Here is a 121,896-nt window from a genome sequence, read left to right as displayed (position 1 = left end):
CATATTTATTTCTGTTTTTAGAGTAGGTTTGTGCTGAAGAGGGGTAGGATTTCTTTTGTTTTCCACTTTAAATTTTTTTTTGAATGAGATTCACTATCGCAGCTGAAAGTATGGAAAGGATTTGGCCCTACACAGCGGATTTCTACAACACTTAAATTTCATTACTACTTCATAGTATTATTATGTCGCCATTTAGGTCAAAAGTATTAAAATACACTGTGTGATGTAAGGTCTGTGAAATAAAAGTATAACCATATATAAAATACACAGGAGTATGCAATTATTACTTACTAATCTATACATTTCTTAATGATATTACTGTCAATGGATTCTAATAGAGGCATTCTTCTTGATATGGCAACAGATGTCCTATGGGCAACAAGTGACCACTGTTACTGAAGTCTAAAATTACAACAGCAAGAATGACCATTCTATTCCACAGATTGCATCTCACCCTGTCATAGGTGCCTCAACGCTGGGGATTCAATACGAAAACCTGTGATGTATGAAGGACGGCAACAAAATTTCCAGAGTCTGATAAACCTTACAACATAAAATAATTTGATAATATCTGCCTACTCTTCATTAATCAAACACTACAGAAGTCACATGTTCATTAACCAAGCCGTGCCACAAAGATCAGTAATCCCAATGTTTGCTTGTCTCACAATGGAAATATCTGTGGGTATTTTTGTGCAGCGAGCTTTTCATTATTTCAAATGTGCATTAAAGCAGCAGTTCTTCCAAACATTGCAGGTGGCTTTTAAGAAAACTTGTAGTATGTGTGCTATGCATAATTTCATGGGAACAGGACAGCAGTGAAACAAAAATATCAGAAAGGCAATTACAGTTACAGAAAACAGTGAGAAGATACAAGTAAATAACTTGCAGAAAGTAGAAACAGTTTCATTGTTCACTTAGAGTAGGAAATTAAAACAAAAATCCTGCATTAACACCTTCATGCAAAGACAATCTGTTCTCCATTTGTTGGTGCTGCCTCCTCAACTGAAGCACAGGAGCTGACAACGATTAATGGGCGTTGAGAAGTGTAACATAATTCTGATTATTGTACCTTATGTTACATGCAAGACTTCATCACTGTTAACAAGAGTTGTATATCACTATGATCATTCTCTGGGTGACATGCCCTCAAGAAAATAAATGTGAATTGTGCTGAAAGCTTAAAATACTGAAAGAATGTGAAAAAATTAGTAGTTTACCCTCATAAGTGAACTATATAACAATAGTTTGTGAAATAACTTTTATATCTGTAACACTCATGTATTCCTAGACATATATTATACATCCCTCTCATGGCTTCCACAGGTCATAATCTCAGATTGGATGTCAGTGGCCACTGCTGTTAATCATGGGTGTTGACAGTGAAGGAGCTATCTACTGCTTTGAATGGTAATGGTGCTTCATTCTAATGAGAACAGTGGCTGGATCTGACTATGCTAGTGACTTCATTTTCCACACTGACTGACTGTGGAAGGCTTAGATTAAAGAAGTAATAGACTGACAGTTGCATTGATAGTTAATTGTGTATTTTTCTTGGTAATGCAATTTTCCCTCATGCTGCTCTTTGTTACAAAAAGTTATATAATTTCATGAACAATTTCTATTTATTGTACTTATCTTTTTAGATGAATGTTGTAGGCAAGGGTATCATCTGAAACAATAGTGGTTGCTGCTGTTGTGCATACCATTTGTTAATTTCAATTTAACTGATTGACCAACAGTCCTGGCACACACGTGAAGTATTTAGGAAAGCAAGAAAGTCTGTGAGATAATGACTTGGCTGTAAAAATTACTGTGTGCGTATGTCCATTTGATCACCCCCCCCCCCCACACACACACACATAAACACCAGCAAGAATCAAACTGAATTGTTTGCTTGTAACACCATAAATGAGATTACTAGCTTAACTTTTGGTTGATGCTAATATTATCTTTGACCAGGATTGTTGATTGGGAACAACGGAAAATGGTAAATAAAATATCTAACACAAAATATTACTGATATGTCTTAAAAAATTACAATTTTATTTTGTTGATTAAGTACATACCAGTTATTATTGTGACAATATATTTTCATCTTTTTATTTTTTGTAAAAAAAAAGACTATAATCAAATGTCACTGAACCTGCAGTTGCATAAAAACAGAAATAACATGTTTTTCAGAAATGAAAACACAGAAATTCCATGAACATAAAGTCTGTACTGTAAAATTTAAATTTTACACAGTCATAAATGTAAAAACTGCAAATTTCTTGCTGTACAAACTATCACAGCTAATAAAACAAAAATGGTAACACTGGTGGTATGAAACTATGCTGGTGTGCCAACTTTTAAAATGAATGTAGACACATTGCAAAAGTATATAAATAAGAATTATTTTTACAAAGTAAGTAGAATTGTAACTGAAAGATAGAGTTCTGTACATCAGTCAATATTCTTGAATTTCTTAGTGTTCAAACTGCTACTGATTTGAAAGACTAAACATTCAATACACTGAGTTTTTACAACTACTGTAACTGTAATCTCGGTGTTTCTAGGAATTCTTTCCATACATCCAGTTCAATTCTGTTCACCTTGCACTCGAGTCTGCAGAATCTACAGTCTTTTATTACTATATGTATACTATGTACAATACAAACTCCTGCACTGTCTTACTCGTAACCTTTTTACATTTGTCATGTCCTCTAATATACAGTTTAAGTACACAATATGTGAGTTTTCACCCTGGTTTTAATAGGAATCTGAGGGATAAAAACTCATTCAAACCTAGTTGTTAATCATCTGTATGTGCCTTTTTCAGAATGAGAGGATTCACATCCTTCAACAGTTGACCGACGCTTCTTCACTGTCACTTCTGGAAACAAAGGAACAAACTGTAAAGAAGCATATCCAAATGCAAAATATATACTCAGGTACAGTGGAACAAATATTTTCACAAAATATGATTAAAGTTACAAATGAAAAGTAAAATATATAAATAATATTTTTGGTAGATAAAATATACTTACTTAAACCTCGCCATTACTAGAACAGCTGGCATGAAATTTACAGAAAAAAGTAATTAAAGAATATTAATCTTGAGCTCTCCCAACTAGGAATTCCTCCACAAGGCAAAGAAATAGGGCGTTGGGGCACACATATGAAAACGAAAAAGTTGTGTACATCTGTGGAGAAACACTCAAAGTATCAGGGGGAAAAAATCACTGCTAAATCTCTAAATATTTTTCTTGAGCTTTTCACACAGGAATTTCTAGTTGTGAAAGCTGAAGATTCATTTCTGTTGATCCCTTACTTGCTCATAAAGTTTCCTAAGTGGTAAGTAGGTGCTTTTCATATTTTCTGTATGCATTCTGCAAGTTTTCTTCTCAAATTACTCAATATAGATGCAATTTACTACGTAGCACAGACAGATGGAGGAATTCAAGAACAAGGTGTATTGTATGTATTAACCTCTGTACAGTAGTATATGTTACTTAAAATTTGACAGCATTTCCGTCAATCCAGGCCAAACAGTCAATTAGCTCACTAAATATACAAAATGACCTTATTTTGCAATGAACTTTCATTGGTATATTTTTCAACAGAAAAAATGGAGCAACTCAATAGATTTGTCCAGTTATTCAGTTTTGGAAAATCAAAAATACATAGAAATGGCATACAGGGTAATGAGAATGTTACCATTGTTATCTCACCTTCAGGTAGTGGTGGGGACTGTTGTTTTGATTTGGCACGCCTTGAAGTTACATTGAAAAGTGGCCTTGGTTTATACAACTCATCACTGCTGTACCGTTGGCCACGATAAGCTGTTGTGGCACTCCTAAATAGAAAGCAAGAATGAAAGCTTATAGAAAATTGTATACATGGTCTCCCTGTACATTTCACAGATATGTAAAGCTTAATGCTGCTAGTCAAACTGAAATCTACCTCAGTGTTCTTTTGCTTTCAGACTCCTCTTGGTTCAAATTCACAGTATCCACATCACCATCTCCTATGTTTCCTGCTTCTGTAATGTCAAAAAACAAACTTTTGTAAAAGAGCAATTATTACAAATGTTTGAAAAATATCAGCTACAGATATGTGAAAGGATACTGAAACTAACCTCTGTTGTCCACTATTTTTTTGTTCTGTTCTCCAGATGATGCTGATACATCACTCTCAGGACTCAGTGGCATGACAAAATCAGGTGTAGATGTCCGACTGTTACTGTTGTCCACTACTACACCTTTTCCAGGAGCAGGTCTGCCAAGTCCAGGTCGTCTACTGCGACCTAATAAGTTGCGTCTTGGTTCTGACGCAGGTTTAGGCAGGTTTTCTGTTATGCCAATAACTTTTTCTGGTGAAATCTGTTTCTGCATACCACTCTCTAGCATCAAGTCTCTCAGAGAATGGAAAATTAAATCAGCAGATAGTGGTACTTTCTCATCATCTGAACTGCTTTTGTCAATGTTGTTGTCTACATTAGACTTTTCATCTCCAACATATTCATCCTCATCAGAGTCTGCAATTACATAACGATTATCTGGACCGTTGCTGGGAGTGCAGTTCACAGCATGTGAGTTATCAGGCTCAGAATTGAGATGTGGAGTCTCACGTACTTCAGGTGCTGAAACTCGTTCGAGAGCACTTTCTGATGGTGCAGATGGCATTTTATCAACACATGCTTCTGCCTTTTGTTCCATATTTATTTGCTTGTATATGTTCCCAGTGGATTTTGTTTTACCACTACCACCACCATTTCTTTTAAAATGCCTTTTGTGAGAATCTACTGCATTATTGTCACTACTGTCTATATCTGTGGTAACCATAGGAACCCACTCCAGAACATAGCCTTTGGGTAGTTTCTTGCTTGTTGCACTAGCATCAAACTTGGCATGATTAAGTTCAGAGGAACTCTGGCTGTTATCTACAATGTTCTTGTTTGTTTCATAATGTGCTGTGTCTGAACTGTCAATTGCTGTCCTTGATTTTTTAGGAATTCCACCTGGTACATCCTTTCCAGTATTTGTTTTAGATTTAGACGATGTAGGAATGTCATTTGTTTCACCAGTGATGTCTTCAGATCTCAATGTTTTAGCAGCACTATTTGCTTCTTTTACAGAAACAGTAAGGTCACTATCAAACCCAAAATGCTGACGCACATATCTGTCAACTATTTCCTTAACAACTTTACACTTCAAATGTGAAAGTGAGTGAGAGGTTGATGTTTCTTCATTATCACTGTCACTACAATCTGTGAAACAAATAGGATTTGAATAAAGATTTTCTTCATAAGTTCTTATATAAGCTGCAAGATTTTCTGTCTGTTGTCCTGACGCTTGTTCAAAATGTGTGAGATCACCATCTACATCACTGTTATCATGGTCATCACTGTCTTCATTAGGAGAATCTTCTTTTTCAGGCTTGAAAACACTACTTGGAACTGTCTCATTGTCTGTATGCATATGAGTAGTTTGCTTCACATTCTGCAGTACGGTTTCTTTTGCTGGCAGTGGTATACCTTCCTGAGACACCAATTTATCTTCATCATTTGTCAATGCATCTTCACACTCTGAAACCTGGAAACCTACTGGATCAGAGGACTGCAATTCTCCTTCTTTAACACCAGCTGTGCCTAAGATTTCAGTATCATTCTGCTGTTTCCCCCTCCGATCCTTTATTTCACTGTGCTTACCATTATGATATCTGTTTCGATTTTCTATCTTGGCCATTGATTTTCGTAGCTGCATTATTTTCTTGATCTCAAAAATGTTTGCAGCAATTTTTGGTTTTTTTAACTTCAGTACCAATTTTCCAGAGTCATTGCTGCATGAATACTCATCTAACTCCTCTTCACTCTCAGAATGCTGATGGAGAGGTCGTTTTTTTAATGGAAGTAAGGAAGATGGAGATGACTCTGGTGATTTTGAAGGGGAGTCATCTTCATTGCACTCTTCAGATTTTGCATTTGTATCTTGTGATTCAGTGACACCACCTTCTGTTTTTCCAGTGCCACTATGCCTACTGCTTTTCTTCTCTTGTTTTTGTGAAGACTGAGATTCTGTACTCTTTCCCCGGGACTTATCACATGAAGTACCATTGCTGTCTCTATCAGTCGACCTACGGTCTTCTGAATTTTTGTCTCTGTGAACAAAATGATCATCCGGTGCACTTTTACTCTTGTTTTCCTTCTTTTTCTCTTTATCTTTATTTTCATTTTTTTGTGATTTGTTTTCGCCTTTCTTATCAGATTTTCTGCTGCTACTGCTACTACTGCTTTCCCTGCTCTTATCATGACCTTTCCTATCTTTTTCATTCTTTTCATGAATTCTTTGTTTGTCTTTATGTGATTTTTCTGCACTTTCGCCAGACTCAGTTTTAGATTGATCTCTCATCTTTTCTTTTTGGTCTTCTTTGTTAGTTATTTCTTTTTCTGGTTTGTCATCATTAGACTTTCTAGGCTTCCCATCAGAGACATGCTTATTTTTATCACTTTTATATTTATCTTTACTTCGTTTGCTATCTGATTTATGTTTTTCTTTCTGTTCTGCGTCCTGATGAGTCAGTTTTGAGGATGAGTTTTCATTTCTTGCCTTCTCCTTTTCACTCTTGGATTTTTCATCTATTTTAGTTTTGTATTTGTCGCTTTTTTCTTCCTGCTTTCCTTTATCTTTCTCTGATGTTTTGCTAGACTTATCCTCTCTAGACTTGTCTCTCCTTGAGCTATCTTTACCTGCTTCCTTTCGATCTTTATACGTGTTTCTGTCATTTTTCTCATCATGGCGAGAGTGATCCCTTATCTTTTCTTTCTCTGATTTAGAGTCATGCCTTGAACGTTCTCTGTCACTTCTTTCCTCATGTTTGTGTTTATCTTTACTTATTTCTTTGTCATCTCTTTTACTCCGTTCTTTTCTCTCATTTTGCTTGTTTCTTTCTCTGCTGTCATCACGCTTGGAGTGATCCTTAGTTCCTTCTTTTGACTTTCTGTCATCATGTTTCATATGTTCCTTGCTACTATCTTTTGGAAGTTTGTCATGTCGGCTTCGATCTTTGGTAATTTCCTTTTCAGATCTTGAACGTTCTTTGGTCCCATCCTTTGTGTGTCTGTCACTCTGAGAATTATCTTTGCAGTGTTCTTTCTTTCCCTGTTCTCTATGTGGTTCTTTAATATTTTCTTTCCTTGAAGAAACTTCTTCAAGACTGCTACCTCTATCGTGTGACATATCTGTTTCACTTTTAATCTCAGTTTCACATTTAAGTTGTTTTGTATTGTGTCCTTCTTTAATAAACTGTTTATTATCTTTTGTTTTATCCCCGCGTGGGATACCCATGGAGGTAATACTTTTACCTTCCCCTTCATGTTCTTTGAATTTTCCGATTAGTAGCTGAGAGTCATTTGTGTTAAATGATTCTTGGATACTATCATAATGATGGATACCTTGAAGGGACTGGCTGTCTTTTGTGTCAGTGTCTGTCTCAAATTGTGTGTCACTTTTGATGTCAATGTGGTCCATTTTACTGTACCCATCAAGAGAATTATCTTTTAGCAAAAATGTTTCCGCATCTTCATTCTTAAAGTTAACACTTGTACTGTTTGCAGGAACTATGTTTTTTTGTTTGATATCAGATAGTGTTGGAGTGATAGTATTTCCTTCACTACAATATATTTCATTATCTTCACCAAAATTATCAGTATGTTTTTCCACCATATTGCTCTGTTCAGAAACCTCAAGAGACTCATAATTACTATTCAGATTATCATCCCAACTATAATCATTTCCAGATTTATTTGTAAGATTATCCTGATTTTCAATTTTATTGTCTTTAAAAATAGAAGAAAAAATTGTCATTTTAGATTTAGGTTTTGCAGCTGAGACCTCTGCTTCACTTACATTGCATGATTCCATTCCTGTATAAAGCTGTGATTGCGAGTCATTTTCATCAATACTGTTTTTTGCTGTCTCTTCTGTATGAATGCTAGCTGAATCAGCAAAATCAAATTCACACTTTTGTAATTTATTAACAATGCTTTCTGTGTTGCTTTGTGAGTGTTTGTTCCTGAGCACTTCTTCATTTATCTGCACATCTTTACTTTTATCCTGATGTTCTTCTGTCACATGAGGTGAATGGCTAAAAACATGTTGTTGTGAAAATGAAGCAATTCCTTCAAATTTTTGTTTCAAAGAATCTTCTGAAATTTGGGAAAAAGCCCCCTCTTTGTTGTCATTAGCAAATATTTTCGAAGACTCCTTCTGCTCATCTGAAAACTCCATAGATAATCTGCTGTTAGATGATACTTTGGACAGTTGGCTATCCTGGCTTACTACATCTGACACTGGACATTTTGGAACAGACATGTCTTTTTTACTGTCAGAAAATGAAATGTCGGAAATCTGACTGTCTTCGCTACTGAGACCTGATATATCAGACAAATTGCTGTCATTTGAATCATGGTTTGAATGTATTCTTTCTATTGGTTCAAATGGTGGAGATGATTCTTCTTCTTCAGTAACTTTACTCTTATCTAGTCCATCATCATTATTATCCAATTCTTCATCATCATCTTCTTCTTCTTCATCATCATTATCATTATCTTCATTATCAACATCATCGTCATCATCTTTGAAGGTATCACTTTCTGGAGAAATGGGATCCAGATCTTTTGGAAGCATCTCACTAAGAACCTGAAGGGGCTCCGGTTTCCTTTCAGGAGGCTGCTGTATTGGTGGAGGGCACATGGTAACTGCAACAAGAATTTTTAGTAATAAATATCAAGAGCAAAACCGTATTGCATCAATTACAAAATAATATTGTGTGCATTAGTCATTGCGAGAAAATGTTACAAACAGCAGAAAAAAATTTTCTAAAATTACTTTCATGGAACGAATGTTACCTCATATCTACAAGTTGTATTAACATACGCTCATAGAACATAGGAAGAAAGCAACATTAGATACCGTTTATTAAACTTTTCCTATTTTTTATTTTCCCCTGCTATTGACTATTTGGTCAAAATTACACTTTCAGGGAAACAATGCTGTTTATGCAATTTGCAGCTTCCAAAAATTTAACTCTATATGAAATAAAATAATTAATCTTGGGTATACAAATACTAACATGTGCAAAAAGAGCTAAGTAAATAGCTGATTTTATCTAGAAAAATCACAAATAAACACTGGCAATGATAGACATGACACATGTAATGGATTTTCTGAACTTACACCTGCAGCAGAAATCTTAAGACCTTTCTTTTTTAGCTGATATATCTGAATAAACTTCAGACTTATTTTCTCTTAAGCACTGTGCGACTGTGTTTCATTCTGACACACTTCCTATTCTATACAAAGCCTCACTACCTATCTTAAAATTTCTTTCTAAACTACTTAATATATTAGATTCAATAATTCGTGTAGTACTCATGTTTTGACAGCTGCATTCACCATCATTGTAACTGCTGATGAAAAAGAAGCACTAAACGCTATTTCATTTACTCTACATCTACCTCCTCTCCCTCACTCTCTCCGCTCCTTAAATGTTTGTTCACCCGAAACATCTATATTTAAGTCTGTCAGTTCATCATGAGACTTGTTAGAGCAGATGTGCTTGACACTGTACTCAGTAAAAGCTTCTTTCTGTGTGTGTGTGTGTGTGTGTTTTGTTTAGCATATCAGTTAGTAAATGAAATTGCAACCATGTACTTTATACCACCAATTGTTAAATTCAGTTGTTTTAGTAGCAATATTGAGTTGAGAGGAATTTAGCAGCCAGTAAAGGCAACGGGTGATTTTTGCCTTATTGTATTATTTTATATTTCAAAACTGTACCCAACAAAGCAACTACTGCAGTAACCAGTCTTGGTACAGAACCAGGATCCCCATCATATGAAAGATACACTTCGCTGTATCCATGTAGGAGATTTGCTAGTTCCATTCACTGATTCCACTGTTTGTCATGTCTTTCGAAATGTGCTTCTCTTTGTTTCCTTTTTCTTAAATGGACAATGAAGAAATGTAATGAGGTTATATAAACTGAAGGGTCTCTGTGTCACAGTATTTCCATTATTACACAACCTCTGTCCAGAAAGTTTGGTGAATGGTGTCATACAGCTCACAGCTGCAAGTGTGTGCCACTGCCAAACCCTGGACTGGACAGGTTAAGACATTTCTGAAAATGTTCCTGAGCAGTGGCACCGTGCATGTGCTTTTGTGTAAGCAGCACAATGTACAGTGAAGGTGAAGTGCAAGCGGTTGAAATGGAAAGTGGATTAGCGAACAAATATGCTGTACTGTCTAAAACTTGGAAAATTTGCAAACAAGGAAAATTAGACAACAGTTTACAAAGGACATGCTATCACCTTCAAGTGTGTTTATGAGTAGTTTAAATGTTTCCAAGAAGAGTGAGACACCCTGGAAGGCGCCCCCTGAACTGGCTGGCCTGCAACTTCTCACACACACTGAAAAACGTACAGAAAGCGAAAGAACTTTTGTTCCAGGATAGTCATGTGACAGTATGAATGATAGTATGGGAAGTGGGAATCAGTCATGAGACAGCCCACTTCATAGCCACCAGGATTTGGTTAAATGCAAGCTTTCTGTTACCTCATTCCCCACTTTGACACAGGAACAAACACCACTTTGACTTAATGCCTCTGGAGACCTCATCAGCCTGGCAGATTGAGACCCAAACCACCGTCACAAGCAACACCTTGAAGGCAAGTGTCATAGTAAGTACTGGCAGGGTCCTGGGTCACCAAAAAACAAGAAGGAGCAGAGTCATTGAAAAACCAGAAGGTGCATAGTGAGAGGTTCTGCTCAAGGTGTTCTTCGAGTCTGAGGGTCTCACCCATAAAGAATTCCTTTCTGAGGGCACCATGATAAATACCATTTCCTATTTGGAAATACTGAACTGTCTGCTGTAACAGATGAAGTGGGTACACCCCTGTATGCCAAAAAAGGCAACTGGATGGACATTGCCCACGGAATTGTCTGGCCACACACTGCCTTTCCAGAACAGCAGTTCCTGGGGGAGTTGTGTCACTTAATCAGCCACCCTACTCCACAGACTTGTCTCCCTTGGACTTTTTCTTTTTCCCAAATTGAAATCAGCCCTGAACAGCCAGAAGATTTTGGAGATCTGATGTAATGTTACAACTCAAGTACAACATAATGTTACAACCCAACTGAATGCTATTCCTAAAGATGACTGTGTCAGGAGTTTCCACTATGTGTACAGCTGCTCCCAGAAATCCATTACCATCAACGTGAACTTTGAAGGACCAACTGCTGTTTCAGGTAAGCCAAAAATCTATTTGCAATTGAAACACATTCATCAAACTATCCTGGAAAGATGTTGAATTTTGCTTTCCTTTACTTGGAGGCTAATATTTACAAAATTCTCGATAATGGACCACAGCATTATACAGTGATGTGTAGTGTAAAAGCCTCACAGCACGATGTTAACCAAGAAGTGGAATAGTACATGACAGTACACTACATAGGAGCTCTACAGATCCAACTATGATTACATTTTCAGAACTAGCCCATAAAATGGTAACATTCGTACCTATATAAAACAGTAATTCTACAAAGAACAACTAGTTACTTACCTGGAAAACCATTAAGAATATTTACCAGCCTCTTACTAAGACTGGCAGGTTCATATCTACTACACATCTTTTTGAACACACATCACTTAGCAAGTGAGGAAAATGTACTATGCTGGAAGGAATGTTTAAGTGAAGTCTACATTCAGATGTAGAAGAAACTTTCTTTGTGAAAGAGCTTTAAGATGAGTTATTCATGCGATGTTGACAAATTTAAGGACAAAATTATGCCAGAAATTATTTAACATTAACTTCGGAAGGTAACCTAATAAGTTTTTTTTCTGGAAATATGTATAGGTGTCCACATTTATTTATCTATTAACTGTGGGATATGACACAAGAATGAGAGATAATATTTAAAGAGTTAAGGATACCAGATACAGAAAATGACAAACAAACCTTTATTATGAGAAAAACAGAACTATGATTGTTAAATATAGGCAGCAAATGGCAACTTCATGACTTCAACTTTTAGAAATGTTTACTTATACAAAAATATTGTTCCTTCATGAGTATAAGACAAAGAACTATCTGATTACTTACATTTTTGATTAAGCAATGGAAAAGTCTACAGAATCATCACGTCATGTGTTCACTTACAAATGGGTGCACACATTTAACAGAACAAACAGCTATTCTGCAGTGTTTCATGTGTAGCAAAACATTCATTAATTGTCATATTTAATGGACTTATTAATTTATATTAAAACTATTTATGTAAAGAATTGATACAACTAGAAAGATGTGGATAGTAGTTCTAATTTTCTGGTAAGATGTGAATGAATGTAATTTCATACTGCTTAAAATAAGAAATGAAAAGAAGAGATTTAGATACAGAAGATATAAATAGTATTCATTATTCAGAGTTTCTCACCTTGAACCTAAAAATGATCTGATACTGAAGCTAAACAATATTCTCCTGATGTTAAAAATTCCAGGTACTCTTGCATTTATAGAGCGCATAGAGGGCACCACCATCCATCATGTGATGTAGATGGTATGCCTATCTTTGGAAGGCGTCATCATTCTCGATTAAGAGTAATCGATTGTCATTCTGTTGACGGAACGTCGACATCCATATTTTGTCCAACTTTAAAACTTCCTCTTTTCTATTAAAATTATGGTGTTTGTGAATCTCTATTGCTTCTCTATACGTGCGCACATGATAATGGGATGTTTGCACTAAAACACTTGTTTCATTAAATTTAATTTCATGGTTCCCATCTCGAAAAACACGCTCAGCTACAGCCGATTTTTCGATGTGTCCTAAGCGACAGTTTCTTTTATGTTCGGCTAAGCGAGTGTTTACACTTCTTTTCGCTGTTCCGATATATACTTATCCACAACTGCAAAGAATTTTGTGCACCCCAGGTGTTGCTAGGGGGTGTCGAGCATCTTTTGCATTTCTTAAATATTCCTTAATCTTCTTGGTGGGTCTGAAGATGGTTTCAATCCCATACTTGGCCAGAACTTTCCCAATACGGTCTGTGACTTTATTAATGAATGGTAGGAAAACTTTTCCAGTAGGTGACCGTTATTGCTCTGGACTTCTGCATTCTTTTCTTCTTTGATGGAGGGCTCGATCAATTTCCTTGCTGGTATATACGTTTTTCATTAAGGCTGACCATAAGTGATTAAGTTCATCTTGCAAGTAAGCTAATTTTGTTGGCTCTGTCCACCAAGGTTTTCATGACACCTCTTCTTTGCGTAGGATGATGGTTTGATTCCTTGTTGAGGTATCGATCCGTGTGAGTGTTCTTTCTATATACGTTGTGGCCCAGCGTATATAGAAACCATCTTCAGACCCACCAAGAAGATTAAGGAATATTTAAGAACTGCAAAAGATGCCTGACACGCCCTAGCAACACCTGGGGTATATGAAATTCCATGCAGTTGTGGACAAGTATATTTTGGAACAACGAAAAGAAGTGTAAACACCCGCTTAGCCGAACATAAAAGAAACTGTCGCTTAGGACACATCGAAAAATCGGCCATAGCTGAGCATGTTTTTCAAGATGGGAACCACGAAATTAAATTTAATGAGACAAGCGTTTTAGAGCGAACATCCCATTATCATGCATGCATGTATAGAGAAGCAATAGAGATTCACAAACACCATAATAATTTTAATATAAAAGAGGAAGTTTTAAAGTTGGACAAAATATGGATGTCGACGTTGCGCCAGCAGAATGACAATCAATTACTGAACGATGACGCCTTCCAAAGATAGACTTACCGTCGACATCACGTGATGGATGGTGGTGCCCTCGATAAATGCGAGAGTACCTGGAGCCTCAGTGGCAGCAGCCGGACGACCTGAGAAGATGTCTCCCGCAGATGGAGACAAAATGTTAGGTGGAAATTTTATACATCGACCATGCCTCTCCGCCCGGAATTTTTAACTGAAGACAACAACGGCTGTGAAAGCCTACACTGTATGATTAATTTTCTCCTGTATACATGTGGACTCCAAATTAACACAAAGTGCTGAAGTTTCATTTTAAAGCATCTCAACTGATTGAAGGTCTATTTGTTGAGAAAGCTGTTGTGTGTGTGTGTGTGTGTGTGTGTGTGTGTGTGTGTGTGTGTGTGTGTGAGACACTCTAACTCTCAAGACAGATTCACCCAAAAGCTAGCAATATTCTCAGCCTTAATACACTCTTTGTGGGACTTCCACAACTGTTGTTAAAATTTTTCATAATAAATAAATCTGCTCCAGTTGTACTTGGCTAATACTTTATTTGGATAAAATCGTACACACGATCTGGGTTTCAGTATGTAAATCTCATCTTAAGACACTTGATAGCGCACGAGAAAGTTGCACCAGTCATGTAAAAAAAAATCCAGCAAATTTTGTCAAGTAGCATGTGAGATCCCGCATGAGTGACGCATGAAAAGTTTCTCTGAGTCAACCAATACTGCACAGATTACATGGGGCCATGTAGGTGCCCAGCCTGCCACATATCGTGGGAGCCCAGCAAGATCAGTAAAAAGACTGCTGCATGAATCGAAATGAGACTCTTGTGCACACATATACGCCAGTTTGGTGGTGACCACTCTCTGGCAAATATGTGTACACAGGAATCTCATTTCGATTTGCACAACAGTCTGTTTACCGGTCTTGTTGGGCTTCCACAATATGTGGTGGGCTGGGTACTTATGTGGTCTCCTTCACCCGGTGTGGTACTGGTTGACTCAGAGAACCTTTTCATGCATCACTTGAAAGCTACTTGATAAATTTGCTGGACTTTTTACATGATTGGTACGACTTTCTTGTAAGCAATCAAGTGCCTGAAGATTAGATCATATTGAAACCTGGCTCGTATGTACGATTTTATCCAAATAAAGGATTGGTCAAGAAGAACTGGAGTGGATTTATTCATCATGAAAAATTCTCAGTCATATTTATGTGCCTATTGATGATTCAATGCCTCAATTATTCTGCTTATTTTAACCACTACTCCTTTCATTATTTATATTCTATATTATTGTATTGGTAATTATTTTTCTTTTTGTTGCAAAAAAATGGTATCTGATATAAGTATTTCAGTATTGGGAATGAGTATGTAAGAAAGTATTTGCGTTCAGATTAACTAATGTTTTAGGAAAAGCAGAATATGGCCCAATTACTTTTGTCACAAATTATGCAACATGCACCACATTTTCTTTCATATGAAAGAATTCCAAGTATCTTCTCAACACAGTAATTTACTTGGTAACAACAGAAGACTCAAAGGGCTGCAGTCAAGTATTGTAACAGTGGACAGGCAGACCACAGTGCAGAGAATTACTCACACATTCAATGCAGGATGACAACAGGTGAGCGGTCCTTGCTATGGGATACAAAGCTCCCACACCACGAGTCTACATCTGATCACTGCTTGTCAAAGGAGACATACATTATTGTGATCATATTGCTACACTGCTTTGGATGCTTGAAGCACTGGAAGATTTCAGTTGCTCTGTGATATGAGACGAGCATACGTCAAAAAAACACACAAAGCAATACATTCTGCTATCAAAAGAGCACCATTCAGGCAGATGGTAGAGGTATTCAAACTGGGGAAATGTTTACACAGGAGGAAACAGGTTATCTGACTTGTATGACATCATCATTCACTGATGAGTGACACAGGAGCCTACTATGTGATTATGTTCATCCGTTTGTTCACTTTTAGCACACTGCAGGCAACCTGTACATTATCAAGGCAACACTCCAAAATGGTTTAAGGAATGCTCCAAAAACACTAAGAGTGCTTGATGGGGCACTAGATCACATGATCTCAATTTTACTGAGCATACCTTGAATACCATTGAGTGAGATGTGTGAATTTTGGACCCCACTTGAACCCTCCCCTGTTGAGTTGCCAGCAGCAATTGAGTGGTCATGAATTGGGATGGCTCCCCAATACCATGGCACATAAGTGTCTTATTCAGCTGCTCATGAATGTACAATAAATACAGAAAAAATAGCTACTTGATTAGCAAATGAAGATAATGTGCCTGTTGAGTTGTCTCATTTGAGCTCTGCTACACCAACAGAGAACTCTTTTACAACTATACTTTCAAAAAAAGGAGGTCCATTAGAAATGCAATTACATTAAATGAATGTCGTAATTACTTTCACAGTCATCTACAACCAACCTAATGTTTGTACACATGTAGCAAATGGCAAGGTAGAATTGTTAATCAGTACGACTTGTGAGTGTGCTGCTATAAACATTACTGTTCACTTTTCCAGTCAATGTTATGAACAGTGAATGCATTTTATGATGCCTCATTTGTTATCTATCAATGCCTGATATAAAATAATTGTACACTGTAGTTTATTTTTAAGTGACTTGGTAGATTCTCATTCTCATTGAAATACTTTCGCCTTTCCAATTCTCCTAGTTGAGTATTATTATTTGCCCTTCTCTTATTTTTTCTTTCTTGCACCCTCCCCTTTAAAAAAATCCTCACACACTATAAATAAATAAAAACAACAAAAAGAGTGTCAAACTTTAATTACTCAATTATCAATTATGACACATTGCACAGCCTTTATTCTGATGCATTTCAGAGTCGTCGTTTGAATATCAGGTCACAGATTTCACTTTTAGCTCAGCAAAATCCCAGAAAATCAACTGTGTAAATATTCCTGTAGTAATTTGGATCTGTGTTTGCATTCCTTGAGAGCTCTGCATTTGAGATTTGTACACTCACACTGTTTACAAACAGTAACAAAGGAATTACACTTTGGGAAAAAGCATCTCTGGTGAACTATCATTACAATGTAACAATAAAAATAATCAATTTTTGACAATATAATGCAACTGGATAGATAAAAAAATCTACACGCCAAGGGGTGGCGGCAGAACATACACATAAAAGAAGGCTATACTTATGCAAGCTTTTGGAGTCACTCTCTCTTTTTTCTGGCAGAAGGGTTGAGAAGGGAAGAAGAGAAGTGAAGGAAAAGAACTGGAGAGGTTTAAGAAATGGGGTAGATTTCAGAAAAGCCACCCAGAACCACAGGTCAGGGGTGACTTACCAGATGGAATGAGAAGGAAAGACTGATTGTTGGGAACTGCACGGTGCAAAACTTGAAAACCAGAGAATGTATTGTATGTAATAGAGGTGGGAGAGGGATGGCAAAAATTAGGTCAGAAAATGTAAGATGTAGGAAACTAAAACGGAATGGAAAGGAGTAGTTACTGTGAAGAAATGCTGAGATGGAAGAAATTAACATAAATTAAGGCCAGGTGGCTGGTGAGAATCAAGGACATGTTGTACCCCAACCCCCGTTCCTACTTGTAAAGTTCTGATAAACTGGTATTTGAGGGAAGAATCCAGATGGTGTGTGTGGTGAAATGGGCACCAAGGTCATGACTGTCATGTTGTAGAGCACACTCTGCAACAGGATTTTGTGTGTTGCCTATGCCCATTCATCCTAACTGATAACTTGATGGTAGTCATGCCAATGTAAAAGGTCGAACAGTGTTTACATAACTAACAGCTGGTATATGACGTGCTGGTATAGGTGGTGGTAGGAGGGTGCGTACGGCAAGTCTTGCACAGTCGGGACAGTCACAGGGGTAGGAACAACAAGGTAGGGAGATGCGTGCAGAAGGAGCATAGGGTCTGACAAGGATATTGTGGAGATTGGGAAGGTGACAGGAAGTGCTTGTAGGTGTGGTGGGCAAAATCTCAGACATGATTTTAGGAGGTCACGGAATTGTCAGAGTAGCTGATTAATTACATTCATACTGAGTGACATTGGTGTGTTCCGAAGTTGTTTTCCAGCAGGATCAGCAGTACCAGGACTGGATGTGATGGCCCGGGATCCATAAACCTTCAGCCCCTGCTTTGGTTTAGATACATTGATGACATCTTTGCCATTTGGACTCATGGAGAGACTGACCTGTTAAAATTCCTGGAATCTTTAAATACCGTCTCCCAATTAAATTTTACATGGTCCTATTCCGAACACCATGCCACTTTCCTTCATGTTCATCTTGTCCTCACGGAAGGCCAGCTACACACTTTTGTCCATATGAAACCCACTAACAAACAACAGTACTTACACTCTGATGGTTTCCATTCTTTCCATGCCAAACGTTCCCTCCCATACGGCATTGGCATTCAAGGCAACCATATTTATTCAGATGCAGACACTTTACAGTGATACACCACCATCCTTTGCTGGATGTAATCATCCCACCAGCCTAGTTCAGAGGCAGATTTGCCAGGCCATCACATCCAATCCTGCTACTGCTGAGCCCTATGAAAAACAATTTTGGAGCAGACCACTTTCCACTCAGTATAACCCTAGTCTTGAATGTATTAATCAGCTACTTTGACACAACCATGTCCTCTTAAAATCATGCCCTGAAATGAGATTCATTCTGTCTAAGATTTTGCCGCCACACCTAGAATAAACACTTATGATGTTTCTGAGCAACAATCATACATTATTTTTTAAAGGAACACACTGTCACTTGATTGTTTTATTGTTTAAGTACAACCTAGGCTTTGGCCTTTTATGCCATTTTCAAGTATTTGATTTTATGTCTTTAACGTATGTTGCAGGACACGTAACATGTCGTCAGGCTCAAAGTTGGCCATGAATGAAGAAAAATATTGGCTCCCCATGAAATGCTAGATGTATACCTCCATCTTGTAACAGATGAGTAAATACTCATGGAAGCACGTAACATTTAGTAAAAACAGGCTTATGTCGGTAAATAAAAGATGAGCATGTATCCTTAAAACATAATAATGGTGAAATCAAAGCGTATGATTAATAGAACAATTAATTATTCGACTGTTCTACTACTCATACTCTTTTAATTTACTAAATATGATATGCTCCCACAGTTATTTGCTGATCTGTTGCATCTGGCATTTTGTGGGGAGCCAATATTTTCCTTAATTTATGGCCAACTTTGAACTTGACAACTTGTTTTGTGTCCTGCAACATATGTTAAAGACATAATACTACCAAAGGGAGAGCCGCCTGTGAAACGACACATCATATACATTCTGTTATGTAAACACTGTTTGGCCTTTTACATTGGCATGACTTCCACCAAGTTATCAATTAGGATGAATGGGCATAGGCAATAGGTGTACATTGGCAACACACAATATCCTGTTGCAGAGCATGCTTTACAACATGCCTGTTTCACCACATGCACCATCTGGGTTCTTCCCAAATATCAGTTTCTCTAGTGCTGCAACATATCCTTGGTTCTTGCCACCCACCTGGCCTTAATTTACGTTAATTCCTCCAACTCAGCATTTCTCCTTAGTAACTATTCCCTTTTTCACTCTGTTTAAGTTTTCTACATCTTTCACTTTCGGATCTGTCTATGTTTCACCATTCCCCTTCCACCTCTGTTACATACAATGCACTCAGCTTTTCCCTTTAATTAACTCATGCATGATGTTTTTGCAGAATCTCTATGTTGTATACTACCCTGTCTTCCACCTTTAGGCTCTCAGTTTTCAAATCTCATCCAGTGCAGTTTCCAACAATCCATCTTTCCTTCTCATCCTATCTGGTAAGTCTCCCCTGATCTGAAGTTCTGGGTGACTTTTCCAAAATTTACACCTTTTCATACACATCTTCCATCCTTTTTCTTCACCCCTCTTCCTTCCCCTTCGAACCCTCTGCTGGGAGGAGGAGCCACTGGCTTCAAAAGCTAGCTTAAGTATAACCTTCTTTTATGTGTGTGTTCTCTTGCCTCCAGTTGGTGAGTAGATTTTTTTATCCATCAAATTACACTATATCATTACAATGGGTTTCATACAATTTGTAACTGTAGAACTGCATACACAAGAAATATTTAAAAAAGTTCCACTTTGTGATTTAGTTCCAGGACTTTTTTCACACATGTATAAGACTCATGTGTACCAGAAGCTCCAAACATATGCACTAGAAATTTCCTGAATCTCACAAAAACATGTAAGTTATATGACATTCAAAGCAGGATATGGCATTTAAATCATTAGAATTACTGAACAAAGAAAAATGCACTGAGAAGACAGATAATTATTGGTCAAAATTCCTTATAATTGCTTGCCAATGATACACATTGCATGCGAGATCACTATGCTTCACTTACACCACGGGTGTTGCATAACCAAGTTGTGAATATGGCTTCCATGATTGTTGTTTGCCTTATTGTGAAACTGAAGTTCATAGGTGTCAACACTGTACACCAATGATATGTGCCTAACAGACGAAGGCCAAAGAGAATTGGATGAGCTGCACACCCAACAGTGGACCACAAGATGTGATATTTGACAGAATGGCACCTCATTTGTGTACACAGCAATGAAAGACAAAAATTTTCTGGCGCAGTAGTGGAACACTGTTCATGTGTGTTGCTGTCTTCTGCTACAGTTTTCTAGTCCTTTTTATACGAGTTTCACATCAGCTTTGACTGCAATGATGACAAAATATATGTGGAATACTATCAACTCTTTGACCGCATCACTCAGCACCATGAAGGCTAAACGTGTGATATTGCAGGATATCATGCACAATACTACCTGAAAAAAAATTGTACATAAACAATAGTACTCACAAGGGGACCTTACAGAATAATTCTCTTTTGATTTTCCTTGAATGTCAGTACCCAGACATCTACGGCAGATGGCTCAATTCTCAAACAAACTTGAAAAAAAAAATCACATCTGAAGATTTTGGAGCACTGTTAAGTGCGAAACATTTTGACGAATTTAACAGAGCTGAATGGAAAGCATAGAAGCCTTATAATCATGAGTTGTTGATTTAACTATCAGTAGCAGTAATTTTTTTCTTTACTTTTATTTGAATTTTATTTTTATATTCACATGGAAATGTTAATTAATAAATAAATAATTAATTATAATTATTTAATATAAGTAACATCTTTTTAGTTTTAGTTCCTAGCTGCATAAAAAGACAAGTATTCACAATAAATTAAAATTTGATAAAAGATGGAAAAAAAACATGACAGTACTCTTGGTATACACAGTTTTTCTGTTTGACAATAAGGCATTTCATATTTCTATATCAAATGTTAATTTATTTTCATGCAATGACAAATTGTACAAAATTACTTTTATTAAAAATTATGTATCAGTTTTAATTAACATTTCCTCTTTGAAAATAAAAAAAAATGAACAATAAACTTCAAAATTATTACTCTGCTATGCTACCGACTGGGCTAATGATGGCTCTTATAAATGCTCAAAATGTTTTGTACGTAACAGTGTTAATTCTTCAAATCTACATTGGTGATTTTTTCAAGTTAGTTTGTGAACAGCATCATACTGCTTTAGAAAATTTGTTTCAGTGCACTGATCTTCAGCTCATGTAAGAATGAACAAAATCAAAGAGGTCTTGTTGTCCATATATTAACACAGTTCTACAGTTGTATTTCAGTACAAGATGCAAAGAATGTTTACGATTTATAACTACACAGAAAATAGTCTGGTCTGCCCATTTATGAAACACTGCTCCTACTGGACATGCCCAATTATCATAAGTTATCAACTCTTTTTTTGTGCAGTTTCTTACTACAGTGTGTTGTGGTGGAGACACTGAATGTATATTGACTGCACTCAAAAGACATTTAAACCTTGGACATTTGCTTATTACTTGTATCACTACCACTGAAATATTCACTAACACTAGAGTGCAACATTAACCGAATTCACTGGCCAGCAGTTAAGTAACTTTAGTTTACGTGCAATGTACTTGATTTTCTTTCCCTGTTGGTGTTATTTTAGGTAAATGAGACAGGTAGTCATGTACTCTGATACCTATGTCTCTGAGAAAGGTCCAGACAACTTATTTTGTTTACTAGATCACTGGAAAGTTTGTTTCTATTGACAGGTTCAATATTATGTAGCTTTGTTTTTTTGGTATTACTTTCTGAGAACTAAATGGCAAAAACTGACTGGATTGTGTGGCTTGTTTATTTTTCCTAATGTTTCCTTCAACTTCTACTGCCTAGAGGAATGAATGCTGCTAAATCTGGAAGCAATCTATTTAATATCTAACTACATTACCGATTATCTTGTCATGCAAATACCCGCAGTTCTTGAAGGATTTTTTACTATATGTAAGGAATGTATTTTCTCTGTCCCAATAGCAAAGATGTGGGGTGTGTAAGATGGAAGCTCTGGTAGGGCTGTAGCAATGAGGAGTAATGCACAGAGAGTAAGCTCCACCACTCCTGCGCATAGTATCCACAAGATAAATTGGACTTGTGCCTTGTGTTTCATACTGAGCACTGATGACGGCATTAGTTATTCTGAAGGCATGTTCCTGGCCTTAATGAGAATGATAAAAGGAAAATGCAGAAATCCTTAATTATATTGGCTGAGTGAGGATTTAATTTCACTCCTCCAACACAAGTCCAGTGTCTTAACCACTGAATGAGCATACAAGGTGCATGTTTTGAGAGAATCCATAGCATGAAATAACGATAAATATAGAGAGGTAAAGCAATTACTTTAAAGAGACTGTTTACTACACTCAATAACAGGATTTTTGTCCCTCAGGTGTACCTGCCACAGAGTAATCCTTGCACCTAGTTGTTGCAACACCGACATACTTAAAATGAGCTAACTTGCCATTCATTAGAATACAATGTTAGCAGAATGTATGTGTCATTGCAGAAGACAATCACATAATGTGTTTTAAACTACTTAGGTAAAAATCTGTGCTAGTACCTTATTGTGTCTATTTAATGACACAGTATAGGAATAAGTCTAATAGTGAATATGGTATGTGGCTGAGCTACTGTGGAAAGCTTAGTGGACATAGTACTGTAGCCAAGACAGACACAAAGCCACTTTACACACCAGTACAAGTTTATAAGCCTATTAGGTCTTCAGGTGATGAAGAGACTGAAAGAATGTATGGTGAAATAAAAGAAATTATTCAATTTATTGAGACAGAAGACAATTTAAATTGTGATGGGGGATAGGAATTCAACAGAAAATAAAAGAAGAGAAAGGAAAACTACCAGGGGAAAGGGACTGTGAGAAAGATTGAAAGAGGAAGCCACTTGGCAGAATTTTGCTCAGAGCAAAATTCAATCATGGAAAACATTTGGCTTAAGAATCATGAAAGGAGGTTTTATGTGTGGAGCAGACCTGGAGATGACAGAAGATCTCAGATAGCTGACGTAATGGTAAGACAAAGATGTCAAACTCACATTTTAAACTGCAAAATATATTTAGAAGCAGATGCAGACACTGACCATAACTTATTGGTTATCAATTGCAGATTAAAAATGAAGAAATTGCAAAAAGGTATGAAATGAAGGAGCTGGGATCCCTAAACTGAAAGAACTAATGATTGTGGAGAGTTTCAAAGGAAGCATTAGGCAATGAAGTGACTCAAACACAGAAAACAAATACAACAGAAGGAGATAGGTAGCTTTGAGACATGAAATAGTGAGGACTGCGAAGGATCAAATAGGCAAAATGACAAGGCCCAGTAGAAATCCTTGCGCTGGCAGGTCGATAGACACATCTGCTTGTGTCTGTATGTGTGGATGGATATGTGTGTGTGTGTGCGAGTGTATACCTGTCCTTTTTTCCCCCTAAGGTAAGTCTTTCCGCTCCCGGGATTGGAATGACTCCTTACCCTCTCCCTTAAAACCCACATCCTTTCGTCTTTCCCTCTCCTTCCCTCTTTCCTGATGAGGCAACAGTTTGTTGCGAAAGCTTGAATTTTGTGTGTATATTTGTGTTTGTTTGTGTGTCTATCGACCTGCCAGCGCTTTTGTTTGGTAAGTCTCATCATCTTTCTTTTTAGATATATATTTTTTCCACGTGGAATGTTTCCCCCTGTTATATATATATATATATATATATATATATATATATATATATATATATATATATATAGGAATGTTTCCCCCTGTTATATATATATATATATATATATATATATATATATATATATATATATATATGGTTATAATAGAGGGAAACATTCCACGTAGGAAAAATATATCTAAAAACAAGGATGATGTGACTTACCAAATGAAAGTGCTGGCAGGTCGACAGACACACAAACAAACACAAACATACACACAAAATTCAAGCTTTCGCAACAAACTGTTGCCTCATCAGGAAAGAGGGAAGGAGAGGGAAAGACGAAAGGATGTGGGTTTTAAGGGAGAGGGTAAGGAGTCATTCCAATCCCGGGAGCGGAAAGACTTACCTTAGGGGGAAAAAAGGACGGGTATACACTCGCACACACACATACCCATCCACACATATACAGACACAAGCAGACATATTTAAAGACAAAGAGTTTGGGCAGAGATGTCAGTCGAGGCAGAAGTGCACAGGCAAAGATGTTGTTGAATGACAGGTGCGGTATGAGTGGCGGCAACTTGAAATTAGCGGAGATTGAGGCCTGGTGGATAACGGGAAGAGAGGATATATTGAAGAGCAAGTTCCCATCTCCGGAGTTCGGATAGGTTGGTGTTGGTGGGAAGTATCCAGATAACCCGGACGGTGTAACACTGTGCCAAGATGTGCTGGCCGTGCACCAAGGCATGTTTAGCCACAGGGTGATCCTCATTACCAACAAACACTGTCTGCCTGTGTCCATTCATGCAAATGGACAGTTTGTTGCTGGTCATTCCCACATAGAATGCGTCACAGTGTAGGCAGGTCAGTTGGTAGATCACATGGGTGCTTTCACACGTGGCTCTGCCTTTGATCGTGTACACCTTCCGGGTTACAGGACTGGAGTAGGTGGTGGTGGGAGGGTGCATGGGACAGGTTTTACACCGGGGGCGGTTACAAGGGTAGGAGCCAGAGGGTAGGGAAGGTGGTTTGGGGATTTCATAGGGATGAACTAAGAGGTTACGAAGGTTAGGTGGACGGCGGAAAGACACTCTTGGTGGAGTGGGGAGGATTTCATGAAGGATGGATCTCATTTCAAGTTCCCTTCTCCGGAGTTTGGATAGGTTGGTGTTAGTGGGAAGTATCCAGATAACCCGGACGGTGTAACACTGTGCCAAGATGTGCTGGCCGTGCACCAAGGCATGTTTAGCCACAGGGTGATCCTCATTACCAACAAACACTGTCTGCCTGTGTCCATTCATGCGAATGGACAGTTTGTTGCTGGTCATTCCCACATAGAATGCGTCACAGTGTAGGCAGGTCAGTTGGTAGATCACGTGGGTGCTTTCACACGTGGCTCTGCCTTTGATCGTGTACACCTTCCGGGTTACAGGACTGGAGTAGGTGGTGGTGGGAGGGTGCATGGGACAGGTTTTACACCGGGGGCGGTTACAAGGGTAGGAGCCAGAGGGTAGGGAAGGTGGTTTGGGGATTTCATAGGGATGAACTAAGAGGTTACGAAGGTTAGGTGGACGGCGGAAAGACACTCTTGGTGGAGTGGGGAGGATTTCATGAAGGATGGATCTCATTTGCGAAAGCTTGAATTTTGTGTGTATGTTTGTGTTTGTTTGTGTGTCTATTGACCTGCCAGCACTTTTGTTCTGTAAGTCACATCATCTGTGTTTTTAGATATATTTTGCCCACGTGGAATGTTTCCCTCTATTATACAGGGTGATTCAAAAAGAATACCACAACTTTAGGAATTTAAAACTCTGCAACGACAAAAGGCAGAGCTAAGCACTATCTGTCGGCGAATTAAGGGAGCTATAAAGTTTCATTTAGTTGTACATTTGTTCGCTTGAGGCGCTGTTGACTAGGCGTCAGTGTCAGTTGATGCTAAGATGGCGACCGCTCAACAGAAAGCTTTTTGTGTTATTGAGTACGGCAGAAGTGAATCGACGACAGTTGTTCAGCGTGCATTTCGAACGAAGTATGGTGTTAAACCTCCTGATAGGTGGTGTATTAAACGTTGGTATAAACAGTTTACAGAGAATGGGTGTTTGTGCAAAGGGCAAGCCCGTGACAGAGCACTTCATCACTGGCCTACAAGAAGCCCTGATCTAACCCCCTGCGATTTTTTCTTATGGGGGTATGTTAAGGATATGGTGTTTCGGCCACCTCTCCCATCCACCATTGATGATTTGAAACGAGAAATAACAGCAGCTATCCAAACTGTTACGCCTGATATGCTACAGAGAGTGTGGAACGAGTTGGAGTATCGGGTTGATATTGCTCGAGTGTCTGGAGGGGGCCATATTGAACATGTCTGAACTTGTTTTTGAGTGAAAAAAAACTTTTTTAAATACTCTTTGTAATGATGTATAACAGAAGGTTATATTATGTTTCTTTCATTAAATACACATTTTTAAAGTTGTGGTATTCTTTTTGAATCACCCTATATATATATATATATATATATAGGGAAACATTCCACGCGGGAAAAATATACCTAAAAACAAAGATGATGTGACTTACCGAACGAAAGTGCTGGCAGGTCGATAGACACACAAACAAACACAAACACACACACAAAATTCAAGCTTTCGCAACAAACTGTTCCCTCATCAGGAAAGAGGGAAGGAGAGGGAAAGACGAAAGGATGTGGGTTTTACGGGAGAGGGTAAGGAGTCATTCCAATCCCGGGAGCGGAAAGACTTACCTTAGGGGGAAAAAAGGACGGGTATACACTCGCACACACACATATCCATCCACATATATACAGACACAAGCAGACATCTCACAAGCAGACATATTTAAAGACAAAGAGTTTGGGCAGAGATGTCAGTCGAGGCAGAAGTGAAGAGACAAAGATGATGTTGAATGACAGGTGAGGTATGAGTGGCGGCAACTTGAAATTAGCGGAGATTGAGGCCTGGTGGGTAATGGGAAGAGAGGATATATTGAAGAGCAAGTTCCCATCTCCGGAGTTCGGATAGGTTGGTGTTGGTGGGAAGTATCCAGATAACCCGGACGGTGTAACACTGTGCCAAGATGTGCTGGCCGTGCACCAAGGCATGTTTAGCCACAGGGTGATCCTCATTACCAACAAACACTGTCTGCCTGTGTCCATTCATGCAAATGGACAGTTTGTTGCTGGTCATTCCCACATAGAATGCATCACAGTGTAGGCAGGTCAGTTGGTAAATCACGTGGGTGCTTTCACATGTGGCTCTGCCTTTGATCGTGTACACCTTCCGGGTTACAGGACTGGAGTAGGTGGTGGTGGGAGGGTGCATGGGGCAGGTTTTACACCGGGGGCGGTTACAAGGATAGGGTGCAGCGGGGAGGATTTCATGAAGGATGGATCTCATTTCAGGGCAGGATTTGAGGAAGTCGTATCCCTGCTGGAGAGCCACATTCAGAGTCTGGTCCAGTCCCGGAAAGTATCCTGTCACAAGTGAGGCACTTCTGTGGTTCTTCTGTGGGGGATTCTGGGTTCGAGGGGATGAGGAGGTGTCTCTGGTTATTTGCTTCTGTACCAGGTCGGGAGGGTAGTTCCGAGATGCGAAAGCTGTTGTCAGGTTGTGGGTGTAATGGTTCAGGGATTCCGGACTGGAGCAGATTCGTTTGCCGCGAAGACCTAGGCTGTAGGGAAGGGACCGTTTGATGTGGAATGGGTGGCAGCTGTCATAATGGAGGTACTGTTGCTTGTTGGTGGGTTTGATGTGGACGGACGTGTGAAGCTGGCCATTGGACAGGTGGAGGTCAACGTCAAGGAAAGTGGCATGGTATTTGGAGAAGGACCAGGTGAATCTGATGGAACCAAAGGAGTTGAGGTTGGAGAGGAAATTCTGGAGTTCTTCTTCACTGTGAGTCCAGATCATGAAGATGTCATCAATAAATCTGTACCAAACTTTGGGTTGGCAGGCCTGGGTAACCAAGAAGGCTTCCTCTAAGCGACCCATGAATAGGTTGGCATACGAGGGGGCCATCCTGGTACCCATGGCTGTTCCCTTTAATTGTTGGTATGTCTGGCCTTCAAAAGTGATGAGGAAAGGGGTCAGGAGGTTGATGGAGTCAGGTGAAAGGTTTTGCAGGGGGCCTAAGGTTCTGAGGATTCCTTGAAGCTCCGCCTGGACATCGGGAATGGGGTTACCTTGGCAAACTTTGTATGTGGTGTTGTCTGAAAGCTGACGCAGTCCCTCAGCCACATACTCCCGACGATCAAGTACCACGGTCGTGGAACCCTTGTCCGCCGGAAGAATGACGATGGATCGGTCAGCCTTCAGATCACGGATAGCCTGGGCTTCAGCAGTGGTGATGTTGGGAGTAGGATTAAGGTTTTTTAAGAAGGATTGAGATGCAAGGCTGGAAGTCAGAAATTCCTGGAAGGTTTGGAGAGGGTGATTTTGAGGAAGAGGAGGTGGATCCCGCTGCGACGGAGGACGGAACTGTTCCAGGCAGGGTTCAATTTGGATGGTGTCTTGGGGAATTGGATCATTAGGAGTAGGATTAAGATCGTGTTTCTTCGTGGCAAAGTGATATTTCCAGCAGAGAGTACGAGTGTAGGACAGTAAATCTTTGACGAGGGCTGTTTGGTTGAATCTGGGAGTGGGGCTGAAGGTGAGGCCTTTGGATAGGACAGAGGTTTCGGATTGGGAGAGAGGTTTGGAGGAAAGGTTAACTACTGAATTATGGTGTTGTGGTTCCAGATTGTGTTGATTGGAATTTTGAGGTTTTGGAGGGAGTGGAGCTGGAAGTGGGAGATTGAGTAGATGGGAGAGACTGGGTTTGTGTGCAATGAGAGGAGGTTGAGGTTTGCTGGAAAGGTTGTGAAGGGTGAGTGAGTTGCCTTTCCGGAGGTGGGAAACCAGGAGATTGGATAGTTTTTTGAGGTGGAGGGTGGCATGCTGTTCTAATTTACGATTGGCCTGTACGAGGATGCTCTGAACAGCCGGTGTGGATGTGGGAGAGGAAAGATTAAGGACTTTTATTAAGGATAGGAGTTGACGGGTGTGTTCATTGGCTGAGTTGATGTGTAGGTGAAGGATTAGGTGGGTGAGGGCAATGGATTGTTCGTTTTGGAACTGGTATAGGGACTGATGGAAAGAGGGGTTGCAGCCAGAGATGGGAACTTTAAGTGTGAGGCCTTTGGGGGTAATGCCAAATGTCAGACATGCCTTCGCCCTAGCCAGATTACGCTCCCATATTCTATTTTCTCGGGCTTGTCTGACATTTGGCATTACCCCCAAAGGCCTCACACTTAAAGTTCCCATCTCTGGCTGCAACCCCTCTTTCCATCAGTCCCTATACCAGTTCCAAAATGAACAATCCATTGCCCTCACCCACCTAATCCTTCACCTACACATCAACTCAGCCAATGAACACACCCGTCAACTCCTATCCTTAATAAAAGTCCTTAATCTTTCCTCTCCCACATCCACACCGGCTGTTCAGAGCATCCTCGTACAGGCCAACCGTAAATTAGAACAGCATGCCACCCTCCACCTCAAAAAACTATCCAATCTCCTGGTTTCCCACCTCCGGAAAGGCAACTCACTCACCCTTCACAACCTTTCCAGCAAACCTCAACCTCCTCTCATTGCACACAAACTCAGTCTCTCCCATCTACTCAATCTCCCACTTCCAGCTCCACTCCCTCCAAAACCTCAAAATTCCAATCAACACAATCTGGAACCACAACACCATAATTCAGTAGTTAACCTTTCCTCCAAACCTCTCTCCCAATCCGAAACCTCTGTCTTATCCAAAGGCCTCACCTTCAGCCCCACTCCCAGATTCCACCAAACAGCCCTCGTCAAAGATTAACTGTCCTACACTCGTACTCTCTGCTGGAAATATCACTTTGCCACGAAGAAAAACGATCCTAATCCTACTCCTAATGATCCAACTCCCCAAGACACCATCCAAATTGAACCCTGCCTGGAACAGTTCCGTCCTCCGTCGCAGCGGGATCCACCGCCTCTTCCTCAAAATCACCCTCTCCAAACCTTCCAGGAATTTCTGACTTCCAGCCTTGCATCTCAATCCTTCTTAAAAAACCTTAATCCTACTCCCAACATCACCACTGCTGAAGCCCAGGCTATCCGTGATCTGAAGGCTGACCGATCCATCGTCATTCTTCCGGCGGACAAGGGTTCCACGACCGTGGTACTTGATCGTCGGGAGTATGTGGCTGAGGGACTGCGTCAGCTTTCAGACAACACCACATACAAAGTTTGCCAAGGTAACCCCATTCCCGATGTCCAGGCGGAGCTTCAAGGAATCCTCAGAACCTTAGGCCCCCTGCAAAACCTTTCACCTGACTCCATCAACCTCCTGACCCCACCGACACCCCGCACGCCTACCTTCTACCTAAAATCCACAAACCCAATCATCCCGGCCACCCCATTGTAGCTGGTTACCAAGCCCCCACAGAACGTATCTCTGCCTACGTAGATCAACACCTTCAACCCATTACATGCAGTCTCCCATCCTTCATCAAAGACACCAACCACTTTCTCGAACGCCTTGGAATCCTTAGCCAATCTGTTACCCCCGGAAACCATCCTTGTAACCATTGATGCCACTTCCTTATACACAAATATTCCGCACGTCCAGGGCCTCGCTGCAATGGAGCATTTCCTTTCACGCCGATCACCTGCCACCCTACCTAAAACCTCTTTCCTCATCACCTTAGCCAGCTTCATCCTGACCCACAACTTCTTCATTTTTGAAGGCCAGACATACCAACAATTAAAGGGAACAGCCATGTGTACCAGGATCGCCCCCTCGTACGCCAACCTATTCATGGGTCGCTTAGAGGAAGCCTTCTTGGTTACCCAGGCCTGCCAACCCAAAGTTTGGTACAGATTTATTGATGACATCTTCATGATCTGGACTCACAGTGAAGAAGAACTCCAGAATTTCCTCTCCAACCTCAACTCCTTTGGTTCCATCAGATTCACCTGTTCCTACTCCAAATACCATGCCACTTTCCTTGACGTTGACCTCCACCTGTCCAATGGCCAGCTTCACACGTCCGTCCACATCAAACCCACCAACAAGCAACAGTACCTCCATTATGACAGCTGCCACCCATTCCACATCAAACGGTCCCTTCCCTACAGCCTAGGTCTTCGTGGCAAACGAATCTGCTCCAGTCCGGAATCCCTGAACCATTACACCCACAACCTGACAACAGCTTTCGCATCTCGGAACTACCCTTCCGACCTGGTACAGAAGCAAATAACCAGAGCCACCTCTTCATCCCCTCGAACCCAGAATCCCCCACAGAAGAACCACAAAAGTGCCCCACTTGTGACAGGATACTTTCCGGGACTGGACCAGACTCTGAATGTGGCTCTCCAGCAGGGATACGACTTCCTCAAATCCTGCCCTGAAATGAGATCCATCCTTCATGAAATCCTCCCCACTCCACCAAGAGTGTCTTTCCGCCGTCCACCTAACCTTCGTAACCTGTTAGTTCATCCCTATGAAATCCCCAAACCACCTTCCCTACCCCCTACCCTCTGGCTCCTATCCTTGTAACCGCCCCCGGTGTAAAACCTGTCCCATGCACCCTCCCACCACCACCTACTCCAGTCCTGTAACCCGGAAGGTGTACACGATCAAAGGCAGAGCCACATGTGAAAGCACCCACGTGATTTACCAACTGACCTGCCTACACTGTGATGCATTCTATGTGGGAATGACCAGCAACAAACTGTCCATTTGCATGAATGGACACAGGCAGACAGTGTTTGTTGGTAATGAGGATCACCCTGTGGCTAAACATGCCTTGGTGCACGGCCAGCACATCTTGGCACAGTGTTACACCGTCCGGGTTATCTGGATACTTCCCATCAACACCAACCTATCCGAACTCCTGAGATGGGAACTTGCTCTTCAATATATCCTCTCTTCCCGTTACCCACCAGGCCTCAATCTCCACTAATTTCAAGTTGCCGCCACTCATACTTCACCTGTCATTCAACATCATCTTTGCCTCTTCACTTGTGCCTCAACTGACATCTCTGCCCAAACTCTTTGTCTTTAAATATGTCTGCTTGTGAGATGTCTGCTTGTGTCTGTATATGTGTGGATGGATATGTGTGTGTGTGCGAGTGTATACCCGTCCTTTTTTCCCCCTAAGGTAAGTCTTTCCGCTCCCAGGATTGGAATGACTCCTTACCCTCTCCCCTAAAACCCACATCCTTTCGTCTTTCCCTCTCCTTCCCTCTTTCCTGATGAGGCATCAGTTTGTTGCGAAAGCTTGAATTTTGTGTGTGTGTTTGTGTTTGTTTGTGTGTCTATCGACCTGCCAGCGCTTTCGTTCGGTTAGTCACATCATCTTTGTTTTTTAGGTGTGTGTGTCTATATATATATATATATATATATATATCTAAAAAGAAAGATGATGAGACTTACCAAACAAAAGCGCTGGCAGGTCGATAGACACACAAACAAACACAAATATACACACAAAATTCAAGCTTTCGCAACAAACTGTTGCCTCATCAGGAAAGAGGGGAAGGAGAGGGAAAGACGAAAAGATGTGGGTTTTAAGGGAGAGGATAAGGAGTCATTCCAATCCCGGGAGCGGAAAGACTTACCTTAGGGGGAAAAAAGGACAGGTATACACTCGCACACACACCCATATCCATCCACACATCATGTGTGGATGTTATATATATATATATATATATATAACTTATGAAAAGAGTCAACATAAAAATGTTGCAAAAGAAAATACAGATGTCTAAAACTGAGAGAGTGTAAAATGGCGAAGCAGAAAAAGACTATGAGAAAAATAGATGTTACCTACAGAAAAATCAGAGAGATCTTTGGTGAAAAGAGAACCATTTATATGAATTTCAAAAGTGCAGGTGGCAGTACTAAGCAAAGATGGGAAGGCTGAAAGGTGGAAGGAATAAACAGAATGAATGTACAAAGGAAATAAACTTGAAAAAATTATTATGGAGGAGAAGAGGAAGTAGATGGAGATAAGAGGGAAGATGAAACATTGTGAGAAGAATTTGACAGAGCACTGGAGTAGAAAACATTCCCTAAGAATTATGAAGATCTTCAGGTGAACAAATGATTACAAAAGTACTCCACCTTGCAGGCAAGATATACTATACAGGACAAAATACTCTCAAACTTTAAAATGAATGTTATTATCCCTACTCCAGTCAACAGAGAGTATTTCCGCACCATCAGTTTAATAGGACATGTCTGCAAAATACTTGATATACATTATATACAAAAGAATGAAAAGACTGGGCGAAGACGACTTTTGGTGAGGATCAGATTGTCCTCCAGAGAAATGTAGGAACTTACAAGGCACTACTGACCATACGGCTTCTCAGAAGATAAACTACAGAAAAACAAACCTATATTTGTGGCATTTGTACATTTAGAGATGGCTTTTAAAGGAAGTATGGGAGGCAAAAGTAGACAGGGAGACCAAGGCTTGTCTACAGTAAGCATGTTCAAACAGATGTAGACTGCCTTGTTTATGCAGAGATGAAGAGGTTTGCACAGTATGGACTGGTATGGAGAGCTGCATACGTAAGTCCACAACAATGATATCAACAACTTAGAAAAAACACGAATTTATTTCCGTTGTAAATTAGTTTAAAAACTAGTAAACATCTGTGCTACAAAGTATAAATAAAGCTAAACTGAAGCAGTCTTTTTGCACACATCCTCTCACTATCAATACAACCAAGATAGAACTTCGTCAAAAGGCTCAATAATAGAAAATAAAGTATATTTGTAAAATGTTTGATTACTATAACAAGCCCACTGGGAATAGATTAATGAAGAAACCTGTTTCATAATAACTGACATACTTGCATAAGTTTTACATTAATAATATCAACATTTATAAATCATTAAAAGATGCCAGTAACAGAAACAAGGCAATTATATATTACAAATGTCATGCATGGTATGCCTATGCAAAAGATTTTACCTCTGCCACAGACCATATGGTAGCTTTCGGAGTACATGTACATTTTGCACGGTCATGGAGAGAGTGATTCACAATGTAATTACTGCCTTCCCATCGTATAATATCTAACAGGAACTTCGTAGAAAAATGGGATATTTAATTTATCTCCCCCCTCTCCCCCCACCAACCACCACCTCGTGCGTCTTTCCTCAGTATGTTTCAGTTGTCTGCAATCACACTTCAGTGTTATTACAATAGGCCATTCTTATTAATGCAATACATCTCTGAAAATTTCGAAATGTTATGTGTAAAAATACAAAATAAATGGAAGCCTTATATCTGCAATGAAATTAAAACTGAAGAAATGATCAGCAGAAGATTATTTAAGGTATTTGAATGAAATCATCAAAATGGTAAGAAGCTTCAGCATTTGCAATGAATACCACAACTGAAGAAACTATCTGTTTTATTAAGTCACGGCTGCAAAATACTAACGTGAATTCTTTACAGATGAATGGAAAAACTAGTAGAACCCTACCTTGGGGAAGATCAGTTTGGATTCCGTAGAAATGTTGACTGGAATACTCTCTTTCAAATTCTGAAGGTGGCAGGGGTAAAATACAGGGAGCGAAAGGCTATTTACAATTTGTACAGAAACCAGATGGCAGTTATGAGAGTTGAGGGATATGAAAGGGAAGCAGTGGTGAGGAAGGGAGTGAGGAAGGGAGTGAGAAGGATTTGTAGCCTCTCCCCGATGTTATTCAATCTGTATATTGAGCAAGCAGTATTAAAATCCATGGAGAAGAAATAAAAACTTTGAGGTTCGCCGATGACATTGTAATTCTGTCAGAGACAGCGAAGGACTTGGAAGAGCAGTTGAATGGAATGGAAAGTGTCTTGAAAGGAGGATATAAGATGAACATCAACAAAAGCAAAACGAGGATAATGGAATGTAGTCTAATTAGATCGGGTGATGCTGCGCGAATTAAATTAGGAAATGAGACACTTTAAGTAGTAAAGGAGTTTTGCTATTTGGGGAGCAAAATAACTGATGATGGTCGAAGTAGAGAGGATATAAAATGTAGACTGGCAATGGCAAGGAAAGTGTTTCTGAAGAAGAGAAATTGGTTAACATCGAGTATAGATTTAAGTGTCAGGAAGTCATTTCTGAAAGTATTTGTATGGAGTGTAGCCATGTATGGAAGTGAAACATGGACGATAAATAGTTTAGCCAAGAAGAGAACAGAAGCTTTCGAAATGTGGTGCTACAGAAGAATGCTGAAGATTAGATGGGTATATCACATAACCAATGAGGAGGTATCGAATAGGATTGGGGAGAAGAGAAGTTTGTGACACAACTTGACTAGAAGAAGGGATCGGTTGGTAGGACATGTTCTGAGGCATCTAAGGATCACCAATTTAGTATTGGAGGGCAGCGTGGAGGGTAAAAATCATAGAGGGAGACCAAGAGATGAATACACTAAGCAGATTCAGAAGGATGTAGGTTGCAGTAGGTACTGGGAGATGAAGAATCTTGCACAGGATAGAGTAGATGGAGAGCTGCATCAAACCAGTCTCAGGACTGAAGACCACAACAACAATCTCAACTGAAGACTGCAGCCAAAAAAGCACATTGCAAGGCAAAAGAACATGTTGTTAGATCAAAATAGTGAGATCATTACCGAGATGTAGCACCATAACACGGTTCATAATATAAAATTTTTCTGTCTCGGTTGCAAATTATTTTTATTAACATATTACTGGGTTCAATGCCTTATGTACTGTTGTCAAATATAAAATGCTTGATTACATATAGCATGCCAATGTGAACTGCAGTTCTTTAAGCAGTAGACTGTGCTTCATCTGCTGTTTATGATGCTGTAGTTCACATTCACATGCTATTCACAGTCAAGTGTTTTATATCTGTAAATGGTACGTGAGACATTGAAATCAGTTATTTTTATTAATAAAAAGATCTTGCGATGAAGGCATAAAATTTTTATATTACTTACTCTTTACATCACTTTTCCTGTAAGAAACATGAATTTATCCAGAGATTTATTATTACAGACAAGGATTGGCTGGGCTACTAACAAATACAGTAGCTGAGAATGACAAATACAGGATCTGAGAAATGGTGACACATTGCCACTAAAAATATGCAATAACAAAAACAAATCTGTTGTCTGCAAGTTTACATGTGGATCTTGTGTTATGAAAAACTCCAAAGAACCAAATGACACAAGTGAGTACACATATTTATTTATTTATTTTCTTTGAGTGATTCATATAATTCAGGGTACCAAGTGTGTACAAAAGAAAACTCTTTTGCATGTAAATTGTCTGTCTATGTCTCAGCTTGCACTGTATATACACTAAGGTGACAAAAGTCTTGAGACACAAATATGCACATATACAGATAGCAGTAATATTGTGTACACGAGGTATAAAAGGGCAGTGCATTGTCGGAGATGTCATTTGTATTCAGGTGATTCATGTGAAAAGGTTTTCGATGTGATTGCGGCCACAGACGGGAATTAACAGTCTTTGAATGTGGAATGGTTGTCATTGCCAGACGCATCGATATTCCATTCTGGATATTGTTAGGGAATTCAATATTCAAATCGTTCAAATGGCTCTGAGCACTATGAGACTTAACATCTGCGGTCACCAGTCCTCTAGAACTTAGAACTATTTTAAACTAACTAACCTAAGGACACCGCACACATCCATGCCCGAGGCAGGATTCGAACCTGCGACATTAGCAGTCGCGTGCTTCCAGACTGAAGTGCCTAGAACTGCTCGGCCACACTGGCCAGCGATTCAATATTCAGAGATCCGCAGTGTCAAGAGTGTGCCGAGAATATCAAATTCCAAGTATAGCCTCTCACCATGGGTAACACAGTGGCCGACAGCTTTCACTTCATGACCGAGAGCAGTGGCATTTGCTTAGAGCTGCCAGTGCTAACAAACAACAAACACTGCACAAAATAACAACATAAATCAATGTGAGACATACGACTAATGTATCCGTTAAGACAGTGTGGAAAATTTTGATGTTAATGGTGCACCCAACACGAATCCGCTGAGTGAGTTACCCGTAACTCACTTGCCACTCCAAGTGTCATCTAGCGGCATTTTGTAAGCCAGACAGGTCAGTCTGTCTAGTATAATCTGCTCCCTGTTGCGAAATATTGTAATTTTGTGTCTTCATAACTGGACTTTCCAGGTCCTTTGTTCATGCAGGTACTGACAAGCAGATGCCTCAGGCAGTCTGGAGACATTGCAGCAGGGACCTTGTGAAGTACTATTGAATATCACATTGTGCACTTGTAATGTAATACGGAATAAAGTGTCCTCATGTAAAGATTGTGTTCCAACTCATCGTTGCGGATTGAAAATAAGGGGAGGGCTGTGAGTCATCTCATACTACACACTCCAAACTTAAATGTATGAATGCAGGACCAGAGGCTTGCTAGTGAACCACATACAGAATACCATCAAATATTTATGGGATGTAATTCAGCTTGTGCACAAAATCCTGCACCATCAACAATATCACATTTATGGACGGCTACAGTGGCAGATGGCTCAATATTTCTGCATTGGATTTTTAACGATTTGTTGCGTCCATGCCATGTCGAGTTGCTGCACTGTGCTGGGTAAAAGGAGTTCTGACACGAATTTAGGAGGTATCCTATGTCTTTTGTCACCTCAGTATATTTAAAAGAACACATGGGTGCCACTGAAACAAGCATAAAATTGTTCACAAAGAGCCAAACAAATGAGGCATAAATTTGTTTTCTCTGGAGTGGTAAAGAACACAGAACAGGAATTCCAATGCATTCACATATGCAAAACAGAACCAAATAACTTTTGTGAATAAATATTCTTTAAATCTGGAACAAGAATAAATCACTCATTGCCTAATGAAGTTATATCAGTTATTTATTTATTATTTTTTTTTTTAAGCTGGGGAAAGAGAAATAACTTTTCTTGTTAAACAGACAAGAAGACCTTTGGAAATTAAGTAATGTACTGATTTGAAGAAAAAAAGCATATAAGGATTCTTAACACTTAACACCTTTTAACACCTTTTCTTTGTTTGTAAATACCTCCTTAATCTATCTAAACAACAGAAAGTAATGTAATCATCCATTGTTGCCCATTACAGTTCCTTCACTTTTCTATGCACCTGTTTTAGTGTTTTGCAAGTTACGTTAATTTGTGGCAAAACCAACTGTTCAGAACATTTATGTTCACCATCAGATGATGATGAAAAGCAAATCACTTTGGTAATCCATGGGACAATCAATGTATCAGAATTTTTCGAAGATTGTGGAGAGCATTAACATCAGCAAACAAAATACCTTTCAGTAATAAGTCCTAGAAGATTATTTCAGTTGCAGGATTCAGCTTGTCATAATGCACCTCACAATAAAAAGAACTGTATGCTGCATGCATTTCTCCAAATGTGCAAAATCTCTGAAGGATAGGATTTTCAAAATGAAACTGTGACCAAATAAAGGCAGGCAAAATTTTTAGTAACCAGCTAATATCACAAAAAAAGGTGATACAACACTTAACCTTTGACAGCAGCACAAAGGAGGAATAATGTACAAAAGTGGGCTAGGAAAAAGGTAATTTCCTTGGACTCTTTGTACTCTCATTTGCTGAATGAAAACAACTCTATTTTAAAAAGAATTAGAGCTTGTATCACGTAGTATTTTTGTATATGTTTGCTGCAGTCGAACAACCTGTGATGTTTTTACTTCTTCATTTAATTGTAGAAAAAGAAAAATATATAACTGTTCCTGCAAGCAAATGAATTGCGCATTTATTGTATGTAATATGCAGAATAGTCAACCACACGCTAATTCTAGATATAGATTTCATTGAGACAAACTTCACCTTCATCAGGAGGCTTTAAATGGTACACTGAATAACAACTTGAGGTACTGACAATCATCATCTGAATACATTCCCAGATGATTAATATAAGGAAACCTCTTGCACTAATATGCTCTTTCAATTGTAACGTTGTCAAACTAGTGTGCTACAATAGTTTAACAATTCTCTTCACAATATGTACTTGGCAGTTTTCTGGGCAGTATACACTGTGATGAATTTCTCCGACCTCTCATACTTCATTCTTGTACGAGTGCATGCTGAAAAGCAATGCTTCCAAAGTTTTTGTGAAAACTCTTAAAGCTTAAAATAAAACAAATGTTATTAACATTCTACATATTTATTCTTAATGTTGACATATTTATTTCTCATCATAGTCACCCTGGTGACAAACACATTTCTCCCAATGAGAGGACCAGTTTGTAGATACTGTCATTGTACAATGTTTGACTTTGTTGATGGAGCCACGACCTACCTCTGCTTTCACCACTTCGTCACTATCAAAGTCAAGTCCTCAAAGATGTTCTTTATGCCTTGGAAACATCGAAATCAGATGGGATCAAACATGAAAATCAGATGGGGTCAAGTTAGGACTGTATGGAGGATGATTGATGACAGTGAACCAAGGTGTCGGATAGTTGCTGATGTTGCAGCACTTGGGTGTGATCTCGCATTGTCATGCTGAAGGAGAGTGTGCTCTGTGTGTGGATGAATTCTTCGAATTCGAAACTCAATTACAGCATGCTGTTTCTCATGCACTGACATAGTTACATTACACACCACCATGTTACACGATACAATTCGGAGCCCTCTAGTGGCAGAGGGCTGCAAATATGTAGACGTGACGAATAAGGATGTAGAATGTTAATAACGTTTGTTTTATTTACAAAGCTTTCAAGATTTTCCGCATAAAAAATTTGAAGGTATTACTTTTCAGCATGTCTTTGTATTTGCCCTTCTGTAACCTACACTTGCTGGCTAGTTTCTTCATGTCAATAATTGTTACAATATGTAACATGCTTTCCTAAATCTTTTGTGGACAATTTTTCAACAACAAAGTCTGATTTGGGGGGTGATGTTACAACTAAAGCAGTACACACAGATATTATTATGGTAACCAACTAATCGAATTTAGTGTTTCCTATTTAATATTAATTATATTACACAATACATCTCAAAACTGAAACTAAGATAAAGAGATCTTTTGTCCTCCAGCTAAAAATTCAGCTTACTCAAAGAAAATCTAGTGCTTATCCAAGGCAGATGTTTAAAGGATTATGTGTGAATATGGCAAACCTTCCACTGGACATACAACACACACTGTTCAGGAGCTTGCTGCGAAGCACTAGTGCCATTCTTGCCTTTCTCAGGTCAGCAAATATACTACTGCAGAACTTTGCATTTCCATGGGTAATTTGAGGGACTATAATAAAACAAGAAATGTGGCCCATACATCCACCTTTAAACAATCAATGGAAATGTGAGTTAGAAATCAACAACTAGGGACAGTAGTTCCGGATTTATAATATGAAACTCTATCTGCTATTTCAATACACAAGGACAATCAATAAGTGAGTCTTCACTACAGAGATTGCTAAGGAAATTACTGACATAGTTTAAACACATGCCTGAGTAATGCCCACCCAGCAGCTTGTGAGTAAACAATACATGTGCTAGTGGGCACTTAAAAGGAGCAGCTCATTGTATTTTGCTAGTTTACACCAGAAGCTGGTCAGAAGATAACGGATTGAAATATTGTAGCAGCAAATTATGTACTTATTGGCAGTTCCTGTGATAGTTTATGGGACACTTGCATTGCCTACAACTGTCAGTATTATTAGAATGTGAAATTCTGTTCGATTTATTTAAAGAAAGGAAAAATAATCCACTCGCCCCTCCACACACTCATGCACTCACAAGCAAAATATAACACATTTCCAACTATATCCAAACTATTAACTTCTCTTAATATATGTAACACACAATTTTGCATCTAATATGCACTCAGAACAGAAAAGGTGGTATATTTTCACTAGGTTTTCCTCTCTGCCATTTGTAGACATTTCAGCTTGGAGAGCTGACAGTATTTTGATGTTTAATTGGTATAAAATAGATATTCTCATACTCAATTTTTTAAATCTATTTCTAGATTTACATTTTCTCTCCCTTCAGTGGTACTTGTTAAGCAAGCAACTTCCACTTACATATAGACCAAAGCTACTGCTGAGTTATTAAAGAGTCAAACTGACACATCAGGAGAATAGTAAGTTAAGTAGTTGGCATTTTCTGTGCACTTTTACAGTTTAATTATCAAATTAGTAGTGGTAGGATGGATACGATGTGTGCAGGCACAGGAGGATCTGACTGCTGTCCCTGAACAGCCGAAGACTGAGTTGCTGGTCAGCTGTCCGCAGGCAGGTGCCCTGGGATATAGCGACAGTGAAGCATCTTGCACATCATATGGGACACCTCAGGTGTCACTTGTTTTGCCAATGGCATCTGCTACCATGGTACCTTAGAGCATACCTGATGCCCTCACCACAGTGCAAATGGCAGGTTGTAACATGTTCATGTAGCTTGTGGCAGAGTGTCAATGTAGGGAATGGCTGTCTGGCCTCCCCCGTTCACCCTATTTATGGACATGTGGGTGCTCCTTCAACAGCTTCTGACCAGGCACATTGGGGGCATGGTTTACTTGTTATCAGAAGCTTCAAAATAATGTCAATGGCCGGAAAGAAATCCAATGTGCACTCAGTGTGTCTGGCCGGTGGGTCTCATCCAAGATGTGGCTCTTGTCAGCAGTAATGACAGCTGTGCTTCGGTTCTGAAGCCATTTTGGATTAGTACAGGTGGCTGGCAGTAGAGCTGAAAGATGCTAGCCTCACTCGTGGGATGCAAGCAGATCTCACAACCTGCAGTATTCTACCCATAATTGATTGTGGTCCTGTATTTTGGAGCTTAGTGGAGGGCCTCAAACAGATGCTCCATCGATTCTGTAATGTTTTTGGCTTCCGATTTCTGGACCTGCACTAATGGATGGAGAATTGTAGGGTAGCCACTACTAGGTTGGGGTGCACTACACACTGGAAGCATTACTTGGGTAGCTGAGTGCTTGTGGAGTGCATGTGGGAGATTTTTAGGCTACATGATAGTTTTACATTGTCTGATGAATGCTCACCAGTCGATATGGGGAGAGGGAAATCAGATACATACACAGTGTAATTCGGCTGTCAAAATTTTAGCAGTAATTTGCCGACTCATTTGTAACAGAGCCCCATGAGAAATTAGTAGTGCTCAAATTATTGTTGGAACCAAAAGCTGGATGAAACTCAAAGCAGAAACCTCTGAAATATTTGACAAGGCATGGAATGTATATTGGAAAGAATGGTTAGACAGATGATGCGTAGATGCAACAATAAAAATATTTTCTCTATTGAAGCTGAAATTGAGTCTCACTGTCTACTTAAGTGAACATGAGTAACCAGTCTATGTGAACTCAAGTTAATCATTGTTTGTTTTTATTGGCCACCCAATTCTGTCGTCACAGTCGTAGAATCATTTGAAGGAAGTCTACACTTGGTAGCAAGGAAATACCCACACCATGCAATTTTAGTTGGAAGTGACTTTAACCTACCAAGTACAGACCGGAATGTTTACAAATTCATAGCAGGTGGTTGGATAGACAGTCTTGTGTAGTACTACTGAACTTGTTTTCCAAAAACAGTCTTGAGTAGTCAGTTTGACAACCGATGTGAAGTGGAAATGTTTTAGACCTTGCAGCTACAAACAGACTTAACTTTAGTGACAGTATCACTACAGAGACAGGAATTAGTGTTAGTGTTCATGACGATGCCATCACTTACTTAAGTCTATAAACCCATCATAAGACTACGACAGTATTTATGCTGGAAAGAGCAGGTAATCAGTAGTCAGCATCCTACTGAAACAGTGAATGGGCAACATTTAGTTCCTCTATGATAGATGCAGGAGAATTATGAGAAAATTTTAAACTGATTGTAAATCATGCTCTGGAGAAGTATGTGCTGAGTACATGGATTAATGAGGGAAAAGACTCACCGTGGCGTAATAACAAAATTTGGAAAACGCCGAGTACGTGCAGGATTGTTGCACTCTTGTGGGGGAAAAACGTGGAAATGTTGACAAGCAAAGTTTGTGAAATCTGTGTGTCTGTAAAAATATCGAGACACAGACAATGCAGCAACTTCCACTGTCATGCCATAGCAAAGAATCTTGCTGAGAACCTGAGAAAATTCTGGCCCTACATAAAATCACTAAGCAGGTTGAAACCTTCTATTCAGGTACTCATCAACCAGTCTAGTATCACAGTAGAAGACAGAAAAAGGAAAGCTAAAGTTTTAAATTTTGGGTTAAAAAAATTATTCATGAAGATAATCACGCAGACATACCATTGTTTGACCATTGCTCTGACTCCCACATGGAGGACATCGAAATAGACAACCCTGGCATTGAGAAAAAAATGAAGAGTTGAATCCAGATTTTCTTTTACACAGAGTACTCTATGGCACTAACTTCTTACTTAGCTTGCATTTATAGTGAATCTTTCACCCAGTCCAAAGTCGAATAGAAAAAAAGCATAGGCGACTCCTGTATAAAAGAAGAATAAAAGAACAGACCCACAGAATTACAGACCAATACCCTTAATGCAGGTTTTCTGTGGAATTATTGAGCATATTCTAAGCTTGACTATAATAAATTCCCTTTGGGGAGAAAAGCTTATATCCACTAATCAACTTGAATTGAGAAAGCATCACTTGTGTGAAACTCAGCTTCCCTTTTTATTGCAAGATATCCCGCGAACCGAGAAAGAAGAGTAACAGGCAGATTTGATTTTCTTAGATTTCCAAACAGCATTTGACACAGTGCACCACTGCAGACTGTTGACAATGGTTCCAGCATATGAAGAGGTTCTCCGATATGTGCGTGGCTCAAAGACTTCTTAAGTATCAGAAGCCAGTATGCTGTCCTCAATGGTGGATGTTCATCAGACACAAGGATATCATCAGGAATGCCCCAGTAAAGTGTGTTAGGACACTCTTGTTCTCTATATACATAAATGATCTGACAGATTGAACACCAATCTGTGATTGCTGAAGATGGTTTAGTATACAGGAAACTATCACTGTTGAGTGACTGTAGAAGGATACAAGATGACTCAGACCAAAAGTCTATATGTTGAGATGAATGGCAGCTTGCTATAAATGTGGAAAAATTTAAGTTAATGCAGATATTTATGAAAATCAGTCCTGGAATGTTTCATTACAATATTAGTGGTGTGCTGCTTGAGTCGATTAAATGTCCGAGTCTAACAGTGCAAAGCAATATGAAATAGAATGAGTATGTAATGGTTAACCTTGGTTAATTGGGAGGGTTTCTGGAAAGTATGGCTCGTCTACAAAGGGTCTGCATACAGAAAATTTGTGTGACTTATTCTCAAGTATTGCTTGAGTTTCTGGGATCCCCACCATGTTGGGTTAAGGGATGGTATCAAAGCAATTCAGAGTGAGCAGCTAGATTTGTTACCACAAGTATTAGAGTGAAGACAAAGTTCTCTTTGCGAAACTCTGTTGAGAAAATGTATAGAACAGCATTTTCAGCGGACTGCAGAATGTTTTTACTACTGCCAATATACATTTTGCTTAAGGACTACAAAGACAAGATAAGGGAAATCAGGGCTTGTACAGAGGTTAATAGACAGTTGTTTTTCACTCACTTCATCTGCATGTGGAATACAACAGGAAATGACTATAGTCAAATTTAAAATTACTTGATAGTTGACAGTTCATGCAATGTAGTTGGTTTTCTCCAATCAGAGTACTCAATGTCATGCCTGAACTGTTTGCCATTGCCAAACAGCGACAACAATTAGTTCACTTCCAATTCCTTGTCCAGCTTTCTTTCTTTACGTGTTTCAGCCTCACACATAGAAAGTTGTATGTTTAAATCTCACCAAATACAGCAAAATATTTCATTTCTCTAAAGCTAATCAAAAGACTCTGATTACTATTTTCATTCCATTAATTGCATTAAATGTAATCATTTTATTTTTAATACTTTGCTGCATAATTTTCATCTTCATATTGGCTTTTTTATTTGCTCTTATTTTTCTTCTTATCATTCTTTTTTCATTTGGAATCTGCTCGTGTTGCCTATAATCCGCAACCAGGACTTCTCATTGTTTGGTAATGTGGCATCCCACACCCAGTGTGAGGATAGTTTCAGGTAACCAATGACAGTGAGAAATTAGTTTGCTTTTAGTACAACTGAAATTTTTCTGTCTTGAGTTTGATCATAGAGGTTAGCTTTAAAACCATGTACAAAGTGATCAGATTTTAGTTCTGCTGCAAATTGCTGATCATCACTTTCTCGGATACATTTCACACATGATGTTGTGGTTAGGTTAGAACATGAGTTTAAATTCAGGGCTACAAAACCCTTCGTCTGCCACATTTCAGTCATTGCTCACTTAAAATCAACTGTCAACAGAGCATCTCCCATTTCCATTGTACCTCATGGTGGACATTTTCAATATTGTGTTACACATTAACAGCATTTGTGAAGCAACTTGCCATGTTTGTGTATCACCTATAACTGGCAGTAGCATGCAGCATATGTGGCAACACTGTAGCAGCAAGTGACAGATGTCAGCTATCAAGTAATTTTAATCAGACTATAGTACTGGTACATGTTACCCTCCACCACACAACATATGGTGGCTTGCACAGTATGTATGTACAGGGTGTTTCAAAAATGACCGGTATATTTGAAACGGCAATAAAAACTAAACGAGCAGCGATAGAAATACACCGTTTGTTGCAATATGCTTGGGACAACAGTACATTTTCAGGCGGACAAACTTTCGAAATTACAGTAGTTACAATTTTCAACAACAGATGGCGCTGCGGTCTGGGAAACTCTATAGTACGATATTTTCCACATATCCACCATGTGTAGCAATAATATGGCGTAGTCTCTGAATGAAATTACCCGAAACCTTTGACAACGTGTCTGGCGGAATGGCTTCACATGCAGATGAGATGTACTGCTTCAGCTGTTCAATTGTTTCTGGATTCTGGCGGTAAACCTGGTCTTTCAAGTGTCCCCACAGAAAGAAGTCACAGGGGTTCATGTCTGGTGAATAGGGAGGCCAATCCACGCCGCCTCCTGTATGTTTCGGATAGCCCAAAGCAATCACACAATCATCGAAATATTCATTCAGGAAATTAAAGACGTCGGCCATGCGATGTGGCCGGGCACCATCTTGCATAAACCACGAGGTGTTCGCAGTGTCGTCTAAGGCAGTTTGTACCGCCACAAATTCACGAAGAATGTCCAGATAGCGTGATGCAGTAATCGTTTCGGATCTGAAAAATGGGCCAATGATTCCTTTGGAAGACATGGCGGCCCAGACCAGTACTTTTTGAGGATGCAGGGACGATGGGACTGCAACATGGGGCTTTTCGGTTCCCCATATGCACCAGTTCTGTTTATTGACGAAGCCGTCCAGGTAAAAATAAGCTTCGTCAGTAAACCAAATGCTGCCCACATGCATATCGCTGTCATCAATCCTGTGCACTATATCGTTAGTGAATGTCTCTCGTGCAGCAATGGTAGCGGCGTTGAGGGGTTGCCGCGTTTGAATTTTGTATGGATAGAGGTGTAAACTCTGGCGCATGAGACGATACGTGGACGTTGGCGTCATTTGGACCGCAGCTGCAACACGGTGAACGGAAACCCGAGGCCGCTGTTGGATCACCTGCTGCACTAGCTGCGCGTTGCCCTCTGTGGTTGCCGTACGCGGTCGCCCTACCTTTCCAGCATGTTCATCCGTCACGTTCCCAGTCCGTTGAAATTTTTCAAACAGATCCTTTATTGTATCGCTTTTCGGTCCTTTGGTTACATTAAACCTCCGTTGAAAACTTCGTCTTGTTGCAACAACACTGTGTTCTAGGCGGTGGAATTCCAACACCAGAAAAATCCTCTGTTCTAAGGACTAAACCATGTTGTCTACAGCACACTTGCACGTTGTGAACAGCACACGCTTACAGCAGAAAGACGACATGGCGCACCCACAGAATGCGTTGTCTTCTATATCTTTCACATCACTTGCAGCGCCATCTGTTGTTGAAAATTGTAACTACTGTAATTTCGAAAGTTTGTCCGCCTGAAAATGTACTGTTGTCCCAAGCATATTGCAACAAACGGTGTATTTCTATCGCTGCTCGTTTAGTTTTTATTACTGTTTCAAATATACCGGTCATTTTTGAAACACCCTGTAGATGTATCAACGCAAGTAACTTTAACATAGGGGCAGAAACAGTTGTACTGTCTTCTATAAAGAAACGTTTAGGTAATTATTTACTAGTGTAATTTTTGGATAGCTGTTGAAAGGAATCTAATCAGGTGTACCTGCCCTATGGCTTGTGGAATTATATAAGTTCACTTACACAGTGTTCTTTCTTAAAACCTACATTAACACATAAAAATATGAACTGAGACATCATATTAATACACATTTTCACAGCATTAAAATTTAATATAATCTTTCTGGCTCTCAGCTATGCAAAGCAAACCAAATTCTAAGCTTCCAGCTTAACAATCTGCTGTCATTGTTTGGTGGCACATACTAGCTGATGTATGGTTATGTTATTGTGCTCATGCAGCTGGTGCTTCATCCATTGTTTATGTCATATATTTTTTTCACTCCATATATTTTTTTTCACTCCATGCTCATTCCAACATCTTAAATTTTGCATGTGATTATAGTTGGAATGTCAGAAACATTGGAATGAACACTATCTTGAAAAGTCAGCCACTAGGAAGCGACCTTTATAAAATGAAAGCTGAATATTTGATGATACCTTCTGGAATAGTATTATAAATTCAGCTGAAGGACATCATATTGAATTATATTTTTTAAAAGCCTTACTGTCAGGTGGACAACACATCTTCTGTAACATCATCATATAAAAAAAAAAAAAAAAAAAAAAAAAAAAAAAAAAAAAAAAAAAAAAAAACGAAAGTAAAATAGAAGATAACATCCCCAAAAGAAGATGACAATTTTCAGCTGAGCTCAGGACAGCAAACCCAAGCGCAATGGATGTAGAACATATATTAACAATACACTAAGAACCGAGAACAATTGGCAGCATCACTGTGTAATGAAAGCACCATCAACCACATACTTGTCTGTAGTTACCACATACAAGGGCGAAGAGTACTTGACTGAAAGTTCGTGGACTTTGAACCACTTCATCTGGCTTGAAAATAAAATAAACATTCCTCATAAGTAATCTGAGACATAAAATTAAATGATACTGAGAACACTTTATTGATTATTCAAATTTGATGAACATGGTGAACATGGAAGTACTGCATTAACGTATTTCAACATGCACAACACGAAAACTAACACTACACAATCAATATCTCTAAACAGTAAAACGTATCAATCAAGACGACAGTGTCAAAAAGGCAATGAAAAACACTTGGATCGAGTTTACAAAAAATCATAGTAGTATTGCACGTGGATCTCATGAGTGTCACGCAATTGCAAGGTTCACACACTGGAAGAAAATGAATACGAAAGAGACTTTGACTAACTGGAAAAGGACTATAATTTACTGTAAAAGTGAATGAATTTAATTAGTTATTTCACAAAGAATTACCCTTTCCATCAGTAACAAAAACAATAAACAGTAATAAGTACAAAGCAGAACTGCGCGAAGAGAAGTAAATGCAAATGCAAAATACGCGAAACTACAGCTTAACACCAAATTTCTCTACACTTCAAATATCTCTACACTTCAAATATCTCTAACATGTTGTATCAAACAACGAAGTTACGCCTTCTTTTTAATAGTACAGGCAACGAGTCGTAGGGCACATAAACACAATTGAAATCAAATCTTTGCTAGCTTTCGGAGAAATCCTTTTCCAGAGCTCCAAGCTGCAGAGACACATACAAAAATCTGCTCTTTAAGCTTTGAAAAAGAATTCATTGAAAAGCTAACTCAGCACCTTTTAATAACTCAGAGGCATTGTTGTTCAGTGGCGCTGTTGTTCAGTGAGTTGTCTGTTACCTTTATTCTTTAAATTATTTACATACCGTTTTCCATTGCCATACTTGTTCTTATCAAGATAATGATGCACTCTTCTCTGTGATAATACCAATGCTGCAATACCCTATGGTTACTGCGCCTGGAAATTTACTGTTTATGACACTGGTGTTCATGGCCTATGCGTATTATAGCATTCCAACTTGGCTAGATGTGCAAGTAGTTTGTTACATGCATTACTACTCTCACCTGCTGATAAAGTATCTGGTGCAAACACCTAGCACAATCATCATAAAAGGCTTTTCAGAGCATGAGGAGAGGAAGAAAATCTCAGATCACTCATAGTTCATACTGATAAAGAGTGACACACACACACTAGAACTGATGGATCAAATATGCTATTTTAACAGTCCACTGAAAATTTTGCGCCAGAAACAATCAACCATGGCATTTAACACAGTGCAATGAACTGAGAATGTACTGCCCCAAATATAATAATAATTCAAAGATAAATCACCCCCTTAATATCTCTACACACAAAACACAGCCTTAGCCAGTCATTTGGTGCACCAGCTGTGCAATCTGGATTGTGCAACAAGAACTGGCAATTATGTCAACTCAAACACAATAAAAACAAAAATTCTGTTAACAGCTGTTCTGATGAGAAACTTGCTGCGGATGAGATGAAATATGAAACTATTTCTGAGATTATGTGTATGGAAGCAAGCAGTATAAGGAGTTGTAAAAGAAAAGCATTGACTCACTGAAGATGAAAAGTAAGTTGGGAGATGTATTTAGATGGTTCAGTGTCCACAATACTACACACAAAACAGAAAGATCTGGAATCACGTACCAGTATGGCGCACAGTTATAACTTTCACACTGGTCAAGATGACTGAAAATTCAACCAGTGAGTGAAAGTTTCAGTGCAAAAACTAATCATCGGTTTGGTAGAAACCATTATATTCTTCCAAAGGAGCTAATTCTATTGGATCATTGGAGAGGCTTGATAGGGAATCGAATCACAGCAGAAAATCTATACCTCCATCCACATTTGTACTTTGATAGCCACGGTATGAACATGCATCAGCATCTCAATGCCTCTTCCCTTCTTTCCATTTGTGCATGGTGCACTATGTCCAATTAACACTGAGTTGTTTTCATTTCACTGTCTTGGTAATGCAAGAGAGATATGTGAGAAACAATGTTTTATACGACACAAAAATTGCTTCACGTAGTGTCTCCCTCTGAAAGCATATCTGTGATGTTATCATCCGAAAGCATATCTGTGATGTTGTCATACTAACTGAGCAATCATGTGGTAAATCACACAGTTCTCTCAATCTTCTCTGTCTGTTCAATTAGCCTACCAGGATGAGTTCGACATGGACAAAACACATCATTCCAGAACCAATTAGATTGAAGTTTGGTAGAATAGCACTTTTGGCAATTACACATCTTTAGGATTCTTCCAGTCATGTATTAGTTTTCCTCACAACCACGTACTTGCAATCATTCTACCTCGATCACTCCAGAAGGATGTTGTTAAATATTTATTGGTAATCACCATATTCAATGTCTGATGAGGAATGGCAAAAACAATACAAGGTCTTTATCCTTATTACTGGTGGATTGTAGCTGTGAGTTAGGCATTAGAGCCTTGGTCATAAAAGGGAGGGATCAAATTTAATATTCCAAGATGGCACATGTTTTAATCTGCCACATGGATCAGCCTTCTTCTGGTTTACTCTCTTTATTTGTGTCATGGAAGCACATCAATTATATGACTTTTCCATAACCAAAGGGCAGTTTCAGCTTGATTACAGCAAAAGACGCTAATTACTACTTCTACATAATTCTAACACATGATTTGCTGCACTGTTAAATTTTTTGTGACAGCATGCAAACTTCTACACTAGTCTATCCTGAGAAGAAAATGACACTGTCACCGTAAATGGGGAAATCTACAGTTACTTTACAATAACAACACAAAATGAACAAGACTACTTGTATTTTTGAAAAACTATTTATTGTTACTCACCATAAAGAAGGTACGTTGAGCTGCAGACAGGCACAATGAAAAGACTGTTACACATTGAGCTTTCAGCCAAAGCTTTCTTCAGTGAAGAAGTTATCCCAAATTGGACTTTCCATCGTTTGAACTATTTATTGTGGCTTATTAGTGGGGGACCTATTCTTTTTTACTTCTGACTGTGTCCTTACAATGAACAAGTTTCAAGAAATTGATCAGTTTGGTGGCAGTTGATGAGTAGTTTAATGCAGATGTGTTATGGTGCTTGGCTATAAATATTTTGTGCACAAGATCTAAAACAAATTAAAAGAGACCAATGCTGCAAATTTGTGCTTACAAATATGCTCTATTAGTGACCGATGGTCTTCAAACTATGATCCATTTAAGTTTACACCCATCTTCATTCACATCTTCTTCCTCTTCTCAGAATAGTTCCATATACTGTTTCCTGCGAGTCTGCAAAGAAGCACTGCAGTTTTTGCCTTCCAGTAGTGTGTAAGGAAATGAACTAAAGTACTCATCCACTGTCAATGAAATTACCAACTTCGATGAAACTTGCCACAGAGTTAGGACATTTTGTGATTAATCGGATGATAGGACACACCTTGAGACATCACTTTAGTAATGGAGGAAATGTATGGTTAAAAACTGTTCAGGGAGACCAAGGCCTGAAATTGCAAGCAGATGCAAAGGGATGTAGGTTACAATAATTATGCAGAGATGAAGAGATTGTACAGGACAGACAAGTGTGGAGAGCTGCATTAAACCAGTCTTTGGACTGAAGACAACAAAACAACAAGTTTGGTCCGTGTATAGTATTTATAACACTGAACATCTCTTCTAATTTACACTGCAAAAGATTTCCTCAAAATCTGCAAATGCATGGCATTAGTACATATGAGTTAATCGTCAAAACTGTTTTTGGACACCTTTACCCACTCTGATGTCAATTATTATTCTCTAACACCTTTCCAAGTTTTCTTTCTGTTATTCCCTCAACAACAACTTAGCAATGTGAAATTGTGACATCAGTAAGCAATATGTCTCTAATTTCAAAAGTTTTGTACAGCATACCGAGCAATCTAATTATTCAAGATATAATTCATGACAATGATAATTCTCAGAAGCTAAAGAGAAGAATAAATAAAAGTTGGGCATACTTTCTACAAATTGCTTGAATTTCAGTTTCTCTGAATACAAATTCCAGTTTGTATTTTTTGGAGCAATGCGAGAATGGCTGATTATTTTACTATATAAAAGAAATAGAAGTGTTCTTTTCCAATATCATACATGTGACACACGCTTGGGTAGTTAAAAAGCTGAAGAGCATAATCTGGAAAGCAGAAAAATTTTTATGGTACTGGATGGAAAGCAGAAACATTTTTATGGTACTGGATTTTCTTACAATTAAAATTACTAATCACCATTTAATAAGTTGCAGTGTGTAGTCAACGTCCCTTGTTAATAAATTAGTGGACTAATATCAATAATCATTACTTTGCATGTCATATCAATGCAATTTGAAACTGATGCAATGCCTGTTAATATGCCCCAAATATCTGAAGAGTCAGCTACGTGAAAGCTCCTTGTACCGTTATGGACAGCCATTGCCTGAACCTTACACCTGGTTTTGATGTATTTTTTCACCTTGTTGCTTTCCTTTGTGCTTTATGGTACCATATTTACACTTCTGGTATTAATACATTTCCTTCTTACTTCCCAAATCTGCATTTAATATTTCTCTGTGGAATGTCAGTTTCTCTTACAATTACATTCTACAAATGCATCTTTTATCTTACACTCTACAAATGTTTCTTTTATCTAGCTAGCTTCTTTGGGATTTCTGCTATACTGCTGGTATTCTTTCTTCAAAGGAACAAAGATTCTCCATGGGTGATAAAGTCATTAGAAACAGCACACTACAGGAATTACAAAATGGTTCAAATGGCTCTGAGCACTATGGGACTCAACTGCTGAGGTCATTAGTCCCCTAGAACTTAGAACTACTTAAACCTAACTAACCTAAGGACATCACAAACATCCATGCCCGAGGCAGGATTCGAACCTGCGACCGTAGCGGTCTTGCGGTTCCAGACTGCAGCGCCTTTAACCGCACGGCCACTTCGGCCGGCCCAGGAATTACACAAGGATACAGAAGGACATAAGCCATGTCATTTTGAAAAGCATTATTCCGGCGTTTAGGGTAACCATGAACAACCTGAATTAGGATGGCCAGATGAGGATCTGAATACTGGACTTCCTAAATACGAGTACAATTAAACAATGGAAAATCCAGGATAGATTAATGACAATAGTATGAAAAGAATAGTTGCTACTCACCATATAATGGAGATGCTGAGTCACAGTTAGACACAACGAAAAGACTGTCAAATAAAGCTTTTGGTCAAACAGGCCTTCGTCAGAACACACACACACACACACACACACACACACACACACACACACACAGTCTCTGGCTGACAATGCCAGACTGTTTGGCCAAAAGCTTTGTTTGACAGTCGTTTCGTTGTGCCCATCTGCAACTCAGCAATATGATGAGTAGCAACTGTCCTTTTTATAATACTGTCATTAAGTACAAGTACAGTGCATTAACAACTACATCCCTTGCTTTGTAGGTTTCTTTTACATTCCATGTATTCTTGATTTTTCTTCATTCATACCTAATGAAGTAGTACTGGACTTGCAAATCCCTACCCAGCCATCTTAACAATCAATTCTCAAAATCTCACTTCCGTCCATCATTTGATTTTCACACTAATTTGGTTACAGCCCTACTGCATATCTGCACCTTGGTATGATTAATATTTTTAATGCACATGTTTGTTGCAACCTCATACCACTGACTGGTTCACACCTCTAAGCCAACAGAATACCCTAAACTTCTGTGTAATTAACCATTCTATAATTAAGAAGCTGCTGGCAAACTGACTTATCTTATGTTGGCACCACAAGGAAATTGCTCAGAACTTTAGCAGTGTGTGGGATTTGATACAGAATTGTTGAGCAGTAAGGAAGGACATCTACATGACCATTATTGATACACTGTTACGGCCATTAAAACGGTGCATTCACAACTATTAATCTAGTTTCCACTAAACTTTACTTCCTGATACATAGTATGCTTTAATCTAAATTTACAGTTATGCTCTAAGATACTGTAAACTTTATAGCAGAGGTGTATCAGTTACAATGTTAATTTGTTTCTCTTCCTATGTTATCCATGTGTGCTGTGTGCCAAATTCTACTTGTAACATCTAAATGAACTCTATGCAGTAAAAATGTAAGGGGGTATGGTGATGGGGGAGGGGGCACTAATATGTTCTTACAGTCCCTTAAGAACACAACTTCCTTGAATTTTAAGTGTAGTCTGGCAAAGCGATGCATAATGTTCATGTTCAAGTGCTTGCAGAGAACCTCAGGAATGATGACCAAATACATACATCTACATCTACATAAATACTCCACAAGCCACCATATAATGCACAACAGATGGTACCCAGTACCACAGTTGGTCATTCCATTTTCTGCAGCACTTGAAAAGGTCCGCTGTCTGCATCCCTCCATACAGGCCCTGATTTCTCTTATCTTGTCTTCATGGTCCTTATGCGTGATGCTTGTTGGTGCAGTAGGCTTGCTCCAAAGGCTGGTGCAATAATACTGTATTCAAACACTACAGGGCAGTTTCTTCTACTCATCTTCATTACCTTACATTTTCCCCACACACAGAGCAAGCTGCCACACTGAAACTCCAATCAAATCATTTTGTATCCTCCTAAAGACACTCAAAGATGATACTTCCCCATGCACTATAGCATCATCAGCGAACTGTCAGAGATTGCTACTCATCCTATACTTAAGATTTTTCATGTACATAGAGAACAAGAATAATCCTATTACACTCCCCTGGAGCTCTCCTGATGATACCTTTGTCCCTGACGAACACTTGACATCCAGAACAACACACTGAGTTCTATTATTTCTTCACGCCATTCACAAATCTGACAAGATATTCCAAATGCTCGGACTTTTGTTAACAGTCTGCAGTGTGGCACTGTTTTTCAGAAATCTAGGAAAATGGAATATGCCTGCTACCATTCATCCATGGCGTACAGGATGTTGCACAAGAAAAAGGCAAGTTGAGTTTCACACAAGTGGATATAAGCTTTTCTCCTTCAAGGAGATTTATCATAGTCAACCTCAGGATATGCTCAAGAACTCTATATTGAACATGCATTAAGCATATTGATCTGTAATTTTGTGGGTCCTCACTATTGCCCTTCTCATTATGGATGTCACATAGGCTTTTTTTCCTGAGCTTGGAACTTCTTGTTGGGTGAGAGAGTCATGATAAGTGCAAGGTAATTACGGACCAATGCCAAGGAGTACTTTCTGTAAAACCAAATTAGGATTCCATTTGGACCTCTTGATTTATCTTTTTTCAACTCTTTCAGTGCCACTAATGCCTATTTCTCCATATGGGAGATTGTGCAGAGGCCAAAGAATGGAATGCCTATATGACCTCGTGGGATTTTTTTCAGATGTGAGTTTTAAAACTTCAGCTTTTGTTTGTCTGTCTTCTGTTTTCACACCAGACTGGTTTATTAGTAACTGAACAGTAGCCTTTGATCTGCTTAGTGATATCACATGGGACCAATATTTTCTAGGATTCTTGACAAGATCTTTCACTAGCACATGACAGTGGAAGTTTTTGTAAGCTTCCTGCATCAGTCTTTTTATAGACACATTAATTGCTACTAACTTTTTCCTATTGACATTTCACATTCTTTTTTGACCCAAGAATACTGAAATCTCTGTTTTCTCAGCATTCTTTGAATTTTGTTATTAAAACATGTTGAGGCTTTTCTGTCCTTTATATATTGACTTCTCCAAAGTGTGATTTACATCCAGTTTAAAATTTTTCATAATTCCTTAATGTCCGTCATATTGGATCTAAATGATGTCAATTCTCCATCTAAGTAGGATGCTAACACTGCTTATTTGCTCTTTCCAAAAGGTTTCCCAACCTTCTTGAAGCATTTATTACCTTTAATAACCACTGTGGCTATGATGACATATTGATCACTATATTTCACTCTATAACATTACCACTCTACAATATTCCCATTGCGCATGGATTGCCACACTAGTTAATCAAGACAGCTTTCAGAGAAAAGATTTATAATTTTTAACAAGACTGTCTGTCCATACTATCAGCAATGAATCCTCCGACATCACAGTTTATATCTGGTCAGTTCAAGTCATCTGCAACTGATTCTGCATGATCACAGTACTTTTGCACAACCACGTCAAGACTTTCATTGAATGATTCTACAACTTTTACACCAGGATCAGATCAATAATAAAAACATTCAATAATTGTCTCTGTACGTCCATCTTTTAGAGATGGCTGTGGGACTCATCTGTTCGATACAGGATGTCAAATTAAACACCTTTCAGCTATCTAGTTTCCGAACTTGTTTTAGTTGGCTACTAGTTTCAGCATTTTACTACACTATCTTCAGGCCGACTGAGTTGGCAGATGATGTTTGAAGCGAGCTACTCATACCAGTATTGCTGGCTCCTGGTTTGATGCGAAAAAAGGTAGAATCTTCCTACATGTTGGTCAAGGCCCTGAAGATGGCATAGTAAAACTCTGAAATTAGTAGCCGTACAAAACAAGTTTGGAAACTAGATGGCTGAAAGGTGTTTAATTTGACACTCAGTGATTGACCTGAGTTCACCTAGTGTAGTTACCCACATCTATATAACTTTGCAGACTCAATTTAGACCTCAACCCAGTAGAGAGCACTGTAGTCTGGGCACCTTGCCTACTCGTCACTACACTGGTATCCCTCCGCTGGAGAATAGTTAGCCTTCACCAGACCATGGTTGCACCCAGTACCAGTCTGGGCTTCATGCCCGCCGCACCAGCAGACCACCGATTGGAGTCATAGCCCTCACTGAGAGCACCTCTCACCAACGCTAGGCTGGACTGCTGTCTACCACTCCCAGGTGCCATGCCACACTGACATCCCACCAGTAGCTGCTGCCATTGAGCTATCACCCCCAACAACTGTCGATGTCCAACATCCTGGACGCAGTGTCAGTATACCAACAATTATCATTGTCAGGCCATCATTTCCAACATCTGCCAACACTTGACACTATTGGTGTCATTCCACCAGCAGCCACCCTCGTTGCACCTTTGCCTGCGACATCTGTTGATGCTCAATGTACCGGAAGTATCGTTGTCCCACCGGCAGCTATCATCGTCGAGCTATGCCTTCAACATCCGATGTCCCAAAAGTCCATCATACTCATAAGCACATTCTACGTGCCAGGTTGGGTCCTACCATCGGTCATGCTTGGCTCCTTTCCCTTTGTCACTTACTATGACTCATGGCTTCATCGCGTATGTGGTTCCTGGGCAATGATTGAGAGTGACATTTCTGTTTGTACTTAGTAATGTGGACATTTGTCACGAACACTGTATTTGATTTCTGTTTATTATATCAATGGTAAATAGTTGTGTGGCACTTGTGGGTTTCAGTGGTAGTCCCTTGGTCATGGATACATAAGTATAAATTTTAAAAACTTCCTATTTACAGTCATCTTAATCATTTAAAGATTTCAACTTTCTACATTGAACCTTCAAATGTTTTTCTTGGATGGAATACTCATACTCCTCAGAATTCTCCTAATGAAATACACTGCATTATTTGCCCAACCCCCCCCCCCCCCCCCAAAACATAACATTCATGTATACGTTTCATACCGTACCACTCTGAACACCTACTCAGAAAATTTTATAAATGTCAGACTTACATGATTAGTCAGTAATAATGTACCTAGGGGATTAATTTATCTCACATGCATTATGGAACTTTAAATTATGTGTAGAACTGACTGTTGCTGAACGAAGCAGCACTGTATTCAAGCAATCTCCTGACTTTTACAGTTATTTTGGGGTAATCACTATGAACAAAGATATCCCATATGAGAAATCGGAGAGAGCTACTGACTGAAGTACTAAGTTACTTATGCATGTTTTGGATGGTGTTATTAAACATTCCACAGAGTCTTGCCTGATGTTACGTTTGTTTCTGATCCAGAGCAAACAACATGTTATTCAGTTACTAAATGATCAAATCTATTTTATACCTCATGAAATGTTCAAGGAATGCATAACTCTTTAATATGTATCATACACTTTAGTATTCATGCAATTCAAATGAAAATGGAAACTAGATATCATTCCATAACAGGCAGATGGCCTGGCCATTGCTCATCTTCAAGAGGCACAGTTTCCAGCATAATTGATAAAAATACATAAATATAAATTACAGCTCTCCTAGGTTTCAGAACCACAGGTCTGGCAGAGGGAAGCAGAGTACTCACTCAGAGCGTCACACAATGCATAACGAGAAAAGGAGACAAAAATAAAAAAAAAAAAAATAAAAATAAAAAAAAAAGATGTTAGAGGGGTAAGAGAGAAAAATACTGCTCATATATGATCTTTGCCTCCCTTGCCCCATGCATTCCTCTTATCCCACTCTTCAAGTAACCTACTTCTACACACCATCCCTACTGTCCATTTTTCCCCTAGTATTTCCTTTTTTCTCTCCCAAGAAATTAAACTAATGGTCCTGTAATCTAGGACTCCTATTATTATTATTATTATATGTCTCTATCATCTGTACTGTGAGTTTTGACTAATGAAGATAGGCTCAATACTGGCGAGCTCCTCTGTTTCTTTGGGAAGTTAACAAATTTCTAATTTGTGTTTTCTCTATTACTTATTACATGCCATAGGGAAGTTCTTGTAGAATGTAAATACTTTAGGATTAAAGGAGACTGATTACCAAAAAACAGAAGCACTGAGTTGTCAACAGGTAAACACAAAAGAAAGAAAACTTACTAGCTTTCAGAGTTATCCTTCGATGAGCCAGAGTAACACACACACACACACACACACACACACACACACACCTATGCCCCTACATTGTGCTCGCTAGACTATGAGTGCCAATGCTACTTTGCAGCAGTTGGACTGCAAAACACATTGGCACTTTTAGTCTAGCCAGCACCATGTAGGAGCATAGGTGTGTGTATGCACGTGTGTTTGATTGTGTATGAGTGTTTTACTCTAGCTCATCAAAGGGTAACTCCAAAAGTTAGCAAGTTTTCTTTCTTTTGTGTGTGCCTAATGACAACTCGATGATGCCTAACAACAACTCAATGCTTTTCTGCTTTTCAGTCAGTGGTCTACTTTAATCCTAAAGCATTATCATTTATTACATACTGAAATGAAACTTAAAACAAAAATTATTAACGTTAAAATAAAATATAACATTGTCACATGTCTTACATGTCAGCAAAAGATGGAGTCTCCAAATTCATGCCAAAGTTAGACTCGCTCTCTCTCTCATTCTCATTCTCTCTCTCCCTCTCTCTCTCTGCCATCTGTCTGTAGGAAGAGATGAACTACTTACATAGATAATGGCACATACATATATGAGGGACCTCTCCAAGTTATGTCCATTTGGAGTATGTCAACTCTTTTCAATGGAGTGTATTCTTTTTTCATTAGGACTGAGCTGTACATTTTGCAATGTAGTGTGTCACGGCCACACATTTGAAATAAGATATTTTAACTTTAGTGCATTTATTTAATATGGTCTTGCAGTATGCTTGCTGCACTATTGGGTACAGTTCAGAGCGTGCAGCTTCAAAACCATATGGACACTTCATCTAATTTCTCACTTTTAGTTTGCCCACACTCATACTATGTTGTTCTTCCTACCTCATAATGAAATTATCATTTTCATCCAGAGGGGGGAGATTGCTCAAAGTGTGGGATGTAATAATGCCCAAATCCTCATATATGGCTGTGACATGCTAACATTGAAGGAGGTTAATATGCTTCAAAGATTGGCAATAAAGGTTTTAGGAAATACTTGTAATCACAACACAACACATTCACCATAATATTTTAATTGTATGTCACTACCGTGTGAGCAGAAATAAGTTAGTTACATTAGAAGGTTATGTTATACAGCACAATTCTTTGTTAGTACAGTTACGTGATATAAAGCTAAATATACACATTTCATACAGCAATTGAGAAGAAGACAGTTATAACCAGGCAGAAGTCGTTTGTCTAATGAATAATGAAACAACCATAGGAATGTCCATAAATTATGTTAAGAATTGTATGAAACATTGCCCCACAACATGAGAGTAAATAACACCAACAGCTTGACAAATGAGGCAATAAAAGCATCACCTACATTTTGACAGGAAGGTCAATACCCCAGTTGGTCATGGGCCAACAGAATGATTATGGTGCAGAAAACCAATGTTTGCTACCATACTATACAAAAGTTTCAGCTAATCAAATAACTAGTATTTAAGTTTAAATTTGTTTATTTTTAAATATGCAGTTTCAAACTGCTCACTTACTACACACAAGAAGAATGTGATTTAATCTTTAAATCTGTGATACATTGCAAGTAGAAAGAGGGTTGTGAAAAGTAAGGATGCGATCAAAAGATGTCCACTCGCCTTACAACAACGGGAACTGCGTATGCTGGATATACATACAGATGTAATTTTGAATACATATTTTTATTTCGTCGATGAACTGCAGAAATTAAATTACCTGTCAGAAATAAATACAAGAAATTATTTTGAAACTTAAGTCTAATACACGGATACTTCAATCCCTAGAAATGCACTAAGTGCTATTTGGGTAAATGTAACATCAAAAAAAGAAAAGAAATCAGAGAAAAAATGAAATTTGATCTGTAGCTATCTAGTTTTGAGCCAGTGGCTAATTCATTTTCCTCACCATTGAAATTTTCCTTGTTTTTCTTTGGTTTCTCAATCCCAAGGCAACTGTAAACAACATCTTCTATTTGTGGTAGGAACACGGGCATAATTTTTGGATTAACAACTTGGTCAACTATCCTCTCTACACCAATGTCAAGGAATCCTGATCTGCACATACAGAGAAAAAAACATAAAATAATCTTATCTTTTGAATAACAAAGAAATGTTCTTCATTAAAATAAAAACATTCACACAACTGGTTAATATTTTTGTGCAGTAATTAAAATTAATGGTGTAGTACATAAACGATATCCTAATACAAACTTTATTTGTATACAGTACAGTGAAACAGGCAACTTTCGTTAACACACCACCAACTGCAGATAGTCAGCTGTCATATATGCCTTGAAATACTTGCCATAGTACTTAAGATGTAAATGATATTCACTATGTCTCTTGCACATTTTTATCTATATTTATTTTATGAAGACATACCACACACATCAGTGCAACATTTTCTGGTAACCTTGGCAAATATTGTACCAGATGGTGTTTACTTATTTATCTTTTTACATTTGCTTTGCATCGAACCATCAAAACGATGGCTTTTACAAACATCAGAAATAATGACATTATAATAAGCACACATACAACATACATTACACACAAAAATTGTTGCATCTTATATCAGGGTGTATATGTGGACAAGGAAAAAAAATTCCCGGGTTTCTCCCAGATTTCCCGGTTAAAAATACACTTTCTCCCGGGTGAAAACATACTTTTTCCCTGTTAACTGACAGGATATTTTCTCTCGGAACTGTATAACTTATCAGTCCTTTAAATGATTATGGTTTTATACATGGGTGTAGAATTTCCGGCTCTTTAGAAAACTAAACACACGGGAAAAAACACATTTTGGGAAGATCTTTGATGTGCAGCAACACGTACGCTGCTTATTTTCATATTACAAAAGTATAAATTCGAATTCCACCAAACACCACATGTTACTTTCCGAAGCATTGAAAACGAGATTGCGATGCGCTTTTGTAAGCCAGTCATAGCTCATGTCACGTGATCGCATCAAACCGATGACAGCGGGTAATCAGAGCTTAGGACACGTGATGTAGTCAGCCAATAGCAACATCACTGTTAAGTAGCGTGAACACACAAATAGAAAAAGTTTATGGTGTAAATTAATATACGTAGTGTTGCTACACGAAACGCAAAGCTTTCACATATAATATTGGTCTCTAAGATTAATACACTGCAAGAGAAGCTAAGCTTTCACATATAACACTCTGTGATTTAAAAAATTCATCGTACATTCTTGCACGGGATACAGTAATATCTTAGCAAGCACGGAGACAACAAGAAGAACTGCACCACAAAATGAAAAAAATGATTAGTAATATCCTTTGTTGAGTATCGGTTCTTACCAGTCAAAATTACAAAAATTTAACTGATAACAAAAACAATGGAAAATTCCCAGAATTCTAAAAAATTCCTGGCTTTTCCCAGTTTTCTCCCGGATGAAAAAATTCCCGGGTTTTTTCTCGGATCTCCCGGCTGTCCCGGGTCGTATACACCCTGTATATTTACTTTATGTATCTATTACTGTAAAGTTGATATGCTGCAGCTGCTTTAAAATTCACTGAATGAATATAATTTTTTATCAGAAAAGATTTTAATTTTGTATATGTTCTTTAAGAGTCTGGTAGCATGAAAAAACAAATCAAACTATTTATGTATGGGCTTCAACCTGTCAGTTTTAATTCTGTTCTATGCTGAACACTGTCACATTTTATCCTGTTATTGTGACCATGTACTTCACTGTACTTGATAACTCTGGTTGATACATAAGAAATAATGTTCAGTTAGGAACTATTGTTGCGATCTGGCTGATGAGATATAAGCTACTACAGACTTTTCCACATGTAAAATTGATGTGGTTTATCTATCTCAGATTTTCATCCACATACACATCCAGAAATTCACAGCTGCCAGATTATGTTGCCAAGGTATTACATAAATTATTTACAATGATATGATGAGAACTGCCTGTTTTAAATGCCAATAACTATATTTGGTAATATTCACCTTGATTCCCTCATCACTGAAGTATTTAATTAATTCCGTAACACCACTGGTAGCGAAAGACTCTAGCTCCTTACAGTCTCTACTACAGAATAAAACTACAATGTCATGTTAATAACTTATTGTATGCGAGTTAATGTGTTGTGAAATGTCTTTAATATCTGTGAGAAAGAGAAACAAACGAAGAACTGGGCCCTGAGGTAGCCTTGTATCACTATGTCACTGTTTATAAATCAACAGGTGTAAGGCTAAAAGATACACAAGTGGATCCCCAGTACAATATGACTTCACCTTTATTTCAGAAGCAACCTATGGTTGATCAAGTCGAAAGCTTTTATCAGGTACATATTCTGACCCAATGGACAGTACACTTCTTGAGGGAAATGTGTAACTGCTGTAGCCATGATTAACTCTTTTCTGAAATGGTGCTAAGAATGTACATGCTTAGCAGTCTGGTCCCTTTAATCCCACAAACCAACCAACCAATGTACATGCAGTAAGCTAGTTCGAGATAATACAATCAAATATCTTACTGAAGGTTGAAATTGATAATATTAGTCAATAGCTGAAACATCTTCCTTACTTTTCTTTTTATATAGTGGTCTCACAACACATTTTTTAAAAAAACAGAGGTATAAAAGTTTTCTCTAATGTTGCAGTCCATCAGGCACAAGAAGAATTAGAGATTCCTTTTAAGTACATCTTAGTAATTACATTAGATATGCCATCCCATAGAGATAAACATTTTTTTCTTTAGGATATGTACTGCCTTGAATACTTCCTGCTTGCTTACCCCCAAATTCAAACTGGTGACCTGTACATGTGTAATATGGGTTTGTTTATAAACTTGAGAAGAGAAATAGTTTTTAAAAAATTACATATAGTATTTGAGTTTTTCACAATGTTACCATCATGACTAATACTGAATGTTTCCACATTTGTATTCCTAAGAAATTCATAATACTTATCCTTCAGCTCCCAGGATACTTTACTTATAAGACTGCTGTGTTGCTATACTATTAATCTGTTTAATAAGGTTAGCTATTTCAGTTTCAAAAGTCTTTTTAGCATGATTGTACTGTCCAATAGAAATCTGCATATTAGTACCTTTATGAAGCTGTATGATTAGGCTCAGGCAAAGTATACAGGTATAATTTGTCTGAGCCTAATCATATTTGGTGACAGTTTTAGTCAAGAATTACTTCAATTTCAGCAATGATTTACGAACTTCTGGATTTTTCTGAGGGGATAGCAATAGTCAGAGTGTCTCAAGGTGGTTGAATAGAAAATGTTCCATTGGTCATCAGACACTTTCACTTGGTACTCAGAACCCTTTTCTCCTCTGCAAATCTGTATGTAAAGGCATTAATATTTGAGCTGTTCAGAATTCATTTCTGCAGAAAAATTCAAGTCATTTTTAACACAGACAAATTTAGGTACTCTATTACATGACAAATGTGGTCAAATACTGTAAAGGAAATCTAAGCTACTGTAATTTATGTTATCCATAACATTTTTCGTGATTATAGCATAATCTATTCTAGCAGAGCATGTGTCCATTACTATAGTGTCTGAGCATACTACATTAAAAAGACTATACGAGCTTAACATACCACTGACTTTCATGTTTACTATCTGAATTAGTATCTATGTTAAAGCATCAAATACAGTAAAGTCATCAGGACCGCCCTGATAAACTCAACTACTAAGTCTATTTATGAATCACATTACATCAGCATTTGATGGATGACATACCTCAATCAATTTATGGCTTGCTACCTTAAGATCATTACCATATTTGGAGCTTAACACCTGTCATTTCAATTGGTTCTTATTTGGTATGGTGTTCAAGAAAAGAATTTTTTAACAGCTATAAGTTTACTTGTATAAACTGCGCCACCACTCAATTTATGGTTTGCCTGTAATAATAATCTGCTAGTAAGTAGCCCTCTAATTTACATATAAATGGGTGCATATGTGAATGTATGCATGCTGCACATCTCCTCCTAAACCACTGGCTTGATTTCAACCACATTTGGTACACATACTGCTTATTGCCTGGAAAGAAGTACTGTTAATGAAGTACTACCTTGCTCACATAATGGTGGAGCTGGGGTCAAGAAAGGGTAGGTAACACCTGACATCTAGGACACCCTTCACAACTAGCATGTTGTGTGGGCAGTATCAGGTGTTCCAGGGGATATATGTGAGCAAGAGCAGATATGGACAGTTAGAGGTGGGAGTAAGAGAGAGATAGGGGAGAAGCACACAGACTGAGAGACGGGGAGGAGGTGACGCTCAAAGAGAGTGGAGGAGGAGGTCAGAGAGAGTGGGGAGGAGGGAATGGACAGAGAGAGAGAGAGAGAGAGAGAGGGGGGGGGGGGAAGGAGAAGATGGACAGAGAGAGGAGGCAGGAGGCGATGGAAAGACAGGAGACAGAAGGAGATGGAATGACATAGGGAAATGGATGTGAAGAAAAGAGAGATGGGGGCAGAAGGACATGGAAAATGGAGAGAGGGGGGGAAAGGGGAGGGGGAGAGGGGGAGGCAGAGGGAGAGGGAGGGGGAAGGGAGGGGGAGTGGGAGGAGGAGAAGAACAGAGATGCCATGGATGTGTGTCATATATGCGCCGTATGAGTGCTTGGGCAAAGCTGCTGGTAAAAGGCTAGTTTTTATATATTATTTCAATGGACTTTAGTCCATGTTCAGCTATTACAAATACATGTGGTGAGTGTTCCTCTATGAATATCTGTAACAAGTCATGTAGTTCCTGATAGACTGTGTATGTAAATTAGCGGACAAACTCAGCATCGCCTAGGTATTCACTCCATCAATTTTCTATTAGAAATGGGGAAGAAAAAGAAATGCTTTTATAGTGTAATACCAAAAAAAATTCATTTACATTTATTTGTGAGAACTCCTTTGAAATTATGGAACAGTTTCTGTACACTGGGCATAGCTGCCTCAGGTGTGTTTGTGTCTCTATGGTAACACCTCTTCATAGCTCTATAGATGACTATTGTTTTCGCCTACAGCCATTGTGTTTCACAATTGAAAGCTGTCAAATACACAGCCAGGTGTCACGGATTTGTTTAAGTTGACTCAACTACAGGAGTGTCTTTGTGGTAAAGAATAAATGTATTAAAACATTATTTATGAAGCGGCGTTTTTTCACACACCTCAGTGTTTATGATGTCATATCTCTTGAACTACACATCATACAATGATATATTTATGTAGGTACATTCAGTGGCATATGTGGATACTGTCTGCGAAATGTATTGTGAATAGAGTTAGCAACAAAGAAATAATAAATTTAAAGGTAATGCACGATGCAGCATTTTTTCCCCGCATCTCAGGGTTTACGACATCGTACCTCCTGAACTACGATACGTAGGTGGTTCTTACAACCACAGCGATTGTTGTCCAACAGTGAGGGATGTGTGAACCAAATTTGGTGGAAATCGTTAAAGTGGTTTAGGATGAGGTGTGGAACATTTACACATACATACACATATCAAACAATGGAAACTCCAGGTTCAAATATCAACAATGTAAGGAAAATGGCAGACTGCTACTCACTATAAAGATGACATGGTGAGTTGCAGACAGGCACAACAACACGACTGTTACACATTTAGGTTTCAGCCCAAACTTTCTTCAGAAAAGGAAACAGACACACATTCATTCACACTAGCAAACACAACTCATGCACACATGACTGCCATCTTCATCAGTTCAGACTGGAATGGCATTCTGCTCCAAGCTGCCAGAGATGGGGGTTATGTGTGTGAGGTGTGCTTGCTTGTGTGAATGAATGTATGTGCTTCCTTTTCTGAACAAGGCTTTGGCCGAAAGCAAAATGCATAACAGTCTCTTTGTTGCATCTGTCTGCAACTTAATGTGTCATCTTTATGGTGAGCAGCAATCTTTTTCCTTACATTTTTCACATAGATACACCCATTTTTATAATACGTGTGCATATGGATGATTTGTCCTTGATAGCCTTCTCTCTTTCTGATTTACCACTTTGCTTGAGTCACATTTATTTAAGTTACATTTTTACAATAACCTATTGCATTTACTGAACGATGTTGTAATGATTCATAATTTTTTCACAGATTGCCCTTTCTCCAAGTGTACAGGACTCAGGTTCATACAATTTACAGCTCTGAACACTAGTGTGATGGTCCTTTCCCCTGAAAAAAGCCTCATGATTGTAATCTAAGGCTACTGGATCCTCTTTCTTACTAGCTTTGCCACCCAATAGACTTATCTGGGTAACTAGTTTGGCCTTTCGCTTTCTGTTTAGATGCAGTCCATGGCAACAGTGAATGATATTATAGTCTCATACACTGTTTGTGTCTTAACGTGTGCAAGAAGTATTGCACCCAACTTTCTCATCTTTGACACGATTACCATAGGAATACAGTATCTGGAAACTGTACCTTCAGAGGAGAATATGATGTAATGTACTGGAAGGACATTGTGTAGAAAATGGAGGTGGTGGGGGGTAATATACTATTAACACTCACTCAGGGTCAATGGAAAATTGCAACACCAGGAAGGACAGCAAATAACAATATTTTACTTACTGTTTGGCCATACAGAGTAATAGGATGAATAGGTGATTAAATTCGTGGGTGATCTGGGGGGTATAGAGGGTACGAAATTTTGTACACAGAGGTGCTACCTCTGGCAGCAAAAGTGGCTCTAACCTGGCTGGGCACCTAGTCAGGCTGAGCTTGAATGGATAATTTATTTCATGCTGCTTCAGCTCTATGCCATAACACATCAACTGCAGAGCCAGGAGAGTGATGATATGCAACCCACATCGGATGTTTGCAATGGGTAGAGATCTGTACTGCAACAGCCCAAACTCTCTGTATCAAGGCAGATAAGGACAGCAAGGACAACATGCGATCTTGTGTTATCTTGTTGAATGATAATGTCATGGGGACCTTGAAAATTGGGCACAGTCACAATCCTAACCATGTAAGGAATGTAATGGCTGTCTCCAAAATTAATAACTATGAGGACCAAAGGAAGCTGTGTTGTGTAGCCAGTGGCTTCCCATACCATTACATTTACCCACACAATGATGACAACAAATGCAATCTGGCAATGTTTGTTAACCTCATGGTCTCCAAAAAGGGTTGCCTCCATCATGATGTTGCATGCAGAACTGGGAATCATCTGAAAAGACGATGTCATGCCATTCTGTGTCCAGAGTTATGATAAGGAGCAACACTGTCAGTGTGCCTCTTTCTACTGTTGCAGCACCACAGAAAGCCGCAACCGTATTTGCCAAGAAACACGCCATGGTGTTTCATACATCACTGCATGTCTGTGTGGATACTTGTCTCACTGCAAAAAAGACCATATCTTGACTTCATATATGCATGCCTTGGTTGTACAATCCTGCACTGGCAAGGGAACAATACGTCTGCATTCTCAGGCACTACTTGTGCAGGGCCGCAAGATATCATGCACAGCACTGAGTGCGGTCCTCATGAATCCACCGATTCCATATTCACATGACTGTCATGGACCCCACCAATGCGAGCAGCAATAATGGGGAACAATGTAATACAGTCTCAATAGGCCATGGACCTACCACTGTCAAATTCTGGCAGATGGCATTTGGCATTTCTCCTTCTTACAAGATGCACAGAATATTACCTCCTCACAAACAACCAACATTCAAATACCATTTTCAAATGAGACACCTACTGAATAATCTTTGCTTACATACAGAATGTATTGTATGTATGGGTAGGCTGAAATGCTAAGGACTTGCATATTCAGATACGTAATACACTTGATGCCAATTTGACAATCGTCAAAAGTCACCTTCACGGCAATTTTAAACCTTGAGTGGGCATGCCCATGTATGAAGTGCATCCACCACAAATAAAATTGTTCTGCACCAGTGTTGTTTCACAACTGTGAGTCCATACCTATTCCTTCATTATTGCTTCAGTTAACGCAGTGATAAATTGTTTCTTCATATGTCCAAGTGAAAAGCAATAATATAAAATAAACAGCAAGCTGGGTGAGAAAAAAATGATGATCCATGCAATAAAATGGCCCAGAATATGAGCTAGCAGCACAGTCACAGAATGAGACAGTTGTGTTAAACTGTTATAAATGATCCATAGAGTATATTCTCTGTGGAGAATAAAACAATTTCAACTTATAAACAAGAGGCTGTGGTGCAGTTAAGTCTCTTATTCCACACGTGCCCTCTGCAGCACTGGAGGGTAGCTTCTGTTAGTATGGAATCAAACGAGAAGATCTAGAGGCAAGTTAAAGCTATAAACCAGTCTACAAAACACGTTTGGGTGTGGGAAAAGCTGTTGTTCATAGGGAAATGTCCAAGACAATTACATAGCATGAGCACCTATGTCCTGTGTATAATTGTCAGGCTATGCCAAGCCTTTGCAAACAAACACTGCACTGGTGGTACAAATGAATGAACTGTAGAAGCTTTACTGCCATTATTGTTGGATGCTGTTTTCTAAGACAAAATGAGTGACAACACAGTCACTGACTCATCGTAGGGGTCACCGAAAAAAAAAATCCAGTGTCTTATCCCAAGTGCAACCTAAAGAAAAAAAGCTGACTGCTCACAACTAGGGCAGAAAAATAATAGCATATTTTCATGCATATGGTACATTGCTTTTAGGTACAACTCTGACATGTTTCTTTTTCAGGCACAAGGAGAGGTCTAAATAAATAATAGATCAAAGTACAGAAACATCATTCAACAAATTTATGGCTGTGAGGCTGACTATGAAGAAGAACATAGTACCCCTATTCTATTGTAAAAGGTGAAATTTCAAAGAGATCAATAAGGTAATCTTGCATGTTACTTATATTCACTATAGAGACAGTGACTGCACTAAAATAATTAGCTTCCAACATTGCTGTCATGTACCAGCTAACATTCAATTTACTTATGTTTTAATTTTGATATTTGCTAGTGGTGGTACCCAAGTACAGTTTGTTTGAATATTTTTTTCTCCTCTATTAAAGCACTTTCCTTACAGCATGAATATCAAGCAGAAATGATGAATTTGATTCCCAGAAATCACAAAAGAACCAAGTGTTTCTGATCATAACAGTTTCAGTACGAAAAAGTACGTGTTTACCATGTTTTTGAAAATTTTTTAGATTCTTACAATTAAGATATTAAAACTTCCTTCAAGTAGACAAGGCGCAGTGGTTACTAATACATTGCAATGGACCCAAAGTTTACTCATGTTTCGTGCACCATCTGTTAAGAATGGATCTCAAGATAATTAGTGTTTTCTACACACTGTCTGTAGATGCAGTCTGTTGTGATATATTTCAACTACTTCATACATTTAGATGTTTACACTAGTACTCAATGTACCAGATTTGACTGCCTTTGTGTACTGTTTGCTTGTTTAGCATTTTGACTGTATTTTGATATTTCAAATAGTTACTATTTTTGTCCTGAGGTTCCTCCTGCTATTAGCGATGGCCCTATTCACAAAACACATGGAAATGAATGAATCTGAAATAATTTCAGAGCTTTATGATGATGACTATTCAGATGTTCCTACTGAGAATGAAGATTCTGATGACAGCGTGAATGAATGTTTTTATGTTTCTGAGGATGAACCCAGTGACAGTTACACCATTAGACCTGTATCGAAACGAAGTTGACAGCGTTATCAAGTGATTCCAACAATAATAATGAAGGTGAGCTTGTTCTTGTGAATGACTCATTTCAACATACATTGACCCTTTTCAGATGATGCCCAACTTAAGCCAGTGCATAAGTGACACTCAGGCGCTGTCTTGAATATTGTAAGCAATGTCTTACTGTGGTAGACAAGATTACTAAAATTCCCTGCTTCATGGATAAAGACATATTGGTGTGACTAATGGACATGGGTGCAATTTGAAAAATTTAAACACAAAAGTGACAACAGGCTGACTTTCATTAAATTAACTTTATCAGGAGAGAGAGAGAGAGAGAGAGAGAGAGAGAGAGAGAGAAAACCCTGTGTGAGAAACTGGTTTAGTCACGAAGACCTTGATTCAAGGAAGAAGCAACAAGGTAGGAAATGAAGAAAATCAATAATGAGATGCCAGCATAGAAAATAAGGTCAAAAGCTAGAAATGTGTGAACTGGCAGAGGGGGAGTGTACAAGTCACAGAGAAGCAAAGGAGAGGCTGTAATTCTTCAGGCTTTCCCAGTGATCTAATGACATCTTGGGTTGTCGGGTGTTCTGGCGGATAACAGCGTCTTTCTTGCACGATATTTCGGTAGCATAGCTCGTTACCTTCATCAAGTGCGGCCTGAGACCTGAGACCAGGTTGCACTTGATGAAGGTAACAAGCTACGCTACCAAAATATCGTGCAAGAACGACACTGTTATCCGGCAGAAAACCCAACAACCCAAGATGTCAAAGGAGAGACTAACCATAAAAGGAACAGATGAGAAAAAGGACAATAACAGGAAAAAGAGGGAAAGATGCAGTGAACGATACAGACAAAGGAAACATAACAAAACATGCTAATGAGAGAAGAAAAAAGTAAATGAGGAGAAAACAACACCAGAATAAGAGAAGTATGGAATCTAACATGCCATTTACAATGAGGTTATCAGAGAAAGGGGATGCTGGCTTGAAAACAATAAAATAATGTTTCTATATGAAACAACTACCTTTTAGGTCACAGTGACTCAAAAATTACATCTACATCAATACTCTACAAGCAACCTCGCCTCACAGTGTGTCGCAAAGGATACTATTTGTACCAGTGTCGCTTCCCCCTTTTCTTATTCCAGTCATCAATGGTTCGCAGAAAGAACAAGTGTTGGTAACACTTAGTGTGGACTTGAATCTCTTTGATTTTATCTTTATTGTCTTTCCACAAGATACACATAGGAAGAAGCAATATATTGATTGACTCTGCAAGGAACATATGCTCTTGGAACATCAACAGTAAACCACACCACGATGCACAATGTATCTATTGCAGTGTCTGCCACTAGAATTAGGTGAGCATCTCTGCAACACTTTTGCACTTAGTAAATGGACCTGCAATGAAATGTGCTGCTGCTCTTTGGATGTTCCCTATTTCCTCTATCAATCCTACCTGGTATGAACCCCCACTGATGAGCAATATTGAAGTACTGGTCGCATGAGTGTTTTGGAAGCTACACCCTCTGTTTATGGAGTACATTTCCTGAGGATTCTTCCAATGCATTTCAGTCTGGCATCTGCCTTACCAGCGATTAACTTTATGTCATTGTTCCACTTCAAACTGTTCCCGTGAGCATAATCCTAGATATTTTATGGACGTAACTGCCTCCAATAGTTGTTCTGCAATCATTAATCATACAATAATGGGTCTTTCTGTCACTGTAACTAAATATTACATAAAAAGATTTGTTTGCATTCTGTTTCACAGACTTTGATAACAGAACAGAACAAGCAGACTGCTCATTTTTTCACAACTTCAGCAACTAGTCAATCAATAGCTCTGGGAAAGTTAAGAGGACTGTAACAAAACCTAGACATCTGTTTGTAGCCCCACTACTCAACCTCCGTCAATAGCAAGGACCAGCACTTATTATTTCCACCTTGTGTGAAGATTACGTATTTTCTTCTAGTTGTCAGACATAATCTAGCACTGATTTTATATTATAATGGAGCATATGTTGCGCAGTTCCCCTTTTGCATCAAACAACTATCTCCTGAAATACAATAATCAACAAGGAATTTCAGCTAAAGTATGAATGTTCTCCCTGGAATAATTCTCTCATAGAAATATCTTTTTCAGTGTGCAACCAAGATTTTTTTGTTCGCAGTATTTTGATGTCAGCTGTCAAAATATTGTGAACAAAACTGGAATTGTTGCTTCACTTGAATGCCTGGGATCTTAGTGTCTATCTACCATGCTGAGAAAACTACGGACTTCACACAACCACAATATGAGTGATCTTCGTTTCTGAGAAATCTCTTGAAGAGGTACACTTCTGGTTCAATTTTGAACATGATAACAAAGCAAAGAATGGCTGCTAAGAGAGGAATGTGGAATTTATATAACTGTGGAGATCAATGTGCACAAATGTGTGGGACATATGCTGAAGCAGAACAATGCAATTGGAGTTCTTTACTAGCAGTTCATACCCCACCTAAAATTTACTGGATGTGGTTATTAAATGCAAGCAAATCTGTGAAGTATATTGTGAGGTTCTCTTTTAATTTCTGGCTGAACACAAATACCAGGGTGTTAAAAATACATCAGAGGCAGTGTAAGTAATAAACTTAAGTACCATATGTGGAGAGGGTCACATAAGTAAATGTAAATTTCCAAATGTCACTTACAAAAGCAATAACTAGACATGGACCATTTGGAGGTGGTTTGTCAGTACCCCTTCCTCTAAACTGAGAACTAACTCATGGAATCATTTAAAGGGGGCCTACTGTTCAAAATGGAATTAATTAAAAGCAGGAATTTACAAATTTTTTCACATTCAAATCATAGTCAGAGATAAATATAATGTAAACTGTCACAAAAGTCTCATATATGACTAGGGTCTGACCCCAGAACATCACTATTTGTCGTCCGACAGTCACTGAACCACCAAATCATATAAAGTTTTACTTGAACATAGCTTTACAAAATATTAATTTACGGATAACCCCAAAACTCTCAAAGTATACAAGAATATTAAACTATTGCATTTTGCTACAGGGAGGAGGAAGAAGATAGTATGTTGTTTCCAAGGATGAAAGAGAACATCCTTAATTTTTGCTTATGACATTTCTGTAAGGAAATCTTTACACTTTAGTAATGTCTTAAACTTGCCACTGCAATAGGAACAGAGAAAGCAAGATCTCATTTGATTGTTGTAGCCTAGCTCCTCTTGAGGCACCAACTTCATAACTAAAAGCTGAAGGCGTGTATTATTTTTTAAAGTGTGCATTTCCACAAGGACAGTTTTAATTTGGATTTAAATCAGAACTGCCACTCGCATGTTACAAATCTGGTTTTCCTTTCCATCACAGTAAGTTTTACCTCCTCTGTTGTTGTCAATTGCCAAATGTTATCCACTGTAGCTGAGTGCCACCTTTTTGCAGGCTTACAAATCAGTGTCAATGTCACAACATGAGTGCAGACAGCCATGAGGCACATAAGAACTATGTATTGGTAGTCTTCTCTGCAGATCACATCTGAAGTTTGGATTTTCTTTACTTCGGCATATTAATGATGTTAAAACAAAAAGCTTCAACTATTTATAGCAAATCGCAAAAAAATATTGAAGTAATAGTTCTCAGGAAAATCACATTTCACATTCTGAATTAGCCCAGAAGTTTCTATTTGCTAAAAAATTTTACCTCCTCCTGTACATCATGTGCCTTTCCTTTGGGTGCAGTGTGCAATACTTGCATATTATGGCCAGTATCCTTAACAGAATATGCACACCAAAATCTGTCTTATTCTGGAAAGAGGTGTGATCTGCCTGGGCAATGTAGTAACAGCCACAGTCCCTGCAACTAACTTTACACACTCCAAAACTAAGAACTTTATAGTGTTTGGGACTAATTCATATTGAAGATCGCCAATGCAGAGTTGTCATCATTCTCAAGGCCTATTCCACTACTCACACTGCCCCTGTTTAAACACATCTGCAGGAAGGGTGGATGAACTCTGGCATTTGACAATGGTTTTACTATTAGAGTGAACCACTGCCTTTATTTACATTTATTCATTCAAATGACTACAATTACATTTCCTGACACTTCCCTTTGTTTTGCTTTCATCATTTCTACATTTTACGTAGCTACCTGTCTGATAATTGTGTCTGTATATACATAATCTTGACACATTTTTCGTGAATTTTATATTTATATTGGGATTATCAATTGGATGTTCTTCTTGTAACTGGCTCCATTTCTTTGTAACAGTTACTTTAAAGATAGTTCTTTCTGTACAGTTCTTATATTTGTGAACTGTGTGTCCTTGTATGTCGACTGTTGATTGTAACTCAGAAACTCTGATAGTGACTGATGCGCATGATAAGTCTCCAGCTGGTTCTATATGCCGACACACGTGGTCTGGTCAGATTTAGGATATTTTGTCAATAGACTCATAGTTAATGATTTCGTAGTGGTTAACACTGCCTGATATCTCAAGTACCAATGAAAGTCACAGTATGATAAATTGTTTTATTGCTTTTGATGTTTTAATATGTCTTAAAAATATGCTATGATCTAAAAATTTACTGGAAGTTTTTACTACGTTACCAACTTGAAAGACAATTTTTCTGTTTGTTTCCTAGATCTGAAATGGTTGTTGGTCAACTGGAACTGATTCTTTAATTACTAATAGACTGTACCACAATCAAGACTACTGACATTTGTACTAGTATCACTCTGTTTCATCCGAGTGATTAGAGAACCAAGTAGATGAGGTTCCCAAAAGTTGTTCACAACTTATCTGTTTGAGAGATGTGAGGATCACATAAATCTCAGCGTCAACTGCGCAACAATTTGGTAGGTGTGTGAAATATTTATGTTCTATTTTTCAAAATAAATAAGCAACCAACAACACCAGCTTATTTGGAGCTAACAGCTGAACAGCCACTTGGACCATATACAACAGAACTAAATACATAGTTATGTATAAAATTTGCAGTGAATTCTTTTATGTATATTAGCACTGCAAAATTTATCTAGAGGATTCAACATAGTCAAGTTCACTGCTTGCTCCAGCACTGCAATAAAATCATATCTGTTACATGGTTCTCTATTGTGATATGTTTCATTCAGACTTTGTGACTTATGGGTGCTTGAAGAATTCTCCCTCAGCTGGTACAGGTCAGGTATAAAGCTTGCTCTGTAAGAACCTGCTGACAGCCTGATACCTGCACAACACATGCATCCAGTATCTTTAGACAGGATGCTTGAGCTGACTTGTAAATTGCAAATCTGCAGTCTAGTTAGGGCTGGGCAGAAAGGTTTATGGCAGACACAGTTAAAATAAGAAACTTCCTGGCAGATTATAACTGAGTGCTGGACTGAGACTCAAATTCAGGACTTTTGCCTCTACTGACTGATTTCCCAAGCACACCACAAGATTTGTCCTCACAGTTTTACTTATGCCAGTACCTCTAAAACAGAAAATATTAAATATGTATTTACTGTCCACTTCTTCTCACTCTAAAGCAGTGGTTTTCGAACTATTTGCATCTATGGCTTATCTGAGCTGAACAGGAATGATCCATGGCTCCTTTCACAAATGATATCAAACTCAAAGTGTGGTGTAAATGAACTTAAGTTTTGAAAAAAAAGTAATAAGAGTGTTTACATCATTACTGACTGTTGACATTATACATTTTAATCAACTATTTGGTGTTACATCTTATTCTTGCAATGAAATCAAGGGAATCATTCTTCATCACCAGTTCTTCAAATCTTGGAACAAGATTGGAAATTGTGACTCACATCTCTTTCTCCACATTCATTCACAATTTAATTTCTTGTTGACAATTGCTGAATTTCTTGTTGACAACTGCAAAAGATCCAAACTTATAGGGCCTTGTTATACCTACTTGTAGATAGCCCTGCTTCATCATGCTCCAAAAACTCAAAGATGGGATGAGCAATGTGATATGTGAAGAAATATCAATAAATTGTTCATGTTCTTCAGTGGTAAGGTTGGTGGAAGCTCTGTACTGAAAGGATCTTTGAACAAGTAGTGTTGATCAACTGGTTCTGCAAAGTACTTCAGAAACTAGTCACTGATTCTCATTAAATGATCCACAAACACCGACTTTAATTCTTAACACAACTGAAAGGCACTGTCTTCTAAAACTGCATGAAGAGGAGGGATAACTAAATGTATTTCTTTATTATCTAACTTTGTCTCCCACAGCAGTAATTTTTTCTGAAGGCTGAATTTTTGTCTTACAGAGCAGAATGTTGATCTCATTACCTTCAAGGGATGTCACAAAGTTATGCCAGCTTAAAAACAAAGTCACTGCCTATGAACTTCTAGGAACTCAAATGTTTCTCTTGAACAAGGTAAAGTTAATTTCAGAGTTCATACTCTTACACCCTTTCCAAAACATTCCCACATGAAAGCCAGTAAGAGTTACTGTAATAAATTAATGAAATGTGCTCAACTCCCCATATCAATGCACACTGGTTGAAAACATCCCTACTTGAGCTGCCAACTTTCAGCACTTCGATCACAGATTGAAAAATCTTGTAAAGGATACGCTCATGCGTGCGCTCACCCCCCACCCCCGAGCGTTTTTCGATGAATAAAACAGCATGTCCCAATACCATAAGAGGCCTCTTTATGGTTCCGAGTTTGCAATCCAGTGTAACAGTCAGCCACACTATGACCGCTATCTATACATATTCCTACAGTTTTCCCAATTAATGCTGTTTTCTCCCATAAAAAAGTGTGATACTTCCATGAGGTCAGTTGCTTTTGTTCCAAGAGTTATTTCCCTGGACAAAATAAGATCTTCATGAGATTTGTTGTCATGTAGAAACCGCATGTAATAAACTATATGTGCATCATTATGGTTGTCTGCAGCTTCATCCAAATGAATAGTGAAATCACCATTAAGTTGGAGTTTTTGACTCAACTGATCAATAATATTGTCAGCCACATTGAGCATTCAAAGACACACTTGCCAGTAGCCTGGCAGCAGACACACCTATCACAATAGATACAATGTCCACAGCAGCTGGTAAAATAAGGTCTCTTGCTCTTTGCTACATGGGAGGCAATGTTGTAAGATGAAAGAAATGACTTGGTAGGAATTGTAGTTTGTTTAGTGAAAGTTTTTTCTCAGAATGAAACCCGCCCCTCCCTCCTGACTGTGACTATGCCACGTCTCCTTCCAGGAGAGCTATTTCCGGAATTGATGCAGGACAACTTCTGTGAAGTTTGGAAGATAGGAGACGAGGTATTGGAGGAAGTGGAGCTGTGAGAGAGGTTTTGAGTAATGTTTTGGTAGCTCAGTTGGTAGAGCACTTGCCCAGTATAGCCAAAGGCCCCTGATTTGAGGCCCGGTCTGCCACACAGTTTTAATAGTTTTAATATAGCAGGAAATTCTGAAAGGTTTTTTTGTCTTTTCTTCTCATTTCTTTAAACTTGTAAGGAAAGTATTCTCATGGTTTGCTTGCCAAATTACTGAGACTTAACTCCAAATATCTTTTCCATTGACTAGGAACCATGCTTTCAGGAGCTAGGACTTTGATACAGACAACACATTGTGGTTGTTCTTCATTTCCAACAGCAATATACATAAAATCACAATTCATTTCACTATTATCATATTTCCTGCATTTTAATCTATTATGTCTTCAGAACTATATGACAGATTTGAAATATCGTATTTTGTTCTTACATGTAAAATTTGTTCATGCTGACAGAAAAACACAAATTGCTGATGACAAACAACAATTATAAACAATCTGCATTCAATGAAGCTAGCCTTCACACTGATCGTTAGTGAATAAAAACAGATGAGACATGTACTACTATTTGACGAAAAGTAGTATGGAGACAGAATATTTTCAATCTGCAGTGGAGTGTGCGCTGATATCAAACTTCCTGGCACACCCTGCTGCAGAGTGAAAATCTCATTCTGGAAACATTCCCCCAGGCTGTGGCTAAGCCATGTCTCCACAATATCCTTTCTTCCAGGAGTGCTAGTTCTGCAAGGTTCACAGGAGAGCTTCTGTGAAGTTTGGAAGGTAGGAGACCAGGTACTGGCAGCACTGCAGCTGTGAGGACGGGTCGTGAGTCGTGCTTGGGTAGCTTAGGTGGTAGAGCACTTGCCCGCGAAAGGCAAAGGTCCCGAGTTTGAGTCTCGGTCCGGCACACAGTTTTAATCTGCCAGGAAGTTTGACATGTAGTATGATTCAAATGTTTACTACCAAATTGCCATGGCAATGACACTTAACCTCTGTTCTGCTAGATATCACTACTAATGCACATGTTGTTCATTCACTCAGAATGAAAATACATCAAATTATTATTTTTAAGAAACCACCATCACTGTAAGGCTTGACACCCTGGGAGCTGCTACACACAGTTTCAAAACCCCTGCTCTAAAGCTTTAACTGTAACGTACGAGTTGCAGTTGTGAGGCTGGTTGAGGAGCAGTAAAACATAAAATAATCATCTACAAGTGTAGAATGGTTTACCAGACGCTCAACTGCTATTTATAGCAACAGCGATTGTCAACCAAATTACTTACTTTTCTGAATGTGTCTTCTGAAACTGCTTTACCAAAGATTACAAATAGGTTCCTTTCAACCACCACACAACTGTCACTACGACAGATGCATAGAAATATGTGAGTGTGTACACGCAAAACAACTCCAGGTAATTGATAGACAAAGAGCTACTTGACCAGATAGGGTTCCTGTTGCTATTTATAAGTGGAAGCAGAGTCTATCTTTGGCCATTGGAACAAAAGAGCACTGTGTGATACAGCATTTGAATCCTGGAGAAGACAACAATATCAAATAGAGTAAACCTACTGTGTCCTAACAAGCCACTATAAGCAACAAATACTACTGTTCCCAAAACAATCCATGAGAGTGAAATTCCCATTCACATAGTTGGGTTTGGAGATGCCATCTTGAGCTGGTAGCTGCAGCTTTCTCTTCATAATCTGATAGAATGACTAAATAATTGCACTTCCTATTTCTTCCAGACGTGGTTTTTAGCAGTGAACTCTTAGTGTGGAATTTCAGTAAGTAGTAAGCTTGTTAAATTAGCAATAATGCTTGAAGCTGGGCCTCAGAGTTTCCCACAGGGTAAGTGGCAGTATCTTTTTCTCTTTAGCAAAAGTGAGTTTGAATGACATTTCTGTGAGCTGTGCTGCATGTACAGTGAAGTAGCAGTTAATGTGACTGCTGGCACACTCTGGGTCGCCAATTCAAATCCGATCACCAGCAATATTTGTTATTCAGTATTTATCATTTCTTATGTTTGCATATTCTGGGATATTATATTTCTGTATAAATATCAGTGCTTCCACCCAGGAGAATCGTGGTTGTGACGTGACATTGTTTGATGGTGCACTCTGGTACTTCAGAATATCTACAACACAATGCCTCTGATGATGGTGATTATGATTTTGGATGTGGAGCTCTCGACATCATGATCTTCAGCACCCCCACAAAAAGTCAGCCTGCCATTGATTTGGGGGGGGGGGGGGGGAGGGGGGGTGAAGGACAGACAGGCAACAGCTGTCCCCACATGTGGAGTAATTTATAATACATTACATCTGTCTTCCCACCCCAGCACTTTACAAATGAGGCCCGGCAGTTCACAAAATTTCAGAACCCATGTAACACTGTTTTCAGTGTCAGTGAGGAACTGTTGCTCCAATTAGGCTACATGCAAGCTGTTGCCAACACAAATAGTACCTGGAATATAAGCAGTACATCATTCTGCTGCATATCATGTGTCCATCACGATTTGACTGGAACACTAAATGCAGCAGGTGCGATGATATGTTGTGTTTGACAAATGTGTATTTTTACTTGGATGACACAGAGACAAATTCCAGGCTGAACTGAGGAAAACATCTGGCGAAAACCAGCAGCAAGTCTGCTTTGCTTAGCAGAAGACCAACTGATGAACAGAACAGTCTTACAGAATGTTTTAGCCTATGTCACATTATAAATCCAATTATCACAGAAGCCATCAAAATCTCTCACTTAACAAAAGGAGTTACAGAAGACATGTCAACACCACAACAATGCCAATCTGCCAGCACATTGAGAAAATGCAACAGAAAAGAGCCAGACGAAAGATGTGTGACCGACTCCCAAATGTTATTTCTATGGTAGTTGTAGAGGACCGCCAAGACCCCCGTCTCTCATGTGTCAGAGTAAGAGAAGAGACACAGCAGTTTATGGCAACCAGAAATGTTGGACCCAGTACGCAACAGATCAGCCACAAATTCTGACCCTGTATGTCAGGAGGTACTAGGAATGTTTAAGTAGAGGTGTATCAATCTCTAGCACCAATCTCTGCCACTAGTCAAGCACTTAACAAAGAATGGACTCGGCCAACTAGGACTTATGCTCCGTCAAATGACAAACCAGCTCTTCCACCAAGGACAACTTTCACAAAAGAACAGACATTTAGAACATGGAGGATAGCATGACAATATGTTTCCACTGTGGACATCCTGGACACACTGTATGGTACTACAGAGAAAGAAGATGAGTGTTCGAAGACTATTATGCTGCAAGATATCAACCATCACAACAGACCTATTCACGTTGATTAACGGCAGACAATTAAAGCCGACCAGTGGGATGAAGCCCATAGTCATATCCCACATGAAGTCGCTCCCCAGCTGCTTCTCTAGCCGGCGAATTCTGGAACACTAAGTGGGGTGGCCATCTATGGAGGTGGTGTAACTACAGATGAAACTACTTTATAGATGACACTTACCATGATCTCAGGGAATGTCATCAATGATGGCCAACCTGTCTGGGTACTAATTGATTCAGGGCTCGTTTTTCAGTAATTCTGAATGCTTATAATCTCTAGCTGAAAATGAATATGTTCCATGATATGAAAGCTATTGTGCTGAAGGTCGCAAATGATAAATACTTCTGAGAGGAAAATATATTGCAAGAATAACCACCAATGACAGAAAACAGCCCTTCAAATTTGTAGTTTTAAATGACTGTAGTCAATAATGTTGTTTTCAGATGGGTCTTCTTGCAGGCATCAAGAGCAGTCATAGACTGAAGAAGATCAGAGCTCCAGACTGATGAAGTTATTCGAACAAGCACACAAAACAAAGATTGCTCTGAGCAGTTGTATGGCACTGGAAACATTGTTATCACATCATCATCAACAAGAAGAGTTCCAGTCATCAGTTTAGATCTAACTTAAACTGTGAAGCTTGTTCCCTAATGGTATGTGCAAACCAGTCTAGGATGCACAGTTCAGAGCCATTGCTGAAAGGCCGTGCTCTGCTACCACTACAGACAATGCATGGAAGGTAGTTAATATTGAAACGCCAACAGGATCTGGGCTACCTGAGGAACAATAATATTTCAAATATGGAATGGAACACAGACAGACCAAATGTCCAATGGTAAAACACTGTATCAGCACTAGGGATCACCCACAAATTACCCAACACACATGCAGGGTCCCCCCCCCCCATGAACCATGGACCTTGCCGTTGGTGGGGAGGCTTGCGTGCCTCAGCGATACTGATAGCCGTACCGTAGGTGCAACCACAACGGAGGGGTATCTGTTGAGAGGCCAGACAAACGTGTGGTTCCTGAAGAGGGGCAGCAGCCTTTTCAGTAGTTGCAGGGGCAACAGTCTGGATGACTGACTGATCTGGCCCAGTAATACTAACCAAAACGGCCTTGCTGTTGTGCTACTGCGAACGGCTGAAAGCAAGGGGAAACTACAGCCGTAATTTTTCCCGAGGGCATGCAGCTTTACTGTATGATTAAATGATGATGGCGTCCTCTTGGGTAAAATATTCCGGAGGTAAAATAGTCCCCCATTCGGATCTCTGGGCGAGGACTACTCAAGAGGACATCGTTATCAGGAGAAAGAAAACTGGCGTTCTATGGATCGGAGTGTGGAATGTCAGATCCCTTAATCGGGCAGGTAGGTTAGAAAATTTAAAAAGGGAAATGGATAGGTTAAAGCTAGATATAGTGGGAATTAGTGAAGTTCGGTGGCAGGAGGAACAAGACTTTTGGTCAGGTGAATACAGGGTTCTAAATACAAAATCAAATAGGGGTAATGCAGGAGTAGGTTTAATAATGAATAAAAAATAGGAGTGTGGGTAAGCTACTACAAACAGCATAGTGAATGCATTATTATGGCCAACATAGACACGAAGCCCAGGCCTACTACAGTAGTACAAGTATATATGCCAACTAGCTCTGCAGATGATGAAGAAATTGATGAAATGTATGATGAGATAAAAGAAATTATTCAGGTAGTGAAGGGAGATGAAAATTTAATAGTCAATGGTGACTGGAATTCGACAGTAGGAAAAGAAAGAGAAGGAAACGTAGTAGGTGAATATGGATTGGGGGGAAGAAATGAAAGAGGAAGCCACCTGGTAGAATTTTGCACAGAGCATAACTTAATCATAGCTAACACTTAGTTCAAGAATCATGAAAGAAGGTTGTATACATGGAAGAACCCTGGAGATACTAAAAGGTTTCAGATAGATTATACAGGGTGATTCAAAAAGAATACCACAACTTTAAAAATGTGTATTTAATGAAAGAAACATAATATAACCTTCTGTTATACATCATTACAAAGAGTATTTAAAAAGGTTTTTTTTTTCACTCAAAAACAAGTTCAGACATGTTCAATATGGCCCCCTCCAGACACACGAGCAATATAAGCCCGATACTCCAACTCGTTCCACACTCTCTGTAGCATATCAGGCGTAACAGTTTGGATAGCTGCCGTTATTTCTCGTTTCAAATCATCAATGGTGGCTGGGAGAGGTGGCCGAAACACCATATCCTTAACATACCCCCATAAGAAAAAATCGCAGGGGGTTAGATCAGGGCTTCTTGGAGGCCAGTGATGAAGTGCTCTGTCACGGGCTGCCTGGCGGCCGATCCATCGCCTCGGGTAGTTGACGTTCAGGTAGTTACGGACAGATAAGTGCCAATGTGGTGGCACTCCATCCTCCTGAAATATGAATTGTTGTGCTTCTTGTTAGAGCTGAGGGGACAGCCAATTCTCTAACATCTCCAGATACTGTAGTCCAGTTACAGCAGCACCTTCGAAGAAAAAGGGACCAAAAACTTTATTGGCTGAAATGGCACAGAAAACGTTCACCTTAGGCGAGTCACGTTCATACTGAGTTGTTTCCCGCGGATTCTCAGTGCCCCATATACAGACATTGTCGTCAATTCACTTCTGCCGTACTCAATAACACAAAAAGCTTTCTGTTGAGCGGTCGCCATCTTAGCATCAACTGACGCTGACGCCTAGTCAACAGCGCCTCAAGCGAACAAATGTACACCTAAATGAAACTTTATAGCTCCCTTAATTCGCCGACAGATAGTGCTTAGCTCTGCCTTTTGTCGTTGCAGAGTTTTAAATTCCTAAAGTTGTGGTATTCTTTTTGAATCACCCTGTATAATGGTAAGACAGAGATTTAAGAACCAGATTTTAAATTGTAAGACATTTCCAGCGGCAGAAGTGGACTCTAACCACAATCTATTGGTTATGAACTGTAGATTAAAACTAAAGAAACTGCAAAAAGGTGGGAATTTAAGGAGATGGGACCTGGATAAACTAAAAGAACCAGAGGTTGTACAGAGTTTCAGGGAGAGCATAAGGGAACAACTGACAGGAATGGGGGAAAGAAATACAGTAGAAGAATGGGTAGCTTTGAGGAATGAAATAGTGAAGGCAGCAGAGGCTCAAGTAGGTAAAAAGACGAGGGCTCGTAGAAATCCTTGGGTAACAGAAGACATACTGAATTTAATTGGTGAAAGGAGAAAATACAAAAATGCAGCAAGGGAAGCAGGCAAAAAGGAATACAAACGTCTCAAAAATGAGATCGACAGAAAGTGCAGAATGGCTAAGCAGGGATGGCTAGAGGACAAATGTAAGGATGTAGAGGCTTATCTCATGAGGGGTAAGATAGGTACTGCCTACAGGAAAATTAAAGAGACCTTTGGAGAAAAGAGAACCACTTGCATGAATATCAAGAGCTCAGATGGCAACCCAGTTCTAAGCAACGAAGGGAAAGCAGAAAGGTGGAAAGAGTATATAGAGGGTCTGTACAGGGGCGATGTTCTTGAGGACAATATTATGGAAATGGAAGAGGAGGTAGATGAAGATGAAATGGGAGATATGATACTGCACGAAGAGTTTGACAGAGCACTGAAAGACCTAAGTCGAAACAAGGCTCCGGGAGTAGATAACATTCCATTAGAACTACTGATAGCCTTGGGAGAGCCAGTCCTGACAAAACTCTACCATCTGGTGAGCAAGATGTATGAGACAGGCGAAATTCCCTCAGACTTCAAGAAGAATATAATAATCCCAATCCCAAAGGAACCAGGTGTTGACAAATGTGAAAATTACCCAACTATCAGTTTAATAAGTCACAGCTGCAAAATACTAATGCGAATTTTTTACAGACGAATGGGAAAACCTCCGACCTCGGGGAAGATCAGTTTGGATTCCGTAGAAATGTTGGAACACGTGAGGCAATACTGACCCTACGACTTATCTTAGAAGAAAGATTAAGGAAAGGCAAACCTACGTTTCTACCATTTGTAGACTTAGAGAAAGCTTTTGACAATGTTGACTGGAATACTCTCTTTCAAATTCTGAAGGTGGCAGGGGTAAAATACAGGGAGCGAAAGGCTATTTACAATTTGTACAGAAAGCAGATGGCAGTTATAAGAGTCGGGGACATGAAAGGGAAGCAGTGGTTGGGAAGGGAGTGAGACAGGGTTGTAGCCTATCCCCGATACTATTCAACCTGTATACTGAGCAAGCAGTAAAGGAAACGAGAGAAAAGTTCAGAGTAGGTATTAAAATACATGGAGAAGAAATAAAAACTTTGAGGTTCGCCGATGACATTGTAATTCTGTCAGAGACAGCAAAGGACTTGGAAGAGCAGTTGAACGGAATGGACAGTGTCTTGAAAGGAGGGTATAAGATGAACATCACCAAAAGCAAAATGATGATAATGGAATGTAGTCGAATTAAGTCGGGTGATGCTGCTTGAATTAGATTAGGAAATGAGACACTTAAAGTAGTAAAGGAGTTTTGCTATTTGGGGAGCAAAATAACTGATGACGGTTGAAGTAGAGAGGATATAAAATGTAGACTGGCAATGGCAAGGAAAGCGTTTCTGAAGGAGAGAAATTTGTTAACATCGAGTATTGATTTAAGTGTCAGGAAGTTGTTTCTGAAAGTATTTGTATGGAGTGTAGCCATGTATGGAAGTGAAACATGGACGATAAATAGTTTAGACAAGAAGAGAATAGAAGCTTTCGAAATGTGGTCCTACAGAAGAATTGTGAAGATTAGATGGGTAGATCACATAACTTTTGAGGAGGTGTTGAACAGAATTGGGGAGAAGAGGAGTTTGTGGCAAAACTCGACTAGAAGAAGGGATCGGTTGGTAGGACATGTTCTGAGGCATCAAGGGATCACCAATTTAGTACTGGAGGGCAGCATGGAGGGTAAAAATCGTAGAGGGAGACCAAGAGATGAATACACTAAGCAGATTCAAAAGGATGCAGGGTGCAGTAAGTACTGGGAGATGAAGAGGCTTTCACAGGATAGATTAGCATGAAGAGCTGCATCAAACCAGTCTCAGGACTGAAGACCACAACAACAACGACATGCAGGGTGCGCTAGACTTCTGAATGATTCTTAGCTCAGAAGAAATGGAGAAGATGCTGCAAGGCAACAGCATCACTGAACCTTCAGTGAGTCCTAGGTCTTCTACTGTGGTCCTTGTGAAGAAGACTAAGGATGGCACATGATGTTTCTGCATTGACTCCTGACCATTGAAAAAAATCATAAAACAGAGATGTCTACCCACTGCCACACACTGATGACACCCCCAATACTTGAATGAAGGAATGTAGCTCTCAACTACAACACACAGAAATGCTGCTGGCAGACTGATGTGGATGAGCCTGACAACCTTTATGAATTCAAAGTTTTGTCATTTGGACTATTTAACACTCCACCAATCCGAGTTTTGGCTGGTCAACCTGCTTCCACACCTTATACAGGTGGCATTTCTTTGCTATCTGGATGACATTGTAATTTTTTTGAAGACATTTGGAGTACATGTATGCTGCCTGACAGTGTGTTGATGTGTGTTCAGACTGCAGACCTCCACTGAGGTCCTTGTTGCCTCTGAAATCAAAATTTGTGGCACCTAGTTTATGGCAATGGAGTTCATCTCTACCCAAAGAAAATAAGAGTAGTTGCAGATTTCCTCACCCCTTGGCGTATTCGCGATGTGAGAAGTTTTCTCAGAATATTCTCGTACTGCCGGCAAACCATACAGGACTTCTGCCCAAGGCATGTCCCTTGGAACAAATACTGCACAGAGCTGCCAAATTTTTTCAGAATGAGGTGAAAGAAACATCTTTCCTTATCCTTAAGGAGACGTTAACATTTTCTACATTCTTAGCACTGTATGAGGAGAATGCCATGACAGAGATTTACAGCACTGATGGTGGTTATGGGCTAGGTGCAGTTCTTGTGCAAATTCTGGAAGGTGCTGGAAAGGTGATAGTTCATGCTTCCACAGCACTTTCCAAGACTGAGATGAACTACTCTGCAATTGAAAAGGAGTGCCTTGCAGTTTTTTGGCCCATCAACAAGTTCTTGCTGTATTTATTTAGCAAACTATTCATCCTTGTCACAGACCACTATTCTCTATCCTGGCTGATTAGCCTGAAGGATGCTGATTGGTGCGATGGGGTTGCGTTGTTTGGGGGGAGGAGACCAAACAGCGAGGTCATCGGTCTTATTGGATTAGGGAAGGAAGTCGGCCGTGCCCTTTCGGAATCATCCCGACATTTGCCTGTAGCAATTTAGGGAAATCAAGGAAAACCTAAACCAGGATGGCCAGATGCGGGATTGAACCATCGTCCTCCCGAACACGAGTCCAGTATGCTAACCACTGCGCCACCTTGCTCGGGGGTGCGATGGGCTCTGAGCCTGCACAAGTATGTCACAGTGATGTACAAAAGCGGAAGCAAACATAAGGAGACTACTGCCTTTCAAGAAATCCTTGTTGGAACACAGCGGTGTGGATGAAATTTCAATCATTGCTGCATTGAAGACATTGCTGCTGAACAGACAGGATACAGCATCGCCAAAAATCATATAAGCTTTAGAGAATGAAGGGTCAACCAGAGGAGAATATTGATTAATAAATGGAACACTGTAGAAGAGGAACTAGGGGGCAGAAATGGTTGCTCGTCATCCCGGATCAACAATGGACAACTCTTTTGAAGTATTTCCAGTTCCAACATCTGGTCACCTGTGATTTGTGAATACAGATTACTCTAGACAGAATAAGACACAGGTATCACTGACCAGGTCAATTGGACACTATGGTAGCCACTGTAAGGAATGTCAGCAACAGACATGTGGTGCAATTACCTCCAGGGCAGTTGACACCAATTGTGCCTGCAGCAGTGCCATTCCACCAGACTGGTATTGACTTCTTGGGGAGGTTCCCAAAACTGTCGAATTGGAATCAATGGATAATAGTATGTACTGACTACTGTCACCAAATCTGTGCCAATTGCTGAAGCTCTGGAAATTACAAGGTTCCTTTTAGTCAATACTAGTATCAGAGCTCATTTCAAATTGTGACATCACCCATAGAGTGATAACTGCTTACTACCCAAAGATGAATGGCCTCTCAGAATGCTTTAATCTGTTGAAAGATATGCTCTCAATGTATACTGATGGCTCACAGAGAGATTGGGATACAATACTGCCTGTCATGAAATTCATAAATAACACAGGGAAACAACACACTGCAGACTTCACATAATTCTCTTTCTGGTCCATGGTCACAGGGCTGAAATGACAATGGATACAGTGTTCCCATTTCAAATGGACAATACTCAGGATGACTATGTGAAATGTTTCATCCCCAATACTGAAGAAGCAAGAGAGTTGGCTTGCATATGGTCCCCAGATGCCCATGAGGAAGACTGAGACTGCTATAAAGCTAAGCAGTGGCCAGTGAGATACAGCTCGGAGGTCTTGGTAAGGATTTTCACACTAGTGTGGAAAGTGGGTCAATCAGAAACGTTATTAAAATATTACTTTGGGCAGTATCATATCCTTTACCTCTTGTTGGATGTCACAAATGGAAGTCGAGGGTTATGACCCTTCCTCAAGAAGAAAAAAGTGCAACACATCACTCATTTACCCTGTATGAAGCCCCCACCACAGTTCTGGGGGACAGACTGATGATGGGAGCTACCTGTTCAAGGGAACAGAAGGCCCACTTGGCAATCACAAAGCTTCAATGAGAGTGGTTATCTCTGATGCTCATCTTCGTGAAGGGCTTATGACAGCATGACCCTAACATGTGGATCCTCCGGCACTGCCATACAGAGAGCCACTGACAAGATCTAGGTTAATGTAGTTGTCTCCAGTGAGAACTACTTAAGCAGTTGGTTGCTGTTTCTCCAAATGACAGAGCAATGCTGTGAGATGTGCCGCACGTGTGATGGGGTAGCAATTAGAGTTGCTGGCTAGTGTACTGTGAGTGACCAAATCAAATCCAAAATTTCTTATATTTCTAATGTTTTCATATTCTGGAATATTGGATGCCTGCGTAAACAGAAGCACTTTCCATCCAAGAGGCTGTTCTGTGTTTATGTAGATGATGTAATGAATGTGCTTTCAGTGCAAAGTGTTGCATTTCATTGACAACGCTCCTTGCAGGTTTGGAATTGATTTTGGTTATGACATGACAAAATGGAGGGTAGATTAGCAGAATATTAAAAATAATTCCAGGAACTACATTGCTTTTATATTCTTTAGTAGTAACAAAGGGTATTCATCAGCCAGATATAATTAGAAAAACATTTGTTGAGTTCTGGTTCATTTAATTTATCAAAATACCTGGAACACGTTTATTAACACAATACTTCTGAATTAACCACATTTTCTTCAGTTTGTATCAATTTTCAGTATTGTATTAAAAAAGTATTACGGTGATAAAAAAACTATTTTCTCTGAAAACTTAAAATTTGATTTTGCACTGTCTTACAAACAAAGAGAAGCATCCAGAAGAAACTTTGCACACTGAGAGTGTATGTGATATTATTTCAGTGCCATGATTACAAAATCAGTTCAAATTTACAATGAACTTGGCAGTATGAGCACACTTATCAACGTGGCATTGCCCCCCCCCCCCCCCCCCCATGGCCTTGATGCATGCACTTATTTGCTTGGGAAGAGTTTCACAAGCTCGCTATCACTATCTCCCTCCCATCCCCCCATCACAAACCCAGAACACTGTCTAGCCTATGATGTGTCATTACAGTCTACAGTGCCAGCGAAGTTGGACTGAAAGTTATTTGTATTATTTGTAACAATACAATATTTCCGTTATCAGCTAATTTCGTAATGGAAAATAAAAGGTATCCATATGATGGTTGGTTGGTCGATTCGGGGGAGGGGACCGAACAGTGAGGCCATCGGTCCCATGGGATTAGGGAAGGATGGAGTACGAGGTCGGCCAAACACTTTCACAGCAACCATCTGGGCATTTGTCTGAAGCAATTTAGGTAAATCACAGAAAACCTAAATCCGGATGGTCAGATGTGGGTTTGAATCGTTGCCCTCTTGAATGCAAGTCCAGTGTGCTAACCACTGCATGATGTGGGCAATAAAGTGACAGTAATAGCATATACAGAAGCACAAGGAAACAGAGCAATTGAGCATAATTTCAGCCGTCCACCAACAGGAAAAAACCATTCATGATTGGCTGGCTAGTAAAAGAACTGAAAAAAAAGAAGAAGACTGAATACCAAACGGTCAAAACTAGAAGATGACATTTTGAAATGGATTCAAGAACACCATCAAAATGGCATTGGAATTAATACAAAAATGATTCAAATACACACTCATATGCCAGCATTACAGTGCAACTTAACGGACTTTAAGGGTAGAGTGGGTGGTGCTAAAGGTTAATGAAGTGTCACGGACTTAGCATGCAAACCAAAACTAAAATACCTCAGAAAATTCCACAGGAGTATGAAGAGAAAATACTCTTTCCATCACTTTATTATTCAACATCAAAAGAAAACCAGTGTGGAACTACGCCAATTCCTCTGACATCTGATGTGCCATTAAACAAAGCCATTGTCATGAAAGGTGCTGAAACTGTAACTATAAAAACAAGTGGACATGAAAAAATGCACTACACTATTGTCCTTTCATGTTGTGCTGATGGTACTAAACTGAATTCAATGATACTGCCAGGTGTTGTTATTCATGTACATGACAAACGTTGGATGGACGAGGCTGGTACGAAATTAAGGATTAACAGAGTGTGGGAGAGAAGGAAAGGTGCTTTATTGAAGAAGAGTTCTTGTCTTGCGCTAGATCAGTTTAGTAATCATTTGAAAAATTCTGTGAGAGAGAAATTGAGACAGGGAAATACAGTGCAATCTCTTTGTGTTTCAATAAATAAAACATTTAAAGTGTATGGAACAATTGGATGATGGATGAAACCCAACATGAATTCATGCCAAACGGAGCTTTAAGATGACCTACAATCAAACAAGTGTGTCAGTGGATAAGACAGTTGTGGTCCAGAATGAGAGAAGATATTACTGTTAAATCTTTCAAGAAGTTCGGTACAAGTAATGCTTTCAATCACAGTGGAGACCATCTTATACGTGTAGAGGAAAATGGTGATGAGCAAGAAGAAGAAAGTTCAGATGATGATTTTCAGGGCAGTTTGGTTTTATAAACTAAGATTTTTTTGTTTGACTTTGCAGTCTAATAACAAAAAATGGTAAAAATGTTATATGTTTTAATGTTTTAAAAATTGCTTAAAAAATAAGATGTGTCCTATAGTTCATATCATCTTATAGTCCGTAAAATATGGCAGCACGAGGAAACAGGATGTTTGCAACATACCGCTGTGCCGTAGGAACTCAGTCACAACCAGAAGTGACCTGATGTCACATCCGATGGTCCCCTACACTACACTACACCATGATCTGAGGGTAACACTATTATGCCTCTCCAAAAACATTGGAAGAACGAACTGCTCCCCAGATGGCCGCCATATTCACTGACTATGGTCATCAGGAGTAGTGCAGAACCACAAAGTAGCAATAGCCCACACTTCCTGGTCACAGCACCACTCCAAAAACAGCAGTTCGTGTTGAGATGTTAATGGCAGCCTATGCATGGGATGGTAGCCTCTGGCCATTGGTGTGCAATAGCAATGAATGTTGCAGTAAGTCCATTACTTGTTCTCAGATGGCTTGCACAGATGTTAATAAAGTTTTCTTATGATCATTGTAGTTTCAGGCACAACTACGTCACATGTAAATTCCATATACACAATGAGAAAAATGCGATCATGGAAGTTTGTCACTGTGTCGGTGTACAACACATTAAAGCACATTAGTTTCACAATTTCAAGTAAAACTACCAATGGTGATGTCAATGTCTTAAAATCAAGATCTCTTTTTGCAAGCACAATTCATGCCTGATATAGTTATGCCCAATCAATTATGAACGTAAGAATGTGTGGAGTGTAAGATGCTGTATGATTACAGTTTTCCACTGTGATACAAGTAACAGTGGCAGCTTGAAAATGCCAATGAGAGTAAAGTTATCTAATATTTTTTAAGCATGAAACAAACTAATTGCTTCAAAAATAAAAATAGTCTACATAGAAAAATGAATTTTCCTCAGAAATTTACAGCAGTTTTGGACTGATGCATACAAAGGACTAATAGTGTATAAAAGTTTATTCCAAATATGAGAATCTTGGTTTTAGTGATGGTTTCTGATCCACTACACAGCTAAATTGCTTGCTTGGTCTCACTGCATAAACTGAACAAATGCAGCCAGAAAGAAATTATCCAAACTATTTCACAACTTAAGTCACTTTTAATGCTGACTGGAATGAACTTTATTTAATCATTTACCAAAGTCATATCATACATAAAGTAGCTAAATACATATTTTAAAACAGATCAGCTGTAGCAAGGGACAGAATACATGCATTAGTTAGGCACTGTATTCCTTTACTGAATTTTGGGATCAAATTCTAAGAGTAGTAACCCATTTGAAACAGACAGCTGTCCAATTTTTGGATCACAAATTTTCACAGTTTGTAGTAAGCGACACAATGTGAAATAAGGGAAACTTTCAGTGTGGCAACGCCATGCTGACATCACTGAGTTACGTAATTACTTTATTGCTGTGTTCCACGTAAGTGTCCAAATCTACCATTGTGTGCATTATTTCAGTCCAACACATTAGCATTAAACATGTCAATAAACATTTGCTTCTTTCTGCCTAATTTCACAATGTATGTGAGATTAAGTAAACAATATGAGTCAGCTTCCTAGTTTGAATTTGTACATGGGAAAGGGTCACATTTGCCAGAACAAGACTGTTTCTATTGACATGGCCCAAAACACATTTTTGCAAATTATGAGAAACATTCCGATTTGAGACCATGATAACCTAGATCCAAATAACGCCTAGCCTTTGTGACAATCACTGTATGAAAAATTGAAGAAATTTCATTATGAGCACAAAACTTGCCTGTACGTATAATGGAAGACATGAAGCTTAACAATATATGTATAGTTAAGTCAACTAAATTTGTTTATGTGGCCTGGTGCCTTTATTCTTATTTGGGTTGGCAAAGAGGTTAAGACACTGGACTCACATGTGGAAGATCTTGTTTCAGTTATCCTTTCAACCATCCACTCTTAGGTTTTCTGCAAAATCACTTAAGGTAAATGCTGAGATGGTTCCCTTGAAAAAAGAATCACTGGTTTCCTTTGCCAATCTGAGCTTCTGCTATACCTCAAATAACCAAGTCATTTGACGTGATGTTAAATGTAGCAACCTGTTCTAAATACCTCAGCAAGAACTGTCAACGCTATCCAAATATTTAGTGTTGAGGATCTGTTGTCATGGATCTAGTCATCATTCTGATAGAAAAAACCTTAAATCTTTCTGTATTTTTTATGAAACTGCAGACAATTTTTGATGTATGACAAAATAACATCATTTAAGTTCTTTTTACTGTGGCCTACCAGAGTGGCTGTTTTGAAAATGGAACACTCAAGAAATTGTAGATGGCTGCTCTCCCAGGACCATTGTCCCAAAAGTGGATCGCCAAAACTGGAAGTGTAAGATTTTTTTAAACACAGAAACTTCATTTTCTATAACTTTTTAGTTCACAAAGATGTATTGAAGTTATTATTTACAAAGAAGTTGATTACAAATTTATTGCACTTTGTCTCTAATCATCAATGGGAGAATGTGATTTGTGCAGTGTGTTCACAAAATAACCTGTGTAGATGACATGATAGGGGAGGGCACAACAGTAGTGGTGAGAGTTCCCTCACGCCATCCATCATGCGGTAGGGCAGTTGCAATTCAACTCACAAGCATAACTTCTAAATTACAGCTATCATGTAAACAACTGAGATGGCCACTACCAACAGATGAAGCACAGTTCTCAGAATGTGACAGCAAACCAAGGTGGCTGCCATTCAGAGAAAAGGTGTGGACTCACCCAGTGCTGAGGAGAGCAATGCGTTTCTGCGTGTGTACGAACTTATTTTGCACTAGCTCTACACTGTTCTGTCAGTTAAATGCCTCAAAAGGTTATTTCCCCACAGGACAGGTTGTCAGTGAGGGAATTGTGAAATAATAATAATAAAAAAAAGTGGTGATCACCACAGCTTTGTCAGCTGAACATTCAGGTGCTATAATGACATACAAAACACTGAAGATGTGCATCACAGTGGTCTGTCTTGTGGTGATTGCCACAAGTCAACACCACCAACGGTGATCACAAACTGCAAATTACTGCTTGTTGATACCCAAGGAGAAAGCAAATGGATTGTGTGCAACCTTTTGAGGCAAACTGGGAAGGTGGTGCCAACAAAAACAACATACAAATCAGGTTGGACTCCTGCCGTCCATAACAAACAACTGTAGAAACCACCTGGTACCATAGTGTGTGAAGAAAGTGGGAAAGGGTACACTTGGTTTGGGACCTGGACCAATGGCATTGGGTTCTTTGAGACAATTGTAGCAGACTATGAAGGTGGCCAGGTACTACTGTATGTATCAGGCATGACGTCTCATGGGTTGAGCAAGGAGGTACGCCTGTCATATTTTTGGCTTGTATAATGTATGGATGTTGGACACCTACAACCACTATAAAGAGTAATTTGAAGGTTGTGCATTACTGAGACAGGATCCTTCTACCTCTTTTCCAATCCAGCAATCAACATTTCAGCAATGGGTTCATGTTTCAAGATGATAATCCATCAATACAACAAGCCCACCGTGTGAATAACTTCCCCCAAGAGGCAGGAACCAACTGAATGGAATTGCCTGTGGAATATACTAACATGAACTTAACTAAGCAAGCTCAGGGCCAATTTAAACTTGCATTGTGTTATGACAGCAAAGCACCTCAAACACTGGATGACACCAGCAGGGCTGGCCAAAGAGAAAGTCAACAGTTATTGAGATCTATGGTCACCATTCTTCACTTTTTATAAATCAGATGATTTTTTCCTTACTTCACAAAGGTATGTGTGGCAAAATTAAATATCATTAAATTTTCCTGCTATTGCTTCTTCAAAATCCTATTATGCCTTTTCTACAAAACTACTGAGATAAATTTTCTCACCAAGATTTGTCTGTAACTATAGGAAATATGTAAAACAGTTATGACATTTATAATCTTATTTTCTTTCTGTACCGAAAAGTAATCTTCTGCCATTGCTCTTCATTGGCTGTTCTGTAACAACATTCCATATGAATATTATCTGACAGTTTCAGCTGTTAATTATGATGCATATGTGCCAGAGCCCCCCCATGAACCATAGACCTTGCCGTTGGTGGGGAGGCTTGCGTGCTTCAGCGATACAGATAGCTGTACCGTAGGTGCAACCACAACGGAGGGGTATCTGTTGAGAGGCCAGACAAACGTGTGGTTCCTGAAGAGGGGCAGCAGCCTTTTCAGTAGTCGCAGGGGCAACAGTCTGGATGATTGACTGATCTGGCATTGTAACACTAACCAAAATGGCCTTGCTGTTTTGGTACTGCAATCGGCTGAAAGCAAGGGGAAACTACAGCCGTAATTTTTCCCGAGGACATGCAGCTTTACTGTATGATTAAATGATGATGGCGTCCTCTTGGGTAAAATATTCCGGAGGTAAAATAGTCCCCCATTCGGATCTCCGGGCGGGGACTACTCAAGAGGACATCGTTATCAGGAGAAAGAAAACTGGCGTTCTACGGATCGGAGCGTGGAATGTCAGATCCCTTAATTGGGCAGGTCAGTTAGAAAATTTAAAAAGGGAAATGGATAGGTTAAAGTTAGATATAGTGGGAATTAGTGAAGTTCGGTGGCAGGAGGAACAAGACTTTTGGTCAGGTGATTACAGGTTTATAAATACAAAATCAAATAGGGGTAATGCAGGAGTAGGTTTAATAATGAATAAACAAATAGGAGTGCGGGTTAGCTACTACAAACAGCATAGTGAACGCATTATTGTGGCCAAGATAGACACAAAGCCCATGCCTACTACAGTAGTACAAGTTTATATGCCAACTAGCTCTGCAGATGATGAAGAAATAGATGAAATGTATGATGAGATAAAAGAAATTATTCAGGTAGTGAAGGGAGACGAAAATTTAATAGTCATGGGTGACTGGAATTCGTCAGTAGGAAAAGGGAGAGAAGGAAACATAGTAGGTGAATATGGATTGGGGGGAAGAAATGAAAGAGGAAGCCGCCTTGTAGAATTTTGCACAGAGCATAACTTAATCATAGCTAACACTTGGTTCAAGAATCATAAAAGAAGGTAGTATACCTGGAAGAATCCTGGAGATACTAAAAGGTATCAGATAGATTATATAATGGTAAGACAGAGATTTAGGAACCAGGTTTTAAATTGTAAGACATTTCCAGGGGCAGATGTGGATTCTGACCACAATCTATTGGTTATGAACTGCAGATTGAAACTGAAGAAACTGCAAAAAGGTGGGAATTTAAGGAGATGGGACCAGAGGTTGTAGAGAGTTTCAGGGAGAGCATAAGGGAACAATTGACAGGAATGGGGGAAAGAAATACAGTAGAAGAAGAATGGGCAGCTCTGAGGGATGAAGTAGTGAAGGCAGCAGACGATCAAGTAGGTAAAAAGACGAGTGCTAATAGAAATCCTTGGGTAACAGAAGAAATATTGAATTTAATTGATGAAAGGAGAAAATATAAAAATGCAGTAAATGAGGCAGGCAAAAAGGAATACAAACGTCTCAAAAATGATATTGACAGGAAGTGCAAAATGGCTAAGCAGGGATGGCTAGAGGACAAATGTAAGGATGTAGAGGCTTGTCTCACTTGGGGTAAGATAGATACTGCCTACAGGAAAATTAAAGAGACCTTTGGAGAGAAGAGAACCACTTGTATGAATATCAAGAACTCAGATGGAAACCCAGTTCTAAGCAAAGAAGGGAAGGCAGAAAGGTGGAAGGAGTATATAGAGGGTTTATACGAGGGCGATGTACTTGAGGACAATATTATGGAAATGGAAGAGGATGCAGATGAAGACGAAATGGGAGATAAGATACTGCGTGAAGAGTTTGACAGAGCACTGAAAGACCTGAGTCGAAACAAGGCCCCGGGAGTAGACAACATTCCATTAGAACTACTGATGGCCTTGGGAGAGCCATTCATGACAAAACTCTACCATCTGGTGAGCAAGATGTATGAGACAGGCGAAATATCCTCAGACTTCAAGAAGAATATAATAATTCCAATCCCAAAGAAAGCAGGTGTTGACAGATGTGAAAATTACCGAACTATCAGTTTAATAAGTCACAGCTGCAAAGTACTAACGCGAATTCTTTACAGACGAATGGAAAAACTGGTAGAAGCGAACCTCGGGGAAGATCAGTTTGGATTCCGTAGAAATGTTGGAACACGTGAGGCAATACTAACCTTACGACTTATCTTAGAAGAAAGATTAAGAAAAGGCAAACCTACGTTTCTAGCATTTGTAGACTTAGAGAAAGCTTTTGACAATGTTAACTGGAATACCCTCTTTCAAATTCTGAAGGTTGCAGGGGTAAAATACAGGTAGCGAAAGGCTATTTACAATTTGTACAGAAACCAGATGGCAGTTATAAGAGTCGAGGGGCATGAAAGGGAAGCAGTGGTTGGGAAAGGAGTGAGACAGGGTTGTAGCCTCTCCCCGATGTTATTCAATCTGTATATTGAGCAAGCAGTAAAGGAAACAAAAGAAAAATCCGGAGTAGGTATAAAATTCATGGAGAAGTAAAAACTTTGAGGTTCGACGATGACATTGTAATTCTGTCAGAGGCAGCAAAGGACTTGGAAGAGCAGTTGAACGGAATGGACAGTGTCTTGAAAGGAGGATATAAGATGAACATCAAAAAAAGCAAAACGAGGATAATGGAATGTAGTCGAATTAAGTCGGGTGATGCTGCTTGAATTAGATTAGGAAATGAGACACTTAAAGTAGTAAAGGAGTTTTGCTATTTAGGGAGCAAAATAACTGATGATGGTCGAAGTAGAGAGGATATAAAATGTAGACTGGCAATGGGAAGGAAAGAGTTTCTGAAGAAGAGAAATTTGTTGGGTTGGGTTGTTTTGGGGAAGGAGACCAGACAGCGAGGTCATCGGTCTCATCGGATTAGGGAAGGACGGGGAAGGAAGTCGGCCGTGCCCTTTGAAAGGAACCATCCCGGCATTTGCCTGGAGCGATTTAGGGAAATCACGGAAAACCTAAATCAGGATGGCCGGACGCGGGATTGAACCATCGTCCTCCCGAATGCGAGATATTTGTTAACATCGAGTATAGAATTAAGTATACTTGAAAGGAGAGACAGCATTGGTCTTATATTTTTGTTTATTATCGCAAAATCGATTTTCTGTCACTTAGTGACCATCTTCAGTGCTGTAATATATAACTTAAATTAGTAAGCACTGGTGTCAATAAGCTTACGGCGATCACATAGACTCTATGCTTATTGACACCAGTGCTTACTAATCTAAGTTATATATTACAGCACTGAAGATGGTCACTAAGTGACAGAAAATCGATTTTGCGATAATAAACAAAAATATACGACCAATGCTGTCTCTCCTTTCAAGTATACCCATTATCTGGTCGTAGTGCACAGGACACTATGGAGTCGCCAATCAATAGAATTATGTGTCAGGAAGTCGTTTCTGAAAGTATTTGTATGGAGTGTAGCCATGTATGGAAGTGAAACATGGACGTTAACTAGTTTGGACAAGAAGAGAATAGAAGCTTTCGAAATGTGGTGCTACAGAAGAATGCTGAAGATAAGGTGGGTAGATCACGTAACTAATGAGGAGGTATTGAATAGAATTGGGGAGAAGAGAAGTTTGTGGCACAACTTGACTAGAAGAAGGGATCGGTTGGTAGGACATGTTTTGAGGCATCAAGGGATTACAAATTTAGCATTGGAGGGCAGTATGGAGGGTAAAAATCGTAGAGGGAGACCAAGAGATGAATACACTAAGCAGATTCAGACGGATGTAGGATGCAGTAGTTACTGGGAGATGAAGAAGCTTGCACAGGATAGAGTAGCATGGAGAGTTGCATCAAACCAGTCACAGTACTGAAGACCACAACAACAACATGTGCCAGAGATTTCTTATCTTTTCTTTTTACAACAAGCTTACAACATTACAATACTTTCCACTACTGCTTATTCTGACTGTTTTACAATTTTTTTTTCTTTTTTTTCCAAAGACATAACTATCCCTGATGAAATCTTTTAGGGCCTCAATCTGGATCACTGCATTCATATTTCACAATGTTTTGAAGAGAGTAACACTGATGGAAACATCACGGAATTTCAGTGCAGCCACCCAGATGGAAATCAGAGAAGATTTCAGGAGCACATATGCCGGGTAAGTCTACACTCACATACATCCACTCCTGTAATGATTGAAGGTTTACTTAGGCCTAATGTTTTTTAATAACACATTTAATTAACTTTTGGAGAAATTCTGTTTCAAAACTGCATACAAACTTAAGATTTTTTTTTTTTTTTTTTTTTTTCGTTGTGTGAATATGCCATCTGAGGACCACGTTCCAGTTTCAATTCTTCATTTTTTGCTCTTTTCTTTTTTTCCAGTATGCCTTCATGTGTTTCTCCTTTCTGTCTTCAGACCATTTTGAACCAGTCTTTTTAGCTATCCTGCCTTGGAGTCCTTCCATTTTCAATACTTTTTCCTGAAAGGCTTCTCTGTTGTTTATATCTTCTATTCATATATTGTTCCTCTCTAAATCCTTTTTTTACTTCTTTGACCCTCGTTGTAGTGAACTTTTTACCCCAACAAGTATTTGAAACTCTTTATTAGTTAATCAACTGCCTTGCATTCGAAACAGATGCCCAAAAAAACATAAGTCTTCTTTTTTTCATTAAGTTTGAAATATTTTCTGTATTTTGGTATATTTCTGCATTACTTCATAATTTGCAACCTCCTGCTGTTTTTTGTGGTCCTAATATTTTCCTTATAATTCACTTTTCTGGTAGTTCTAATTTATCTAAATTACAGTTTAATACCAGGCATTGGCTTCTATATAGGCATTCTGGCTGCATTATTGTGTTGTAATGCCTTATTTTTGCATTTCTGGACAGGCACTTTTATTGAAGAGGTCCTTGCTGCTGATACCATATGCTCTCACCATTTTAAGCAACCTTTCATCTATTGCAGATTTTTCCAAAGCATTTTCTTGGATTATCTCCCCAAGATATTTGCATTTTCTTACCCTCTCTGTTTGGCCAATATCCGTCTTCAGAAATTTTGGAGCATCCTTAATGTTTGCTGCAAATATTGCTTTTTCTGGAGAAATTCTTAAGCCAGTTCTGCTGGCTATTTCTTCCATGAAATTTCTTTGTGTTACAGCAGATGCCACATTTTCCGAAAGTATAGCAAAATCATCTGCAAATGCAATACAGTTGATTTCGATCTGAGGCTTTATTAATCAGTCTATTTTCTTTGATCATTTATGAACTGTGCACTCAATGACTGTGGGCTTTTAACTGAATCAGATCAAAAGTCGCTAGCAAAACAATGTGAGGTATCGGTATAGTCTCCGAAGTGTGACATCATATGTTTTATAGATACATCTGGGATGTTTTTGTTTACATGTTTTAGTTGTAGATGTTGGTTGTATGTTGTGATTACAATATATTGTTTATTTCTTGCAGATGGTCCCTACAGCACTCTGTTTACTACACCTATATATATGTAGTAGAGAGAGTGATCTACTGGGCGGAACAATGTTTTGGACAGATTGAAATGTAGTGTAGTCTGAGGTCTAGTTTGTGTTGGAAGGTGACAGTGAAGCCAACAAATGTGTCATGAGAAACTCTCGTACACTCTTAAATTTCTGTATGTGATCAAAAGAGCTATTCTCCCACTGTGGTCTGATATTTTCAAATTTTTAGTGTCTGAAGGTGTTAATAACAACAACATCCCCAGCTCAAAAAACACTATCCCCCGGAAGGTCCTGTTAGTTTGTCATAATTTATTTTGCTACTGTTTATGTGCTGTTAGTGGTGACAATCCTTGGTCATTTCTTAAGGCTTGTATCTTCACTATGTTAATGATGCCATATGTCTATCAGTGTGCTACCAAGTATTTAATTAATACCACAAAATCAATAGTTCACTTCTGGAACCTTTCTCTTTGTATAATAATTACATATCACACTTCTACTAACAGACACAAACTCTGTCTTCCACTAGGTACTGAGTGCTTCCTGCAAACACTCATTTGCTCTTGTGGTTCTGCAACTTCCCCTTCTCCACTTTCTTTGCACGCTATAATTATTTCTTCAAACCTTTACAAAATGTTAACAGTTCTAGAAAAAAAAGTTCGTGGAATATTGTCTTTGCATCATATACATATGGTGGAAAACAATGGTAATTTTAGTTCAGTTCTCTGTTTCTTATATTCACTGTAAAGAACAACAAATATATAATATAACAGTTTCTACATCAATTACCCATAAAACACAGAAAGAAAGATAAGCAACAGGAGAAGTCACACAGTAACAATTAATCAATGAAGACAATGAACATTCAGCTCTTGTCAAAGCAGCGAGAACAGAAAATAAAATAAAAGATATCTGCAATCACATTAATTCATTTCCTACTGTGACAATGGCAGTAAAAGTAAATGGCAAGCCCAAGACATATTTTGCTAATGTTAATGAAGCAGCTGAGGATGGAGTCAGGCTGAGACCTAATTTACAAGGTAATTCCTGCTTTACAGTAAATTTGCATAGGTTATTCCAATGAAAGGCAATTTCCTTGTAGCTGCATTCTTTATTTTATTTATATGTATATATATCACGTATGTACGACTCACACTTGATTTCAAGACAATATTCTCTCATCTTTAAGTACCTGTCATGTGTGCTTCATGAATTGAATGTCCAAGTATTGCAGTTGCCATTGAATTAAGGGGGGCACTTATGGTCCATGTGCCACACACACCACTAGCATCTCCCTTGATGGAACGACACTTAAGGGGCTCCGGAAAGGCTCAAAATCATGAAAAGTTCAATTTTTACTTTTTTGCGTTTTCTGAATCTGCAGACTATTACCTTTTAATAGATATATATAATTTATTCAATTCCGAAGACTACAACTATTTTTAAATTTTTTTTGAAATGTGTTCTACATGGGCGTGACCCACTGTGGCGCTGTTAAACTGCTGTCAAATGGTGTTATTATTAACGTCCGTGTTCATCAGGTACATTTTAGTGATGTGAGATAAAGTATGTGTTGTGGCTAACCTGTGATGGTTCAATATATATCGCTGGTGTGATTGTCGATTGTTTCATGTTTATTTACTCTGTCGTTATCTCGAAAATATTCGTAATTAATTCTGTTTCTTGAGTCTCTGTTTTGTTGAAGTATAATAATGAGTAAAAGTAAAGTTATTAGAAACCCTCTGAAGGCTTTTAAGAAAAGGAGAAATGTTGGAAAGCCAAAGGTATGTGTTATTACTGTAAACAATAAAGACGATAACCAAGTGAGTGAACTTAACCTCTCAAGTACACCTGCCCATAGCAGTCAAAGTGGGAAAGAAAATACTTCACAGAAGAAGCTTGGTTCAATGAGTGAAAACTATGAATGTTTTATGAGCGAATCGGATGTGAATGAAATATTTGATATGTCGGTTCTCAAAGGAATTTTTTCAAACTGTGTAAGATGTATTCATTGTAGTGAAGTTGGTCTGGAACTCTCCATAATAAAGCACGTAGGACTTGCTAGTGAAATACAACTGAAATGTGATAAGTGTTCATACATGACCACCTTTTGGAACAGTGTTGCAGTAACTGCAACTGAAGAAAATAGTAGCAAAATCTACGAACACAACATTAGATTTGTTTATTCCTTGCGTTCAGTTGGTAAGGGTGATACTGCAGGTGCAATTTTCTGTGGCATCATGAATCTTCCAAATCCCCCAACCAAGTTTACAACCTATAATAAATTAATAGGGTCTAAAGTAGAAGATGTCTGTATAGAATCTATGAAGAACGCTGTGGAAGAGGCAGTAATGGAAAATAATGGTAACAGAGATTTGACCGCAGCGTTCGATGGTACCTGGCATAAATGGGGACACACATCTCTTCATGGTGTAGTATCTGCCACCAGTATGTATACAGGGAAAGTTTTAGATGTAGCAGTAATATCAAAGTATTGTAGATGTCCACAAAAATATAAAGGCACACATGAAAATAATTGCAAAGCTAACTATAGTGGCAGTAGTGGAGGAATGGAAGTGGCTGGTGTTGCCAGTATATTCCAGCGTTCTGAGGCGTGTGATAAAGTGCGATATGTTAATTACTTTGGTGACGGTGATTCTAAAAGTTTCAAACATGTTCAAGGACTGAAGCCCTATGGTGATGATGTTGTAGTGCAGAAATTTGAGTGTATTGGACACGTACAGAAGTGAATGGGAACAAGACTTCGGCGACTGAAAGCTTCGTACAAAAAACAAAAACTCAGTGATGGTAAAGGGTTGGATGGGAAGGGAAGATTAACTGACAGTGTAACTGACAAAATACAGAACTATTATGGAATGGCTATTAGGCAAAATACACAAAGTGTCGATGAAATGAAGAAGGCTGTTTGGGCTCTTTTTTTCATACTTCTTCAACCGATGAAAATCCCCAACATAGCTTGTGTCCCAAAGAAGAAGACAGTTGGTGTAAATATAACAAAGGATTGCTAACTGGTGAAGTGTACACTCATAAGCATAGTCTGCCTCATGCAATACTGGAGGTGATAAAACCTATTTTCAGAGACTTAGCAGCACCTGAACTGTTGAAAAAGTGTATTCACGGAAAAACTCAAAACCCCAATGAAAGTGTAAATAGTGTTATATGGTCGAGAATCCCCAAGACTGTATTTGTTGGAATAGAAACACTTCACTTTGGTGTGTATGATGCTGTTGCGACTTTCAATGATGGCAACATTGTAAGGTGCAAGGTATTTAGAAATATGGGAATGAAGATAGGTTCTAACATGGTACGAGCGATGCTTGCTTTAGACAAGGAACGCCTTCGGGCTGCAGACAGGGCTGTAAAGAGTCTAGAAATGCAAGAGTAAACAGGAGGAGGAACAAGAGGAAGCTGGAGGAGGAGTTTGCAGAGGATGAAGATATTCCATCCTATGGACCTGGAATGCACTAAAAAGTTAATCCAATCTTTGTCGCTCGATTCCCAAAACTTTTATTTTCTCATACTAATTACATGTTTTCTAAGGATCTTCCAAACATATTTGTTTCAAACTTTCAGTAAATGTTACACAGTACCTTCTGCATAATTTAACACAGCCTTTTTCCAAAAAACTGTATATTTTTGAATATATAAATAAAAAATTGCAAAAAAATGTTGTGAATTTTCATTACAATTGAAAAAAAATCATCTTTAATAACTGAACTAAAATTTTGTAAAATCCCTGTGTTAAGTTGTAGCCCATATTCCAATAAATAATCTGTAAAAAGTTCAACTTCCTACCTCAAATACTTTGTGAGGAAAGATGTAATTTATAAGCGTTATTTTAACATTGCAAGTATAGGGCGTTCCGGAGCCCCTTAAAGTACCTACGGCATTCGGTTCATGAAACATGCCTAATAGGTACCTAAGATGAGACAATATTGTCTTGAAATTGATTCTGCATATGACATAAATGAAGAAGAATTAAAATACAGCTGAAAAGAATGTTTTAATAAACAGAAGAAAAAATGGCACATAGCCAATAACTTTGTGACATGTTTTCTCAAGATGATGTGACTTACCGAACGAAAGCGCTGGCAGGTCGATAGACACACAAACAAACACAAACACACACACAAGATTCAAGCTTTCGCAACAAACTGTTGCCTCATCAGGAAAGAGGGAAGGAGAGGGAAAGAGGGAAGGAGAGGGAAAGACGAAAGGATGTGGGTTTTAAGGGAGAGGGTAAGGAGTCATTCCAATCCCGGGAGCAGAAAGACTTACCTTAGGGGGAAAAAAGGACAGGTATACACTCGCACACACACACATATCCATCCACACATATACAGACACAAGCAGACATATTTAAAGACGGGGTTATTCCACAACTAAATTCCTACAAGCACAAGCTTTTGTGATCACGTTAAGTTTGTATAAATGATGTCCGACCATAAAATGCTAGTAAATAATTACTCCTATTTGTGTTTACTGTCATAGCTAAACTTCTACTGAGGGTTGTCTTGCTAATGACATATATAGCATTACCATGGTTAAGACTATGTACAAAACACAAAGTGATCCAATATGGATATTGAAAACTCCAGCATTTCTCAAGTACTACTAAAGCTCTTCCTAACCTTCACTTTTACTGCTACTACTACTATTACTACTACCACTGCCACCACTACAACTACTGCTACTACTTTACTACAGTCGCTACTATAGCAGCAGCATCCCCAACCAACCATTATGCTTTGTAGCCTGTGAACTTGTGCCTATACATAAAATCTATAAATCCAGTGGTTATGTAATACTCACTCATGAATATGCTTACGCAGACTATCCCGCACTTGATTTTTATTAAGATCTGATTTCCACTCTTGTTGGGCAAGAAATGCTGACACACTTGCTTCTACTCTTTGGTGTAGGTTCTGGTAGGCTGGCTGTAATTAATGAGAACTACAATATAAATGTTTCAGTTAACATTCACGTGTCTAATTAAAAAATCAGAATAACTTACCTGATGCATCGTCATATAAGACTGAAAGAAAACACCACTCATGTTCTTATGGAATTAAACCACTTCAGTTCTTATAATGAATGGGTTGTGTTATAAGCTACTGTAAGAATGTCATTTTCACCAGATAATAAAAATTGGACTCACCATTTACAATGGAAAGAGAGGCATTGGTTTTTATTACCAGCAGCTCTACCACAAGAAGTAATTCAGTTTCAATTTGTTCACAGACAACGCTACCAATCAAATTAGCTCTCCCTCCCCCTAAATAATGACTAAAAAGAGCATAAAACACAGCAATACAGTCATTATGTGGGAATTTATGAATTTTTGGAAATTAATTAGTGGCAGTGGAGTAAAGAATCTAAAAACAGCATTTGTGATTAATTAATTGATGTGTATGTGTGTCTAACCCTCCGCACATGTGTTCTTTATAATATTTTTTTGAGGGGGGGGGGAATCTCTGGTACAGAGTTACAATGGCAGTTATGATTATATAGGCCTAGACAGTAATACCTCACTACCAATGGCATTATGCATTGAAAACTCATTGAAACATCGAAATCCTTAGGTATGTGGCAGGATATTACACGACAATGACAGTTTTCACTCTGTACACTCCCTATTTTAACCAGCAAGAACATAAATTAAAAACTATTCAACTAGGCTTCATATTATAAAAATATATTTCTTTTAGATTTTAGAGCACTGCCTGTATTCACATTCCAATTACAATTTGCCCTGAAATAATAGAACAGTGATGATCAAATATTTCTTTAGTTTTCGACTGATAAACAAAACCCACACGAGAAATTATTTCGTCATTACATCTCTATTCATTCTATGATAATGATTGGCATGAGGAGTGATTACAACAGATCTAACCTGCGTTCAGATATGTTCTACACAAAAAACGTGAAACAGCATGCAGTAAAATCAGAATTCTGAGGTCAAATCTTATACGAACAGCTATTGGGTTTTAATTATTGTGGAGTGCCACTGAAAAGAAAGTCTTAAGAGCAGTGTACAGATTTAACTATGTCGAACTTGGCCCGACGTGGTGCACTAATGTTTCGATTGTGTGTCGATTTTTCTTTGTCAGGAAAACTAATCATTATACTTGTTATCTATTAACATCCCATGAAGCAAGAATACCGAATAAGTTTAATTAATCTACTATCTTCTTTATTGTTTCCAACAGCTTACGAATAACAGTATTATTGTCTGTAAGTTGGGTGAACCAGGCAATTACGGCAATTCTTCATTACTGAAATTTATTGAGCTCCACAAAAATTAGTATGGTTTTTATTTTTTTGAATGATTAGAAAGCATTACTGCTCATGTGTGCGTATTAAAAACTACATAAGTAATAAACAAATTTATGGCTCGGCTTACCTTCGTATCAACATCAGCTATACATTCTTTGCGGAATCTATCGAAGATCCCTTGAGATTTCAGTTGTCCAACTATTTTGTCAACAAGCCTTGGATCACCAGGAGGATACTGAGCCATAGAGACCTCCATTTTTGACACTAGCTCTTGTGTTTACAAACAGCACTCCAAGAGACACTTATATCTAGAATGCCTTCTAAATAGTGCACACAAAAACAAATATTTGTCTTTAAACACAACCCACTTTATTTACAAAACCTGATCCATTCTCACATACATAAACTACGATCGCCATAAACAAACCAACGATAAACACACTAGCACCACTTGCAGCCAGTGATCACTGCTAGCAACTGTCATCAAAAATGTGGAGTACATGTCAAAAACCAAAACTCTTTGTGGAAAAACAGACATATTTTTTATTTATTTGGCTTCGGTTATAGACCAATTAGTAATTTCCACTTGATACTAAATATATTGCAAGCTTAGCACTAACTTGTCTTGATATAAATTAAACTTTGACGCCCGTTGTTGTTTAGTATCGATCTTATCTCAATTACATATAAAATACCGTTCTATTTTATAAATTACTACACGGAATACTGAACAATGAACCTCCCATTTAAAATATCACACCTTTAAAAAGAGAAAACTGATTTATAGGAAACCCCACGTTTAAGGAAAAAAATTAATTTTTATTGAGAGTATTTGAGGCAATCTAGAGAAGTCGAAGTTGCCGTATTGTATGAGCTGAAGCGGCAACTGTAGATGAAACAACCCGAAAAAATAATTTAGGGAATAAGTTTAAAACGAAAGGAGACAGGGGAAAACTTGTACCTACAAAATAACTGCAATCTGATCCTCATTACTGACAGGACTGTATTAAACATGTGAGCGAATTCTCACAGGCCGTTACTACACCGTTTATACACACTGTCCGTCACGTCAGGTCAGTGCAGGTCATGTGATCTCAGCTCGCATGGCTGTCCCGAACTCTTTTTCGTGGGAATTGCGGTCTTCACAAGACGATTCTCAATTGGTTTTAACTTTAGGCCCAGTATGCACATACACAATGCAATAGCTTATCTACATCGATACTGTAGTCCTCTTTTCTACGAAAGGACATTTATCAGACTAAAACGGTTTGCAGTTTGCAGGGACAGCTTGTATGTTAGAGAAGGAAGATAGAAGTGCGAAACAAAACAAAGAAGGATGTAGGCTCAAAAATGTTATTATATGGTACAGAAGGGGAATTTCACATAGAAGGAGCTCGAGGAAGAGGTCTCTGCAATTTATAAGCATTTTAGAAAGTCGAAGCACCTTTTTTCACTTTTTATGTTAATCTGCACCCAGAATTACTAAAAGGAACTCTGTTACAAGCTACCATCACACCCTGTGGAAACTGGTTTGTGTAAGGCTAAGTTAAATTGTCAGTTCAATGCACATTTCTGCACTATTGTAGTCATAAGTCCTTCAATAGCTTTCTCTTTAAGAATTATAGGTTTTCTTTACATCTTGTATTTAGCTTTTAATAGCTCAAGTATCTTATTTATGCTGGGGTTAGTTAGTGAAACCACAAATATATTGACCACTGTTGCATGCAAAATTGTTTCACACACAATCAAGAGAGCTACTTACCAACAAATAAACCTGCCACAATCATATATTTAAACAAACAACTTTAATACATTACTTGATGTACACTTCACAAAACAAATACGAGGACGGTTCAGAAAGTAACCTCCGATTGGTCACAGTGCGGGTTGTGGGGGGAGTAGCGACGCCATCTGTGCGTTCACGCACTCAACAGGTCAGTCGGCATCAAGCCGTGGTCGAGTGAACGTCGTACCTGCGCTAGTTTAGTTTTTGTGGCAGTTTGAAATGTGTGCTGCAATAGAAAACCCCGCCAAATGTGAAGTGCGTGCTGTCATAAGGTTTTTTACAGCCAAAGGATATTCTGCAGCAGCTATTCATCGTGAGCTTTGTGCCGTGTACGGACCAAGAGTTATGAGTGAAGGAGTTGTCCGTGAATGGGTACGTTTATTTAAAAGTGGACGAGAAAACGTTCATGATGAAGAGAGGAGTGGTAGACCATCATTGGTGACTGACGAACTCGTTCAGACAGTTGATGCAAAAGTTCGTGAAAATCGACGTTTCTCAATGTCGGAGTTGTCTACTGGTTTTCCACAGATTTCTAAGACTCTCTTGTACGAGATAGTGACAGCAAGATTGGGTTACCGTAAGTTCTGTGCACGACGGGTGCCCAAAATTCTTACCGACCACCACAAAACTCAAAGAATGGCCTCTGCATTAGACTTTCTGTCACGTTATGAGGACGAAGGAGAACCATTGTCAAACAGAATCGTGACTGGTGACGAAACCTGGATTAAGTACGTGAACCCTGAGACAAAAGAACAATCAAAGATGTGGGCACATTCAAATTCGCCTACCAAACCAAGAAAAGCCTTGCAAGATTTTTCTGCCAGAAAACTGATGGCAACGGTGTTTTGGGATGCCAAAGGGGTGTTGTTGGTTGAATTCATGGAACGTGGTACGACCATTAATCAAGACGTGTACTGTGAAACGATAAAAAAGTTACGACGGGCTATACAGAACAAACGCCGTGGTATGCTGACTTCCGGTATCGTTTTTTTGCACGATAATGCCCGTCCTCACTCTGCTCGCAGAACAACGGCCCTTCTTGAGTCCTTCAAGTGGGACGTTATCAACCATCCACCTTACAGCCCAGACCTGGCGCCAAGTGATTATCACCTCTTCATGCATTTGAAGAAATGGCTCAGGTCACAGCGGTTTGATGACGACGAAGAGCTCAAAGATGCGGTCACAGGCTGGCTCCAGGCACAAGCGGGTGATTTTTATGCAGAAGGAATTTCAAAGCTTGTGAAGAGATACAATAAGTGCCTCAATCGCTATGGAGACTATGTAGAAAAATAGTGCAAAGATGTAGTTGTAAGATGTATATATTAAAATATTTTTATTTAACTTGGTGTATTTTTTTAAATCAACCGGAGGTTACTTTCTGATCGGCCCTCGTATTTTGCCACTGTTGTAGTGTCTAAAGGTTTCATTCCATTTCCTTATCAAAAATTACAAATGCCTACCAACATAAGACACACATAAATCCCCCTTGCAAATTAATCTGATTTTACCCACAGTATTTCTTTTACTTGAAGTTCATCAATCAACTTCACTGTGAAATATTAGGTTAAATACGAACCAGTATGTATAAAAATCCACTTTATAAATGTAGTTGAGGGAAAGTAATTTAGTATACTCATGTCGTACAACTCAGACTGCTGCCCAACTGCTTCAATTAATCTTCCATCATTCATTATAAAATTATAAATTTTAAGAAAAGAAATAACGAAATGAAACAATTTATAACAAATAATACAAAAAATTAATAACTAAGACTTAGAATAACGAGGGACATAAACCATGAAAGTATGACGAAACTAAGTATGAAGATGAGCACGTTGTCGCATGTCAGGAATAAATAAGATTGGCCTTTACATGAAAAACAATGGATGATGACATCAGCTGTCAAAACATTTTTCCATGAAACCTAAATGGAGCAGTAATGTGATGTGGCGTGATGGGAAGTGTGGATGCCGCCATTTGAAATGAATTGTGGAATGTTTTGACAGGACACGATGTTGCGACCAGTGTCCATTGGCCTGTATACAGTCTTGTTGGGTAGTTCATAAAAAGTTTTTGTGAAGTTGGCATAGTAGGAGACAGGTAGGCTACTGGCAAAAATGAAGGTATGACAGATGGTCATGAGTTGTGTATGGAATTTTCGATCTGTAAAGGTAAGGACGGATTCTTGGTTCGAATCCTGGTTTGATGCTACACACACACACACACACACATACACACCCACACACACACACACACACTCACAGTTTTAATCTACCTGGAAGCTTCGAACCATCACACGCTTAGCATTATGGAAAGTTCATACAAAGCTTGTGAATCAATTGTAATCTTTGTTTCTGTACTCTGTAATTAGCAGTTATGATACGAAAACCTCAAATTCAAACTGAATTATTTGCCTTTAAGCAACTGTGGTGTTAATTATAATAATAATAATAATAATTATTATTATTAACACCAATCCTATGGTGTTCACCACCCATACCTGGACAGATAGTCCGACGTTTATAATAATAATAACACAATAAAACGAATACAAAATTCCATTTTAAACTGATACTGAAATGAATACCACAAAGCATATTAAATTAAGAATTAGATCACAATACACTTTACAACAATAAAACAATCAATACTTGCACATCATGGAGCGTGTTTCCGTTGCATTGCGTTGCAGCTCAGGTGGACATTGTTCTTTCACCAGAGAAGTATGCTTCAACATTATATAAAGGCTGCTCTTTTAACCCTTGAGTGTGCACACCATTTTTTATAACATGAATGGGCGCACAGCATACTTTGTACACATGTCAAGAATAGCTGTCTTTATGTTACCAAGGAAAAGATGGATGAGCAACATCACAGTTTAATTAAACAATCATAAAATAAACTTACATTACGAAAATTAAATCACTGTTTAATTATACAATAATAAAATAAACTTTCGTTACGTAAGTTTAATACCACTTAGAAGAGTAATGAGCCACTCAAAGCATTAACACTAGAACCTCAGCTGGGTCACTCGTGACCCACTTGATAATTCTTTTGTTTGTCACTCTTTTTTATTATTGCCTAGAGTGTTACATTTCTGTGACTTTTTATGAAATAAGGTAAATAGTGATTATACTTCATTTCACATTTTATGGCGAAAACATAAAAGAGAAATATGAAGATTCACCTACAACTGCAGAAGGGTCAATTCTGACCCAACCGGCGCAGTTGCTATAACAATCGCATTTTTCGTGTAGCTTCATGCCTATTGTTAGTATGTTTTTGGTCAACAATCGCAAAACTCGTTTTTACTTCACTTCTGGCTGACATTCCAGTTTTCAGCAGGGACGAGAGGCAGAGAGGTTCAAACAAGTCTGACCTTGTATGCAGATATTGTGCATCCAGAGTTTTGTACCACGAAAACGGGTTTAGTAATGCATTCTGTCTGTGTAGATAGTGCTTGTAGCTTATGAATATATTATTGCCAAATTTCTACGCACAGAAGAGGACATTATAAATGCTCTAAATGAGATTTTAGATAATGAATCTGAGGGCGAACCTCTGGAGTCTTTATCTGTGGAAGAATTTCCATCGCCAATAGTTCCGGATTCTTCATCAGAAGATGATGTTACTCCTGAGAAGGTTCTACTGAATGCTGATGAGAAAGGTATGCTTGTTTATATGTTTTTTTAGAAGTTATACACTCCTGAAAATGGAAAAAAGAACACATTGACACCGGTGTGTCAGACCCACCATACTTGCTCCGGACACTGCGAGAGGGCTGTACAAGCAATGATCACACGCACGGCACAGCGGACACACCAGGAACCAAGGTGTTGGCCGTCGAATGGCGCTAGCTGCGCAGCATTTGTGCACCGCCGCCGTCAGTGTCAGCCAGTTTGCCGTGGCATACGGAGCTCCATCGCAGTCTTTAACACTGGTAGCATGCCGCGACAGCGTGGACGTGAACCGTATGTGCAGTTGACGGACTTTGAGCGAGGGCGTATAGTGGGCATGCGGGAGGCCGGGTGGACGTACCGCCGAATTGCTCAACACGTGGGGCGTGAGGTCTCCACAGTACATCGATGTTGTCGCCAGTGGTCGGCGGAAGGTGCACGTGCCCGTCGACCTGGGACCGGACCGCAGCGACGCACAGATGCACGCCAAGACCGTAGGATCCTACGCAGTGCCGTAGGGGACCGCACCGCCACTTCCCAGCAAATTAGGGACACTGTTGCTCCTGGGGTATCGGCGAGGACCATTCGCAACCGTCTCCATGAAGCTGGGCTACGGACCCGCACACCGTTAGGCAGTCTTCCGCTCACGCCCCAACATCGTGCAGCCCGCCTCCAGTGGTGTCGCGACAGGCGTGAATGGAGGGACGAATGGAGACGTGTCGTCTTCAGCGATGAGAGTCGCTTCTGCCTTGGTGCCAATGATGGTCGTATGCGTGTTTGGCGCCGTGCAGGTGAGCGCCACAATCAGGACTGCATACGACCGAGGCACACAGGGCCAACACCCGGCATCATGGTGTGGGGAGCGATCTCATACACTGGCCGTACACCACTGGTGATCGTCGAGGGGACACTGAATAGTGCACGGTACATCCAAACCGTCGTCGAACCCATCGTTCTACCATTCCTAGACCGGCAAGGGAACTTGCTGTTCCAACAGGATAATGCACGTCCGCATGTATCCCGTGCCACCCAACGTGCTCTAGAAGGTGTAAGTCAACTACCCTGGCCAGCAAGATCTCCGGATCTGTCCCCCATTGAGCATGTTTGGGACTGGATGAAGCGTCGTCTCACGCGGTCTGCACGTCCAGCACGAACGCTGGTCCAACTGAGGCGCCAGGTGGAAATGGCATGGCAAGCCGTTCCACAGGACTACATCCAGCATCTCTACGATCGTCTCCATGGGAGAATAGCAGCCTGCATTGCTGCGAAAGGTGGATATACACTGTACCAGTGCCGACATTGTGCATGCTCTGTTGCCTGTGTCTATGTGCCTGTGGTTCTGTCAGTGTGATCATGTGATGTATCTGACCCCAGGAATGTGTCAATAAAGTTTCCCCTTCCTGGGACAATGAATTCACGGTGTTCTTATTTCAATTTCCAGGAGTGTATATAACATTTATGAAGTTTTTTTTTTAATATTAGACAATATATTCAGTATTAAATCGTGTTCTAATATGTATAACTACTATTACAGGAACAGCTGCCACAAAGACTAAGTCAACTTGAGGAAGTGGATGTCCTCAAGGTCGATGTGGACAACAAAATGCCCAGGGTTCTGGACTACTTCAGTTTCCTTCAGGTAGCGATATTGTAGCACCCAATGGAACAACCTGTAAAGTTGGAGTAATAGGTGACTGTTCAGCTGGAAGATATGGACAACAGAATGTTTTCAAAGATAGGACAGGACCATCCTTGCATGCAAAACGAAACGTGAATGAGACCTCTTGCAGTGCATGGTATCTAATGGTAATGGACAAAATTTTGAAACATATTGTAAAGTGTACAGAAACTGAAGTATGTCGTGTTCTGAGCTCAGATGAGTGGACTATAAAAATTGAATATCTGAAAGCTTTTATAGCTACCATGGTGCTATTGGAGCTAAGAGCTTAGAACTAGACACATGTGGTCAGTGAAGTGGGGAAATAATTTTGTGAAATCAACAATGGCTCGTGACAGATTCAGAGTGATAATGCGTTATCTCAGATTTGACGTTAGATCCACAAGATCAGAACGACTAAGAGAAGACAAGTTTGCTTTGGTATCAGAAATCTGGAATGAGTTCATTGCGAAATCACAGTCTAGCCACATACCGGATCCATATATAACAATCGACGAACAACTTTTTCCTTCAAAGTGCCATTGCAGATTCACGCAGTTTATGGCCTCAAAACCGGACAAATACCGGCAGAAGTATTGGATGGCGGTAGATAAAGACTCAAAATATATTGTGAATGCTATCCCTTATCTAGGAAAGGATGACACTAGGCGGAGTGATGAGCGCCTTGATGACTTTGTTGTAAAAAAATTGATGCAACCTTACCTCAACAAAGGAATAAATGTCACATGTGACAATTTTTTAACCTCCTTAGCGCTCTCTGAGACACTGAAAGCTAATTCTACGAGTTTTGTGGGCACAATAAATCGATCTCGCAGGGAAATACCAGTCTGTATCAAGAAGGCAAGAGAACAGTTATACAGCACAGTATTGTTGAAAAAAGATGATACCACACTGACTGTTTATCAGGGTAAGAGCAACAAAAATGTCCTGATTCTGAGCACTATGCATCCTTATGTGATGATTGAGGATGGTATAAAAAAGAAGTCAGATACAGTTACGTTTTATAACTGCTCTAAATGTGGAGTGGACGTGGTCGACCAAATGGCCCGCAAATGCTCTGTCAAAGCACCATCGAGACGTTGGCCTGTTCACACATTTTACAACTTGCTGGATTTGGCTGTTCAATTCTCTAAATGATAAAAAATTAGAACGCAGGGATTTCATCCTCCCCCAAGAAGCTTGCTGAGAAGTACGCAGCCACTAGAAAGACTAGCGTCGCTGTCAGACCTGAAGATATTCCTGACAGATAAAAAAAGCGAACACGTTGCCTTGTAAAGTCTAACTGTGAAGGAAACAAATCATTTGTAATGTGTCACATCTGCAAGAAAACTGTGTGCAACAAATGTACATCAAAAGACTATTATTTGTGTTCATTATGTAACGGTAGTCAGCAAAAACACTCAGCAAATACATGTAAGTTTTAAAATATAAAATTATAATTTGTGTAAACCTTGTTTATTTTTGTTAATTTCATTCTAAATTTCCTAGTGCTTCTAACAATAGATTCATTGGCAGTAATAATAAGGCATTGACATAGGGGAAATAAAGGAAAAGATCGTGGGTCATTAGTGACCCAGCTGCGGTACTAGGTATGTCCTAATATCAGCGGTTCTAGTGTTAATCAACACAGTTGCTTCAGGTCCCAGTCAACTGCTTATTTGATTACTAGTTATCTCATAGACAACTGCCTCATTGTGTCTCTGTGCTGCTGGTTCTGAATCTGGATCATTTTCTTGCATGGATCTACCTAGCTTGCTGTTTATTTCGTATTACCACTGCTGTCTTGTATGTTTGACAACACAACGTAGCACAGTATTAGCTGGAGCAATAATGAAGGCATAGATGCAACCTTGGAATTGTAAAACAACAATGGAATGGTAAAAGACAATGTTAATTCTGGCTGGCACACTTTATACACTGGCATGCCTCCTCAAGGGTTAATATACACAAAATTTTAGTTTTAAATTGCTCTATTGGTAATGAGTGAATATCCATAGTCAGAGGATTAAATAATTTTGGGCCACCATAGGGAACCTGATCTATGTCTTTATTAATTGACATCTTGAATATCTACCTTACTGTGTTTATCGTGAGTGCTGTGTTGATGAACTTCATTTCTCTCTCTGTAGGTCTCATGATTTGTCTTTGTGTGAATGAGGCATCTGAAAATACTTTCGTTGAAAACAATTAGAACTTCTAATCAAGAAAAAAATTGTTGCAATGGTCAGTTTTTTTGCTTGAGGTAATGATCCTCATTGCTTTCTACTACAATTAAAGCAAATTTGGCAGAATAGCCCCACAGTAACAGCCCATAGCTGATATGGCTGTGGAATATTGCATAGTACACTATTATCAGTTAAGCAGTGTCATATTACACAAGTAGTTAACACACATAAATACTAGCTATAACATGCAGCTGTGCTCGCTTATCAAGTTTCTTGTTATAATTTTTTGATGATGAGTAAGTAAGCTGTTGTATATACAATAACATCAGCTGGCCTCCCATGACTGCCTATTCATTATGAGCATCGCATAGCTGATAGCCAAACAGTGTGTGTGGAGGGGTGTGGGTATCTATATATTATACAATGCATACATTATGCAACAAATTTATTAAAATTTACGGTGGTTTATGTTCACTGATGTAAGAAAGAAACATGTTCCATCCCATTCTTCACCCACTTAAAGGTCGATTTGTTTTTTACTTTCTAAAGTAGGATATGTTTCTTCTTGGGGTTTGAACTATCTCCATGCCACATTACATCGAAACTCGTTCAGCTGTTTGGTTGTGAAAACGTAACAGAGTTACTTTTGTATTTGATAACGTTAGTGTGGAAGTATGGATCAAAACTTCTAGGACCGTGTAAGAACTTTATTGTAGCTGCATGAATTTATTGGCTAGGAGACACCAATTTGGATGTTTGACCACTTAGTGGAAGTCTTTTTATTTTATGCTGCTTCAGCAACTTACACATCGATGCCGATGAAATGATGATGACAACATTCACACTTGGTCCCAACTGTCGAAAATCCGACTTGGCTGTAACTGAATGCAGGACCTTGTGATTGATAGTCAGCAAGGATAACCACTTCTAAAAAAAATATTCTCACACTATCTGTTGAATGTGCTTTTTTCCTTCTTTCTCCTGTTCTTATTCATTATTCAATGTTAACTCCGAAAATTAAATCTTTTCATGCTGAAAATGGAGAAAAGTAAAATAAGAGAAGTCCCTTCTTTGACATTCTGGTATTGGCTCTGGTCTAGTTAAAGACCATTAGCATTCTGGGAGGGGTGTCAATCTTCACCTTGTATATGTTATCAGTACAAACCAAAAGAGAAGATTAAAAACTTTTGGAAGCAATCAACATTTTTCTGCCACACGTTTGTCATACTCTCCAATCTTAATGTTAAATTTAAGATTGATAGTATAATATGTCCGGAAAAGCTGTGGTAATCGGACAGTATGTGAAATAAGCCACTAGTAGGCATACAACTGATGCTTTTTCCCTGATAACATGGGCAAATCTGGGTGGAAAACGACATTCAAGTTGATGGTGGTATGGCTTATTCTAGTAATAAAATCCAATTTCTTCCTTGTTCATGACCAGACTGCATTTTCATCTGAACAAATGAACCCATGTGCAAGGGTGTCCTCTAACTGACGCGTTCTGTGGAGAGGACTGGATATTAAATTGATGTTGTGCAACTTAACTTTTGTTGGAACCTTGCCACAGATTCCATGCAACCAAGTGGATTTGACACATTATGACAGGAATATTTGATGAGTGTTTCACCAAACTCTGCTACAGTCTGTCGATGGGTAACTTCTGTAAAGTGGGTGTGCTGGTGGATACTAAAATACGTGTTGGTATAAAAAAGCTACAGAATCGTGGAGAATTTCTCCCCTATGTAACTTGCGATAATGAAATACCGCTGCATGTATGCAACAGAGGTTCTAGGTCAGATATGAATATTGCTGATGAAAGGTGAACTAAACCACAAGACCATTAGCTGTTGATGTGTATCAGTAGTTTTGTTATAATGAGTGTTGGTGACGCCACTAAAATAAAATATGCAGTTCTGAAATTATTAAATACCTTTAAACTCATGAATAAAGAAAATGATTTGTAGTTCGGTCCAGCACAAATTTTATAACATTTGTACATACAATAATGTCAGCTGTGTTCATGTATCTGTGTTACTAGTGGCTGCTCTAGCATATCATATTCAAATATAGGCTCACTAAAAGCTGACTGCATGCTACACATAAAAGGCATGACATCCCTCTACTTATCATGCAGTATGTAAATGACACCATCTTTGTGAGACTTCAAGCGACTCGAAAGATGTGCATGATGCTCAGTGGAGAAAATGCGATGGGCTTGTGACTGATATTAATATGGAAGTGTGGATTAAACAAGGTGAGGATTGCATAAACATTATGTTCATTACGTTAAATCGTATTACATAGAGTATTTTCACAAATATGATGAAGTTCAGAGAGTAATTATGTCTCAATTTTTTGTATTTATATTCTTCAAATGGGTAAATATCTTCTATTACACATTCTAAAGTATCCTATGTTATTCCTCATCATTCAACTTTATCTCCATAGCAAATTTCACCAAAATTGTGTGAACGGTTTAGTGGTGAAAGCTAAATAGGCAGAGTTACATTCACATTTGCAATATTCGTATGGATTATTACACAGGAACTGTTTATCTTGTACTAATTATATAATTAGTTCTGTTATGCAGATATATATATATATATATATATATATATATATATATATATATATATATATATATATATATATATATAAAGTTGTGGAACGTGTGGAACGATTTTATTCAAAATTTCCTATGATACTCTAATAAATATTTGGATCAAATTAGCTCAGAATCAAGTTTTATAACTGTTATTTGAAAACAGTTACAAAAAGTGCTCAAAATCACGCCTTCTGCTTGAAAGCATGCCCATGAAATGCTGCTGAGTGACTGTTACACTCTTTCAAACACTCCTGGCAAAGTGGAAGTTGCATTGGAGGCTGTCATAATGTGAACTATTAGATCTTCACCAGTATCAATGGGTGTTTGATAGACAATAGATTTCATGTGGCCCTAGAAGAAAATATCAATTATCGTGAAGTGGGGGAAATGTGCAGGCCACGCCACTGGCCTAGTGCAGCATATCGAGATCTCAAAAAAGGTTTTATCCATATGCATTCACACTGCATATGCGAAATGCACAGGTGTTCCCTCGTGTTGGTACCACATTTACTGTAGTCTATTTGGTGGAACTTGTTCCAACAACTCAGGCAGAGTTTCTCGTAGAAACATTAAGTATCTGTCTCTGTTCAGTCGCCAAGTGAACATGTGTGGAACGAGCAGATTATAGTCTACCAAGCTGGCCAAGATGCCAAGCTGGCCCAAATGTTGACAGCAAAGTAATCTTCGTGACCACAAGCAAAGGCAGCATGTGGATTTCCCCATGCCCACAAGTGTTGATGGTGGCTGTTGAACATACCCTCCCATGTAAGAGATGCCTCACCTGTAAAAAAAAGTCCGGTTGAATGGCACACCTTTGCAAAACCGACTGGCAGAATTCAATTCGATGTGGAAAATTGTCTTGGGTAAGGACCTGAACCTTCTGAAGGTGATAGTGATGCAAATCATCTTCACGCCAAACGCACTAAACTGTGGAATGGCTTACACTCATTTCCCACATAACACACTGCAAGCTTGTTGAGGGTGTTTATTCCAGCAGTGCTAAGTATACACTGCATGTTGATGACTGCGTCTGAAATAGGTCTTAAATGCGCACGTGCCATTAAGAGAAATGCCAGTGGAAGATGTACCGCAAGTGAGCCTGTCTCTCATAGGGTCCTATGGATGGCAGTAATCGTACATGGATCTGGCATCCGATGACTTGGAAACTACCGAACATACAAACGGTGGGCAGAATGAGCTTTTCCATCTCCTGCCCTGCAAGCACAGTGCGTTTCTGCTCTTTCCACCCAAGAATAGAGCTCTATTTGCCGTCCACTTCACACAGTAACAAACACAAATGTGACATTATTTGATGATAAACTTTCGAAGGGCAAACCAGACTCTGTAGGTGGTACCCTACCTATGCAACACCTACTAAACAGGCATTTGCACAGCCAAAAGCAATGTGTTCACGTCCCAGTAAGACATGGGAAATCCACAGTGCTGTCCTGCCTGGCATATCTGCAACTATGTCGACTACAACATTGGTGAATAAAGGTTATAAACGTTCAGTTCGAAGTCTATTTTGATGTCACACAAACATTGAAACTGTCCCCCTACAGACCTGCTACCATGACAGCTCGGATGACATGTAGTGTGTCTACCCCCTTGGTGGCGCACAACACTGTTCAATAACACCTAGCGACTTCAACTAAGGAATACAGACACAGGGTGCTATGTGAAATATGCGTGTTATGATCAACTCTACCAGCCCCCTTGTTTTCTAGATTCATTTCACATATACCCTGTATATAAAGGGGAAAAGTTGTTTCCAAAAATCTTTGAAAAGTTCTTGACTGATATACTTCAAATTTTAGACATTACTCTAATAAATTTTTCGACATGCATAGATTACCTATTTTTCAGTATATATAATGTAAATATGTACTTAATATAAAGTGAGTCACATAAGACGTAACACCCCTGCCATTTCGTGAATGTTACACATTCAATGTTAGAGCGTCGAGTAGCACATATGTTTTTGTTTGGTTGATGTTTTTAGCACTGGTATCAATTGAGATACTGAAGTAAATACATTTTTTGAATGCAACTGTGTACTTTTTATAACTCCATTTGATAGCTCTTGGGAAGACAGTTAGAGTGATATAGCGTTTGTTAATGCTGATGCTGAAATCCCCGTAACAAAAATTCGACAAGTGTCTTAGAATGTGAGAGCATGGTGGCTGGACACGGCATTTGGGGTGCAAACACTGCCAAACAGGCATCTTGGACCAGGCTGCATAGCTGTATAGCATTAGATAGGCCTGCTCTACAAGACTAAAGCTTTATTTCCTCTTGAACCAACTTATTGCCTGGATGCCGGTTCACCTACGAATATTGCATATGAAAATACGACATAGGCTAGAATCCAGCTTATGACAAAGTGCTTAGGAAAACTGTTTCACAGTTGTGTGTCCTCTCAGATTACCATGAGCTTAAACAGAGAAATCATCTGTTCAATCTCCAAAAATAAAGAAGTATTATACGCTGCAAAAAGCTACTACTGTATTAAAATTTAAATGTTAGAAGGAAGATTTGACCTCTTTTTTCCTGTATATGGCTGTGTGCTTGCTAGAGGTAAAATACTTGCCGTTGGACAACTGCCTCTACCTACATTGCTCTAAATTATATCATAGGGGCTACATTCGTTGAACTAAACACTTTATAAAAAAATACTTTGATGACCACCTGTACATCACAAAATAAACACAGG

The 121,896-nt window shown here is 39.0% G+C and overlaps 1 protein-coding gene and 1 long non-coding RNA gene across 2 annotated transcripts; one reads left to right on the top strand and one right to left on the bottom strand.

Annotated features, from left to right (window-relative positions):
• Window positions 1–2,141: 2,141 nt before the first annotated feature.
• LOC126251305 (biorientation of chromosomes in cell division protein 1-like 1) lies at window positions 2,142–107,706 on the bottom strand. Its single transcript, XM_049951632.1, has 7 exons — window positions 107,394–107,706; window positions 105,800–105,924; window positions 60,814–60,962; window positions 4,121–8,740; window positions 3,946–4,024; window positions 3,714–3,838; window positions 2,142–2,875 (listed from the first exon to the last, which is right to left on the bottom strand). The coding sequence occupies exons 1-7, from the start codon at window positions 107,520–107,522 to the stop codon at window positions 2,799–2,801; spliced, it is 5,304 nt and encodes a 1,767-aa protein (XP_049807589.1). The 5' UTR covers window positions 107,523–107,706; the 3' UTR covers window positions 2,142–2,798.
• LOC126251306 (uncharacterized) lies at window positions 35,983–75,388 on the top strand. Its single transcript, XR_007545718.1, has 3 exons — window positions 35,983–36,150; window positions 69,604–69,745; window positions 75,217–75,388. It is a non-coding gene; the product is annotated as an uncharacterized LOC126251306 (long non-coding RNA).
• Window positions 107,707–121,896: the final 14,190 nt, after the last annotated feature.

The sequence above is a fragment of the Schistocerca nitens genome, chromosome 4, assembly GCF_023898315.1.
Source record: "Schistocerca nitens isolate TAMUIC-IGC-003100 chromosome 4, iqSchNite1.1, whole genome shotgun sequence".
In the NCBI taxonomy this organism is placed as follows: domain Eukaryota; kingdom Metazoa; phylum Arthropoda; class Insecta; order Orthoptera; family Acrididae; genus Schistocerca; species Schistocerca nitens.
The sequence above is the reverse complement of the archived record's forward strand: the minus strand, read 5'-3'. Positions and strand labels throughout refer to the sequence as shown.

Coding starts and splice junctions, on each gene's coding strand:
- LOC126251305 (XM_049951632.1), bottom strand. CDS start 107,522: ATGGAGGTCTCTATGGCTCAGTATCCTCCTGGTGATCCAAGGCTTGTT. Junction 4,025..4,120: donor AAAAATAGTGGACAACAGAG/GTTAGTTTCAGT, acceptor TTGACATTACAG/AAGCAGGAAACATAGGAGAT. Junction 3,839..3,945: donor GAAAGCAAAAGAACACTGAG/GTAGATTTCAGT, acceptor CTTTCTATTTAG/GAGTGCCACAACAGCTTATC.